Below are 144,179 nucleotides of genomic sequence, written 5' to 3' on the forward strand. Positions count from 1 at the left end.
CTCCAGTACTCTTGCCTGGAAAATCACATGGACAGAGGAACCTGATGGGCTGCAGTCCATGGGGTCGCTAAGAGTCAGACACGACTGAGCGATTTCACTTTCACTTTTCACTTTCATGCATTGGAGAAGGCAATGGCAACCCACTCCAGTGTTCTTGCCTGGAGAATCTCAGGGACGGGGGAGCCCAGGTGGGCTACCGTCTATGGGGTTGCACAGAGTCAGACACGACTGAAGCGACTTAGCAGCAGCAGCAGTGGAAACAGTGTCAGACTTTATTTTTCTGGGCTCCAAAATCACTGCAGATGGTGACTGCAGCCATGAAATTAAAAGACACTTACTCCTTGGAAGGAAAGTTATGACCAACCTAGATAGCATATTGAAAAGCAGAGATATTACTTTGTCAACAAAGGTCCGTCCAGTCAAGGCTATGGTTTTTCCAGTAGTCATGTATGGATGTGAGAGTTGGACTGTGAAGAAAGCTGAGCACCGAAGAATTGATGCTTTTGAATGTTGGAGAAGACTCTTGAGAGTCCCTTGGACTGCAAGGAGATCCAACCATTCCATCCTAAAGGAGATCAGTCCTGGGTGTTCATTGGAAGGACTGATGTTGAAGCTGAAACTCCAATACTTTGGCCACCTCATGTGAAGAGCTGACTCACTGGAAAAGACCCTGATGCTGGGAGGGATTGGGGGCAGGAGGAGAAGGGGACCACAGAGGACGAGATGGCTGAATGGTATCAATGACTCAATGGACATGAGTTTGAGTGAACTCTGGGAGTTGGTGATGGACAGGGAGGCCTGGCGTGCTGTGATTCATGGGGTCACAAACAGTCAGACACGACTGAGCTGCTGAACTGAACTGAGATACTTTTTGTTCTGATTCACTTTTCCCCATGCCACCTAGATCAGGTCCCATTATCTCTTGCCAGAATGAGAATAACCTCCTACTAGTCTCACTGCCTCTAATCTGGCCTTTTCCCCACCCACAGTACCAGTAGGCTCAGAGTGATGTCTGTAAACCTAAAGAATGATGTGAATTGGTCACTCCACAGCTTAAAGTTTCAATACTCCCTCTACCCAACCTACCCCCTTTGCCTTCAGATTGAAACCCCATCTCCTTAACATGGATGATGTGGGTCTTCATTACTGGGACTTTGCTTATCCTCCAACGTTATCTGGTGCCAATTTCCCTCCACAAGTCCTGGACAACACGAGGGACCTCGAGGATATTCAGGTATTCTACTAAGTGAAATAAGTCAGACAGAGAAAGACAAATGCTGTATGTTCGCATTTATATACACAGAATCTAGAAAAGATAAACTCACAGAAATAGATAGTAGAACGATGGCTGCTAGGGGCTGCAGCTGGGGAAAATGAAGAGATGTCCATACTATGTCTAATGTAAATGTAATACGTATAATGTGCATACACTATCACATGTCACATGTATAATGCACACAGGGATGTACATATCTAATGTACAACGTGTTGACTATAACTAGCAGTACTCTATTTTAATGGAAGTTATTAGGAGAGTAGATCTTAAATGTTATCACTGCACAGTTCAGTTCAGTCGCCAAGTCCTGTCCAAGTCTTTGCAACCTCACGGGCTGCAGCATGCCAGGCTTCCCTGTCCATCACCAACTCCCAGAGTTTGCTCAAACTCATGTCCATCAAGTTGGTGGTGCCATCCAACCATCTCATCCTCTGTCATCCCCTTCTCCTCCTGCCTTCAATCTTTCCTAGCATCAGGGTCTTTGCCAATGAATCCACACAAAATCATGTGAGGATTATGTGAGGGGATGAAGATTTGAACTAAACTTATTATGGTAATCCTTCTGCAATGCATACATGAACCGAACCATCATATGCACACCTAAAACTTACATATGTTGCAAGTCAATAATATTTCAAAAAAGCTTGGGAAAAAAGAAATAACAAATTAAAAAAAATAAAAGTCCCCTCCCCAAGCACTAAGCTCTATATAGTGAACTACTGGTATGCACTTCCCCAAACTCATTGTTCTTTCCTGTGTTGGGCGCTATTCACAAGATCTTCCTTGAGCATTTACCACCATTTTCAGCTGGCTAAATCTTATTCACGTGTCTTGTCTCACTTTCTGTAATTGCTGTTTCTTTGTGTGCCTTTCCTGGACTGCGGGCTGGCTGAAAGCAGGGACCATGCCTTGGCCCAGTGTCTCCTTCCCACTGTTTGTGCCCAGTAATTATGTGTTCTCAGTATGTATTTGTTGAATAAACAAAGTTTCAATGAGATTCAGAGCAGGTTTGGTGGGTATGAGGGTGTGGGAAGGGTGGATGGGTGGGAGGAGCAGTTCAACAGGAGAGTTACAGAGTTCAAGCTTCAAAGGTAGAAGCTTGGTAACTGCAGAGACCAGGGTGGGGCTAACCAAGTGGTTGCTGAGTGGAGTGGAAGTGAAGGTCACTGGGGCAGAGAACACGAGGGAATCATGACCTAATATGTCGGATGAGTGGCACTTACGTTGCCCTGGAGAAGTCAGGCACAGGGTGGGGCGGGCAGGGAAGCTGTGAGTCAGGCTTCAAAGTCCTTCATGGATAAAGGGAGGTGCCTTTATCCGATGGCCTGGCTTCAGCAGAGGAGAGGAAGGGAAATGAAAACGATGGAGGAATTACACAGGACCAACACAGACTCCAGCAGAATGTGACCTTGCCGTATGACCCTGAGGTCTATGGACATGGCCTGAGAGAGTGAGGGGCCTCTGTTGAGATGGGCTCGACATGAAGAGGTCGAGGAATTTCCCAGAAAGAGATCGTGCTTCATATAGTATAAATTATAGGATATATCATAAAATGCATATGTAATATATTAAAAGAAAGGGCTTGGAGTCTAGTAGAAAGATTGAGAAGGAATCTCCCCAAGTGCAAATTCAAGGGGTCAGATGGTCAACTGGTCAGATGCTACTGCTCCTTCCACTTTGGCTTCAGAATTTGTTACAAACCCCTTCTCCAGAAATTTCTGCCATCTTGCTGCTACAATTCTTGGCTGTAGTGGACTTATCCCACTTTGAGAGATTAATCTGGAATCCTGCGCTGACCCTTAAATCAAAGGAATCAAAACCTTGCATGTGGGATTATCCGCCCCCATGCATTCTTTTATTCTGTGGGAAATTGGGTCCCAATTTGTTTTTGTGGTATGTCAGCACAATAAAGGCCACCCTTTGGGGAACTACAGTTAAAAAGAATTCTCTTCTTTAAAAAAAAAAAAGTTGTGGGGGTAAAAACCTCATTGAACAAAGTTTTTAAGTTAGATAAAACTTGCATTCTGCTCACTGCAGAGGGCCAGGCGCCTCCCATCCATGGCAACCGGAGAGAAGCAGAGACAGCTCCGGGCATCTGCTTGCTCAGGGCTTTTAATCAGCTGATTTCTCCCTGAGCCTAGACAGCTATAGTTTTTCTAATAGTTTCGGATATGTTTGAGATCAATTGCCCTTGGTTGGAATAACTTTACTTTCAGTGTGCTATTATTTTACTTGTATTCCATACTTTTTATTTAGGTTTTTCCATATATACATGGCTGCATGCTAAATCACTTCAGTTGTGTCTGACTCTCTGCAACTCTCTGGACTGTGTAGCCCGCCAGGCTCCCCTGTCCATGGGACTCTCCAGGCAGGAATATTGAAGTGGGTTGCCATTTCCTCCTCCAGGGAATCTTCCCAACCCGGGGATCAAACCCTAGTCTCTAATGCTTCCTGCATTGGCAGGCAGGTTCTTTACGACAAGCACCATCTGAGAAGCCACATATGTATATACACACACTAGCAAGATTAGTCTGGTTTTCTTTGTGTGTGTGTGTTGCGTTTACCAAGGTTTGGGTAGCAAGACCATAACCAGAACAAGAAGAATCCTCCCCCACTCCAGGCACAATTGTTAGAAATGCAGAATCCCAGGCCCCACTCTAGACCAACGGAATCAATATCTGCATTTCAACAAGACCCTCTGGTAACATACGTGGACATGAGTGTGAGAAGCTGCCCTAGGCCTTGTCATTTACCAGAAACTGCTTTTTCCATGGGGACTTCCCAGGTGGCAAAGTGGTCAAGAATCTGCCTGCCAATGCAAGAGACCCAAGAGACATGGGTTCGATCCCTGGGTCGGGAAGATCCCCTGGAGGAGGAAATGGCAACCCACTCTAGTAGTCTTGCCTGGAGAATCCCATAGACAGAGAAGCATGGCGGGCTACCGTCCAAAGGGTCGCAAAGAGTCGGACACGATTGAGCAACTGAGCACAGCACAGCTTCTTCTGTACACTCAGTGCAAGCAGCCAGGCTCTCCACTTTTCCAGCTCACCTGGCCTGCTGCGCTGACCACACCATCCTCTCGCTTATCACTCCTTAGTTCCTGCCACCACCTTCGCAGGGTCTCTGTCCTCACATTGCCCCCACCTCCTCCCCCATTTCCTCCCTCCCTCCTATCCAGCTTGGAGGCAGCAGTTAGGCATTATTATTACTTCCTTGCATACACCGTTCCCTTTCTTGCCCCTTCTTCTCCTCATGGAGTCATGCAGCAAAAATTTAAAAAAAAAAAAAAAAAAAAACAGAAAGTGAAAGTCAGTCAGTCGTGTCTGACTCTTTGTGTCCCCATGGACAGTCCATGGAATTCTCCAGGCCAGAATACTGGAGTGGGTAGCCTTTCTCTTTTCCAGGGGACCTTTCCATCCTTCCCAGGGATCGAACCCAGGTCTTCTGCATTGCAGGGGGATTCTTTACCCGCTGAGCCACAAGGGAAGCCCAAAATAACCCTAGTTGAATTCAGGTCCCCACCATCCTGTACTTGCACCTTTCTAGGAAATTGTGGCCCCTGAGAAACAGAATGACCTACTGACTGGCCCTCCTGTATACAGTCCCTTCTCTCCTCAAATGTCCAACTCCTCCTCCCCCTGCACGCTCTGAGCCGATGACCTTGCTTCCTATTGCCCTGAGAAAACAGAAACCCTCAAGGGAATGTCCATGCATTCTGGCTCCTCTTCTCCCAGGCTGCCTGCCCTCTGTTAGTGCGAGTGAACTGCCTTGCTGGTCTCCAAGGTCCGCCCGCTCCCCGCAGCCCAAACTGTATGCTGTGACCTTCTCTTCTTGCTCACTCCAGGACAGCTCTCCAGGAAATGCCACCCCACCCCAGTCATCATCAAATTTTCCCTTGTTACTGAATCATTCCTATCAGCACATACGCTGTCTCTAACAGTTCCTATCCTCAAAACAAAACGAAATAAAACAGACGAACAAAAAAGTCTGTCTCGACTCCACATTCCCTTCTGGCTACCCCCTCATTTTTCTCCCCTCCTTTAGAGCAAAGCTTCTGGAAAAAATTGTCTGCACCATGGACACATGAAATTTCACGGGCTACAGTCCATGGGGGTTGCAAGCAGTCAGACACGACTGAGCAGGCACGCATGCACCCTTCGTGGGAGCACTGTAAATAACAATACCCTGGCTCTCTCCCCTCCTTAGCCTGTGAGGTTTTCTCCACAGCACTGAAAGCCATCTGAAGTAATATATTCAATAAATCAATCAATCACATGCAAACTTTACAGGACACCCTGTATTCTCTATGGGTGGTGGGTGGTTTAGTCACTAAGTCCTGTCGGACTCTTTGCCACCCCATGGACTATAGCCGGCCAGCCTCCTCTGTCCATGGGATTTTCCAGGCAAGAATACTGGAGTGGGTTGCCATTTCCTTCTCCAGGGGATCTTCCTGACCCAGGGATCCAACCCGGGTCTCCCGCACTGCACGCAGATTCTTTACCGATTGAGCTACCAGGGAGATCCAAAGTCATATACATGTTGGTTTATTTATTGTCTTCTGTTCAGTCGCTCACTCGCATCCGACTCTTCTCAACCCCCATGGACTGCAGCATGCCAGGCTTCCCTGTCCATCACCAACTCCCCTTTACTCAAATTCATGCCCATTGAGTCAGTGATGCCATCCAACCATCTCATCCTGTCGTCCCCTTCTCCTCCTGCCTTCAATCTTTCGAAGCAGGGAATGTTCTGTTCACTGCCCCACCACCTAGAATAGTGCCTGCCACACAGTAGAAGTCCCCAAATACCTGCTCGATTACAAATAAAAGCAAAGCAATTGAAAGAAATGAAGATACACATGTATGGTAACAGATACAGAGTCTGTCGTCAGAGTTTGCAATGCATTATTTCGTTTATCCTCATTAGCCTATTATATATTATACTTTTGTGTGACTATGTGTGAAGGAACGTAGGAATAAAGACAGGAAATAGTCCATAAGGACTAAACGGTGAAGTGGAGACTGAAATCCAGGCTGTTCGATCACTTTCTATGCGCTTTCTCAGAGGATGCTAAAAATGAGGGCTCTCTCTCCCTCGGAAGTATGAAGGAGTCTACGCAAGTCGGCGCCAGACCTTTTAGCAGAAATAAGGCTCTGTTAAGAGTTCGGGAAGTGGTCGGAGAAAGTGGACGTAGAATTCCTCCAGGAAGAAGTGGTTGCACAGAAGAGATGGGGCTGAGCGCCAACGTTTAAGTGGCAGGTGAAAGGGGAGGAACCCTGGTCCTCGGCTTCCGCTTTTGTCTGCGCCCGTTCCCGCTTCGGCTCTGCGGGGATTCCTACGCGCCCCCGCCCTGAGTCCGCCCGTCCGCCTGGGGGCGCCCGAGGCCAAAGGCGTGGGGCGTGGGGCGGGGTGTTGCGGCGCCGCCCGACGTCGTGCCCTCCGCGGCTGCGCAGTTCGCACGTCAAAGCCGGGCTCGGGCCGGGAACGGGGGTTTCGGGAGCGGCGCGGCCTGGGGAGCGTCTGAAGCTCCGGGAGCCGGGAGAACGCGAAGGCAGCAGCCGGCCCCGCCGCAAAGCCGCAGCCCGAACGAGAGAGCGAGAGCAGTAGCAGTGCGGCGGCCGCCGCGGGAGCCTCTGGGCCGCCGTCCTCCCGCGCAGCCGCCGCCGCCGCCGCAGGATCCTGTCTCCGGGAGCAGGAGCGGGCGGAAGACAACGGAGGGGCCGAGCGCCCAAGCCGCGCCGCGGGGACCGAGCGAGCAGCCCGAGGCGGCGGCGGCCGCCGCAGACGGGGACGGCGACGACGCGGAGGCGGAGAGGGAGCCGCCCGGCCCAGCCCCGTGAGTGACCCGCCGGCCCGACCCCGCTCGCGGCGCGGACGCCAAGCCTGGCTTCCGCCTCCCTGCGGCCCCGGCCCGGCCCCGACCCCGAGGCTGCCTCCATTTTCTCCGGTTGGCGGTGGCGGTTTCCACACCCCCACCCAGGCCCAGGAGTCAGCGGGAGCGGCCCCTCCTGCCCGCTCTTCGCCCTGCCCGGGCCCCTCGCGGGAGCCTTCCCCGTCCCCCGTCCCTCTCGCAACGTCGTTCTAGCCGGCGCGGCGCCCAGGGGCCTGCGGCCCGGGGCTCCGGGGACCCCATGCGCCCCTGCCCGCCCTTCGCGGTTCTCTGGCGGGGCTGTCGGCGCCCGGGTTTGGGGGGGAGGGCGTCCGGGGCCCGGCCGAGCCAACTGTCACTCCCACCGCACCAGGGCTCTGGGCCGCCGCGCTCCAAGCCCCCTGGTAAACTTCCCTGTGACCCGGAGGCGGGCGAGCATCTTTGCGATCTTCTTCTCGGGAACACCGCCTAACCGATTTCTGGTTAGGGAATGGTGCGGCCGGAGCGTTCCCCCGGGTTCGGTTGGACCAACCTGCGCGCTGACCCTGCTTGCAGGCGCCACCCCCGCCCTCCGGTCGGTCGGCGCCGGAGGGATTCAAAAGGTGAAGCCGGGCCCCGGGGGCCCCCTTCCCACCCTCCCCCCAACCCCGGGGGGTACATTAGACGCTCTCGGTGCGGGAGATAAGGCACGATACCAGGCCTGTGAAAGACCTACAAAATGCTAAGAAAGGTACCCGGGAGAGACCGGGACCGATCGATCACACCCTTCGGCCTAGTAGAAATCTGGAAGACTTCCTGGGCGAGGCGGTACACAGCCTATCTTGAAGTCCCTTGTGGGGATTTGGAAGAGAGGAAGGTTTGCAGAAGAGAACAGTGTGTGGAGGGGCAGCAAAGCCATTGAAGGACAAAGGTAAAAAGGTACAGTCTAGGAATAGTAGGTAATGCAGTTGGTTGTGTAAGGCCACGGTGAGGAGTGGCGTGGGGACGGAGGGGGCGGTCGCCACAGTCGTTTGGGGTCCACATCCTGGAATACTGTAGAGGAGCTGTTTGAGTGGCATTCTAAGGAAAACTTAGAGCTCATTTCTCAGTGACTCATGGGCCTAGAAATGGAAGCTGGGGAATATTAAAGGCGTTCCTGTGAAAGAAAGGAGAGAAGGAGGCCCAGTAGAGAGTTGACATTCTGTGCCTTGAATATAACGCACTTTGAGATAGGTTTTGACAGCTTTCTGGACGTTCAGATAAATCCATGTCCAGGCTAGGCCAAAGTACCTTTTGCAGAAAACTTCATTAGATGTCAGACTTTTAAGAAGTAATGGAAAGTTGTGTATAAAATGAGATGTTGGTGCGGTTCACTAAAATGCATCAGAACTTCTCACACTGTGTATTAGATGGCTACATTTTGGGACTGCTGAGCTGAACATAACTCAGTTCTTTGAGATGGTGTTTGTGTAAGGCAGTATAAATGGATGTTTAAAAAAATCAGATTGTTACTAATAAAAAGTTGGACATAGAAACTTTTTGTAGGAAGGTAAACATTTCTTTATTAGATTTTTAGTTATGGAAATGTAGAAGAACTAGAAGTGAAAGTCTTTGGCTTTATTTTGTTCCATTTTTCCAGATAACTAACTAATAAAGTCCCTGTACTTGAAGTCTTAAAAGTCTATGGAAGCAGCTTAGAACCAGTGTTGGTTTTGTGAGCACTTATTTGTTGTTTGCTTATATGACAAGTGAATGTCAGTTTTTTTCAGTTAAAAAGACAGACTTGTAAAATGCAGGAAGTATTGTAAAATTTTTTAAAATTATCTTCTGTAATCTTATCGCTTAGATTTTGTTCTTGTTAACATTTTTGCATGTTTCCTTTTTATTCTTTTTTATATTTTCTTTACATAATGAAATAAACTATATATACACATATATATGTATAGTTTTTATTAGGCTTTTCCTTTTTGTCATTGAATATCTTCATATAAAAATATTTTTACCCCGATGTAAGGGAAATCTTCTTAAGTATATTTTTTCTGTCAGGATTGCCTTATTTACCTCAGATAAAATGCAGTAGTCATGCTTAGTAATTATTGCTGAGACAGAACTTTTTGTTAAGCCTTCTTGTTTGAAGACTTTGTTAATTTTTCTGTAAGATTTGGATCCTATTGCTTATTGAATAAAGAAAGGCTTTATCATTTGGAATGTGTGCTGTCATCAGGTACAGAAGAGGTCGCAGACTTCTGTTTTATGAGTGGATGTAGTTTTAAAAGCCGCTATAAAGAGTACTTTCATAACTGGTATAATATTTCCCATACACTGTGATGCACCTCCCCCTCCCACCACACCCGCCTCCCCCTCCCCTGAGAAAGTCTTTATGCTAAGGCCATCCATATATAGGTTAACTACCTTTTGATCATGACATCACAAAGATTTAGGCTAGACGTATTTCATCTTTCTGTTGGTATTTCTTTGTGAAATACAGAATTTGTTGTGAAATAATTTGCTGCTGTAACAAAAGGGACTTTTTAAAATTTCATGGCAGATCACCGTAGTTCATTAGCAGGTTCTTATTTAAACCCATTTTTCCCTTGTGCTTTACAATCTGTATTAGTGAGGTCTTTGTTTATGTTTCTCATGGTGTTTAAAGTGGGATACTGAGTTAGACTGTGTAAGTTTTCATAAGGTTAATATAAAAGAATAGCTGAGAAAGCCCAGTTTAATTATGGGGCTTGGTTTTATAATATGGTTTCACTTTTTTATGGATGTATTTATTTATTTATTGGCCACACTCTATGGCATGTGGGATCTTAGTTCCCAGGCCAGGGATTGAACCTGTGTCCCTGGCAGAGTCTTAATCGCTGGACCTCAGGGAAGTGTGAATGTGGTTTTATTTGAATCTTTATTTGTATGTTGTAAATGTATACCACACGGCATCCTTTATTACTTTTAAATATTTGTTAAAGTATTTTTCTTCGGATAAACTTCTTTAGGTTATGTGTGTGTGTGTGCGCTAGTCACTTAGTCGTCCCCGACTCTTTGTGACCCCATAGACTGCAGCCCACCAGGCTCCTCTGTCCATGGGATTCTCCCGGTAAGAATACTGGAATGGGTTGCCATTGCCTTCTGCATCTTTAGGTTATAGATTTCCACAGTAACTGCCATACTATACCGGGAGCCTTTTTTCCAGGAGAAGTTGATTATTCACAGTTGTACCATCTGCCATAAAAATACAGACACAAACCCAAATCCCCCCACTTTGGCAGGGAAAATTAAAATCTGGTTACCTTTCCAGTGGTATCTCCTTTAAAAATCAGTTTCCCTCCTTTCCATGGCTCCTTTCACTTAGAAATTTGATTATATGGGTATTGTCTGGTGTTAGCAGAAATAGGAATCTTATAGGTGGATTAGTACAGATAATGGCAAAATGTTGGTAAAACTTTATGTGATGAGATTGTGGGAAAGATGATCAAATCTTTGAACCTCTGGATTAGATTGCTTGTGATTTCTTTTGTTATTATTGAGGTTATAAAGATCTTGTATTTGTATGAATGCATATCAAACCAAGTAGCCTAAATATTACATAACAATTTAATCATCAGTCTATATTTTTTATTGAAAAGATGTTTTGGAGCCATCCTTAATTTAAAAAGGAATTGAGCTGTGTGAGTTCTTATTTTGTGTGTCTTACCACTCAAGTGACTATCCAACTGGACCCTAATGACTACCTTTATCAGTCCATAGTATGAGGGCAGAACAAAGTGAGGCAAACATTTCTACCACCAATATTTATAGAGTAGATCCGTCTGGAAGTAAACGCTAAATGTTCTGTTTCTCAGGCCTTCCAAAGATTCTGAAAAGTTGTTGTAAGACTGGGCAGCAGATGACAGATTGTGGTGATGAAAACGGCTTATTGCAGTCAACATTTTTGGGAGGAGGGGGTGTGTGTGCATGCATACGTGTGTGTTCTTTGATGTACCATTTCTACTCTGTTGAGCTTCTTGGCCCTACTGTGCTTTTAACTTTTCTCTTGAGATAGGGGTGAGGGGATGGCAGAATTGTGGTTTTTAGCAACTGTGATGTCAGGTTGGCAGAGGAAGGAAGAGTGGCATTCAGAGAATTGCAGCAAATCAGTCAGGTGTGAAGTAGCTCCAAAGGAGAGAGGTCAAGCCTGCCCTGGTCATTTATGTTGGGCAGTGGCCGGCACATACCTGTTTTCATAACCCTTCCTGCGTTGTGTCTAATTTGAGCTTTCGATGCTCTGAACACAGCGTTTAGGCTGTAGGTTTGTATGTGCTTCTTTATATGTGTATGTGCATTTTCCTGTGTGCAGTCACAAAGGCAGAAAAATCTGCCTAACCAGTATTCAGTGGCAGGCTGGTTTTATATGATAATTATTCCTTAGGAGCATCATCCAGCAGATAAATTTTTGATGACCAAGGAAGTATGATAATGTTAAAGCGGCATCTCAGCACTTTGATTATTTTGATAAAATGTTTGTCTGAGAAACAAAATACACATTTTGTAGCTTGATCTTAATTAAGCTGCTGCTTTATTACTTTGTTTAATGATCTGCAGCTTGTTCTTTTACAGGGTACTGTTAACACGTTAGTCACTGTTCTCTCCCTCCACAGTAGGTTATTTCTCAGCTGTATGTAGGCACAAGGACGAAATAGCATGAGCAGATGCCATTTACGTGTCTATAGTTTAAGACCCACTTTGGGATTTATAGGATTCTGAGAGCCAGTGTTGCTAGTAGTTAAAAGCAACGATGCAGCCAGACTCTTGCCTTGTTGAACCCTCACCCCCTCCTATGGGCTCTGTAACTAGGTGAATCCCTTCACTTCTCTGTAGCTTAGAGTCCCTGGATAGGTATAGACCTGGGGTCCTCAACCTCCAGGTCATGGACCAGTACTTCCTGTCAGATCAGGAGCAGCATTAGATTAGAAATAAAGTACACAATAAATATAATGTGTTTGAGTTATGTCGAAACCAGCCCCCTGCTTCCCAGGCCCTGGAAAAATTGTCTTCGCCGAAACCGGTCCCTCGTGCCCAAAAGGTTGAGACCGCTGCTGTAGACCATCTGAGAAGACTGTAGGGGGTTAAATAAGTTACTGTGTCTAGAGTGCTTAGAATACGGCCTGACACACACCAAGTTTTGAGCTAGTATTTGAACCCAGATCCACCTCACTTCAAAATGTGGGCACCCAGAAACAAGAGTATGACTCTCACATGAAATAGTTCTGTTTCCCTCCTTAGGTTCTTGCATTCTTGCTGACTGTTTTTGATTTAGTACTTTAGAATGAAGGTTTGTATGTGTACCCTACTGTGATGGTGCTGACGCTAGACTGTTTCTAGTAGAAGAAACTTGAGAGCTTTAGGAACCCTGTAGTCGGAATGGTACTTTCCACACCATGGCTAGAGCAGCAGGTGGCTGACTTTGAGCTGTAACTGGCAGAGCTTTCTCAAAGTAGAGTCACTTGCTCAGGGTTGTGTTGCTTATTAGTTGCAAGGCTGATGTAGAACCTGATTCTCTGCTCTTTATCCAGTTTGCTTGAAAGTTAGTTTTATACTTTATACATATAGTGTCTTCTTTGAACTTTTTCACCAACATCTGCAAAGATTGTATTCATATGTTAAATGCTTTATGGCACATAGTCCTTTTTTTTAAAGGTGTTTAATATACTAATGTTTATTATTATGATGTAGCTAGCAAGTTTTTTTTTGTTACAGGGAGCTAGTTGTAAGAATACAAAGTTGAAATAGAATCAAGTAGTATTATATATTATCCCCAAGCTTCGTTATAGAAGGAAGCCAAAGTGAGGGCATGTCCAAGGTCATGCAGACATTGCACAGTTGAGCTGGGATTTGAACCCAGATCTGCCTCACTTCGAAGTGTGTGCTCCCCCAAACAGAGCATTTGTTGTTGTTGGGCCGCCAAGTCGTGTCTGACTCTTTTGCAACCCTGTTGTGGACTGTAGCCGGCCAGGCTCCTCTGTCCATGAGACTCACTATGACTCTCTCATATGAAATAGTTTCATTTCCCTCCATAGGGTCTTAGTTTCTTGCTGACTTTCTTGATTCAATAACTTTAGAATGAAAGTTTGTAAATAAGACCCTAATGGGGGCATTAATAGGCTTCTAGGCAGCAACCACATATTGTAACACAGAATGAGATGTTGTATTCTAAATGCTTTAGTTATATAGAGTCATAATTTGATGAGTGGTTTATAGGTTTATTTGGCGGGTAAGTAACATTTGTTTTCCATGTTAGTCTTATAGAGAAGATGGGAGACCTTGTGTTACAGTAGGCAAAGCAGAAACCTGGCCAATTGAAAGGTTTCTGGGCGGGTTCTGAATCGTTCACTGATAGTGTCGCTCTGGGTGAGTCTTTCCGCCTCTCTAGGCTCCAGTCATCCCATTACTATACTCAGGGGACCAGACTGCAAAGCCCTTTCAGTCTCCTACTCTTATTTTCAGTGATCCTGTGTGTGGGCTTTCTGTAGGCTTTTTTCCCCCTCTCCTGGGCACCTCTCCTTTTGCCTGTGGTCTTGAAGTCAGGTTTCTTTACATGAACTTTGAGGCCATGCTCTAACTTTTTTTTTCTGCTGGTTGTGTTCTGATGCTTCGTATTATTTCACAGTACAGTAGTTCTCTGCTTCAGGTAATAGTATATCAAAATCTATTTTTTTCCCCAAATTTTCTTTTTTTTGTACTTATGAATAAATGGTTGGAAACTAATATTTGTTACTCAGCTTAGTAAGTTAATGATAAATCTTCAAGCCTCATAACTAGTTTGATTCGTCAGCTTTTAAGCACTATATGTTGTAAAGTTCCGTGAGCTGTTGTTTTGGGGAAAGGGAAAATATTAACTGAAGGCAGTGTGAGTGGAAAGGAAAGGGCCAGTAATGTAGAAACCAATTGGAAGATGTGAAGAACATGTCTAAAACATTAATAGTGTTCTTTGGTTGTATTGGTACTAGTCCTCCACCTGTGAAAGGGTGGTAGGCTGCCTTAGATAGGATTGTCTCCAGCCCAGAGTTCTGCCACTGATAAGAGAGCAGTATTCACCACCCCTGAACATTGGTAGCTCCTCAGGCATCTGTGATGAATGCGCTTGTTCTGCAGGCAGTCTTTACTGCTCGTTATGCTGGTCCTGTTCTGTAGGCCAGTCTCAAGAGTTTCCAGGTAAATAGCTCTTCCCCTCTTGGATGGCATGTTAAGAGCTAGTTTATGACTCTGGATTCTCCAAGAGGGAGACAGAAACTCAGGTCACAGAAATGATCCTTGCAGATTGTTGTTTGTTCAACACAACTGATTGCTTCAGTTGTACTGAACTCTTTGCAACCCTATGGATCATAGCCCACCAAGCTCCTTTGACCATGGGATTCTCCAGACAAGAATACTGGAGTGAGTTGCTGTGTCCTCCTTCAGAGGATCTTCCCAACCTCAGGGTTGTGTTGCTTATTAGTTGCAAGGCTGATGTAGAACCTGATTCTCTGCTCTTTATCCAGTTTGCTTGAAAGTTAGTTTTATACTTTATACATATAGTGTCTTCTTTGAACTTTTTCACCAACATCTGCAAAGATTGTATTCATATGTTAAACCCAGGGAGCAAAACCTGTGTCTCTTACATCCCCTGCACTGGCAGGCAGGTTCTTTACCACTATTCTTTGCAGTATGGTTTTATTCTCTATTCTGCCTGTGTGTGTGAGAGAGACGCATTTCTCCGGAGTATGTAGGTTTTTGTATCAGTAGATTTCCTATGATAAATTTTGTACAATAGATTGTAATATAGTTGAGTTGCTGGTTTTCTTTTAACCTTTTGCATAACCTCTTTTCCCCTCTTCCCCCATATCCTGTTTTCAGAGTATGATACATTGTTTCTGTAAGTATTAAATGATTCAGTTATGTAGTATTCTGATAAACTACTCAGCAGAGATGTAATACTTAACCAAAGCACAGTTTTCTGTGTATTTTATTTCTCTCTGCCATCTTTATGCTTATTTGAATGAGGTTTCTTGCTGTAAAGCTGAAGCTTATTAGGATCTCTTTTGTCCTGATAAGTTCACATAAAGCAGTATTTCCTAAATTGTGTTTTGCAGAACACTAGTCTTTAGAAGCTGAGAAGGCAATGGCACCCCACTCCAGTACTCTTGCCTGGAAAATCCCATGGACGGAGGAGCCTGGTGGGCTGCAGTCCATGGGGTCACTAAGAGTGGGACACGACTGAGCGACTTCACTTTCACTTTTCATTTTCATGCATTGGAGAAGGAAATGGCAACCCGCTCCAGTGTTCTTGCCTGGAGAATCCCAGGAACGGGGGAGCCTGGTAGGCTGCCGTCTATGGGGTCGCACAGTCGGACACAACTGAAGTGACTTAGCAGCAGCAGTCTTAAAAGAGATTAGTAGTTGGTGGGAGAGGTTCCAGAGAAATTTTAAGTTTAGGAAAGCACTGGATTAAAAACAGTTAATCAGTTTTTATTTTTTGATGATGGTTGTGTTACTGTGTCTCCGCAGAGCTTTTCAGAGTTTTATAATGTGCATTGTGACTGTCCAGGAGGGACTGCAGTGTGCAGCATTTCACCACTTGTCAAGTGCATTTGGTCACAGGAGCATCTCCTTTCCCCAGGAAATGACCACAGACACCTTGACGGAGGGGTCTGTTAGAGCATGATTTGGAAAACTCTCTTATTTTCATACTTACTAGTATGGAATTCAAAGCATTTGTTTTTTAATTTGAATCATTACTTACAACAAGTTGGCATTTAACTAAGATTGGAATAATTTATTTTCAGTTTTGTTTGGAAGAATGAACACCTTAGATGAGTGACTTTTCAAGCTTTTTTTTTTCCTTTTTTTTTTTAACTTCAGTGCATAGTGAGAAATTACATTTTTGATCAATGCACATATATAAACACACTGTCAAAACCGAAAAAGAAGTTTCATGAAATAATACTTAGGCCTTCCTATGTACAATGAGTGGGTTCTGATACTTTTTATTCTGTTCTGTTTTTAAATGTATGTTATTAGGTCCTAAAATAATTCGCTACTCAGTTTGAGAAACACTGTGAGATGACATGAATTTATAAACTCTTAAGATGTTAGGGTGAGAAGATACTGTCAAGATTGTTTTGTGAGTGGGAAAGCTAGAGCTTAGCCTGCAAGAGGAAGGGCTCTGGCCTTAGAACTCCTAGATTTAGATTCTGGTTGTTTTCTTGGGCAGGGTGTTCAGTGCCCATTCTGCCTCAGCTCTCTCATCAGTAAAATAGCAAGAGTAGAACCTATGCATCGGAGAAGGTGATGGCACCCCAGTCCAGTACTCTTGCCTGGAAAATCCCATGGACAGAGGAGCCTGGTAGGCTGCAGTCCGTGGGGTTGCTAGGAGTTGGACACGACTGAGCCACTTCCCTTTCACTTTTCACTTTCATGCATTGGAGAAGGAAATGGCAACCCACTCCAGTACTCTCGCCTGGAGAATCCCAGGGACGGGGGAGCCTGATGGGCTGCCGTCTCTGGGGTCGCACAGAGTCGGACATGACTGAAGCGACTTAGCAGCAGCAGCAGCTAAGTATGGAGAACCTATGCATGGAGTAGTCCTGAGGATTTGGTAAGAAATGCTTTGCATAATGTGTCTGATAGACTGTAAGTGCCCCAAACCTTGTAGCTTTTATGATAACTGAAGTTCTAAAACTCTTCCCAGTGCACTGTATACACTTTTGAAAATATTTTAGGACTTTGAAAGTGTTAAAGTGGCCTTCAAGTGAACCTGAACTCTTTTTTGATGTGTAGCTGGATATATCGTTTGTTCTGATGTTAGCCCTTTGGAATACTAAGCTTTAAAATAGCCATAAAGTGAAAGTTGCTTAGTTGTGCCCCAACTCTTGGCAGCCCCATGGACTGTAGCCCGCCAGGCTCCTCTGTCCATGGGATTCTCCAGGCAATAATACTGGAGTGGGTAGCCATTCCCTTCTCTAGGGGTCTTCCTGACCCAAGGGTTGAACCAGGATCTCCTGCATTGCAGGTGGATTCTTTACCATGTGAGCCACCAGGGAAGCTATTAGGACCCACTTAAAGTTGATTTGCCTCATAATTGCTTCATGCCATATTCTTGTATTTTTTAAACTATTTGTAACAATCTCTTAAGTTTAGAATAATCTTTCTTTATAGCATGTAATTAAATACAAAGAAGTACATACCTATATCAGTGATTAATTTAGTATTCTTATAGTTGTAGTTCACTGAAAGAAGGACAAGGTAAAGTTTACTGTTTCCTGTTATATCTCTTTTTCTGCAGTTTTTAAAATCCCCCTCTCAATATTTTATAATGCTCTTAGGGGTTTAATTTTTGTGTCCTAACCTAAGAAAAGGAATATTTAGAGGGTGTTAACAATGGCAGAGGCCAAATCAGTTTGTAGACTACTCTCCATCGTCCTGAACTTAGCTGGCTACTGCAGACATTTTTGTCACTTACTGAGGCATTTTCATTGTCTGTCCCTGATTATATCTTCTCTTTTTGTTTCTTTAATTGTCCGTTTGTCCTCAGTTCGACCTGAAATTGCTGAAATGAGAGGTTCTAATGAACATCATTGAGGCAGACCAGTTCAGTATTAAGAGGCATTCTGTGCTTACATAAGCAAAAGGAGTGAGGTAAAAAGAATAGATATGCTAACATGGCTCATGTATGCTACCTGGTGGTATAAGGTTTAAGGCCTCTTTATATGTCTACCTCATTTAAACCTATAGTCTATTCCATTCCCTTGTTTTCACTCGAGAAAGAGAAGCTGAGTAATTGGCCTGAAGTCATACACCTAGAAAGGGGCCCTAGACATGAAACCCTGGCCACAGAGGGCCCTCTCGTGTCCCGCCGTGCACTGTTGCTTTCACCACAGGATGTCGAAGTGTCGACTCATCCCGGAACATAGGGAATCGCTGTTACAGAAGCAAACCGCATCGAGGCTTTCCAGTCAGCACGTGTGATATCCTAGGACGCTGAGAGGACTTTCACATTGCCGAGTAGCTGGTGGTGGTCTTTGAGGAGCTGTGAAGAGAGGGAGCTGTGTAGGAAGAGGAGGGAAGCTCACGTCCCGTTCTTCCAAAAAAGGGAAAGGTGGAATCCACCACTCATAGGCACTAAACTCGGTGTTAATTGCTGGACAGACTCCAGAAAGAGGTGCAGTCTTAGCAAAGTGCTGATTTCCAGAGGGCACTGTCCATTTATTACCTCTTTCTTTTCCTCCTAGAGTTCTGTTACGTTCTTGGATAATAAGCAGGTAGCCAAAGTACGGATCTGCAATGCTTCACAGTTTAATTCATATTTGAGACTGACTGAAAAAATGTTAAATCATACGATTCAAGTTGAAATATCTTTTAGGACTTAGAAATCATGTTGATGTCTTTACAAGATCATCTTAACTCAGGTTCATTGTATTAGAATATAGCTTTATAATAATATGCTTTTCCTGAGCTGCATCTGGCAAGTCAGTCTCAGAAACAGTAGCCCTGTGCCTTGCCTTCTCAAGTAGGCGAGAAGGAACTAGAACTTGTCCCATCTTCCTGTATGTGCACACAGCAAAGTAAATATTGATACTTCCTAGTTTCATGTTGTTAAAATCATTCATCCCTGTTCCCTGAGATTGGTTGTAACCATTTGTTTACTCAAGAGTTAGTTGTCTTGCTTCTGAAGACGGTCTAGTGAGTGACTGGAAGTAGGTTGATGGGAAGAGGACTGGGCAATAGGAGAGTGCACTTGACCCTCACGAGAGCTAAAAGCCTGCTGAGAGGGGGATGAAGGTGACAAACGCTAGCTTTCTTCTCTTGTATCTTATGAAAGCTCCCACACTTCTAAAATGGAATATGGTGAGGAATGAGTGTCCTTATCCTAGGACATCATAGGTGTTGGAAAGGGCACAACTGTCTTCTGCAGATGCTTCTTAAGAAGAGGAAGGAATAGGGAAGAGGAACGAGACATTGCAGTACATCCAGAAGGAAGTGACCAGAGAGAGAGTCAGTGGCTCTAAATTTGTGTGTCATGTGCAACTTCGAAAGAGCTGATGATGAAAGCGGAACTGGTTGCTCTTGGGGATTGTTTTGAGCTGGAGCACTTGAATAGTGTGTTAGTTATGCAGTACAGTAAATGTGTGTTAAAGGCCATGGCCTCCCAACCGAAAAAGGGAGGGGAGCTTCAGACCTCTACAATATGGAAATGATAAGTTCTTTTAAAAATCTTGAAATACTTATCAATAATCTATCTTGATTATTCTAGATCTAGAAAAATACCAGAAGATGTAAAATTCATTTTTAAAAGTCAGCATGAACTCTTAAAAACATATTAAAATAGAAGAATGACAACCTGCTAAGACATCAAAAAGAAGAAAACTGTTTCAATTTCACTTATCAAAATAGCCATGAAAATTCTCAATAAAACACCAGCAAATTTAATTAAGTAGGACATTCTCTTAATTAAAGAAGACAAAGGACATGTAATGCTTGGTGTTTACTGTATGCCTTTGTTCTAATATATTATCTCAGTTCATAGTCCTGAAGACTACCAATGGCATTTTTCACAAAACTAGAAAAAAAATTTCACAATTCATATGGAAACACAAAAGACCTCAAATAGCCAAAGCAGCCTTGAGAAAGAAGAGTGGAGCTGGAGGAATCAACCTTCCTGACTTCAGATTATCCTACAAAGCTACAGTCATCAAGACAGTATGGTACTGGGACAAAAACAGAAATAAAACAAAAACAGACCAATGGAACAAGATAGAAAGCCAAGAAATAAACCCACGCACCTATGGATACCTTATTTTTGACAAAGGAGGCAAGAATATACAATGGGGCAAAGACAGCCTCTTCAGTAAATGGTGCTGGGAAAACTGGACAGCTATAAGAAAGAGAATGAAGTTAGAACACTTCCTAGCACCATACACAATGATAAACTCAAAATGGATTAAAGACCTAAATGTAAGACCAGAAACTATAAAACTCTTAGAGGGAAACAGACAGAACGCTCAGTGACATAAATCAGAGCAAAATCCTCTATGACTCACCTCCTAGAGTAATGGAAATAAAAACAAAAGTGGGACCTGATTAAACTTAAAAGCTTTTTCACAGCAAAGGAAGCTATAAGCCAAGGTGAAAAGACAATCCTCAGAATGGGAAAAAATAATAGCAAATTTCCAAAATATACAGGCAGCTCATACAACTCAATACCAGAAAAACAAACAACCCAATCAAAAAGTAGGAAAAAGACCTAAACAGACATTTCTCCAAAGAAGACGTACAGATGGCTAACAAACACATGAAAAGATGTTCAACATCACTCATTATTAGAGAAATGCAAATCAAAACTACAATGAGATAACACCTCATACCAGTCAGAATGGCCCAGTAAATGCTGGAGAGGGTGTGGAGAAAAGGGAATGCTCTCACACTGTTGGTGGGAATGTAAATTGATACAGCTACTGTGGAAGACGGTATGGAGAGTCCTTAAAAAACTAGGAATAAAACTGCCATATGACCCAGCAATGCCACTCCTAGGCATATACCCTGAACGGCATATGCCTGAATATGCCTAAAACTGAAAGAGACACATGTATCCCATTGTTCTTTGCAGCACTGTTCACAATAGCTAGAATGTGGAAGCAGTCTAGATGTCCATCGACAGATGAATGGATAAAGAAGTTGTGGTACATATACACAATGGAATATTACTCGGCCATAAAAAGGAACACATGTGAGTCAGTTCTAATGAGGTGGTTGAACCTAGAGCCTATTATACAAAGTGAAGTAAGTCAGAAAGAGAAAGATAAATATCATACATATATACATATATGTGTGGAATCTAGATACATATATATGGAATCTAGAAAAATACATATATATGGAATCTAGAAAAATGGTACTGAAGAATTTATTTACTGGACAGCAGTGGAGAAACAGACATAGAGAATAGACATGGGGAGAGGGGAGGAGAGGGTGAGATGTATGGGAAGAGTAGCACAGAAACTACAACAACAAAAAAAAGACTAAGGACATGTAATGCTCGGTATTTACTGTATGCCTTTGTTCTAATATATTATCTCAGTTCACAGTCCTCAAAACAACTCAAAAAGGAGGTTGTTGTTATTACCCTCATTTTACGAGTGACAGAATTTAGGCCAAGAAGTTAAATAATCTGCCCCTGGATAAATTGCCAATAAGTCACAGAGCCTAGTTTTTGAACCCTTGCAGTCTGGTACCAGCATACATTGAACATGCTGTATCATATTAATATAGCCAAGATAACAATGTTAATTCAGCCGTTCTTGTTGATTATGAACTCTTTAAAAGCTGGTAGAAGATAAAAGAATATCTTAAACCAACAGCAAACAACCTACTAATTGGAAAACACTAGTAGAATTCCCCTTGAAATCAGAAAATGAAACAAGCCTGCCCTATACCTTTAGTATTATCCTGGGCAATGCAAGATACATCAAATAAAAGGTACAACTGTTTGAAAAAAAATGGTGCAGCTATATTTGTAGATGTTACAGTCTTAAACCTAGGAAAACCAACAGAATCAATTGAAAGACTAAAAGTAAGAATTCAATAAGGTAGCTGTATACCGCATAAAAACACTTAAAAGTTGGTAGCATTTTTCTTGCGAGCAATATCCAGTTCTAAAAATACTGGCCGAACAATCTCATTATAGCAACCAAAAATTCATAAGTTGAGGGGATTGCTGAGAAATGTTTGGGATCTCTGAAGAAAACTAGTATTAAATTTAATTGAGTGAAAAAAGATTTAAAGATGGAGAGTTACCATGTTCTTGAATGTGAATACTGACTGTTACGAAGAAAGAAAATCTGCCAAATTAAATTAGTGTATCTTGGCCAGAGAGTATAGCCAGATTTTTAAGAAGTCACCTTAGGGAGTTTAGTGAAAGATACAAATAAATGTACCTGCTACATAAGTGAAATCATACATCACTAGGAAAGAAGAAGGATTATTTAGCAAAAGAGTTTTAGATAATTGGTTATTGTTCTTTGGGAAAATCAATTTTGATAACTAAGCTACCCCTTTATGAAAATAAACCTGATGGGAGAATGAATTAAAAAACAAATTAGAAAGGATGCTTATATGAGTATTTATCAGACTTTTGAATAAGAAGCAGGCTTATTTCCATTGCTATCAAGTGATCAAAAGGAGGGGGAAAAACTAAGGTTAAATATGTGAAAAAACATTGCATGGTGATAGAAGGTTAATCTTTACTTCAGTATAGTAAAAGCTCATGCAGACTGATAACTGCCATTTATTAGCAAGCCCTCCCTATGTTTTAAATGCAACCCTGGGTGTTTTATTCATGTTAAAAATTTATCCTAGCATTTGTAAATAATCAAGACTCAGAAGGTAAATGTTTTGCCCAAGAGTTTTTGTGTATATTTCTACTAAATGGTGGAACTTGGATTTGAACTTGAGTCTGATAAGAGCTTATGCTGTCAACTCTTAAAAGATGTTTTCCAAACAGGTTGCTAGGCCTTGCTCTCAGTGGAGAGCGCTTTACCCTTGCTAGATCAGGGTAAATGTTGCCTGGTCACAGGGGAGGCAGGTTAGTAGGGGTAACCAAATACCCTGGTTTGCCAGGAAAGGTCCAGGTTTATGGCTGTTGTCCTCACATAGCTATTCACTGTGTCCCCATTTATTCCCCGCAACCTCCTGGGTTAGATGGCAAATTATGTCATCTTAACATTCAGCACCTGCAAAACTAGCTGTTCTTTGACCACTGCCATCCTGTTTTTGATGCTTAAGGAGCAAGGTTGTCTCTCGGATCCCAAGGTGTCTCCTCCTAAAGTAGCTTGATTTTTGAGGCATTAATTGTGGAGTCATGGCAGCTGTCTAATCCTTCTTTGGAACTGAAAGGGTTTTCTGTACATTGGAACCAAAAGACTTTTTTGTCTGGGAACGGTGATGTTCTAACTCTAAAATGTTCTGCTTTTCCTCAGGTCAGACACTTGAAAGGAGAGGTTCTAAATGTAAACATCTTATTTTTGCCCACATTCCCTCTTTCACTCCTTGTCCACTCACATATGCAGCTTCTCAGGAACTATTGGAGAAAGAAGTTGTGGCGTTCCAGTTTTTAAATGGTTGTTGTTTGATGCCATGCAACTCTGAAAGAGATTTTTAAAAATTTGTTTTTGAGTTACAGTTGATTTACAGTGTTGTGTTAGTTTCTGATGTACAGTAAATGATTCCTTTTTCAGATTCTTTTCCCATATAGGTTATTACAGAATGTTGAGTAGAGTTTCTTGTGCTAAACAGTGGGTCTGTTCTGATTATTTATTTTATATATAGAAGTATGTGTATATTAATCCCAAGCTCCTAACTTATCCCCCTCCAGCTTTCCTCTTTAGCACCCGTAAGTTTGTTTTCTATGTCTGTGAGTCTGTTTCTGTTTCATAAATAAGTTCATTTGTGTCAAATTTTAGATTCCACGTGGAAGTGATGTCATGATATTTGTCCTTCTCTTTCTGACTTTTCACTTAGTTTAATAATATCTGTAAAGCCTCATAGATAATAGGGGCTTGAAAAATATGTTGAATAAACTTGGAAGTATTTTTAAATTTATTCTTACTGAATGGCTGGGACTGAACAGGAGTTGCATGCTGGAGTCAGGGCTCTTTGAGAGATGGAGGAGCTGTGACAACCATCTCTCACTTTAGAGAGGGGCCTGGGCCATGGGTTATTCACAGAAATTATTTGACTCTAAAGAAAAGTGATTAGTTCCATTCAGTCACTCAGTCCTGTCTGACTCTTTGGGACCCCATGGACTGCAGCACGCCAGGCCTGCCTGTCCATCACCAACTCCTGGAGCTTGCTCAGACTCATGTCCATCGAGTTGGTGATGCCATCCAACCATCTCATCCTCTGTCATCTTCTTCTCCTGCCTTCAATCTTTCCCAGCATCGGGGTCTTTTCCAATGAGTCAGTTCTTTGTGTCAGGTGGCCAAACTCTGGGAATTTCAGCTTCACCGTTAGTCCTTCCAGTGAATACTCTGGACTGATATTCAGAAAATCAATGAAAAATGATGGAAGCACTTTATTTCACTGTGCACTGTGCATGTTGATTGCTTGGATACACTTTCCCTCTTTGACTTAATCTAGTCATCTCTCCCCAGATGGGATGTTCCCTCAGCAGTGTTACCTGTTTCTACCTGAGCAAGAAAACTGACACACTAGATATCGTGATTTTTAACAAATTTATCACGGTGGTAAGGTAAAAGCCACGCCCTTATGTTAAAACTAGCTAGTTGGTTTTTCGTTCTTGTTCCTTGCCTTCCATTTTAGGGAAATGGAAAAAAAGTATGTGTCCTTCTTTTTTCTCCTTTCTGTCCCATTCTCTTCCTCATTCCAAAGAAGTAGATAAGCAAAGGAAAAATAAGGAAAGACAGAATTATTCTTGGGGCAACCTTAGGACACAAATAAATGCACGTCTTTTATACTAGCTTGTTGGGGACCACACATTTGGCTTTGAGTTTAGAAGCCAGAACACAGAAGAAAAGATCAGTTGCAAGGCTGTGTTCATGAGGTAAAAGATAAGCTAGCCACTTAGGAGAGGCATAATTTTTCCAGGAATTGAGACCCTGTGGATGCTTTATTAATGCAGGCGCTGGGTCCTTGGTACACTTCTCTCTGCTCTCTACACTGTCTATAAAAGTATCCTGTTCAAGTTTAAGGCATCTTTGTACAAGGCATAGGTATAGTGTTAGACTGGAGTGCAGTTTAATTAAACCACCACTTTTCTGATGCTCTTTAGCTATGGAAATGACCCTCTACAGTCACTCATGCCATTGAACTTTTTATGAAAATCAAGTGCCAGAGAGTCCAAGGTTACAGTTTTCTGCTTTAACCATGAACTGAGGGGACCAGCTGCCTTGACCAAGGCAGCACTGATCATCTGCTTTGGTAAACTGAAGACCTTAACTGGGACTTGATTTCGAATCTACTTGTGTAAGTTGGCTTGGAAGCCAGGCGATTGGTTTCCTCAGAAAATAGCTCTGTGTCCACCATACAGATATGTTTAATGAACAGTGTTTTGTGTCATGAATTAGCAGTTTTTAAAAAATTTGTCAAATTTCTGACACGGAAGCCCAACATAAAAAAAAAAAACAACGTTAAGAGAGGTGAACCTCACCTGCTCTAGACCTTAGGGCAAGGTTTAAAAGCCACTGTCAGGTTTATGGTGAATGGCATTTTAGTTTGGAAAAACTTCAAAGCCTGGATCGCCAGACTCCCACTTTTATGGAGCAAACTCATCTAGTGTGCCACCTACCCCTAGAATACCTGTAAAAAGCCTGATTTTAACATTAACTCATTCACTTCCTGTTTAAACCACTATGATTCTAATAGGTTGACAGTATGGTTAGCAATAACCCAGACATTTGGGAAAACAAGTTAAAAACCACGAAGGTAGATTTTTGAGGCCTAGCAATCATATTAACTTTAGTTGGTAGCATTGTTCTGCTGAGAATCCTATGTTCAAAATTGTTGTAGAGGGAAGTAAGTTTTTAATGTAAGTAAGTACATATGTCCATTGTAGCTTTTCCTGAATGTTTGAGGCCTCTACCTAAAACTCAACTTTCATACTCTCTTGGATATATAAAATGTCTCTGTTGTACATTTTCAGTACAACTTTCAGATTAAAAAGCAAGTCTTCCATTGTGACTATATTATGATGTCAGCACTCACCTGAAAAGAACCACTCCATAAAGTGTGGAATGTTCCTTGAGCAATAAAAGGAACCATGTGGTTATTCTGTAAATAGCACTTAAGTTTACAGTGAGTTTTGTAAACACACTGCCTTCTGCCTTCCTTTTCATTCCACAGTTTATTACCCCCCTAGAACTTGATGAAATTACAGAAAGTAATTTTTGTTTCCTTATTGGAGCTCAGATTGTTTCATAAAGCTCTCTGATCAATTTTAATACATCTTCTTTTATATACATTTATTGTGTCTACAAAATGCAGCTCAAGAAGCATCTTCTCTGTTGAGATGTGAGATCTTCAGCACACAGTGAATGCCCTGTCTGTCCTCTGAGCTTGCCTCTCATCTCCTCTGTTACTTGGGTTTTGCCATGCAGGGTCTGGTGGCATGAATTAGTCTTCCACAGATTGCACTCTTCCTGTGTGCGCCTCGTCTCCCTAGCTGTATTCTAAGTCCTGAAGGAACTCCTAGTGAGTATGTACCACCAGATGTGGCATGACCGGGCCTTTTGGTCCATGAGTTGTAGCTGTAGGATTGGAAACTTTCCCTCCAAAAACACAAGCAAGAATTTTTATATATGATCATGCCAGTCAATTGAGAGATGAATTCAGTCACTTCCTCAGAAATAAAATGTTTTCAGCCTCATTATTTCATCTAGAGTTTTCTTTCAATCTGAGATCAAACCTCCTGTGCTGATTTGGAAGGGTAAAAGAATTCTCAGAGAAATCACCGTTAGGTAATATGTTTTAAATGATCCTCTAAAGGGCCGTGCAATTCTGTGACTCTAAATATTTCTGCTGGAAAAAGTCTTATTTACACTGAATACCACCATACGGTGGCCTTTGAGCCGTTTGAAAAGGAAACAAACTGAATCTCCAACTATGGTGCTTTAGCTCAGGCTGGTTTTGTGGCATGTTTGTGCTTTTTTGGGCATTTAGCCAGAACAGAAATAGCAATGCTGGACCTTGAAGGAGAGTGATTTTCCAGGTTTACATCTGATCTTCTAGAAATAATTTTTAAGGTTATAAATTTTAAAAAGGATTTTTTTCCCAAAAATACAGTCCTTCATTGGAATAACTAAAAGGGGAAAAAAAATCATCTCAACACTCTCAGGTGTAACATTTTAGAACCACAGTATTTGCTTACTTTTTCTATCTAAATTCTTGACCCCAAAAAAATAATTTTCTAAAACGATTTTATTTTTCATATTTGAATCTTGTTTCAAGTTTTCCTCACTTATTTACTGTTCAAGTTTTGAAATACACATCTTTTTACAGAATTACCATCTTTTAAAAAGAACAGGATTGGCTGTTTGCTTTTCTTATTTACCAAGCATGGGCCAGACTGTGATTTTGTTCATGGTCATATGGGCGATGCTTCCACAGCCTTGTGGCAAAGTGAGTAGTAAATTTAACCAGAGGAAAATGGATTTATAATTTTATCCTTGAAGATTGATGGCTTCCTATTTTTAAGTGTGGACTCTGATTAACCTTCCATATTACTAAGTTCAGTGCTGGTTTGTCAAGAAAGAGTTGAAGTTGATGTTTTCTGAAACTGATTCGTAACTTAACTCCGTAGGATGTCGGGGAGTGAATCGGTGTTGTACTGTCCTGTCTCTAAGTGGTGCCCCGCTCTTTGAGACCCCGTGATGAATTCAGCATTGTGAATACAGTAGCTTCCGTTAGTGAGTGAGCTGCTCAGGTTGGTATAGATCTGCTTTACAAGCTGCAGGTCCTGTTCTGTCAGTTGATTAGGAAACCAACTTAGTGGGCTATGACTAGCATTTTCAAAGAGAAGAAAGGGAGCCGGGGGCTAGGAGAGAACAAAATAGGATGGAGAAGTTCAGTGTAGTGTACATAGTGAAGGAAGTGCTCTTAAGTGATACTGTGTGTGTGTGTGTGTGTGTGTGTGTGAGAGAGAGAGAGAGAGAGAGAGAGATGTGAAGTGAAAGTCGCTCAGTTGTGTCCAGCTCTTTATGACCCCATGGACTACACAGTCCATGGAATTCTCCAGGACAGAATACTGGAGTGGATAGCCTTTCCCTTCTCCAGGGGATCTTCCCAACCCAGGGATCGAACCCAGGTCTCCCACATTGCAGGTCGATTCTTTATCAGCTGAGCCACAAGGGAAGCCCAAGAATACTGGAGTGGGTAGCCTATCCCTTCTCCACCCAGGAGAAATCTTCCCGGCCCAGAAATTGAACCGGGTCCCCTGCATCGCAGGTGGATTCTTTACCAACTGAGCTATCAAGGAAGCCCCACGTATGTGATGCTTATGTTTTGTGTATGAGCACATGTTGTTGTGCAGTCGCTAAGTTGTGTCCAGCTCTTTGTGACCACACAGACTGCAGCATGCCAGGCTCGCCTGTCCTTCACTGTCTCCTGGAGTTTGCCCAGATTCGTGTCCTTTGAGTTTTGGTGATGCTGTCTAACCATTTCATCCTCTGCTATCTCCTCCTTTTCCCTTCAATCTTTCCCAGCATCACTGTCTTTTCCAATGAGTCAGCTCTCCGTATCAGATGGCCAAAGTATTGGAGCTTCAGCTTCAGCATCAGTCCTTCAGTGAATATTCAGGGTTGATTTCCTTTAGGATTGACTGGTTGGATCTCCTTGCTGTCCGAGGGACTTCTCCAGCACCACATTTCAAAACCATCAATTCTTTGGTGCTCAGCCTTCTGCTGTGGGCTTCCATGCTGGAGAATTCCATGGACAGAGGAGCCTGGAGGGCCACAGTCATGGTGTTGCAAAGAGTTGGACACAACTGAGCGACTAACACTTTCACTTTCAGCCTTTTTTATGGTCTAACGCTCACGTCCATACAGGACTACTGGAAAAACCATGGCTTTGACTAGATAGACGTTTGTCAGCAAAGTGACGTCTCTGGTTTTTAATATACTGTCTAGGTTTGTCATAGCTTTCCTTCCAAGGAGCAAGCATCTTTTAATTTCACAGTTGTGGTCACCATCCACAGTGATTTTGGAGCCCAGGAATATAAAATCTGTCACTGCTTCCATTTTTTTTCTCCTTCTGTTTGCTGTGAAGTGATGGGCCTGGATGCCATGATCTTAGTGTCTTGGTATCAGAGAAATTTGTAAGCTATCACTACTAGGGGTAATGCAGTTAGGTGGTTCCTTGTGGTGGTTTAAATGACTATACACACAATACAGACTGATAGCCAGCTTTAATTGGGAAGTTCCAGTATTGGTACTTTTCACAGAATAAAGGAAGAACTGTGATGGTCCGGTTTGTAGTTGATGGGCATCTGGTAAGGAAAGCTAGTACTGCTCTGGAGAACAAACTCAGGAAAAATTTTGAAATGTCAGAAGTATATTGAATCTAAATCAGAAGCAGTTTGATAGGAATAATTATTCAGCCCAGCAGGAATGTCCGAAAAGGCAGTAGTAAACAATAGAGGAAGATGTGGTTCACTACAGAACAGACAGGTCAGTTAAGTCACTCAGTAGAGAACTGCCAGGTGAAGTATCAAAACTATGAATGGAGTTTAAGACTGCATTATGAAATCTGTGGATAGATGGTCTTGCCTGTTTAGATCATATGTGGAGTATAGGGTCTGGTTTGAAATACCACACTTTTTTTAAAAAAGGATGAGACAAGCTGGACTCCTGGAGAATTAACTGAGGGGAATCTTCTGATTGAGTCAACTCTCCCAAGTTTTACCTTCTTTATAACAAAAGCACAACTGGATACTTTTTTTTTTGAATTTAAATTTATTTATTTCAATTGGAGGCCAATTATTAAATTTGGTTACTAGCAATGCTACAGGTAATGCAGACTGAATGTGAATATTATGGCCTTTTTTTTTTTTTGATTGGGCTAAGTGGCTTTATTAGAGAGAGCCAAGATTACAGGGGATTTAAGAGTTGGCATTGGGGTCTCTCTTCTACCAGAGGTGGGTTTGACATTGACTGAGCACCAGTTGCACAGCATACGCCTCTTGGCCCAGTCCTTTTTTTTTTCTCGTTTGGCCACTTTGGAAGTCTGACCTCTTACTTTCCCAGCATGGGCCAGGGAACAGTTCACAGGCTAGCATGGTGATGATAATTTATATATTGTTAATAATATATCTGATTAGACTTTTTAAAGTACTTTGAGTTCTTCTTTCTACGTGACATCCAAAAATGTTCTCAAGTCACGGAACTATACTTTTGAAAATATATTTAAATATTTATTTAACACCATCCTTATTTAACATGGGCTTCCCATTTGGCTCTGTGGTAAAGAAACTGCCTGCCAAGCAGGAGACCTGGATTGGGAAGATCCCCTGGAGAAGGGACTGACTAGCCACACCAGTATTTTGGCCTGGAGAATTCCATGGACTGTGTAGTCCATGGGGTCGCAAAGAGTCAGACACGACTGAGCAACTTTCACTTCTTTATTTTACATACATTTTAGTATAATCACCATTTATAAAGAACACATTCTGCGCACACACACACCCCATAATGTAATTAGGTGGCTACTGGAGAAAGGTCATGAATTCATGTTATAGTGGATTTCTTGATTAATTTTCCCCCTCAATTCAGCAGTGCTAGTGTGACAGTTGCCTCACTGTCAAACTGATTAAAATAGTGAGGTTTGTTAAGTTAGATTCTACTAGAACTAATTTCAAAGAAGGATGTGCTGTTTAATTGTAAATAATGTCTGCATCATATTCAGTATGCAGTTACAAGCCTGATAGGCTATCCAGAATTTTTAAAGAAAAAGATTATAGATAAAGCTATAAGAAAATGAAAACTTTGTACATTGACAAATAGTCGAAATGCAAACAGCAAATTAGGAGAACATATTTGGAAAAAAGATACAGCCAAAGGGATAATGGGATTCCCTGGTGGCTCAGATGGTAAAGAGTCTGTCTGCAATGCGGGAGACCGGGGTTCAATCCCTGGGTGGGGGAATATCCCCTGGAGAAGGAAATGGCAACCCGCTCCAGTATTCTTGCCTGGAAAATCCTATGGATGAAGGAGCCTGGCAGTCCATGGGATCGCAAAGAGTCGGGCATGACTGAGCGGCTTCACCTACACCTACACAAGTATCCTTTAATTCAGGAAGAAAAAGACCCCAAACCTGGTGTAATAATAAGCATTAGAGATGTACAATTTTGCTAAAGAAGTCCAGATGGATAATAGGAAAATGTGTTTATTGTCATTAGTGATCAGGAATTCAAATCAAAGTCAAATTGATGGTTGGGTGGGTAGAGAAGGAGGTCAAGAAAATAGTGTTTTTATTCTGACAGATTGGCAAAAATCACAAGGATTAGTAGGGCTAGTGTTGGTTGGCTGGTGAGGAAATCACTGCCTTCATGTACTGTTGATGACAGTGTAAACTGGCATAAGTTTTTGGTACAGGTTGTAATCTTTGTGTTTTGACCCCCCAGGCACTCAGAATCTCCTTGGCTTCTTTTATTCTGGCATCTCGTATACAGAATATTGTGTGGTCTTTCTGTGGCCAGAACAGCCCTTTACTTAGTCATTCTTTATAGAAAATTGCTTCCTAAGGTGGGAAGGTCAGGAATCATTTCTTTGGTTTTTATAAAGCTGAACTGACACATGCACAGTGACTCTCCTGAGTGAGATAGATCTGGCTAGCAGAGAGAGAGACAAGGAGTTTCTTTTTATATGACTTGCAGGAAAGAGTAAAGCTGGGCACACTGGTTGGGCAAAGAAGAGAAATACAGTAGCACATTAGAAATAAGACCCAAAGCCTATGACCTAGTATTTTTGCTGAAATAGTTACAAAACAGCCTGTCCTTTGGAGAAATGCTGCAATGACCCCTGCTGACTCAGAAGAGAGCTGTGTTGGTCCAACAGTTTCAGCTATGAAGGAAGTATATGTTTACATTTATAATGAATTTAAAAGACATTGTTAAAGGTATATTTTGTGTGGAATTATTGATATAAAATATTATACGTTTTGCAAAGCTGTGCTCATACAGAAATTTGAAAATACAAGGACCCAGATCAAACATGTGTAAATGCAGTCTCATTCATGGTACTTATTTTAGTGAGCAAACTACCTTTCATTTAACAACAAAAGATGTTGGAAAATTGTTATCGGGCTAGTATTCAACTGAAGCAAAAAGCAGATATGTAAAGAGCAAACTTTACTGCACAAGTAAGATTTAAGTTAGGTATGCATGCATGTGTGTGTATTTTTAATATAATTGAAAGTTACAGGAAGAAGTCAGAGAGCTCTGAAATGTGATACTATCTTAGCACTTAAGAATTATTTAGCTAATTACAGTTTGACTAAAATACTTCCAACCATATGTTTAAGTGAATTCTAGAACTGTTTAAGTGATGGTTCATCCATCAGTTCAGTTCAGTCGCTCAGTCATGTCCGACTCTTTGCGACCCCATGAATCGCACCACGCCAGGCCTCCCTGTCCATCACCATCTCCCGGAGTTCACTCAGACTCAACGTCCATCGAGTCCATGATGCCATCCACCCATCTTATCCTCGGTCGTCCCCTTCTCCTGCTGCCCTCAATCCCTCCCAGCATCAGAGTCTTTTCCAATGAGTCAACTCTTCTCATGGGGTGGCCAAAGTACTGGAGTTTCAGCTTTAGCATCATTCCTTCCAAAGAAATCGCAGGGTTGATCTCCTTCAGAATGGACTGGTTGGATCTCCTTGCAGTCCAAGGGACTCTCAAGAGTCTTCTCCAACACCACAGTTCAAAAGCATCAATTCTTCGGCGCTCAGCCTTCTTCACAGTCCAACTCTCACATCCATACATGACGACAGGCAAAACCATAGCCTCGACTAGACGGACCTTAGTCGGCAAAGTAATGTCTCTGCTTTTGAATATGCTATCTAGGTTGGTCATAACTTTTCTTCCAAGGAGTAAGCGTCTTTTAATTACATGGCTGTAGTCACCATCTGCAGTGATTCTGGAGCCCCCAAAAATAAAGTCTGACACTGTTTCCACTGTTTCCCCATCTATATCCCATGAAGGGATGGGACCGGATGCCATGATCTTCGTTTTCTGAATGTTGAGCTTTAAGCCAACTTTTTCACTCTCCTCTTTCACTTTCATCAAGAGGCTTTTTAGCTCCTCTTCACTTTCTTCCATAATGGTGGTGTCATCTGCATATCTGAGGTTATTGATATTTCTCCCGGCAATCTTGATTCCAGCTTGTGTTTCTTCCAGTCCAGCATTTCTCATGATGTGTACTCTGCATATAAGTTACAGAAGCAGGGTGACAATATACAGCCGTGACGTACTCCTTTTCCTATTTGAAACCAGTCAGTTGTTCCATGTCCAGTTCTAACTGACCTGCATACAGATTTCTCAAGAGGCAGGTCAGGTAGTCTGGTATTCCCATCTGTCTCAGAATTTTTCACAGTTTATTGTGATCCACACCATCAAAGGCTTTGGCATAGTGAATAAAGCAGAAATAGATGTTTTTCTGGAACTCTCTTGCTTTTTCCGTGATCCAGTGGACGTTGCCAATTTGATCTCTGGTTCCTCTGCCTTTTCTAAAACCAGCTTGAACGTCAGGGAGTTCATGGTGCATGTATTGCTGAAGCCGGGCTTGGAGAATTTTGAGCATTACTTTACTAGCATGTGAGATGAGTGCAATTGTGCGGTGGTTTGAGCATTCTTGGGCATTGCCTTTCTTTGGAATTAGAATGAACACTGACCTTTTCCAGTCCTGTGGCCACTGCTGAGTTTTCCAAATTTGCTGGCATATTGAGTGCAGCACTTTCACAGCATCATCTTCCAGGATTTGAAACAGCTCAACTGGAATTCCATCACCTCCACTAGCTTTGTTCATAGTGATGCTTTCTAAGGCCCACTTGACTTCACATTCCATGATGTCTGGCTCTAGGTGAGTGATCACATCATCATGACTATCTGGGTCTTGAAGCTCTTTTTTGTACAGTTCTTCTGTGTATTCTTGCCACCTCTTCTTAATATCTTCTGCTTCTGTTAGGTCCCTACAATTTCTGTCACTTATCGAGCCCATCTTTGCGTGAAATGTTCCCTTGGTATCTCTAATTTTCTTGAAGAGATCTCTAGTCTTTCCCTTTCTGTTGTTTTCCTCTATTTCTTTGCATTGATCGCTGAGGAAGGCTTTCTTATCTCTCCTTGCTATTCTTTGGAACTCTGCATTTAGATGCTTATATCTTTCCTTTTCTCCTTTGTTTTTCGCCTCTCTTCTCTTCACAGGTATTTGTAAGGCCTCCCCAGACAGACATTTTGCTTTTTTGCATTTCTTTTCCATGGGGATGGTCTTGATCCCTGTCTCCTGCACAGTGTCACAAAACTCATTCCATAGTTCATCAGGCACTCTATCTATCGGATCTAGTCCCTTAAATCTATTTCTCACTTCCACTGTATAATCATAAGGGATTTGATTTAGGGCATACCTGAATGGTCTAGTGGTTTTCCCTACTTTCTTCAATTTAAGTCTGAATTTGGCAATAAGGAGTTCATGATCTGAGCCACAGTCCACTCCCGGTCTTGTTTTTGTTGACTGTATGGTTTCTCCATCTTTGGCTGCAAAGAATATAATCAATCTGATTTCGGTGTTGACCATCTGGTGATGTCCATGTGTAGAGTCTTCTCCTGTGTTGTTGGAAGAGGGTGTTTGCTATGACCAGTGCATTTTCTTGGCAAAACTCTGTTAGTCTTTGCCCTGCTTCATTCCGCATTCCAAGGCCAAATTTGCCTGTTACTCCAGGTGTTTCTTGACTTCTACTTTTGCATTCCAGTCCCCTATAATGAAAAGGACATCTTTTTTGGGTGTTAGTTCTAAAAGGTCTTGTAGGCCTTCATAAAACCGTTCAACTTCAGCTTCTTCAGCATTACTGGTTGGAGCATAGACTTGGGTAACTGTGATATTGAATAGTTTGCCTTGGAGACGAACTGAGATCATTCTGTCCATCCATGCCCCACCTTATTCCAGAGAGGATTTAAGGCAGCTTGAAGTATTCTATTGTACTTAATTATCATAATTTTAGTCTTGAAAATCCATAATGACGGCATGGTACACTGAGATTACCACAGTAAAACTTGACACTAGTCATATGGTTCTCTCTGAAAGTGTTTGAGGTTTAAATATGAGGTTCCTGTTTGTAAAATTAATACATGGATTTTTTTTTTTGGTGGTGCTTTAAAAAATCCTTGTAAAATTACTTTTCTCTGAAAATTGCTTTGTTTGAAGCAAAGATCTCTCCTATAATAAGATGTCTGTTGATTTCTTGTTCAAATAATGAACATTATCATTAGAGCATATTTCATATTTGACACTCACATTTAGTGTGAGTAAAAGAAGCTTTCAAGGATTAACAAAAAGCCTATCTTAGAACACAAAAGCGAAATTATTTCTGAACAGCACATTTACTAAGTCTATTTCATTAAGTTCTTGATCTGTAATTCATTCATAACAAAAAGTGTGAATTTGCACAATAGGAATTTTTTCTAGAAATTTAAACTTGTGGGAATACTATTAAAGATTGATTTACCTCTAATGATTACTTGCTACTTTTGATTACCCACCCCCCCCACAAAAATTGAATTAATGGTTCATATGACATATGCAGTTGGGGTCATGGAGAATGTTCCACCAAGAATAGTCTACCCTAAGCTATAACTCTAAATTCTGAAGATGTGAAAGAGATTGAAAGTCCCCAACAATCTCTCTTTTAAAAATTATTTAAGTGTGTGCCTAACAGAGTTTTGTTTTAGTTACTCTGAACTTAATTGGCTCATCACTTCAGCATTATGTCATGATGTGTATTCTCTAAATCCAAGGTCTGTGAACACTTTATATCCGTGAAACTACCCCTTCCTGCTTTCCCCAGTTCCTGTGGTAAATACTTCCTGTACTTCCACAAGCTGGAAAAGCTCATGGTCACTCAGACCTATACCCATATTTGGAACTAGACTTGATTAGAACTAAAAAGTAGTTCCCTATGCAATGCATTCCTGATATTTAATAGAAAAGAAGGTTGGGTTGTCAATGATGAGCAATACAAATCCTTTCTTAAGCATATGGAACAGAGGTATGGGCCAATTTTTGTTTTTTGATATTTTGGTGGATTTTTTTGAGGGAGGGAAGGGACAGTCAAAGGTATCTTTTCCATATTTAACTCATAATAGTTTTAGAAATTGCTTTTTGTTTATTTAATCAGAATTTAAAAATCAGTATTTATTTCTGGTTACTTTTTCATAATTAAGTGATACTTTTATGTTGTACATTTTTGTAATAGTTGATCTGTGTATAACATGACAGGACAAATAAATACAAGAGAATTTGAAGATAAGAGACTTTGAATTCTGATGGACATACTCACCATGGGATCTCAGGGCTGGTCTTTTATATGAGCCTAAGCACAGCCTTGTCTAACCCAGTGAAACCAAGCCATGCCATGTGGGGCCACCCAAGACGGGAGGATCATGGTGGAGAGGTCTGACAGAATGTGGTCCACTGCAGAAGGGAATGGCAAGCCACTTCAGTATTCTTGCCTTGAGAACCCTATGAACAGTATGAAAAGGCAAAATGATAGGATACTGAAAGAGGAACTCCCCAGGTCGGTAGGTGCCCAGTATGCTACAGGAGATCAGTGGAGAAATAACTCCAGGAAGAATGAAGGGATGGAGCCAAAGCAAAAACAATACCCAGCTGTGGATGTGACTGGTGATAGAAGCAAGGTCCGATGCTGTAAAGAGCAATATTGCGTAGGAACCTGGAATGTGAGGTCCATGAATCGAAGCAAATTGGAAGTAGTCAAACGGGAGATGGCAAGAGTAAACGTCAACATTCTAGGAATCAGCAAACTAAAATGGACTGGAATGTGTGAATTTAACTCAGTTGACCATTATATCTACTACTGTGGGCAGGGATCCCTTAGAAGAAATGGAGTAGCCATCATGGTCAACGAAAGAGTCCAAAATGCAGTACTTGGATGCAGTCTCAAAAACGACAGAATGATCTCTGTTCGTTTCCAAGGCAAACCATTCAATATCACGGTGATCCAAGCCTATGCCCCAACCAGTAACACTGAAGAAGCTGAAGTTGAATGGTTCTGTGAAGACCTCCAAGACTTTTTAGAACTAACACCCAAAAAAGATGTCCTTTTCATTATAGAGGACTGGAATGCCAAAGTAGGAAGTCAAGAAACACCTGGAGTAACAGGCAAATTTGGCCTTGGAATGCGGAATGAAGCAGGGCTAATAGAGTTTTGCCATGAGAATGCACTGGTCATAGCAAACACCCTCTTCCAACAACACAGGAGAAGACTCTACACATGGACATCACCAGATGGTCAACACCGAAATCAGATTGATTATATTCTTTGCAGCCAAAGATGGAGAAACTATACAGTCAACAAAAACAAGACCGGGAGTGGACTGTGGCTCAGATCATGAACTCCTTATTGCCAAATTCAGACTTAAATTGAAGAAAGTAGGGAAAACCACTAGACCATTCAGGTATGCCCTAAATCAAATCCCTTATGATTATACAGTGGAAGTGAGAAATAGATTTAAGGGACTAGATCTGATAGAGTGCCTGATGAACTATGGAATGAGTTTTGTGACACTGTGCAAGAGACAGGGATCAAGACCACCCCATGGAAAAGAAATGCAAAAAAGCAAAATGGCTGTCTGGGGAGGCCTTACAAATAGCTGAGAAAAGAGAAGCGAAAAGCAAAGGAGAAAAGGAAAGATATAAGCATCTAAATGCAGAGTTCCAAAGAATAGCAAGGAGAGATAAGAAAGCCTTCCTCAGCGATCAATGCAAAGAAATAGAGGAAAACAACAGAAAGGGAAAGACTAGAGATCTCTTCAAGAAAATTAGAGATACCAAGGGAATATTTCATGCAAAGATGGGCTAGATAAAGGACAGAAATGGTAGGGACCTAACAGAAGCAGAAGATATTAAGAAGAGGTGGCAAGAATACACAGAAGAACTGTACAAAAAAGAGCTTCACGACCCAGATAATCACGATGGTGTGATCACTCACCTAGAGCCAGACATCATGGAATGTGAAGTCAAGTGGGCCTTAGAAAGCATCACTATGAACAAAGCTAGTGGAGGTGATGGAATTCCAGTTGAGCTGTTTCAAATCCTGGAAGATGATGCTGTGAAAGTGCTGCACTCAATATGCCAGCAAATTTGGAAAACTCAGCAGTGGCCACAGGACTGGAAAAGGTCAGTGTTCATTCTAATTCCAAAGAAAGGCAATGCCCAAGAATGCTCAAACCACCGCATAATTGCACTCATCTCACACGCTTGTAAAGTAATGCTCAAAATTCTCCAAGCCAGGCTTCAGCAATATGTGCACCATGAACTCCCTGACGTTCAAGCTGGTTTTAGAAAAGGCAGAGGAACCAGAGATCAAATTGCCAACATCCGCTGGATCATGGAAAAAGCAAGAGAGTTCCAGAAAAACATCTATTTCTGCTTTATTCACTATGCCAAAGCCTTTGATGGTGTGGATCACAATAAACTGTGGAAAATTCTGAGAGAGATGGGAATACCAGACCACCTGACCTGCCTCTTGAGAAATCTGTATGCATGTCAGGAAGCAACAGTTAGACCTGGACAGGGAACAACAGACTGCTTCCAAATAGGAAAAGGAGTACGTCACGGCTATATACTGTCACCCTGCTTATGTAACTTATATGCAGAGTACATCATGAGAAACGCTGAGCTGGAAGAAGCACAAGCTGGAATCAAGATTGCCGGGAGAAGTATCAGTAACCTCAGATATGCAGATGACACCACCCTTATGGCAGAAAGTGAAGAGGAACTCAAAAGCCTCTTGATGAAAGTGAAAGAGGAGAGTGAAAAAGTTGGCCTAAAGCTCAACATTTGCAAAACTGAGTTGGTCCCATCACTTCATGGGAAATAGATGTGGAAACAGTGTCAGACTTTATTTTTCTGGGCTCCAAAATCACTGCAGATGGTGACTGCAGCCATGAAATTAAAAGACACTTACTCCTTGAAAGGAAAGTTATGACCAACCTAGATAGCATATTAAAAAGCCGAGATATTACTTTGCCAACAAAGTTCCGTCTAGTCAAGGCTGTGGTTTTTCCATTAGTCATGTATGGATGTGAGAGTTGGACTGTGAAGAAAGCTGAGCGCCGAAGAATTGATGCTTTTGAACTGTGGTGTTGGAGAAGACTCTTGCGAGTCCCTTGAACTGCAAGGAGATCCAACCAGTCCATCCTAAAGGAGACCAGTCTTGGGTGTTCAATGGAAGGACTGATGCTGAGGCTGAAACTCCAATACTTTGGCCACCTCATGCAAAGAGTTGATTCATTGGAAAAGACCCTGACCCTGGGAGGGATTGGGGGCAGGAGGAGAAGGGGACGACAGTAGATGAGATGGCTGGATGGCATCACCGACCGAATGCACATGAGTTTGGATGAACTCCAGAAGTTGGTGATGGACAGGGAGGCCTGGCGTGCTACAGTTCATGGGGTCACAAAGCATCGGACATGACTGAGCAACTGAACTGAAAGATATACTCGTTGAAAAAGACCCTCATACTGGGAAAGATTGAAGGCAAAGGGAGAAAAGCACAGCAGACAATGAGATGGTTGGTTAGCAAGCATCACTGATTCAATGGACATCCATTTGAGCAAACTCCGGGAGATCCTGAAGGGCAGGGAAATCTTGACATGCTGCAGTCCACGGGGTCACAAAGAGTTTGGCACTTTGGTGACTGAACAGCCACAACGATGTACAGGATGTGTTTACCTTACCATAGGAATTGGGAAAAGTGGGAAGGGGTAGTTTCACGGATAGTTTTTCATAGACCTTGAATTTAGAGAATACACATCACAATATAATGTCAAGTGGTCAGTTGGTTAAGTTCATTCTAATCTAACATTAATTTTTTAAAAATCAATGCAAAAGTGTTGTGAAGATCCCAAACAGGATGGTTCTACAAATCATGCCTCAGTCTTGGGAACCCAGATCCACCTTTTCAGTATTCCGTCTTGGTTAATGACATGTGTACATTACACTTTGGTCAGAATTGTGCATGTTGCTCTTCATGGAACAAACAACATACAGGGGGCAGCACATACTTATTAGAAAAGTTAAGCGAGCAGGTGTGGGTCCATAGCAACATCTAGATTATAGGTCCTTTCCTGGATTCCGTGCTCACCCTCCAAGAACCTCCACAACCAGTCAGGTGGTGACACCTGGCCCTGTTCTGCCTGGGTTTCAGATTAAAACTTCCTAGTTAACTCCTGCTTGCTTATATATCAGTCCTTTCTATGGCCTTCTTTTACTTTCAGAACTGTTTTTTGGTTCCAGTCAAAACATATATCTGGAGTCTTCTACGAAGCAGCATGCCAGATGTCGTGAGCGTGCAGCAAGCTGGCTAGTATTCAGTTCCGCCACATCGGGTTTTGGGACTTCCTGACTTGTTGAGGGTTATACATACGTTAATTTTAAGAGCACTCTATAATCAACATTTTGAAACCTCAGGAGTGTGAGGAGGAAGATTACTTTTACTGTGGGGGTCTTCGTGGAGGAGCTGTTACTTAAAAGTGGAGTTAGAGATGGGCAGGATTTGGGACAAATGGAGAAGATGGGGCATTCGCAAAGAGCTAGTCACGGTGGCATTGCTGCAGTTGTCTATGAATTTCAGGGAGGGGCACTGTAAGTCAACCGTTGAAGGCATTGCCTGAGCACCTATTTCTTGGGTAGACATTTTTTTTCTTTTTTTGTGCCATCAGCAGATATATTTATTTATTGAATTGTAGTGGACAGAATGACAACATGCATACGTTGGAACTGTTAAGTAAGAGCTGTGAGTCCAGAGAGGAGAAGGGGTTGTTTTTATGGCAGAAACATGGTTTAAGGTGATCATTTTGCATTTGCACATAAATTTAACTTTGACAATTTAGGCAAATGGGGAAAAAAGCAAAGCACAATAGACATATCAATTACAGGAAACATAGCAATTCTTCAGAATAAAAAATTTTCCCAATTTCTAATTTTTAAAAATTACAAAAATGTTCAAGTAACTTTGTTAACTTTGTTAACTTTAACTAAGTTAAATTTAAATTTAACTTTTACCATTTAGGCAAATGGTAAAAAGCAAAGCACAATAGACATATCAATTATAGGAAACATAACAATTCTTCAGAATAAAAAATCTTCCCAATTTCTAATTTTTAAAAATTATGAAAATGTTCAAGTATATACAGATACTGTAGTATAGTGAAGTTCTACCCACAACAGCAGTTATTAATATTTTAGCCTTGTTTCATCTATTCCCTCCACCTTACTCTTAAGTGTACTATAGTATTTTAAATCAAATCCCAAATCACCCATATTTCAGTACATATGTATAATTGCTAAGGATATTTTTACATACTATAATACATAACAACATTAGTAATTTGTTAATTATCCTACCTAGTATATAATTTTTCTGATTTGCCCATATATCTTTTGTATAGTTGGTTTATTTGAATCAGGCGCCAGAAAAGATCCATGCGTTTGACTGTATCTAGTGAGTTTCTTTTATTAAACATTTGCCACTGCCTTTCCTGTCCCCCATCTGCTAATGCTTTTTGATTTGTTGCAGAAACCCAAGTTTGGCCCGTGTTCTGGGTTTGAATTAGTGCTTCCTTATTATGTTGTTTAACTTGTTCCTTCATCCCCTGTGTTTCCTGTAGACTGATAGTTCTAGGAACTTCATTTGATTCAGTTGATTTTTTAAATGAGGGAAAGGAGGTAAATATTTTTATAGATAGAGCTTTGTACTTCCTGTATATCCTACCATGAGTCACATTGATGTTTGATTTTCCTAGTCACATTGATGTCTGATTTTCTTATTTTAAAAACACTGATAGATCAGTGTTCCCAGTTATCAGCTCCAGTATATCTGCTATGAAGTTCTCCATCATCCTTTTACCTATAATTATAATGGGCATTGATAATTGTTGCCTATATCCCATATTTCATCAGAATTGCACAATGTTAATTTTCTGTTTTTCTTTCTACATTTATTAACTATGTGAATCTTCTGTTAAGAAGATTCTTTCCCTTTCGACTATTTGGTTACCCTCAAATGCAGGCTATACAGAAAAGACAGGATAAAAGTGTCATTCTCTTTATTTACCAGTTTTGTCGGTATTGAGTTGTTGTTCTCACAGACTTTAATGTGACCAGTGGATTTTCTTTTTTGATATTATAATCTTCATGAGTTTTAATCTTTTATATTAACTATAGTATAGTTTACTTATACTACTGTCAAATACATAATTTATATATTATATATGCAAATTTTAATTTTCTTGTCAGTTCCTTGCAGTGGTTTTTCTTTTTTATGCCTGAATTGTATTACCTTAGGCTTGTAGGAGGGCTTCTCAGCTGGCGCAGTGGTAAAGAATCTGCCTGCCAGTGCAGGCGATGCAAGAGATGCAGGTTCAGTCTCTAGGTTTGGAAGATCCCCTGGAATAGGAAATGGCAACCCACTCCACTGTTCTTGTTTGGAAAATCCCATGGGCAGAGGAACCTAGCAGCTACAGTTCATGCAGTTAGAGTCAGACACAACTGAGTGTACACACATGCACACACACACATGCACACACGTGCCTGTGAGAGCCTTTCACTTTGGCTCCTGTGTCTTTTTTGGCACGACATCATCCATCTTTGCTTTCTGAGGTAACATGTCCCATTCTCATCTTATATATTTTCCAGCTCCTTCACGGGGCCCTGGTTCCTTTACCTGGGAATGATCTCATACTGATTTTTTAAATAGCACTTCTATAATCAGGAAAAAGTATCACATGTACATTATAAATATTTGTCCTTAAGAAAAACTTAATATACAATACACATTCTCAGTGCCCATTGTTAACCTTTGATTTTTTTCTCTTAGTCAGCATATGTGTTTGCATATATAGGACACACAGGTTTCTTTTATATACATAAACATATATATGTACATATAGGGCATATAAATATGTGTATGCAACATTCTATCTAAAGTGTTTTCAGTTAAAAGGGATTGTGGGCATTTTTTTGAGGGCAGTAGAAATCTTCAGAATATTGATTTTTTAAAAAAACTATTTCTGGCTGTGCTGGGCCTTTATTGCTTTTCTCTAGTTGTGGCGAGCAGCGGGGCCCCTCTCTAGTTGTGGTGCGTGGACTTCTCATTATGGTGGTTTCTCCTCCTGCAGAGCACGGGCTTCAGTAGTTGTGGCACGTGGGCACAGCTACGCAGCTTTGGGGCTCTGAGCACAGGCTCAGTAGTCGTGGTGCATAGGCTCAGTTGCTCTGCAGCCTGTGGGATCCTCCCGGATCAAAGATCTAACCTGTGTCTCCTATATCGGCAGTTGGATTCTTTACCACTGAGCCCGCAAGCCCCAGAGCGTTGGTTTTTAAATGACTTGACAGTGTTCAGCTTCCTGGGACTTTTTCTCTTTTTCAGCTGTCTTAAGTAATGATTCATCTGCCATCTTAGGACATAAATCTTAGAGAAACAGGTTTACCGGAGAAGCATTTTTAAGTCTACTGATACACAATGGACATACTCGTTATCATACGAAAGACACTAGATAAACTAGTACATGGTGCATTCAAAGCTGGAGTCCTTAGAAGTCTTACCTCTTGCACTTTACTAAGTATTAATAGCTTCATGGTGTTTGAACAGATTATTCAATATTTTTGTGCCTTAGTTTACTCATCTTATTTAGAACAGAAAAAAAAGAACTTCTCTTAGGAGTGAAGAATCAAAAAGTGTTTCTGTTCTTTTCGTGAGAATCGAAAGAAATAGTTTGGTCCTTCTACATGTTTTCTACAGGTATGTTCCAGGGTTCAGGTGTAAAACCGTGAATGAGTGGAATCAGCAGAGTGCTTTTTGTGGGACTTATTCTATCTGTTCCTGCTGCTCCCGTCTCTATTAATATATCTCAGATAACGGTGACAAGTACTGGAAGAGCAATGAAGCAGGGTAAGGAGATGAGATTAGGGGAGAGGACCTCTGCTGGAAGCCTTGGTCAGGAAGGCCCTGTGTGTAAAATGAGGAAGAGAACCATGGTGATCTGCACTAAGAGCTCTCCATGAACAATATGGAAAACGTTCCTGGGCCTGGCCAGGAGTGTCAATCCAGACATTGTGGCTGAAGCCTAGAGTGTAAGAGATGAGGACAGAGAAGAGTAAATCACAAGGAGCCTTTCAGGCTGCAGTGAGGAGTGTGGATTTTATCCTCAGGGAAATGGGAAGGATTAAACAGAGAAGTGACAGGGCTTTGTGAATTGTGAAGTGTTGTACTATAGGAGAGATCCTTCATTATTTTAAATACTGCTACTGTTATCACCATGATAACCACCTGGTTTACTCGCTAAGCTGTAAAAAATGTCAGTTTGATTCCTGCATAGTATCCAGTATTGCACATCATTGGCCCCTGAAAGTCTGATCAAGATATTAGTTTGGCTAAAAAGTTCATTTGGGTTTCCCTGCCGCTGTTATTAAAAAACCCTAACAACCATATTGGCCAATGCAATATATTAATTGCAAAGAATACTTCACTAGTCTTCTTGTGTGCTCTAGAATGATTAATTTTGGTTTTACATATCTGATGATGAGCTATGTGTATGGCAGCTTTTTTAATTAACCAGAGGTTAATTTTACCTTCTTTAAGCTACTGCTTCTTTAAACTACTCATGGCTTATTTTAATGAAGCTGCTGAATCATTGCATCTTATTTGCAGCTGAGAAGAGCATATAGCCTATCCTTCCAAACACAAAATCAGAACTTTTAGATGCAGTTTTTAAAAGGAGAAAATCACGCATTTTGCATTGCTGTATAGTCTGTGTGGATACCTTTTTTTTAAACCCATTTTGGCTCTGGAAATTGTAGCCATGAATCAGATGTTAGAAGGAAAAAACCCCACAGAACTATCTTTTTCTACTATTTATGCAGATTTTACCGCGTGCGGATGCTCTTCTAAGAACTTGTTGCTTAGTTGCTCAGTCATGTCCTGCTGTTTGCAACCTATGGACTGAAGCATGCCAGGCTTCCCTGTCCTTCACCATCTTCCAGAGTTTGCTCAAACTCATGTCCATTAAGTCAGTGATGCCATCCAACCATCTAGTCCTCTGTCACCCCCTTCTCCTCCTGCCTTCAATAGTTCCCAGCATCAGGGTCTTTTCCAGTGAGTCAGTTCTTCACATCAGGTGGCCAGAGTATTAGAGCTTCAGCTTCAGTATCAGTCCTTCCAATGAATATTCAGGGTTGGTTTCCTTTAGGATTGACTGGTTTGATCTTGCAGTTCAAGGGACTTCCAAGAGTCTTCTCTGGCACCACTGTGCGAAAGCATCAGTTCTTCAGCACTCACCCTTCTTTATGGTCCACCTCTCACACGCATACATGACTACTGAAAAAACCATAGCTTTGACTATACAGACCTTTGTCAGCAAAGTGATGACTTTGCTTTCTAGTATGCTGTCTAGGTTTGTCATAGTTTCTCTTCCAAGGAGCAAGCATCTTTGAATCTCGTGGCAGGAGTCACACAACCCACAGTGATTTTGGAGCCCAACAAAATAAAGTCTGTCACTGTTGCCATTGTTTCCCCATCTATTTGCCATAAAGTGGTGGGACTGGATGCCATGATCTTAGTTTTTTGAATATTGAGTTTTAAGCCAGCCTTTTCACTCTCCTCTTTCACCTTCATCAAGAGGCTCTTTAGTTCCTCTTCGCTTTCTGCCATTAGGTTGGTGTCATCTGCGTATCTGAGGTCATTGATATTTCTCCTGGCAGTCTTGATTCCAGCTTGTGATTCATCCAGCCCAGCACTTCTCATGATGTACTCTGCATATAAGTTAAATAAGCAGGGTGTCAGTATACAGCCTTGGCATACTCCTTTCCCGGTTTTCAACCAGTCCATTGTTCCACATCTGGTTCTAACTGTTGATTCTTGACCTGCATAGAGGTTTCTCAGGAGGCAGGTAAGGTGGTCTGGTATTCCCATGTTTTTGAGAATTTTCCACAGTTTGTTGTGATCCATATAGTCAGAGGCTTTAGCGTAGTCAATGAAGCAGAAGTACGTGTTTTTCTAGAATTTTCTTGTCTTTTCTATGATCCAACGGATGTTGGCAGTTTGATCCCTGTGCCTTTTCTAAATCCACCTTAAACATCTGGAAGTTCTTGGTTCACATGCTGTTGAAGCCTAGCTTGGAGAATTTTGAGCATTGCTTTGCTAGCATGTAAAATGAGTGCAATTGTGCAGTAGTTTGAACATTCTTTGGCATTGCCTTTCTTTGGGATTGGAATGAAAACTGACCTTTTCCAGTCCTGTGGCCGCTGCTGAATTTTCCAAATTTGCTGGCATATTGAGTGCAGCACTTTTAACAGCATAGTTTTTTTAAAGCTAGACACTTTAACTCTCAGTGGTAGACATAGGTGCAGACTTAATTTATTCTTATTTACTCCCAGTCTAGCCCTCTTCTCCCTACCTCACGGATATAGAAGCTGGCTGAGGGCTATGCTTTTGTGAACAGCAGCACAAAAAGCAATCTCCTCCTCCTTTTTAAATTGATTTCAGTGGGTCAGTAAGTGTCCCAGTCATCCTGACAACCAGATTTTCCAGGACATGTCCTAGGAGTGATATTAGCCCCTTTGACAACTACAACCCTTCATGGAGAATAGTGAGAGTCTCCACTTGGTGTCTGTAGGGGTAGAGAGATTTAGAAAATTGAATTTACTACAGTTGTGAACTTCAGTAACTTCCTGATTATATGAAAGAGTTAACAAATGGAAAGAATCTGCTCTGACAACCAAAGTTTTGTGATTGAGTGAACAGTGGATCCATTCACTGTGAAGGGGAATTTAGAAGAATAAGAGGAACTTGGGGGTGAGATTTGAGTTGCCTGGAGGGTGTCTGTAGCGAGCAGAAGTTAGAAATGTAGGCTGATTGGTTGGAGCTGGAGATAGATTTCAGGTTGTTGAAGTCGGTGGGTAGATGAGATCACTCAGAGAATATAGGATAAGAAGACAGCCAAGATAGAACCTTGAAGGACATCAACATTGGAATAAATATGAGTCATTGAATTAAAGGCGGAAAGAAAGGACATTTGGAAAGACAGGAAAGCCAATGTGTGAAAGCTAAGAGGTGTGGAGTGCTAAATGTTTATGCAAATTCCTTTCTTGCAGATTTAGCATGTTATTTTATAAATAAAAGGCATGCTAAATTATTCCCCACCCCTGTCCTCCCAGTTTTCATGTTAAATTTCCCCTCTGAGTCGTCTTTGGGATTTGGGCATGTCCCACTAATTAACCATCAGGAACAAGCTTACCCTCAGTTTGAGAGACCCAGGGATGGGTCTCCACAGCCCTCTGTAATGCTGACAGTGGCTGGCTTTCTCCCAGTGTCATTAGTAATTTTGACTCAGCCCAAGGAATCCTATTGAGATTTATTATGAACCAGGTTTTGTTTTTGTTTTTTTTTGAAGAGACAGGGAAGAGAGTATTTAAAAACTAAATGAATTTTTTCAACTACAGTATATATTTTTGTCCATTTCCTTGATGAACTCCGGTTATGTCTAAAACATAGCTTAGGCAAAATGTAGTTTAAGAAAAACTTTGAACATATGCAATAGTTGAGAAACAGTGAAAACACATAAATCCATCTAGATTTTAAAGTTTTTTACCATATTTTCAAGTGTGGTACTCTGGCTTAGAGGTAGTTGGCATATTTAGGGAACCAAAAGGAAGGACCTCAGTGTGGCTGGACCCCTGTAATTAGAGGCTGGAGGACTGTGTTAACTGGAGATGGGTAAAGCCATGGTAGACAGTTTGAGTTTTACCAAAAAGGCAATGAAAAGTTATTGAAGGGCCTTACTCCGGGAACTCTTGCTGTTATTGTTCCCTAGAATTCTGTCAAATCCTTATGGTAAAGGAAGAAAGGGGGAAGTGAGAGCAAGGCAGGTGAGGGATGTCTTACAACCATCTAGAAGTGAAGTGAAGTGAAGTAAAAGTCGCTCAGTCATGTCTGACTCTGTGACCCCGTGGACTATACACTCCAGGAATTCTCCAGGCCCGAATACTACAGTGGGTAGCTCTCCCCTTCTCCAGGGGATCTTCCCAACCCAGGGATCGAATCCGGGTCTCCTGCATTGCAGGCAGATTCTTTACCAGCTGAGCCACAGGGAAAGCCCTTTAACCATTGTTACTGCAATAGTTCCAGCTTGGGCATCTCCGTACTCTTGGAGACATGTGCCTGGGTGTTTCACATCCTTCACGGACACAGAAGCCTGTGAATAGTTCGGCTTGATGGTGGACCAGGCCCCTTTGAAAGCACCGTCTCCATTCCTGGAAGGAAGCAGAGTGGGATGGAGAGTTGATTCTCAGTGCTGCATTTGCTATCATTTGGGCCTTGTTGGAAGGTCATGAGTTGTTCTGTGAAGGGATTAACCTTTGTTGCTTGTAAGGACTGGGCTTCCCTGGTGGCTTAGATGGTAAAGAATCTGCCTGCAGTGTGGGGGACTTGGGTTCGATCCCTGGGTTGGAAAGATCCGCTGGAGAGGGAACTGGCAACCTGTTTCAGTATTTCTGCTTTGAGAATCCCATGGACAGAGGAGCCTGGAGGGCTAAAGTCCACGGCGTTGCAGAGTCAGACACGACTGAGCGAACAGCACATACACGTACACCACAGACGCACAAGCAAACTGAAGCCTCATGACCAACTCAAACTCAGTTTCTATTTGGTTCCAGATCTTCAGGTGGATTTCAGATAGTTCTTTATTGCTAAAATGAATTAAAGTGATTCATGAAATCTAGTTTAGTCGTCTGTATTTCTTTTAGCTGTGTGTGTGTGTGCACGCATGTGTGTGTACTATTACATATTTTAGAAACAGTAGTTTTCTTACATACAGATCATGGTCAAAGTCTGCTGGTTCTGTTGGTTCTGTCTGACTTGGTGGATTAGTAAGGTTAGTAAATTGGCAGCCTTACTTTTCTGTCATTCAGCCTTCCATGGAAATGTTTTCTTAATAGTGCTTTTTATGTATTAAGGATAATTTTATATATCCATTGATTTCTTTAAATTTAGTTTTATGTTTGCCAGAATTATATGTATCAAATTGAAGGAGGCAAAAAGTTATAGAAAGGGTTTGTAAGAAAAATAACAATCCTCCACACTTTTCCTGCTCTCTAGAGGTACAGCCTCTTTTGATCAATTGTTTTGGAATCTTTCTCCACAACTTTAATGAACATATTAATACTTACATGACACATCCATGATTTCACCATGTTACTTATAACACTGCCTCAGTAGCTGCTTTTATTTTTTTTTACTAATCCTAAAGTCAGTAACACAATAAATATGTACTTAGTAACTCTATGCATGTAAGCTAAGGTGTTTAAGACTTTTTATTTCTCAAAAGTATTTCTCTTAGCCTTTTAGCAATGTTCTAGGCACATGTATTGTCTGCCTGCTCAGTCATGACTTAGAAGCCATTCACGAATTTTAAACTTCTCTACATTTTCAGTTAATTGTTTAAAAAGTTGGATCACAAGTGACATACAGTAGTATAAGGATAATTAAGCTTAGTACAAAGCAAATTTAGCTGTAAGAAATAAATTCTAATGCAGAAGATTTAAGGGATACTATTTCCTTGTCTTTGATCCCCCAAATCTTGGTTATATTAAATAAGAATTGGTGAATTTGAAGGTGTAAATGAAAGAAATAAAAGGATTTTTATTATTGCACTTAGGCTTTAAAATAAGAACTATGTGATAAAGTTTTTATTTATACATTTTGTAATGTTATTTAAATAGTTCTTATTTATTCTTTTACTTAATAATTATACTGAACTGTATTTTTAAAACAATACATCAAAAGAATATTTAAAGTGTGTTTATGAGAGATGGGGAGGGAGGGCAGAGAGAAAACACAAGCATGTCCTGAAGAGCTGGGACTGGGTTAAAGCCTGCTGAGGAGTGTCCGCCGCTTGTTACTGACTGTATTCCTCCAAGTATGGTTTATTAGTTTATATGTTCAGCAGAATCTTGTCTGCCTGGTGTATTAATTAAGAGAAATGATTGTGGCATGCTTCCCCTTTCCCTCACAAAAGCAGTTTGTATATGTATTCTCTTCGGCAGCTGTGTGTTTTCTTCTGTGACCAGTATTTCATGTGTAGTAGCTGGAAAGTCACTTCTTTCACCACTGAGCAGGAGCTGAAAATAATCTCTGTTGCATAGCACCCTAATATTTCCTGCAAAATAGCCATTAAACATTCCCAGCCTTTACCCAGCATAGATTTTTTTTATCACTGCTATTATTTGTGGAATACAAATAGGAAGATTATATATTCATAGGATATATTGTGAGTGTGAATTTACTGTTTACAGAGGAGCAGTCTGCATTGCCCTCTACCCTTCTTCAAAATAAATAAAAGAAAAAAGTAATGGAAAAGAATGATCCAGAATTTGGGTCCCATCTTGCCAGGTAATCAAAGAGAAAACGTAACAGCCATCTGGGAGTAACTCACCTGTAGTTGATCCAAACTTCTTGTTGTAGAAAAGATATTTAGAAGTAAATTTATGCATCTTTGAATTTTGAGAACCTGTGTTTGAGGGCATTTCCCTTTGATTAATGAAGATATAGTTTTACTGTGATCAAAAGAAGATTTACAAGCTGACAGAGGCGAACTGTGTGTAGGTGACTGATTCGGGCATAGAGATTGATCAAAACAGATCATATCAAACCACGTCAAGAAATAACATACCTGTTCATGATCTGTTAGAATTCATTTGCATGTTCTTTCCCCCTAAATGTTTATTTGTAAACAGACATGCAGCTCTCTGTATCTCAAACTTTAGAGAAGAAACATTCCAACACTTTCTTCCAGTGAAATCTTAGGTGAAGGTCAAAGGAAGTGTTATGATGCTGTGCGGCAGAGAGATTTTATGTTGATCGAAAAAAATAGAGTAGGGTTGGGGTGTCTGAGACCTACCTCTACCTGGGCAGTGGGTGCCAGGGGCAGTTAACTATAGGAGTTTGGAACTCCCAGGTTGAAAGTCACTGAACTAAGTGATCTTTAAGGTTCTTCTCAAAAGTGTTAATCTTTTGGTATCTTATATGAGGTGGTTTAGCAAGGGTGGGTGTAACTTCTTTTAGTTTATTTAGTGAGAAAAATTGTAACTTCTGACGGGTTCCCATTCCTTCCATCCTTTATCTTGTTAACTGTGTTTATTCGTGGTGACTTCTTTGAATAGTTGATACCCTCCTTTTGCCTCATGTAATTGAAACGTTGTCTTCTGCTTCCCACAAAAAATTAAAAACTTTCAGAAGTTCATTGTCCCCAGAATTTATCGAGTGAGTTCCTTCATAGAGAATAGCCATATCCAGGCAGAAAAAGTACACCATGAAACCATCACTTAAAGAATTTGCAGATCTGACTGGGGAGATGTGCCCAAGGCTCTCTCCAAGGTTCCCTCCAGCCCTGAGCCCTCGGGCCTGACTGAGGAGGAGGTTGGGTGTGCCTGCGGGACGCTTAGCAGCAAGCAGCATAAACCTTGAAAAAGCGCATCTGGTGAGACCTAGAGAGTGGGCCTATTGCCAGTGTTTTTTGGCTAAGCCCCCAGTACTAACTTTTTACCTCAGTTTCCTCAACTGATAGAGGTGTCTATTAACTGGAGGTATAGTCTGGTGATTACGGACACTTTGGATCAACCTGAGCCTGAGCTGGTTTTACCCTTTAGTACCTTGAGCCAGTTTCTTTAAGTCATTCAGCTTTATCTGTAAATGGAAGTCATGTAATGTCCTTGGAGAATTGTTTGAGAAGATCCCATAGATTACAGATTCCGTTGCTTAGGAGGGGCCCTGGCAGCACTAGCAGGCCACCAGCATCAGCACCGTCACGTTCCTCTCCAGATGGGGGTTACAAGCGCAGGGGATTAAAAAGGTGTTTTGAAAAGTACAAAGTGTTCTGTAATTCTACAGTCATTTCTTATATATTTGTGGATTTCCTAGGACTGGTTTTGAAACTGATGTGAAATAATTTGCTCAAGCCTGGTTTTCTTCTCAGATTAGGATTTAGAAAGTCCGTCTTCTGTCCGCCTCCTTTTCCTCACTGGTTCCTTGCACTGTGTCCGCAGGTAGAGCAGGCAGAGCGCAGTGAGGCGCCTGTCGCTGCCGCCATGCCGTTCCCATTTGGGAAGTCTCACAAGTCCCCTGCAGACATCGTGAAGAACCTGAAGGAGAGCATGGCTGTGCTGGAGAAGCAAGACATTTCCGACAAAAAAGCAGAAAAGGTATGTATTTGGCTTTATTTTATATTTTTAATCTTTGGATTAGGAGCACATCTAAGACAAATTATGAGCTGATTTCTAAAAAGCAGTAAATTCAGTTTGTGTTTATTTAAGGTTTTTAAAATATAGTCCAACTCAAGTAGCGCTTGCTGGTGCTATTTAAATTCCACGTGTGTTCTCCTGTTCTGCCATCTAACACATATCTAACTTTTTTCTCAAGTTTTTCACTTGAGGTTTCCAATTTTATTTTAACTTTTGGGGTTTTTGTTGTTGATGTGGTTTATCTGATTTCTAAAATCAGTGTTTCCACTGGTAGTCTGCCATGGGAGATACCTCTCCTGATTTTGTGTTTCCTGTATCCCTGACAAGTATCTTCTACCCAGTCATCACAGTCCAAAATGTGACTTTCATCCCAGTTTGTCCCCCGCCCCGAGAAGCATCAACTTTCACGAAATAGCATGAACCTCTACTGCTTCCTGAGAGGTTTAGGAATTGATCCCAACTTCCATTCCTACTTGACAAAAATTCTCATGACCTTATGGACCGTAGTAGTAGCCTCCTGAGGGCTCTTTCTGAAATGTCTCCCCTCCTTTAACCCTTCAGTTCAGCCCTCTCGCGTAGTGCATGAGACCCTTTGTGGCCTGGCCTGCGCGGCTCTCGGTGGACTTTAACCCTTCTTCCTTGCTCTGTGTGCTCTGCCAGTCTTGGCCCCTCTCTGTTCATGGAAGCAGTTAAGAGCAGTCAGCTAGCTGTACTGTCTTTGTCTTGTTCCACTGCCCCGCACGTTTCCCTTAGCCCTCATTCGTTTTTCAGAACCAGCCTCTTCATCTGGTTTTCCCAAATGGCTTTCCAGAATACTCCCTCTCCTGACCTTATCCTTACCCCCTAAAACAAATATCCACCATTTGGCCACCTCCTTTGGAAATAGCCGGACTGCTGCTGTCTTCAACATGGTTTTATTTGCATCATATTTATGTCTTCCTTTCTAGACTTTGAGCTCTTTGACCCATGTGTCATTTCTGGCCCACCTTTGCCCTCCATGGTACCTGTCTCCCCATGGGCTGAACGCCTGATGATTCATTGGATAAGTGCTTGAGTGGAACATTTTCCATCCTTTCTTTTATTTTAGAAAGTTGTTTTCTGTTTTGAGTTGACAGTTAAATTGCATCATTTCTACCATCTTTTTAAGTTTGAGATTCTGTGGTTTACCTGTATCCTTATAAAGAAAAGAATATCACAGTCATGGGATTAAGATTTGTAATTATAGGCTATTTAGTTATATAACTTCCTGTCATTGGAAGCAGTGTACAATTAGTGAAGTTTGGTATAATGCAGCTTTTCTTCCATAGAAAGTCTGTAGACAATTTCTTGTATACCTTAGTAAGATATATAGGTAACTGTTAATAATATGATGAAGTGAACTTCTTTTAAAAATGGCTGTTATATTATTTTGGTTGAAGTATATAAAGAAAATCTGGCCTCATACAGATGCATAATTGGGAAAGAGGAGTATTTTAATAGCCTTTCAGATTTTTGAAGTTTCTGATACCACATGAATATTCACCAGTTGATAGTTTCTTAGTTGTAATAGACTCAAAGTGTATAAATGGACTTCTCATACTCTCTACTTTGAAGAGGTTCTTTATCCATACATAACTTTGTTATAGGCATTGGTCATTTAGAAAGTGTTGGATCATTGACTTATATCTTCCAAATGTTGACACATTATTCAGTATCAAAAATTCACACTCTAAAATTACACTACTGTGATCTCAGAAAAGTAAAACTTTTAGAAAGTGGTCAAACTTCCTCGTGTTGTATTCAAATTTCAAAATTCAAGTTTGGCAACAAATACTATTTGTTGGTTGTTTTTCTTAAGGTGACAGGTTCACTTTGTTTATTTTTGAAAAAATACCTGCCAAGGATACAAGCCTGAATAATTTGTCAGATTTTCTTTCAAGGAAAAGTGATACTGCATGAAGAAAACTGCTTGTTCAGCTCATAGCCCAAGCATTATTATACAAATACTTTTTTTCAAGACAAGCAGCCATACTTCTGGAAGGGGCAGAAGGTGCTTTGTGTGTACTTCCCATTCAGTTCAGTTCAGTTCAGTCTCTCAGTTGTGTCCAACTCCTTGCAACTGCATGAACTGCAGCACACCAGGCCTCCCTGTCCCTCACCAACTCCCGGAGCCTACCCAAACTCATGTCCATTGAGTTGGTGATGCCATCCAACCATCTCATCCTCTGTCGTCCCCTTCTCCTCCTGCCCTCAGTCTTTCCCAGCATCAGGGTCTTTTCAAATGAGTCAGCTCTTTGCATCAGGTGTCCAAAGTATTGGAGTTTCAGCTTCAACATCAGTCCTTCCAATGAACACCCATGACTGATTTCCTTTAGGATGGACTGGTTGGATCTCCTTGCAGTCCAAGGGACTCTCAAGAGTCTTCTCCAACACCGCAGTTCAAAAGCATCAATTCTCCTGCGCTCAGCTTTCTTTATAGTCTAACTCTTACATCCATACGTGACTATTGGAAAAACCATAGCTTTGACTAGAAGGACCTTTGTTGGGAAAGTAATGTCTCTCCTTTTTAATATGCTGTCTAGGTTGGTCATAACTTTCCTTCCAAGGAGTAAGAGTCTTTTAATTTCATGGCTGCAGTCACCATCTGCAGTGATTTTTGGAGCCCCCAAAAATAAAGTCAGCCACTATTTCCCCATCTATTTCCCATGAAGTGATGGGACCGGGTGCCATGATCTTAGTTTTCTGAATGTTGAGCTTTAAGCCAGTCACATCAAATGTTCCCGCTTGCAGGTCAGAATTTAATGAATTATTTTTCTGCTTCCTCATACTACTCTTAAGTGAAACGGTTTTTTAAACTGAGTGTGTGAGGATGAAAAAACTACAGTGATAGCTGTTGTAACTCTGGCAAGAGGTCAGCACCGTCATTGCAAATGGTTGTAGTCGAAAAGGGCAAATTATGTATTTACATTGATAAGAAAACAGTTTTGACCTTATTGACCCCTTGAAAGGGTCTCAGGGAACCGTTTTTGGTAACATAGAGGTTGAGAAATCCTGATCTAAACCTAAGGAAGAATAGACCTCCTGCTATTAGGATAAACAAAGCAAAGAGAATTAGTTGAACTTTTGAAAAATAAGTTTTGTTTCAAAGAAAGGGGACAACTTTGAAGACCGGTTGATACAAATTATTCTGGAATAGATTAGGAATAGAGAGGAAGACCCTGAACTTTGTGGTTTCACTTTCTTGTCAAGATTCAGGAGACATTGCTAATACAAGTGGTAAAAAGGGAAGTGAGACCTGAAAACAATGGAAAGATAAAATATTACCACTAAATTGAACACCCTGAAAAACTACTTTGATATCATATTTAAAACTGAAAACTTGAAGGTTAGGATGCTTTGTATGATTTGTTATCTAGCATTGTTCTGGAAATTCTAGGCAATGCATAAAGAAATGGTTTAGAAATGAAAAATACATCTGTTTCAAATAAAGAAGGGAAATTACAGTGTTGACATATTTGTATATCTTTACAAAGCACAGAGGAATCAATGTGAATATGAGAGTTCACTAGGGCAGCTAAATACAAAATCTATAGCTTCCCTAAATATCAATCAAAATGATCTAGAAATTATAATTTTTTTAAAAGTATTTTATTTGTAGTAACAACAAATAAATAGGGATCTGGGAATACTTTTATCAGGAGGTATGCAGAACCTGTCCATGTCATTGGACAGAATAAGCTTAAAGCAATTCCATTCACATCACAGCAGGATCTTTTTGTACCTTGACAAAAAATGATTATGAAGTTCTGGAAGAATAAAGAGCTGTAAAGTTGTGCTGGAATTTAAGGAATATGAATTCTACTTTGTTTTGAAGCAAAGCACACATTTCATACATCCCGATCATGAGTAGTGAGACACCATCCTTCTAGTTGTTCAGGCCAAAAGACTTGAGTCATCCATGACTCCTTTCATACTTCCCAAATCCAATTCATGAGCAAGTTCATCCACTTAATTGGGGCGGGGAGTGTTAAAAAGCCAGAATCTAATGACTCCTTCACCCCATTTTCCTGGTTCCCACTCTGGCCTAAGCTGTTATCTTTGCTCTGCATTGCTGCAGTGTTCTTCTAACTGGTCCCCCACAACCATGATGATTCTTTCAAAACATGCGTCAAATAATATTTCCCTTACAGTAAAAGTCAAAATCCTTACAGGAGCTGAACTAAGTTCTACAGGTCAAATCCTGCCTAGGCCTGTTTTTGTAAGGCTCATGAGATAAGAATGGCTTTTACATTTCTAAAGGATTGGTTTTAAAAGCAAAGAAAACTGCAACAGAGACTGTGTGGCCTGTAAATCTTACAATATTTCCTGTTTGGTGTTTTTAACTAAAAATAAATGCCCGTCCTTGCCCGGGTCAGTCAGGCCCGTCCCTGCTCCTAGTATTCCCCCCAGCGTCGGCTTGCCTTTCCTCCTGCACTCCAGTCCACCCCTGCCTTGAGGCTTTTGCACTGGGCTGTTCCCTTTGCCTGGAATGTGCTTGCCCCAACTCTCTGCTTGTTTTGCCCCCTTGCTGCCTTCAAGGCTTTGCTCAAATATTGCTTTCACCCAACCCTCTATTTAAAATGCAGCCTCAGTTCAGTTGAGTCACTCAGTCATATCCGACTCTTTGCAACCCCATGAATCGCAGCATGCCAGGCCTCCCTGTCCATCACCAACTCCTGGAGTTCACTCAGACTCACGTCCGTCAAGTCGGTGATGCCATCCAGCCATCTCATCCTCTGTCGTCCAATCCCTCCCAGCATCAGAGGCTTTTCCAATGAGTCAACTCTTCACATGAGGTGGCCAAAGTACTGGAATTTCAGCTTTAACATCATTCCTTCCAAAGAACATCCAGGGCTGATCTCCTTTAGGATGGACTGGTTGGATCTTCTTGCAGTCCAAGGGACTCTCAAGAGTCTTCTCCAACGCCACAGTTCAAAAGCATCAATTCTTCGGCACACAGCTTTCTTCACAGTCCAACTCTCACATCCACACTTGACCACTGGAAAAACCATAGCCTTGACTAGACCCCAGCATTCCTGTTAACCCGATCTTGCTGTTTTCTGTGTATCGCTTAACATCTTTAATATACTTATTGATTTTTTCATAATTAGTTCTTCCCTCTGTTAGAACATAAGCCTTCCAAAGACAGCTCCATAATTACTTTTTATTTATTGAAAATGGAATTAAGAGTTAACATGAAACACTGTCAGCTTGTATCTCTTCTAAACTCTTTAGTGTCTACTGAATAGGATAAAACATGTATTACTGAGGATGTTGTAATAATTTGTATGTTGAGTTTATGACCAATAAGAGTATCCCAAGCTGGTATCTTCTGAATTTTATGATGGTGGCCAAGTATCACATTCCTTACAGTACTACCACCCACACAAACAATGAGATAAATGACCCTTCTCAAGAGGTCTACCCTGTTAGTCCTAGTATCTTCCATATTGTTTTGTGTTTATTAATTATCTTCCTGTGTAGTTCAGTATGCTCAATGGACACTTTTCATGATTGGATGAATAATTATACCCAGTGGATCTAATTAATGGATAACCAAGCACCTAGGCAGGTTTTTGGTGACCTGTTGCAGGATACTGTCCCCAACTCGAAACTTTTGATAACATTTATTATCACTGAAGAAGGGCTTAAGTAACAGAGCTTGTGAATGACAGAAATTGGAGAAGAATAGAAGACTCTGTAGGTGACTAAATCAGGCACCAAAGAAGGGTTAATTAGCTGGAGAAGGGGGGCAGGAGGAAGGATATGATTGTAACTGATAAAGTGCAGCACAGATACAAGTATCGCTCTGTATCAGGGTCTGAAAAAGCAGACGGGATACCAAAGGAGAAAATAAAATATAATCACTAAAAGTATTTGATTAAACCAAAAGAAGGCAGAAAAAGAGGAAAGAACAGCAGTATAGAGTGGGTAGAACAAATGGAAAACAAATACCAAGATACTAGACTCAAATGTACTGTATTAATAATCACATTTAGTATAAATGTCTGAATACTCCAGTTAAAAGGCAGTGCTTATCAGGTTGGATATGAAAGTCCTAACTGAATAAATTTAGAGATTATCATATTAAGGGAAGTATGTCAGAAAGAGAAAGACAAATACCATACGATACCACTTCTATGTGGAATTTTTAAAAAATGATATAAATGAACTAATTTACAAAATAGGAATAGACTCACAGACAAAGAAAACAAATTTGTGGTCTCCAGAAAGTATAGCAGGGATAAATTGGGAGTTTGGGATTAACATACACGTTACTATATATAAAATAGATAAACAACAAAGACCTGCTGTACAGCACAGGAAACCATATTCAGTATCTCATAATACCCTAAAATGGAAGAGAATCTGGAAAAGAATGTTACGTATGCAACTGAAATCGCTTTGCTGTGCACCTGAAACTAGCACACTGTTATGAACTAGCTATACTTCAGGTTTTAAAAGCGGTTAGAAAGAGGAAAAGTCCTGACTGTATGTGCCTACAAGAAATGCACTTTGAAGACAAGTAAAAGGAAGGAGAAAGATAGATCATGTTAGCACTTGTCAAAAGAAGACTGAAATAGCTTTATTAATATCAGACAAAAATAGATTTCTGAGAAAATAGTATCAGGGATAGTTATTTCATGATAAAATAGGGGTCAGTTAATCCAAGGGATATTGCAACCTTAAATGTTTATGCACCTAATAACAGCTTTAAAACAAAGCAAAAACTGATAAAACTATGAAGTGAAACAGTTAAATCCACAATTAAAATTGGAAAGTTTGATACTCCAATCTCAGTGATTGATAAAAGAAGTCTGTTAGGCACACCAATAGATCAATGGGACAGAAGAGAGAATCCAGAAATAAAACCTACATGTGTATGGAAATTTTTTGCCAAAGATGAAAATGCAGTTCAGTGGAACAAGGATAGTAGTTTTAATAATTGGTACTGAAACAACCTGATAGCCACATGTGCAAAAAATATGTTGGACCCATGCCTCATGTCATATACAAAAATTAATTCAAAACGGATCACACAACTGAATGTAAAACGTAAAATTTTAAAGCGCCTGGGAAACAGGAGAAAAATGTTTATAATCTTGGGATAGGCAAAGAATTCTTAGATGTGATACCAGAAGCATACTCTATAAAAGAAAAAAATAATAAATTGTAATTCATCAGCACTAGATCCGTCAAGTCTTCTAAAGACACTGTTAAAAGAATGAAAAGACAAACCACAGACTGAGAAAATCTTTGCAAAGCATATATTTGATGAAAGATTGCATCAAGAATACTTAAAGAACTCTCAAAACTTGATAAGAAAACCAGAAGAAAAAAAAAAGGATTCCGTATACACTTCACTAAAGATGATACACAGATTTCAGATAAACACTTGCAAAGATGTTCATCATAGGAAATTGCAAAGTAAAGCTATGATGAGATAACCACTACACACCTATCACGATGGCAGGTATTGAAAATACCAGCTATATCAAATGTTAGTGGTTATGGTGAGCAATTAAAACTGCCGGTAGGAATGTAAGATAATATAGCTACTTTGGAAAACAGTTTGTCAGTTTCTGGAAAAGCTGAACTTAAATATAGCCATTTCACTCCCACGTATTTACCCAAGAGAGCGAGAAACATATGGTCCATACAAAGACTCAACATAAATGTTCATAGCAACTTTATTTGGAAGAGTCCAAAACAGGAAGTAGCCCAAGTGTGTGAATAAACCGGTTGTGACACATCCATAGAATGGAATACTAGTCAGCAATAAAAAGGAACAAACTCTTGCTGTATACAGCAGCATGAATGAATCTGAAAATAACGTGTTAAGTGAAGGAAGCCAGGTTATAAAGAATACATAATGTATGATTTTGTTTATATTACAGAACTGTGAATAGCCGCAGTGACAGAAGGTAGATGAGTGGTGGGCCGGTTAGAGTGGGGTTGGTGGAATGAGGGGATTATAGCAGGATCATGGTAGTCATGGATATGTTCACTTGTCTTAGAGCTGTGTGCCTAAGTCCAGAGTTATCAGGTTGTACACTTTAAATAGGGCTTCCCTTGTGACTCAGCTGGCAAAGACACTGCCTGCAGTGAGGGAGACTGGGTTCAATCCTTGGGTTGGGAAGATCCCCTGGAGAAGGGAAAGGCTACCCACTCCGTATTCTGGCCTAGAGAATTCCATGGACTGTATAAATATGGACACTTTAAATATGTGTGTTTTGTTGTATGTTAAATGTAACTCAGTTAGAAGGGAAAAGGACTCTCCATGTAGCAGCTGAGGTATAGGTGACTTAGAACCATAGATGGTTCTATTCCTAAGAAGGAATAGACCATGTAATAAAGTATCCAGAAAGACTGTTGAAAGCCTAGGTCACAATAGTAGAGAAACAGCAGCCTCAGAGTGACCATCTTCTGCTCTTTGTAGACAAGTCCATACTGAGTTTGTAGAGAAGCTCAAGGGTTGAGAGGGGAGTGACCAGGTGAGCACCGAAATTCTGAGTCCTGCCATGAGAAACAGTTGAAGGAATTGGAGATGTAGAGAGAGAATCAAATTTGAGTCCTAGTGCTCTTAGTAAAATGTTTTTAGGGGCTCATTTTATGTTAGAGAAGCTTCCAGACTGACAGAAGATAGACCTAAGACCTGTGAGTGGAGATAAAACAGGGAGTCCAGTTTCATCTTGATATTCGGGAAAGTAAGTGGAAGTTAGCTTCCACGGGAGATAGCAAGTTTCCTGTCTCAGGGTTTGTGTTGGTGTGGTGATATAACACCGTTACTTTGCAAAGTGCCTTTGTAGAAAATAGGCCCCCATCTTATTTCGAGGTAAAATAGTATCCATCTTATTTCAAGGTAAAATAGTTATTCTCATGATCCACGTGAAGAAAGCTTGTTTCCAAGGACATTCATTATAGTAGAATCAGAGGTGGTATTCACTCCTAGCTCTGCTAAACCTGTGGTAAAATTTTGAGTTTATCTCCTTTGTTCTTGATATCCATGGGCATTTTCTCATTCATTTCTTGTGATCTTATAAACAAAATGATAAATATAACATTTGAGTGTTTCTTTTTTAATAGTATGTTGATATTTTTCCTTATTCTGTATGGTACACAGTTACCATATTAAGAATTGTCTGTAATAGAAATAGATTACTCCCTTAGGAACTGGGTCATACCTTTTAAAGAGAATTTGAAAACTACTTTGCTTATACTTTTAGAAAAAAGTGGTTTATCTTACCATCTTTATTTTTAGGGAACTGGAGCATGGGAGTCTGGAATGGAATTAGTTCTCTCATTGCTCACAGCCACAGAGGCCTGGTATACATAATGACTGTTTACACACTCTTTGCCACTGCATGCTATATAAAGAAGGTATAGCTGCCTTGCTCAGCTCATACTTGGTTCTCTTCATCACTGTGAATGCATGTGTTCACAGGATTGAATAGCTGTATTCACTCATTTCATGAGAGGACTAAGTTTGCTGGCATATTTAAGAGGGGGGAAGGGAGCAGTCTTTTCATAGCATAGCCATTTAACAGTGACTCATGGTAACTAAACTTGTTTAGAGTAATCTTTGACACCAGAAGGTTATTAATAGGCTTTTCTTAGCCCATGATTTTTCAGTTTAGCATACTCAGATATTTTCTTTAATAGAGAGACACATATATATAGGATTTTTTTAATTTAGAAATTAATGTGATAATAAAAATTTGGTCTTATTTTTGAGTATTTAGTGCCAGCAATGTTCCTCAGTTTACTTCTAGATTCCATCTTACATCTTTTATCTTAATTTACTTTAAGAACTTCCTTTTTTAAATGAGGTCATCTAATAAATCGCTTTTTGAGAAAGAATTGATATTTGAGGCAATAAATATAGGCTGGAGATATTTAGAGGATTTTTGTTTAAAATTGTTCTTTTGCATAAGAGTGGGTATAAAAAAACTCAAAAATGTATAATACAAAATAATAAATGATATGAGCCCCCTCCACCTCAAAAAAATCTGGGTTTTTTTAGGAATTTCTCAATAATAACAATTAGTTGCATGTAAATTAGAATAAACTTGATTATATAAACCAGTAGTGAACAGAAGAATGAAAAACTCTGCTTAATAGATCACTTCAAAATTTTTTCTAAAAAGACGACTTTATAAATAACAGTTCTCATCTGATTTGTTACCTTCTGGGGAGTTTCAGACGCACAGTAATTGTCAGGACAGGTTTTTATTTTGTTGTTTGCTTTCAAAAGATGACAATAGAAGTAATTACTGTCATCGCTTCATTGTCACCTTTTGCAAAAGATTCCCAACTTGATTGAATCCATAGACATTTTAGTGCCCTTCCATATAGGGCAGATAGATGGGCACATGTATCAAATTTTGTCTTTGTTCTTTATAATCTAGTAGAAGGGCTTCCCTGGTAGCCCAGATGGTAAAGAGTCTACCTGCAATGCAGGAGACCTGGGTTTGATCCCTGGGTCAGGAAGATGCCCTGGAGAAGGGAATGGCACCCACTGTAGTATCCTTGCCTGGAGAATTCCAAGGACAGGAGCCTGGCGGGCTACAGTCCACAGGGTCAGAAAGAGTCGGACACGGCTGAGTGACTAACACACACACAGAGGAAATAGACATGTCAGATAATATAATACAGTATAAAGATACTTGGAGAAGGCACTGGCAACCCACTCCAGTACTCTTGCCTGGAAAATCCCATGGATGGAGGAGCCTGGTAGGCTGCAGTCCACAGGGTCGTGAAGAGTCGGAGACGACTGAGCGACTTCACTTTCACTTTTCACTTTCATGCATTTGGAGAAGGAAATGGAAACCCACTCCAGTGTTCTATGGCTGGAGAATCCCAGGTACGGGGGAGCCTGGTGGGCTGCCGTCTATGGAGTCGCACAGAGTCAGACATGACTAAATCGACTTAGCAGTAGCAACAGCAGTATGTGTTCATTCCAGAAATTAGGGAAGTTCAGCAGAGCATAAAAGGGAAACTAAAGCTCATCCCCAGTCCACTCCTGCATGCAGTGACTACTTTTAATGTAGTGGGACAGCCTCTAGGATTCTCATTCATATTCGCAGTCTCTCTCTCTTTCTGGGGCAGGTAAGTTACTCAACCCGAGGTCATGTCATCTTAGGTCCTGGTTTGTTAATTTTAAATCTTTGCATGTCAATATAGATCTACTTAATTGTTTTCAAAGCTTGCCATAATCTTCCATTTTATGGGTACATCATTAACTAGTTCCATTCAGGTGTTGTTTTTTTTTTTTTTTGCTGTGTCTTGCAGCTTACATGGGATCTAAGTTCCCTGATAGAACTCATGTGCCCTGCAGGGAAGTACAGAATCCTAACCCCTGGGCCTCCAGGGAATTCCCAAAGATAACTTTTACTTCTGATCTTTTCACTGTGGTAAATGACCCTGCTTGTACTTACATTTCTGTTTCCCCAGGGTAAATTCCTTAGATGTATAATGGGTGACTCAGAGGGATTGCACCTTTTAAAGCTTTTTGGTTTTTTGTTATATTTTACTAAATTGCCCTCCAATAAAGTTGTACCAATTTATTTTTCTACTACCAGTGTATCTTCCAGAAGTCTGTTTCTGATAGGAGGGGGAAAATATTTTACCATTTTCAATTCAGTCCAGTCGCTCAGTCGTGTCTGACTCTTTGTGACCCCATGGACTGCAGCACGCCAGGCACTGCCATCACCAACTCCCAGAGTTTACTCGAACCTATATCCATTGAGTCAGTGATGCCATCCAGCCATCTCATCCTCTGTCGTCCCCTTCTCCTCCTGCCTTCAGTCTTTCCCAGCATCACGGTCTTTTCAAATGAGTCAGTTCTTTGCAGTTTATCATTTTAAGCTAATATTATTATATTCGCTTATATTATAAAGTAGTATATCTTCTTTAAGATATCTATTTGTCAAGAATATCTTCTTGTCTTTTAATTTCTGAATTAGCTATATCTGTACTTCAACATTTTACTCTTGCTGTGCTTAAGTGTGGTATGAACTAGTAAGTTAGGCTTAACAAGTAACTTTTATCTGTTAAAACTTGGGGCAAAGGGGAGAGCATACCCAGTCTTGTACTCCACCAGGTAAACCCTGTACCTCCATCTGTGAGTAGACACCTTGTCACCTTTCACCTCCTACCACGAGGCCACTTTGGAGCCTTCTGAGTAGTTGGGCTTTGTTGGGACCAGAAGAGGTGTGGGTGGTAAGGACTGTGAGCACTGCAGGGACGTGGTCTGCAAGCCCTAGTGGGAGAGTGAGGAATACCTCTGATGTGAAAATGTTTCTTGCATCACAGCTTTGCATCTGAGTGGTTGCCACTGATGATGGTAAAATGGTACAGGGATGGGTAGCGTGGGAACATGGGGTTCAGGGGAAGAGATTTAATATGACCCCTGAAGTTTTGGAAGTCTTGAACTTGGCCACTAATGTTAGGCTTGCTAGTTGCTTTTCTTCCACCTCTTTGTATTTTTTAACGAGAAAGCAGGCAGCAGGGAAGTCTCACAGCCTTAGTTCTAATTGGGGGAGTTATTATGGGCACAACCCTTAAAAATTTGAAGTATTTACTTGTCTCTTCACCCTGGTAGGTAAAGAAGTATGGTTCTGATACTGTCACTAGTGAGGTGAATAGTTGGTATGAACTTTAGAGTATTGGTTGCTATTTAAGTAGATCCTGTACCTTACGTTGTTTGATGTAAAAATATTTTTTAAGATGCTGAATAGAAATAAAGTTGTGTCCAACTGGTTATTTGTGGGAGTCAATGAGGCTTCGTGGCATGGGCTTAATCTGCCTGCCCCCAACCCACCCTACCCAGGCCTTGCCTCTGAGAAGCTCCGCCAAGCCTTAGACCTTTTCCTCTGTGACTCTGCTCAACAGAGGTGTCCCCAAACTCCCACTATATGGCTGCTTAGTAGAATCACAGAGTAAAGCACTTCTCTGAAGCTGCAAGGAAACAACCAGGAACTTAAAGTTCTGTCTGTCTCACCTAGACCGGTCAGCAGCGAGTGGGTGAGGCACAGTCCACATTTTCCAGTCAAGTGAGTGGGCTTATCATGGGGGTAGGGGTGGAGGGCAGTTCTCGCACATGCTTTCTTCATGACCAGGCTATTTATAAAGCAGTTGGCCACTGTTAGTAGTCTATGCCCATGAAGCATATTAATAATACTCGGAGGCTCACTGGCCACATAAGTGTAGCATCTGTGTCTCAGAACACCACATTTTACTGACAAAATGTCCCAGCCGGTTAGTTCAGTGTTAACAAAACCATGGAAGGCAGACTGTGTGTCAGTCACTGTCTCATACACGGTGGAGGGAGGAGGGTAAGCAGGCCCTTTCTGAAGCCCTTGAGTGTTAGGGAAATGAGAGGTGTGGAGGAGAGGCTAGAGCAGTACAAGGGGGCGGGGAGACAAGGTGGCAACTGCTGCAGCAGGAGAGAATGGCGGGACCAGGACGGGCTCTGGAGGGCAGAGGAGTAGTGTGGCATCCAGGCCGCTCGAGCAGAGACAGAGCCTCCAGGGCAAGAGGGCAAGAGTAGAGGAGAACTGGGAGGACCTTTACTGGGGATCTGACGTCTTAAGGAAAGGAGTGGTTCCCAGCAGCCGTCTGGCCCTGCAGACTGACAGAGTTGTGGCGGGGCGGGGGGCCCTTGAGGCAAGGCCAGCCTTGCTGTGTAGGGGCCTTTTCTCTGGCATCCATACTAAGAACTGAGTAGGAGGGCTGCCTCTAACCTGTGAAGTAAAAGCAAAATAACCAGATTGTTTAAATTTTAAAACTGATAAAACGAGTACTGCAAAAGAGTACCCTTCCCCAAATGTTCACATTTTATGTAGCCGCAGTACAATGATCAAATCAGGAAGCTAACACTGATATGCTGTACTACTACCACTAACTAATCCACAGACCTTTTTCACATTTCCACTGTTGTCCTGCTAATGTGTTTTTTTCTGGGCCAGGATCCCATTCAGGATCCACATTTCATTTAGCTGTAACATCTCCTTAAAGTCTCCTTTAATCAGGAAGAGTTTCTCAGCCTTTGACTTTTATGACCTTGGCACTTTTGAAAAATACTGGCCAGTTATTTTGTAGACTGTCACTTCGTTTGGGTTTGGCTGATATTCCTCATGAGTCAATGTAGGTGATGCCTTTTTTGGCAAGAAAAAAACAGAAGTGATGTCGTGCGCTTTCCAGTGTGTCCTTTGAGGAGGCACACGAGGTCAGTAGTCTCAGTGCTGTTCACAGGTGATCACATGGTTAAAGGGCATCTCCGTGTAAAAAGACTGTTTCTGTTACTAGTAAGTCTCTTAGGGGAGTGAGCATCTTTGTTTAAAAGTCCCCCAAATGATTCTGGTGTATCTCCAGGGTTGAGACAGAGAATGGCAGAAACAAATCAGGGTGGATTGAGGGAGTCGAAGATGTTTTTCAAGTCTTGTCTCAGTATGGGGGAAGTGAAGCTAGCTGTTCAGATATGGACCAGAGAAAGAGAGCTAAGGTCTCTGGAGGAAAGTGGAACAGTTTTGGAATATTTGTTGCTGGGAGTGGCCAGTTGAGAAATCCATCCAGTTTGAAGGAATGTTTCTGGCTGAATGAAGGTAGTTGAACAGCATGAATTTTCGTGAACCAGGTGTACACAGATTCCATCACCTTCTCTACCCTGCAGCTAAAGCAGAGAAAGTTTTCAGTAAGGAACATCCGATGTTGTTTAGGGAAGCAAGAGAACTGGAACTGTGAGCACGAGCAGCCCCGAAACTTGCACACTTAGCAGGACAGGTATAACATGACCATTAAGGAGCCCAGGAGATGAGGTGTCATGGTGACCTCAGCAGCTTGACAAGGGTACAGTTGTGAGGAGCTGTAAGTGTGAATAGCTTACTTAGTAGGTGTGAGGGGACAAGCTGGGAGGTGGCAGATAAGGCGGATGTGGTCAGAGGCAGAGAACATGTGGCAGAATGCAGGCTGGCCAGATAGCGGGCATTGGGCAGGGTCCCTAATGTGAACGCTGATGAAGGGAACCAAGTGAAATCTAAACGAGAACAGCTAAGTTTATTTATTCTGTACGTGGCATCTTCATTCAGTAAATTCTTGCTGCATCGCCTTTTCTGGTGAAACACTTCATAAGCTTTTCAGATCATGTTTAGTTTAATATATGGTCATTTTTATTTCTTTTTTAAGCTTTTTTCAAAAAATCAACTTGTAATTTATCTATGTAGTGGGGAACAGAAATTACACAAATGGTTGAAATATGCATAAAATTAGAAGTCATCAATTGAGATATGAACTTGATTATTCTCCTATATCAGGCCTGTTAATAAACAGTAACGTTGATGAATTTTAGGGAATTCCCTGGTGGTCCAGTGGTCAGGACTCAATGCTTTCCCTGCTGAGGGCACAGGTTTGATTGCTGGTTGGGAGTGAGGCCAAGAAACTAAAACATTAGAAGTTGATGGTTCTTAGCCTTTCCTTTCTGCCATGCTGCTGATTACCCCATGTGGACGGTGACTAGACACGGAAGTGCTCAGCTGCGGAAGTCTCTTGTCCCCAGTGCCAGTCTCTACTTGGAGTAGTGTGAGTCAGCTTTTCATGTGTCAGGCCCTGTTCTAGTCTTCAGCTTTTTATTTGGCAGTTTTTCAAGGTGTGATTGGTAGACCTGTTTACATATGTCGAGCTGTATACTTAGTTATTTGTTAGAAATCTTAAAAATTTAGGGAGGGTTGTCCTGTGGGGAGGAATGAAAAAGAGAAACAGAAGCAGAAATAAGATAAGGCAGTTGTTACAAATATAGTGAATACTTCGATCTGTTTCTCTCATTCCCTTTGTTATTTTGCTCTTTACAAATTAAAATATGAATTGTAAAGCATTCAAACATACCTGAAATACAGCAGGTGCAAAGTGAGAGTATTCTTACCTTCCCCCTAGGCAGGCGGCACTCAGTCTAGTGTGTATTCTTCCAGACTACTTGGAGGAAACAGGGAGCTGGGTTCCTTGCTCACCACTGTCACTCTGCCGGGTAGGTTGCCTTCACTTTTCTTGGTGAGATGCTGCAAAGTGTCCTTCCTTCAGGTCCCTGTATCTGCACTTCTCTTAAGAGGAATTCCTTGATTTTTGTGGTGTAAGAACAGCACCTTTCCCTACATCCAGTGTCCATCTGCATGTTATATCCAGCAATCACGTGCGCTCATGTTCAGTCAGGTGTGTATGGAGCCTTTGCAAGCATGGGGCTTCTGATGGGGCAGGAGGAAGCGGACGTGAGCTGGAAATCACAGGGGAGAGCAGGGTTGCTTGCAGCTGTGAGAGACTCTGAGGAAGAGGCAGGAGGACAGAGTTGCCTCAGAAAGACTTCTCTGAGGCGCTGACCAGAGCCAAGCCGTGAAGGGAGTGGGAGTTGGCTGGCGGAGGGGCCGCCATGTGGGCACAGAGAACATTGTGGGCTCAAGAAGCCATGTGCACAGGGGCCCAAAAGGGGCCCAGTGTGTCCAGTGCTTTGGTGTGTGGATAGTGGGGAGGAATTGCAGCGCAGGGTCAGGTCAGAGAGGACACGCCCACCATGCAGGGTTTTTTGGGCCACGTCAAAAGGGGATTTTTCTGCACCCTAAGAGCAATAGGTAATTGAAGTATTTTAAGCACAGAGATTTAAGCATTTTAAGACGAAGTATTGTAAGATTTAGTGAGAAATTGTCATCAGTTTGTGTTGTGAAAAGATCGTCCTGGTTGTGATGTGGACAGACTGTAGGGAATTCAAGTTGGTAGGCTGCTTAGTAGTCCAGACAGGAGTTATGGGGATTCCAACTTGGGTGGTGATGTGGGGTCTAAATGGATGGATTTTAGAGATTCTGTGATAAATGCGATGTTGAGGCAGGGTACTGAAGAGGGAAAAGTCAAGGATGAGTCTTAAATTTCTCACATGCTATAAACATCATTAGTGGGATCTCCTTCCCTGAAATAGGGAACAAGGGAAGAATACCAGGCTTTGGGGCAAGATTGCGAGTTCTGCTCTAGATGAGTTAGATCTGAGGCACTTTGAGACATCCAGGTAGAGACACTTTGAGTAGTAGACACTGAGTAAACTGCTTAATACGCTAGGCAGAGAACGAAATTAGAGATAGGAATCTGAGGCATTGCATTTACGTGTAATTAAAGTTGTGGGTGTGGATGAGGTCACTTTCGCAGAGATGATAGAATGAGAAGAAGAGGGCCTTGTACTTTGCTTGGAGATAGTCCCAGTATTTAAATGACCCACTCAAGAAGGATGAGCCAGAAAGGAGACAGAAAGAGCAATCTGGGAGACAGGAAGACAAAAAGAGAGGGTGTTGGTAAGTCACAGAGTACAGGGAGAAGCAGTTTTAAAAGAAGGGTGTAATCAACAGCTTCCAGCGCTGCCAAGAGCTCCATGTAATGAGGACTAAAAATTGTGTTTAATGGCAGGCAGGTCCTTGGTGGCTGTCTAAAGCTGTGAAGTACTAGCTGCAGAAGCCACGCGGGCTTGGACTGAAGAGTGAATAGGACAGAGAGGAAGAGATGCGGACTGTAACAGACAAAAGGAGACGTTTTGAGAGATTTAATTATGGGTGGGCAGTAGCTGCGGGTCGGGGGCTTATGGGGTCAAAGGAGAGCGTCTTTAATTTTGTTAATGGGAGTCTAGATCATATTTAAAGTTGAGTTTGGGAGAATCAAGTAAGAGGGGAGTTGACTGTATGAGCCGATAACAGACAGGATGGATGAGATACTGAGAAGGGAGGAGGTGAGTGGAATTCAGAAGCCAGGGAGGTTAGTATAGGTAGATGAGTATAATGGTTAACAGAGGAGAGAATTGGATGGTGTTTTCCTCCCTCTCGTGATAGTGTTGTCTGCTGAAAGGGAAGAAGCAGGCTTTATGTGTGAATCCAAGGGAGTTTCATCATAGAAGCATCTGTTACCTTGCTTGTCTCTTGTGTTTTTTAAAAACAGCTTTGTTCAGATAGAACTTGCATATCACACAGTTCACCCATCTAAAGTATACAGTTCAGTAGTTCTTAGTTTATCACAGGTAATATGCAACCGCAAACAACCACAGTCAATTTTAGAAATTTCATCACCTGAAAAAGAAACCCCATACCTTTAACTGTTCACTCCCCCTTCCCCCACCTTAGTGAATACTTCATTTTTGCTGTCGGAAAGCAGAGAGTACAGTCTGAATTCAGATTTAAAATCATATCATGGTTTCAAAGCAAAATATAAACTGAGACATACGAAGGTTATTAACTGAGACATACGAAGGTTATTAAGAGCCTCAAAGCTTTGATCTAGTCAGAGAAGCAGAGAAGGCTAAGCTCTACTCCTTGTTTCTTTGCTCAGTCATGCCCGACTCTTTGCGACCCCATGGACTGTAGCCTACCAGACTCCTCTGTCCATGGGATTTTCCAGGCAAGAGTGCTGGAGTGGGCTGCCATTTCCTTCTCCAGAGGATCTTCCCGACCCAGGAATCAAACCTGGGTCTCCCGCATTGTAGGCAGACGCTTTATTGTCTGAGCCACCAGGGAAGTCCTCCTTAGAGTCAGTCAATAAATTCAGCAGATAATATACTCGAAAAATCTACTAAATGTCAGATTATTCCCTGTCAAAGAGAATCATCGTAAGAATAAAGATTAAGGAAGTGAAATTGAAAAGGCAACACATGTAATTAGATTATAAGAGAACATTTACTGTTGAGAAATGATTTTTATCTCCTGGCCCAGAAAAAGTATGTTCTAGTTACTTAAAATTTATATACAGGATAACGACAAACTGGTGTCAGAAATCTAAGACATTATTAGCAGGATAGGGTAGTAACAGCAGACTGGAAAATGTAAAGATCTGGTTAATGTTGATACTGAATAAGGATTCATAATGGGATTATTAGGAAGATACAGCATTTAGAAAAGAAAGCAGTACAGTAGCCAGTAAAAATCAGCACAGAGTTAAGTAAAGAGATAGTGCCAAATTAACTTTATTTCCTTATATTCAGGAAATGTGGAGGAAAAGTATATTCTTATTTTATCAAAGTATTTAATAAAAAGCCTTTTGAATATGATTTGGAAATGAATATATATGTTTAGTGGCTGAGCAGCCATGCCCAGAGATGATTGAAGTGAAGTCAAAGTCGCTCAGTCGTGTCCGACTCTTTGTGACCCCTTGGACTATACAGTCCATGGAATTCTCCAGGCCAGAACACTGGAGTGGGTTGCCGTTTCCTTCTCCAGAGGATCTTCCCAACCCAGGGATCGAACCCAGGTCTCCTGCATTGCAGGCAGATTCTTTTACCAGCTGAGCCACAAGGGAAGCCCAGAGATGACTAGTAGATCATTACTGAAAGGAGTGTGATGATTCAAAGGCCTACTGTGAGTCTCCATTCAGTTACTTCCATTTCAGCATTTTGGTTAATGATAAGGCCTTGGGAGGCATGCCTACCTATCAGATTTTCAGGTGGTACAAATATGAGAACAATAGCTGACATTTTGGATGTCCTTCACAGTCTGGAACACAGTGTTGTTTGACTGATGGGCTGTTAATGAAATTAAATAGTGAGAAGAGTTAAAGCTATCATTGCAGTGTTATTCAAACAACCAGCTTTGAATGAATAATTGCAAAACTCCTTAAGGGAGCCCTGAGCTACTTTACATTTGCAGGGAAGTGGTGATCTGGTGTCTTCTCCATCATTCCATCAGGATGGAGTTGGAGCATTAGTCCTGCCTTTCTGAGAAGGATAGTTAAGTTGAGAAGAAGTTTTTCTGGAGATTCTCTATTTAGGAGAGACAGGCAAGCTGTTCTCAGTGAGTAGTCTTCATGTGGAAGAGACATTCAGGTACTACTATATCTGCCTTGCAGACCCAAGACCAGCAGACACTATAGTGAGGCAGTGTTTGTCTCAACTATAAAATTTTCTAACAGTTTTCTGTTCCTAAAGTCTACTATTACTGCATTTCTAGACACTGGAAATACTTAAGGTGAAGCAGTGTGATCATTGAGTAAGATTAGAAAGTTGTAAAAGGGAGTACCATGGACACAGATGATTCTTTAGGTACCATGAGGTGCTGATGCCCTCTGAATCTGTGCTAAGTAATCTCCCTAAAATAAATTTTGGTCATAAATATTTGTTTATTTAGCTTTTTTATAGCCTTTATGTTTTTCCATATAACTTGAATATTCTAGTTTGTTGGCTTATTAGCTATGACAGTTTTGGTTTTCTTCACTGTGTGTGTTTTTTTTTGGGTGTCTTTTTTAGGACTTAAGAGTATGCTTTTTTAACTTGTGGTTTGTCCTCAGGAAATACTATACTGCTTCATGTACCTCTTTGAGCTGCTGTTAACACATATCTTGTTCTATATGTATATCATAACCCCAGAATACAGTTGTGTTGTTGTGTTAGTCACTCAGTCATGTCCAACTGTTTGTGACCCCATGGACTATAGCCCACCAGACTCCTCTGTCCATGGCATTCTCCAGGCAAGAATATTGGGGTAGCTCTTCCCTTTTTTAGGGGAACTTCCTGACCCAGGCATCGGATCCAGGTCCTCTGCATTGCAGGGAGATTCTTTGCTGCCTGGGCCACCAGGGAAGGCCCTTACATATGTCATAAACCCAGAATACAATTGTTTATACTGTAAACAAATGATACTTTAAGCATAATTTTTTAAGTTATCTTTTAAAGACTTTTAACAATGGAAAGATCTTTAAATCTATCCACGTCTCTATTTCCAGTGCTCTTCATTCTTTTCTGTATACACAGATTCTCCTCTTGAGTCTCCAACACTTCCTATAATGCAGGACTGCTGGAGACAAAACCTGTCAGCTTTTCTATGTCTCAAAACCTCATTTCACCATCATTTTTGGGTAATATTTTTACTAGGTATAGAATTCTGCGTGACAGTTTGGTACCTTTGATGACGCTCCTCCGCTGTCTTTTGACTTGCATCATTTTTGTCAAGTCTGCTGTCAGTTTTTGATTCTTTGTCCATAATGTTTTTCCCCCTCTAGTTGCTTTTAAGATTTTTTTTCTTCACTGAATTTAAGCAATTTGACTATTTTCTCTGTTTCTTGTGCTTAGGATTTTTTTTTTTTTTTTTAACTTATTGGCTCCATGGGATTATAGTTTTCATCAAATTGGGAAACTTTTTCAGCCATTGTGTGTTCACATGTTTTGTCTGTCCTCCCCCCCCCCCCCCCCCCGCCCCCCGGGGACTATAGCTACACATGTATTGGGTAGGCCAAAAAGTTCATTTGGATGATCCTGTAACTTCTTACAGAAAAATTCTGAACAGACTTTTGGCCAACCCAGTATTAGATTGCCTGCAGTCATCCTGTAGCTCACTGATGTGCGTTTTTCCTCCCTCTCTTTGTGTTTCATTTGGGATAGCTTTTATTGCTCTGTCTTCGTATTTACTAACCATTTCTTCCTCAGTGTCTAATCTGCTATTAATCCCATCTAGTGTAATTCTTATTTCAGAAATTGTAGCTTTTAAGTGTTTGATTTTGGTCTTTTTTTTTTCCTAATGCCTTCTGTATCTTTACTTAACATGCTCATTTTTTTCCTGAACATACTGTCTGGAGTTGTAGTAACTTTTAATGTCCTTGTTTAATTTCTGCCATCTGGGTCACTTTGCAGAGCTGTTACTATTGACTGTTTTTTCTCCCCATTATTGGTAGTATTTTCCAGTTTTGATTCTTTGCAGGCTGGCTTTTAAGTTTAGTTGGAGAGCAGAGTTTAGTCCCGGGCTAATTTTTTATAACTGCAGAGACAAAACTCTTGGAGAGCTCTGCTTGGTGCCTGTGAACGAGGTTTTTCCATCACGTTGATGGGAGCCTTGCGTGAGCTCCATGGCTCTGTTCCCTGGCCTTGGGTACTTTCTCACATGCGTGTGTTTACCAGTGCTCAGCTGGAGAAGCAGGCAAGCCTTCTGCAGGTCTCTAATACTCTGCAGTGGAGCTCTCCTCTCTGGTCTTTGCCCTGAAAAAGGACCAAGGCTCCCCACAGATTCACAGCTCTGTCTCCTCACGTGGAGCTTGTCCTCCCTGTGTTGTGGTCTAGCAGTGAGCTGGGCAGGCATGAGGGTCACTTCATTTGTTTCCCTTCTCTCAGGGATTGCTCTCCTGTGCTGCCCGAAGTTCAGTGTTTAAAATTAAGTATGTGATAGATTTTCTCCCATTTTTTTTATCTTTTTCATTGGGATAAGTAAATCTGACCCTTGTTTTGATCTTGGCCAAAGTAGAAGCTGTTTAGCGACTTGTAATATATTGCTGACATTTTAGCTTTGCATTCAGAGCCTCTTTTGGCTTCGTCTCTTCAGCCGCTCCCTCCACAACTGTTCTCTGCCTGTCCCTCACCCCCAGTTCATGCCATTCCTCCCCCTCAGTCTGCTTCTCCCCAGCCAGTCCTTGCTTGTCAGGGTGTCTCCATTCTCAGGGGCAGCTCAGCTGCCTCTTCCATGTGGTTTCCCTCCCATTTGAGCAGAACTGAACCCATTCTTCCTGTTCTCTTTCTACTCTAACAGCCTGTTTTCAGTTTTGGGGTGTACAGGTTGTGAAGCTGCTGGCCTTCCCTGTTGAGCACGCACATTCGTCCCCACATGTGCAGTGTTTTACTGCCGAGGGCAGGGATGGGGCCTGCCCACCTTTGTGTCCCTTCTGTGGGTATGTAATATATAGAGAAGGTATTGAGCAAATGTAGGTGTTTTATTTATGTTTATTAAAATGAGTCCTTCTTCTCTTCTTCCCCCGAAATCAGGCTACAGAAGAAGTTTCCAAGAATCTGGTTGCCATGAAGGAAATTCTGTACGGCACAAACGAGAAGGAGCCGCAGACAGAGGCAGTGGCACAGCTCGCTCAAGAACTGTACAACAGTGGGCTCCTCAGCACCCTGGTAGCTGACCTGCAGCTCATTGACTTTGAGGTAAGAAATAGGTTTTTTATTTTTCAAAAACCCGAACTATCCATAGTCCTTTTCCTACGCCCTGCCTTCCGAACTGTTTTAAGACTCCGGTTGGGCTCTTGGCTCGGGGGTGCTGACCAGCAAGCACGCCCGGGCTGCGTGCTTCATCAGCGGCACCAGGTCGGGGACTCGAGCGTGCCGCAGGCTTAGGCCGTGGCTTTCCCCCTTCTTTGACGACATCGTATATGAAGTTTTTTAGGTATTTGTTAGACCCTTTCATTCAGGTATATTTATTAAATAGATGCTGTTTTACATAATTCACTGGTCCTTGGCTCTCAAAGAATAAGTAATCTGAAGAAGACCATAGAATGTTAGAGTTTTTGAGGTAGATAAGATCTTATGTGCATGCTAAGTCGCTTCAATTGTGTCTGACTTTGCTACCCTGTGGACCGTGCCCCGCCAGGCTCCTCTGTCCATGGGGTTCTCTAGGTAAGAGTACTGGAATCGGTTGCCATGCCCTCCTCTAGGGATCTTCCCTTCCCAGGGATTGAATCCGGGTCTCTTAAACATCTCCTGCATTGGCAGGTGGGTTCTTCATCACTAGCGCCACCCGGGAATCCCCGGATAAGATCTTGGAGAACATCTGGTTTTTTTGTTTGTTTCTTTAACCTGCTGAAAACTCATTGCAGTAGACATTATGTATGTTTTGTCTGCATGGCACTGCTTTGAAATATTTAAATTAGGATACCATTAAAACAGCAGGAGATTTTATACACAATTTGGAATTTCTGGCTTCCCTTGAAAAATCTGGCAGCATGGGGCCTGTAGCCCGGCATGGCCCCTCAGCCTGGACATCAGTATGGGGCATCCATACTCGGGTATGCCCCAGACGACACAGCTTGCTTTTCTACTGCAGGCCTGCTGCACTCGTTTATATTTCCTGCTCATTCCTGGTCAGCACTTGTTATTGTTGCCCAAGTTTATACAGCCAAATCAGGCCTTGCTAGATATTTAGTGTATTTATTAGTGAGAAGAATGGACCTTGGTAACAGTCTTGAGTAAACTAGTCTGAGAAGCATATAATGAAGGGCTCTGGCATGGTCATGAGCAGTCCCCCTCTTTGATGCTCTGTTATGGATGTGCTTTGTTTAAACCCCAACATTTATCATCCTGAGGGGCTGGATGTCTGTGCCAGTTCAGTTCAGTTGCTCAGTCATGTCCAACTCTTTGTGACCCTGTGGACTGCAGGACACCAGGCCTCCCTGTCCATCACCAACTCCCGGAATTTACTCAAACTCATGTCCATTGAGTTGGTGATGCCATTCAACCATCTCATCCTCTGTCGTCCCCTTCTCCTCCCACCTTCAATCTTTCCTAGCATCAGGGTCTTTTCAAATGAGTCAGTTCTTCAAATCAGGTGGCCAGAGTATTGAGGTTTCAGCCTCAGCATCAGTCCTTCCAGTGAATATTCAGAATTGATTTCCTTTAGGATGGACTGGTTGGATCTCCTTGCAGCTCAAGGGACTCTCAAGAGTCTTCTGCAACACCACAGTTTAAAAGCATCAATTCTTCAATGCTCAGCTTTCTTTATAGTCCAACTCTCACATCCATACATGACTACTGGAAAAACCATAGCTTTGACTAGACGGACTTTTGTCTGTTTAGGTACCTAAAAAAACGGGAGAAAATGACAGACATCTATAGGCAGGTTCAGGCTTCCCACTTGGCACTAGTGGTAAAAAACCTGTCTGCCAGTGCAAGAGACATAAGAGGCGTGGGTTTGATCCCTGCGTCAGAAAGATCCCCTGGAGGAGGGCATGGCAACCTACTCCAGTATTCTTGCCTGGAGAATCCCAAGGACAGAGGAGCCTGGTGGGCTACAGTCCATAGAGTTGCAAAGAGTCAGATGCGACTGAAGTGACTTAGCATGCCCATACAGCCACGTTCAGTTTTGGAGAAGGCTGAAGAAAGTGTGGTTCATAGGTTACTTGAATGTACTATCAGTAGATAATTAAAAGAGAACAAAATTTATTTCTATCTTTTAGAACAGAGGAACTTCCCTGGTGGTTCAGTGGTTAAGGCTTTGCCTTCCAGTGCAGGGACTGTGGGTTCAGTCCCTGGTTAGGGAGCTAATATCTCTCACATGCCTGACAGCCAAAAAACCAAAACATAAAACAGAAGCAATTATGTAACAAACCCAAAGTTTCTTAAATGGACCACATCAAAAGCTCTTTACTAAAAAAAAGAACAGAACTATGATATTTTCATTTGTGTAGCTGATTTCATATATTTTTCATAGAGTGTCAAATTCCAGCAACAATTTTTATTTCCACTGCAAAGGTGGGGATGCATTGGGACCATCCAGTTCCTCCTCCTTTGTCTGCCCATCCTATTCCCCAGCCTGGACCCTGATCTTAATGTTCATTTGGGACTTTAGAGACATAAATTTAAAAGAAATGTGTGCCCTTGAGACTGGTTTTCAAGATTGCCGTTACTACCCCTAACCTAGCACAGGCCCCAGGGTGATCTCGGTGCTGGAAAGCTTTAATGTTTCCCTCACTCCCCTGCAGACTTGTCAGCCTTGTAACAAGTGGCCATTCTGAAACTCACTTCTTCATTTGTTGCTTCCTTGTGCAGCTTTCTGATCAAGACAGTTTCACTATATGAAGTTAACAACCACCTATTTTGTTGAGCAAAGTACAGTGGTGGAACTCTGATCTCTGAACTATTGAGTCATGTGATACTTACTACCTTGACTATCTATATAAAATTTTTCCCAAGTAGACCTTGTATAATAGGAGGAGATAGGGAATTCCCTGGTGGTCCAGTAGTTAGGACTCTGCACTTTCACTACAAAGGGCCCAGGTTCAATCCCTGATTAGGGAGGTAAGATCCTGCAAGCCACAAGCTGTGCTGCCCTCCCCCCCTCCCCCCAAAAAAAGAAGGATATGTCTACATGCCATTAAAGCTCAACTTCTTACAGAATTCTTTCATTTTTATTATAATAGCAGAATACAATTTCTCCTCCTTCCATCACTGTTAAAAGAAAGCTGCATGTATTGTTTACAATACGAGCATCCTATTTGAAGCTGCTTGCTCCCTTTGGATGGGAATCAGATCCCTGAACAATGTAAGCATATAGCAAGGCTTTGTTTTCATACCTGAGTCAGCATCGTTCTGAGAATTAGAAATCACTGAGATTATGTGCAGTTTAGGTTTCGCTTTGTCAGCACATTATTCATGTCAAAAATATTTCACTGCTAGAACTTGGAATTATAAAGGAAAAAATAAAATGCAATGTCTGTGAATGTTTTAAAGTCAGATACTCAGTCATAATTATAAATACGCAGACCCATGATTTGAGTTTATCTGGGAGGGTGGATGGGCATTGGGTATTTAATCAGTATGTTGATTGAGTTTATCTGGGAATGTGGTGGGCTTCCCTGGTGGCTCAGAGGTTAAAGCGTCTGCCTCCAATGCGGGAGACCTGGGTTCGATCCCTGGGTCGGGAAGATCCCCTGGAGAAGGAAATGGCAACCCACTCCTATTCTTGCCTGGAGAATCCCCTGGACGGAGGAGCCTGGTAGGCTACAGTCCATGGGGTCGCAAAGAGTCAGACATGACTGAGCGACTTCACCTCACCTGCCATTGAGTATTTAGTCAGTAACTTGATTTGAGTTTATTTGGGAGCATGAATGGTCATTGGGTATTTAGTCAGTACCTTGATTTGAGTTCTGTTTGGGAGCATGGGGGGGCATGGGTGTTTAGTCAGTACCTTGATTTGAATTTATCTGGGAGTGTGGACAGGCATTGGGTATTTAGTCAGTACCTTGACCTGAGTTTATCTGGGAGCATGGCCGGGCATTGGGTGTTTAGTCAGTACCTCGATTTGAGTTTATCTGGAAGCATGGATGGGCATTGGGTGTTTAGTCAGTACCTTGATTTGAGTTTATCTGGGAGCGTGGATGGGCATTGGGTATTTAGTCAGTACCTTGATTTGAGTTTATCTGGGAGCATGGATGGGCATTGGGTATTTAGTCAGTACCTTGATTTGAGTTTATCTGGGAGTGTGGACAGGCATTGGGTGTTTAGTCAGTACCTTGGTTTGCATTTATCTGGGAGTGTGGACAGGCATTGGGTATTTAGTCAGGCATTTTGCTATTTTTGTTTCCCTAATAGGGCAAGAAAGACGTGGCTCAAATTTTCAACAATATTCTCAGAAGACAAATCGGTACAAGAACTCCTACTGTTGAATACATCTGCACCCAGCAGAATATTTTGTTCATGTTGTTGAAAGGGTATGTATAATGTAATAAAATTGATATTTTTGACTTTAAAAATAAAAAGGGAAAGATGATTGTGGGCAAAAGCAGGATGGTGAATGTGGGAAAGCATTTTCTCTGTAGTTCCATCACCTCCTTTTCAGGTAGTTCTTGATTACGTTTCCCCCCTTAAAATTCAGCCTGTAAACTAAACAGAATTTGAAGATACCCAGGGGATTTTAAAGTTAGTGAATTATGAGCCTTAAAATCTCAAACCTCAAGAAAAAAATAAGTCCTCTGTGGTCTTGTTTCTGTTCTCTAAGATGTAAAAACCTTAATTGTGTAAAATACCAGCTAAATAAGTCAAATACCTAAAGACCTCTTCTTTGGACATACGCGCGCACTGTCTGGCAGTAAAGGCTGCCCAGTAAATGGAGCGTGGGTGCTGTAGCACTTAGCCTTGTTCAGTCAGCAGCAACAGAGTACATGTTCATGCTGTGCTTCCCTGTGCTTCTCACCTGTGTGTGTCCACCCACTAACCCACTTAGTTTGGTAATCCACAATGCATCTTCCTGGCATTCTGCTGAGCTAAACAATCATTTATCTTTGGATAGATGTCAGTTTCCAAAAATTAAAAAACCAAAAGAGCCTTAAAATTACAACATTTTTAAAAAATCCTCTTCTCCCTCATCACTGATTGGCAAGGTAGCCTCCTGTTGTTTCACACCAGGGTTGTTTGCCAGCTCTGGGTACGTGTGCATTGGCGGGGTTCTGTTAAATTGGTGGGCAAGCGTTTTATTGGCATGACTGTTGGCATGAATCAGCTTGCTGTCCTGCCTCAGCCCTATAGCTTGCCTCACTCTGATTCATATCTCTCTGTGGTTTAACACTTCCTCCAAGTTCAGACTTGTTTAGACAGAGCATGCGTCAGTGCCTGTGTTGGATGCCAGCATTCCATTTCCTTCTTTCTAGTTCTAACTGTCCATGATGCTTCTTCAGATGTTGCTGTACGGAATTTTTGGCATCCAGTATTTTGTTGTATCAATCCAGAGCTGCCTGTATGAACATGTAGTGAGTAGTCTGAAATTTTGGTGTTCTTGGGGCAGCTTCCGGATGCCTTTGTATATTTTTAAAGCCAGTATTCCTTTTTTCATAGAAAGCAGTGATTATTAAAATCTGTGAATTAGTTAGCTGCGCCTGTGTTTACTGTCAAGTGGCCAGGGTTATGAGAGGAACATTGCTGAATGTCATGTAAGACTTCTGAGGCACTATTTAAAGAAAGGTTTAAAGCTCTCAACTGAGCTGGCCAGAGCAGAAACCTCAGCTTAGGGAGGTGAGGAGAAGCAGCATGGAGAAGCCACTGGTGTTGGGACCCCACTCCACCACCCCTTTTAGTTTTTACTGTGGAAAACATACATAAGACTGGGGAATAATATAGCAAGCCCTTTCCTAGCCATGACCAGGTTTCAGCAGTTACTAACATCTTGTTGATATTTAACAAATTATTAACATTCCTGTTTCATTTATTTCTTGCCTCCTGTTTCTCCTGCTCACGTACAACATCATTTCCATATCATAATCATAATATCACTTAAAAACCTAAGCATAAAATAATACCCTGTAAATGTTCAGATTTCCTTGATTTCCACCAAAAATGTTGTTTTTCAGGTTGTTCAAATCAGTCTTCAAGCATAGTCCACAAACTGAATTTGGTTGATATGACTCTTTTTTTTTTTTTAATATGAGTCTTAATCGCTTTTAATCTGTAATAGTTCTTGCCCTCTTCTTTTAATACTATTATTTGTTGAAGCAACTGGGCCATTTGTTTTGTAGAAAAATCTCATGTTTGGTGTTTCATGCTGTGGTTTCACACATAACCATATTCCTCTATCCTCTGTTCTTTTGCATTTGGTTAGATTCAGCCTCAGTTGAGGGGGTGGGAACAGGAATTCTTCATGGATGGGGCTGTGTGCTTCTGTTGGGCAGTGCTGGTTGTCTTTCTTCTGCTGATGTTAGATTGATCAGTGGATGCAGATGATGTCAGCCTGTCCATTATAAAGTTCTCCATCAACCCTGTACCTAATGGTTTTACTATCCATTTAGGATCATTCAGTTCAATTCAGTCACTCAGTTGTGTCTGACTCTTTGCGACCCCATGAACCGCAGCATACCAGGCCTCCCTGTCCATCACCAACTCCCGGAGTTCACCCAAACTCATGTTCATTGAGTCAGTGATGCCATCCAACCATCTCATCCTCTGTCGTCCCCTTCTCCTCCTGCCTTCAGTCTTTCCCAGCATCAGGGTCTTTGCAAGTGAGTCAGCTCTTTGCATCAGGTGGCCAAAGTATTGGAGTTTCAGCTTCAACATCAGTCCTTCCAATGAACACCAAGGACTGATCTCCTTTAGGATGGACTGGTTGGATCTCCTTGCAGTCCAAGGGACTCTCAAGAGTCTTCTCCAACACCACAGTTCAAAAGCATCAATTCTCCTGCGCTCAGCTTTCTTTATAGTCTAACTCTTACATCCATACGTGACTATTGGAAAAACCATAGCTTTGACTAGAAGGACCTTTGTTGGGAAAGTAATGTCTCTGCTTTTTAATATGCTATCTAGGTTGGTCATAACCTTCCTTCCAAGGAATAAGTGTCTTTTAATTTCATTGCTGCAGTCACCATCTGCAATGATTTTGGAGCCCCCAAAAATAAAGTCAGCCACTGTTTTCCACTATTTCCCCATCTATTTGCCATGAAATGATGGGACCAGATGCCATGATCTTCGTTTTCTGAATGTTGAGCTTTAAGCCAACTTTTTCACTCTCCTCTTTCACTTTCATCAAGAGGCTCTTTATTTCTTTTTCACTTTCTGCCATAAGGGTGGTGTCATATGAATTACTGAAGTTATTGATATTTCTCCCGGCAATCTTGATTCCAGCTTGTGCTTCATCCAGCCCACTGTTTCTCATGATGTACTCTGTTGTCTAGGTTCAAAATGATGATTTCCTAATTCTCTTATTCCTTCTCTATATATCAAGTGTTTCATGACTTCTGTAGGAAAGACAGAATACATGCTTGCCTTTTTTCTACATTATCATTTTTTTAGTATAATCAGTTGATGCCCTAGCCACTTTCTTAAGTCAGCAATGAGTATGTTATTGTTTTAAGCATCATTATGCATTTAAGCATCAAACCTGAAGTTTTAATCAGATTTTAAAATATGTTTGTGTCTCAAACCCTTTCAGTCATTATGACCATGTTTTTATGTCCAGATTGCCCCATCTTGGGCACTCCTTCAGACTGGCTTCTGTGTCCTATTGGCAAGACCCCCTTAGTCTTTGATAGCTTCCTTGCTGTCTGGCACAAGACATCCAGTGCTCATTTCGTATGCGTTTCTTCCTCAGACCTAGAAACAGGCATTTCTTCCAGTAATTTTTTTTTTCCAATTCAGGAGCTTAAAATGATTCTTCTTGCTAATTACACAGACTCACGTCTGGACTTCCCCACGTCACAGCAGCGCCCTCTGATTTTTCTGTTTTTTGGTTTTTTTTTTTTTCCAGAAATTCCCTGGAGGTTCAGTGGTTAGGACTCAGCACTGCTGAGGCCCGTGTTCAGTCCCTGGTCAGGGAACTAATGAAAACCATGCAGCACAGCCAAAAAGGAAAAAAAAAAAGAAGAAAGAAAATTTCCTTCACTTGTTTATTAATTAGTTCAGACTGTTTTCAACACAATGTGATTATCCACTCAGGCTACAAGTATTCTGATGTTAGACATTTTGAGGAGTGACGCTGCTGGTATTAGTGTGCCTTTGGAAAAAACCGTGTTACTTGTGTTAGCCTGCATCTGGAGGCAGTCATTTTTTCACTGGCGATTTAAATGTTAATGTGCTCTCCTGCCTAGTGCTAACAGGTTGTACAGCATAACTGTTCGCCTTGTACTCGGTGGTTTATGGTTTAATCGTTTAAGGCCAGCTTGACAAACGGCCATCAAAACCTGCCCGACTTGTTGTACCAAATTGTCTCGCCCTCGTCTTTCTAGTCTCCTGCCTGTTTGAGAGTGGCAGGGAGGAAGCTGTGTGCGCGGCCATTTTGTGAGCAGACGTTTTAGTCACCTCGGAGCCTGTCACCGTTCTAGCTGCCATGCCGCCAGTGGCACAGAGGAGTGTGGTTTTGGTGGTGGTGAGGGCGTGTGATGAACACGTGTACAGCAGGAGGACACTCCTACCAGAGAACACTCGCAGAGGGTTTCAGGGGTGAAATGCGGTCAGTCAGGAAGGCAGGGCTTGCCAGCAGAGGTGGACGTAGGCTTGAGGCTCCAGATGGTTTCAGATTTGCACAGGCAGAAACAAGAGAGTTAGAGAGGGGCAGAATGAGCACAGTGACTGGCAGCGGTGGGGGGATCGGAAGGTCTTGTGGCGTAGTGGGGATGGTGGCGCACCAGCGGCGTTGCTGTGACGGGAAGCCCAGACGTGAGTCCGTGTGATTAGCAGGAAGAATCATTTTAAGCTCCTGAGTTGGGAAAGGCTGCTGATGCGCTTGGATGGAGGAGTCTGGTGGGCTGCAGTCTGTGAGGTCCCTGAGAGCCTGACACGACGGGGCCACTTCACTTTCACTGATAGACTAGTCGGATAGATTTGTTAAGGCAGAGTTTGAACAGAGATACTGATTAGGGGCACTCAGGTGACCAGGGATGACTTCATGCAGCACTGGATACAAGAAAATAAAACTGAAATACTGCAGAGGAGCATTAGAAAGGAGTGCTGACGCTGAAGATGGGAAGACTGGGAGTGGACAAAGAGGGCAGTGTTCAGATCTGTGCGGTTCAACACCGTTCTTACTGACAGCATGCAGTTACTTATTTTAAACTTAAATGACATTTAAAATTCAGTCCCTCAGTCGTAGTAGCCATATGTCAAGTGCTCAGTAAACGGCAAAGATAGAGAACATTTCCATTATCAAAGAAAGTTCTGTAAGACCTGTTTTAGACCCGGATGTCTGAAGCAAAATAGTGATGCTATATTAGACACATCAAGTTTATGGAATTGTCCAAAAGCAACAGAAAATAACTTCACTACAGTTCAGGGTGGATCTGGGCTGGGGCAGTTTGGGAGCCATGGTGGGAACTGTGAGATCTTAGGGGTCAGAGCAATGGAAGAAAGACTTCAGCCAGGCAAGAAATAAGAACAGAGGAGGTAGAAAGGAGAACTGGGGGTCTTGCTTTCATTTTTTAAAGAAAGAGATGCAGAGGTCTGCATTGTCCAGAAATTAAAAGCAGAATTTGTATTAGAAGATCATTTGTTTTAGCCACGAGGTCTTTGGATTCAGTGGCAGGAAACTGAAGGTGGCTGTGAGTGGGGAAGGAGATTCAGCCTGAGTGTGCAAGTGTGAGAGGAAGTGGAGTGACGGGGTGACGTGTGTGAGCAGATGGCAGACAGAGTCCAGTCCGAGAGGTTTGGTGCACATCAGAATGGAGAAGGCTGCTGTGTTGAGAGGAGAACGAGATTCTCTTGCTGATCAGGGGGAGGAAGAGGCAAAGGACCTTGAGATGGAGTGGAGGAAGTCTGTGTGGAGAGCCGAGGAGGGGTACGTGGAGCCCGTGTCCACTTGGGAGCCCTCAGGCCCCATGACAAGGCGCTTGGTGACATCCTCAAGACCAGGCTTTCGGCTCTAGCGTTTATGTGTTGCCAGCAGTCTTAGAAGCTCTGGCCTTTATGTGTTGCCAACAGTCTTGGAAGTACTATTTTGAGTATTAAATTGAAACAATGAAGTGTAAATGCTGTATAATTTGATAGACCCATTTAGATACTGTGACTTTAGGAAACTTACGTTTCTATTGTTTTTCGATTCAGTGTTTGGTTTTTCTGAAATGTTGAGAGCACCTCAGGTGAACTAAACCCTCTTTGGAGGTGTGACCCTGAATACCTCCCTTCAAGTCTTTTAACTGAAGGAATGAGCTTTTACCCACATACTCACTGTCAAGGCTGTCGCTTTTCTTGGTGTTGAAGCGGTCACCACCCACTGACGCATGTGTGCCCTCCAGACTCACCCCTCTGAGCACATACTCTTCGCTGAGAGAGATGCACCTTGTAACCTTCTCTGTCACTTAGTTCGAACATGTCTGAAACTTCCTGTTCTAGATACTGGAACTGTTGGGAGTTTGAAAAGAGCAGTGATGGGGGGAAAGCAGTCATATTTGTCTTTTCTTTTTGCAGGTATGAATCTCCAGAAATAGCCCTAAATTGTGGAATAATGTTAAGAGAATGCATCAGACATGAACCACTTGCAAAAATCATTTTGTGGTCGGAACAGTTTTATGATTTCTTCAGATATGTTGAAATGTCAACATTTGACATAGCTTCAGATGCATTTGCCACATTCAAGGTAACAAAAACTGTAGAATTCTAAATAGATATACAAGTGAGATTAACAGGTGTGCTGTTCTTTCCTAAACGTTCTGTACCCTCCAGAGCTACACATGGCTGCCCTCTAGTGGGAAGACAGCAGACGTATTTTATATGTGTGTTTGTGACTCAGGTATGTGCAGTAGAGTCACAGCTCTGATAGGTTGGAAAAGGTAAGACTCTCAAGTCTGTCTAGAAGGCATAAGTCCTGTATGGTCAAAGGTACACTTTATGTTAACTTCCCCATCAAATACAGTATATAGATACACAGTGCATGTGAAAACCAGACTGTCTCCTGTGTTGGAACATAGTGCAGCAGTTTCTTTTTAAGCGTCAGAGTAGTTGGCTTCCATCCAGGGCTGTAGCAGTTTGGATTACACATATCTTCAAATAGTAGATCCACCTTCAGGACAGATGACCCTGTTGTGAACAGGCCCAAGGGCACAGCGAGCTGCTCTCACCCGTCTCATGCTCGGAACAGAGCTGTTTATTAAACACAGGGTGCAGGGGTGCAGAATCGCCAGCAGTGTGCCTCCCCCCCCCGCCTTACCCCTCTGTTGTGTGTTTGTATAAATTAAAGACACATGATATGGCATCAGTGTACGGCATGCACATTTTGTTTTGAATTGCAAGGTTCTGGGCTGTTTAAGGTATGTGAATAAAGCAGTGATGCTTATTAGTGCTTTTCACAGTGAGAGCAAGCCTTTATATGCTGCTGTTGTTCAGTCACTAAGTCGTGTCCAACTCTTTGTCACCCGATGAACTGCAGCACACCAGGCTTCCCACCCTTCTCTATCTCCCGAGTTGGCGCAGACTATGTCCATTGAGTCAGTGATGTCACTATCTCATCCTCTGTTATATGTTAACATTCCCTTATATAAAATGTCTGACCTCCTGAGTATTTAGAACTGCAATTTCAATATTTTCAGAATTTAATAATCCAACATAGACTACTGTGCTTGCAAACCATAAACACTGTCACCGTGAGAAACAGCCACTATTATTGTAAACATTCAGTTTCATGTGTAAAGACCCATCTAGACTATGAGCACATGCCTTGGTCCTTGAATAAAATGTGTTTCTCCAGTAGAAGGAACACCCTTAAAATAGGGCGAAAGCCTGGAAGCCTGGGGCTTCACACTGAATGAGAGTAAGGTAATAATGTGAAAGGTACCTAGGGTATATTCAAGATGTCAGAAACCTTTAGGTATGACCTCAGTTATTTATATGTTAATGTACAAAGCAAGGGCTTCCCAGTTGGTTTACTGGTAAAGAATCCACCTGCCAATGCAGGAGACGCTTGTTCGATCCCTGGGTCGGGAAGATCCCCTGGAGAAAGAAAGGGCACTCCAGTATTCTTGCCTGTAAAATCCCATGGACAGAGGAGCCTGGCGGGCTACAGTCCACGGGGTTGCAAAAAGTCGGACACAATTGAGCAACTGAGCACACACATGTACAAAGCAAAGTGAAATGAGTTTGAGCTTATAGCGTGGAGTGATAAACATGACATCGTAGGTATCACTGCACTTGGTGGGTTGGGACTCCTGATTGGGACATACCGGTGGAAGGGGACACCCCATTCAGAAGCAGCAGACCTGTTATGAGGGAGGTGTAGCAGCACCAGGTGTCAGGAAGGGATGCTCCTGTGTGGGAAGCAAGCCGGAAGCCTGAGCGCAGGACCCTGGGAGGAGGAGGGCGAGGGCAGAGGAGAGGAGCAGCAGCGGGCTGGGAGAGTTCAGCTGGTCCGCCTGACTGAGAGGACGCGAGGGACATGCCCCTAGCACAGACAGCACAGCTGAGGTGAGAGGCGCGCTAACTCTGGCAGAAGCGTGAGTCCCAGTCTCTGAAGGTCTGATTGGCCTTGCTGATGATTCTGTCTCAGTACCTTGCTGGGTCCTGGTCGCCAGAGATGGAGAGACTGAGCAGAGTCAGGCAGGTGTTCTCTACCTGAAGAAGGGAAACTTTTAAAACCTGGTAGGCTTCTAAGGGTGAGCTCTGGAGGAGAGAGCTCTAGAGCAGTGAGGAATGGGCTTGGCTCCGCTCCTGTGTCTCAGCTACTCCTGATAGAAGGGAGAGAGCCCGCCAAGAGGCAGAAGGAAGTAGGGCCTAGAATTAAGAGTGTTTCAGGAGAGGCACAGGCCTGTCAAACAGACTGACGCTCCCTCCTCACCCTTCCGTAAGAAGTCTGGTCAGGGCAGGGAGGAAGATGGGCAGGGCTGGTCTGACCTCCACGCCAGAGGTGCTGATAAGGGAAGGAGGTTGCTCCTCTTCCAGTTTACTGGTGGCCTCTTGGCAGGGGACACTTTTTATAATGGAAAAAATAGATCCTTGGTTCATGCTCTCCTTTGAGAATGACCAGAGCTACCTTCCCAGAAAATGCACTTCACACACAAAAACTTTCAAACAAATGCAGCTCATCCGTAACCCTGGACGAGGAGGAACAGGTGCTGAGTCTTAAAGGGAAATTAAAACTACCTGCTTGAAATACGTCTGCCGTTCAGAGCTTGAATGAATGGGATACTGAGATAGTAAATCAGTGGCCAAATATTTGTTTGTGATTTTTTTTTTTAAGAGGAATGAAGGAGACAGGGAGGGGTATCAGAAGGCCAACAAATATATTTCCCATTTTCCAGAGTAAAAGAAGGTAGACTCCCCAGAGGCTGGTGGAGCTTGGAGCTTGATATTATACCTGTGTAAGGTTCTAGAAAATATTACTGCTAACGAGATGATTTCTGAGCGTTTTGGAAAGGAAACCGTGTACCCACAGCCAGCATGGATTCACTAAGAGTAAGTTCAGTCATGCTAATCTCATAGACACGTGTAGATCAGGGGGCGAAGGGCGTGGCTGCCTGGATTCAGTTCTCTGCTCTGAGACTGGTTTAACCTGTCTTTGCATCTGTCAGAATGTAGGTGACAATACGAGTATGTTCAGGTTATTAGGTCCTCACATAGTCTATGCGCAGAGAACAGTAGCTGTTAGAATTATTCCTTTATATATTAGATGTTGAATGATTGTACAGGTCTGTAACAGACCTGTAAAACAGTGAAAAACTAGGAGCTGGATGGAGTTTCAGGGTAGCAATTCATAATTAATTGAACACCATATCCATAAGGTGGCAGAAAATGGATTGCCACCATCCTGGAGAGAAATCTTTAGTGGATCTGTCTTCGCTTAGCACAGCTGAAGGTTGTTATTAAAGACTCAGATAAAAGGTGACAACAAGTATATGCCACAAAGGAACAGAAAGCAGATCGCAGAGGCCCTGAAATAGGCTTCATAAAGATCCAGAGAGGCCAGCATACAAAACAGGCCGAAGTTAAATACAGAGAAACTGAGGTCTTCAACACAGCACTAAAGCAGTTATCCTCCAGTTAGAGAAAATCTGTAGGTATTAAAAAACCCTCAAAAACAGGTCTTCCACCTGAGGACCCATCTTTGTAAATAAGAGATGTGAGAATAAGGCATAATAACAGGAAATAATACTAAATGTAGTTACACAGTGTAATACTTACTAAAATGTAGGTAACTTCATATCATATTCAAACTACCCTATGAAGGAAGTATTATTATTATCTTCTTTACACACAAGGAAATGGAAACCTTGAAAAATGTTGGATGAAGTCAGACAATAAATGGGGAAGCCAGAATTTGAACCCAGGCAGTCTGACTGGAGAGCTGACCCTGAATAAACAAAATTCTGTAAAAGTCCAGTAAAATTAAACAGTATGATGATGCTGCCCCAAAGCTACCTGTGACTACATAACGTGTGACTTAAGGAGCCTGCTGATGGTCTCGTCCCACTGGAAGCTTATAAAGTACCAACAGTGCACACGTGTTCCAGGAGCTGTGCTTTTCAGAGGCACACGGACTAATAGATGACTTTCAGAAGACAGCAGATGGCGAGGGGAACTCAGAACCTGTCATCTGAGGTGTGCTTAAAGGAACTGGACATATTTAGCCTGGAGAAGAGAAGACTCGACAGGGACTTGCCAAGAGAGCGCCGCTTGTATTTAAAGTGGGTCCTCAAGGAAATGGATTCCACCTAGTTCTGTGACTCTTCACAGTTTTCTAGAAGTAGCCTGGGGTTAAGTTTTAACTCTACCGCAGGAGGAACTTTCTAACTTCCGGAGCTCCAGAGGTGAACCACACAGTTGGAAGAATTGAGTCTCTTGTCTTCGGACATACACAGTCATCAAGTACAACACTGGGCCAGACGGCTTGCTGAGGCTCTCTGAAAACGAGCCCCCTGGGTCAGCAGCATTTCTTCAGGGATTCCAGGGCCATCTTTGTCACATGATGTTTGGGACCCAAAACTCACGTAACTTGTAGGAATCTTTTTAATTCAGTCCACCCTGAAAGTTGGCTGCTCCATCTGCTGGACTTGGGAGATGACCCCTGACCTCTCTCTGGGTCATGCCAGGGCTTGGCCATATGGGAATTTAGATAGGTTGGGAAGTCAGACCTCATGCTCTTTGTGTCCCCTGCTGGCTGACCCGGCCACTCTGCTGATGTGGGACCACGTGCGCCCTGTCAGCTTTGCCAGTCGCTCACCAGATTTCGACTACATGACCGCTTCCCTTTGTTTTCTAGTCTGTCGGTTCCTGTGCTCTCCCCACCTCATCCCCACACACAGCCCACAGCCTGGTTTGAGCTCGCCAAGCTCTTGGCTCTAGTCCCGAGGGTAGGGTTTTTTCCTGTCTCTCAGGAGAGAGACGCATTGCCCAAGTCCCCACCTCTTTTCCCAGCTTAGTATCAGCCTTTTTCCTCTGTGCCGGCTTTCAAGAATTACTCCTTCCCTGCTAGATTTTTACTGTCTGCTCCAGGCCCTGATCTGCCATTTATTAGGAAGGACTTCCCTCCCCCAATGCATTGGGGTCAGGCTCCTGCTTGAGCAGTCTCAGCAACCCCTTTCCAGTCTCTCTCCTCCCCCAAGGCTCCAGAGATGTGATCCCTAGGTTGGCAGTGGTTTCCTGAGCCTCCTGGTCTGTCTAAACTGAATGGAAACAGGTAGAATCTCTGATGAGGGCGTACTGGACATTCCCCCTTGCTGTGTGTGGCCCAACTTTGAGCCCTCTTGCTCCTACTGGAAATACAGCTCTCAGGATAAACAGTCACCTTATTCAGACCAAAAAGAAAAACACTTGTACAGCATGTTTAGGATCTTTGTTTTTCAGAGAAATACTTTCTACCTCCCTGTACCCAGGAATCCAACCCCGGTTGAGAGCTGTTGCCTCTGAGATGCCTCCTTTCTCTTTGGTCAGATCATGACAGAGCAGTGAGCACTTGGCTCCCAGCCCTGTACTTGCTCAGAGTGGCCTCCAGAAAGACTTAGCCATGGAGTAGATGAGACACTCAGTCTTGCATGGATCCAGACACAGCAGTCTCTAAATTTGCTTATTCGTTGTTCATTCCACAAGTCTCTTGACTGCTTGCTCATGTTGAGCGCTGTTCTTTAGGTTCCGGGGATCAGCAGTGATCTTTTTCGTTTGTTTGTTTTCAGGAGATTTTTTGGGGGGTGGGCCATGTTGTGAGGCTTGCAGGATCTTAGCTCCTTGACCAGGGATCAAACCAAGGCCCCCTGCAGTGGAAACATGGAAGTCCTAACCACTTGACCACCAGGAAACTCTGGTTTAGCAGTGATCTGCCCAGACAAACCCCTGCCCTTGAGGTCCTAACTCGGGAGAGCTGTCATAGACCACATGTCATAGACATAGCACTTTACATTGAGAGTAGCATGTTAGAGGCAGGACACTACTTAACAAGTATTCTTGATATATTCCCTTAAAGTTCTCATGTTCCTCTCTCCTTCACATAAGACCCTATGGGACAATATAAATATATTAAGATAATATAAATTCTTCTAGCCCTGCCATCTCCTCCTTCCCCATATTTCTTCCCAGATTCTTGAAGTTACTCAGACTCCAGGTTTTCTCATTTTGCCTGCTTAATCCCCAAAGGACACTTGGGGGAAATCTTCCATGGGCATAGGATGCATACCCTATCCAGCAGTTTGAACACCTGTAAATCGTTGGGGTGGGGTTAGAAGCCTAGAAACGTTCTTCAAAGATTGCTTAATGTGGTGTGTTCCCAAACATGTTCCTGGATTCTGTTGGTTCATTCATTTATTTATTAAATATTAAGCTCTTACTATGTGCTGGTTACTGCATAGGTGCTGGGAATTCAGAGATCAGTAAAAATAGACATGACCTTGTGTTTATAGAATTTATAGCCTACTCTGAGAGAGATGTTAAGAGCATAATCCCACAGATGTCGGGTTGTAACTGTGACCATGCTTTGGTGCTGGTGACCAGTCAGAAAGGGTTCCCCAGGGAGGTGATGTGTGTGTCAGGGTCTGAAAGTAGGAAGTAACTGGGCCAGGGGCAAGCGCGTGCAGAGCAGCACTTCCAGGGCAGGGTACTAACAAGCAGGCATCAGAAGAACTCCCTCCAAAACCCCCTGAGACCCGAGGGGCTCGTTTCCATGAGGGAACCGAAGCTGCAGCCCTTTCCTCCTTTGTTGACTATGGAACATTCCATAGGGCATTTCTCAGGACATACTTCAGGAAACACTAGTCATTGTAACCTAAACAGCAGAGAAAACAAGTAAAGGAAGGTTGGTTCAGAGAAGGAACTATTGACACTGACCTCTCAGGTCAGCAGCTCTAGAGGAATTGTGCTCCTGAGTTCCCTGAAGATTGCTGTCACCTGTGTCCATTCTTTTCCCACCTGGTGAGTCCATGGCTAGTCCATTGCTGACTCTAGGTCCTTGAAGGTAGGGACCACCTCTTTTTGTCTTTGTAGCCCCAGGACCTAGACCTTTATCTGGCACATAGGAGATGTTTTCTGAATGAAAGACCCTTGAGTAATTTCCAGGGACATCCCTGGGGTCAGGCATAAGCTCTGTTTCACAGGGACACGGAATTGGACTCTACTATTCCTAACTTTTGGTTCTATATGTTTGCAGCATGAGTCTGTTTATTTTGGAGCTAATGTTTATGATGGGGCTTTTAAAAGAGACCCTACCTCTGCAAAAAGGTAGCATTCAAGATGAAACTGAATGTAACTGAGTTAAGGAGGAAAAAAATGAAACCTCCTGTACTTTTTCTAATAAAAGATATTTCTTCTTTCTCTACCAGAAGCAGTATGCTGTTTGGCATTTTATCACAACTGTTTACTTTTATTTCATTTTGGTTCTTGATTCCCTTTCTTTGAGTTTTTATGTCCATTACCTTATAAATTTGCTTTTTAATTTTTCCATCTAAGAGCTATTAGACCTGCGACAATCATAACCATTACTCTCACAATTTCAAATTATTGATGATTTTATTTGCTCTTACATAGAATCTACATTTTCAATACAGTTCATGCTCAAATATTTTTAAGTGTAGTAATTTTTGACAACTGTTTTTATCAGATAAAATGGTGTGGAATTTTAAGATTCTCTTTTCTAAAAGAACTTGAATGCCAACAACTGTAAAAAGTATGTTTTCTTTTTCTAGGATTTACTTACAAGACATAAATTGCTCAGTGCGGAATTTCTGGAACAACATTATGATAGAGTAAGTATATGAAATTCTATTTTAAAATAGCACACTGTAAGTTTTGTTACCAGAAGTGAAAGCTTTTAATTAGATTTTGTACCAGAAGATTTATTTTGGAAATATGTTTTTAATTGGTGCTGTAATCATTTCTCTACAAAAACCGAGATAGAGAGGGTTACGTGGTCAGAAGCAGAATTTTCTTTCTGATGACGCACTCCTTTTTGCATCTTTCCTTGCTTTAGAAGAGGAAAATAAAGCACTTTGCTGCTGAATGATAATATACAGTTAAGAGAAAGAGAAAATTACTATGTGGCTTCTTTTCTTCCCCATACTTCCCGTCCATTGCGCACGTCCCAGCTGCTTACAAATAGAGAGACAGAGACTCCGCAGCAGTGGGTGAGCAGAGCCCTAGCCTAGAGGGCACAGCAGGTGGATGAGCAGTGTCCCTTTCTGCTGCTGGCTCCTGTGGCCAAGGCCGAGGCCCTTAATTCTGGAGACTCAGGAGTCAGTACTTATTTGTAAAGTAGTACATTGGTCAGTTCAGCCGTAAGGCCCCCTCCAGCTGGAGTTGATGTTAGACTTCCTGGTGATAGAACCCACAAAGGTTTGTGAGCAGGTCTGGGCGCTCTGATGACCTGAGTGCCCTTGATCATTATGACAGCAGGGTCGCTCCTTCTCTGCCACGTGTGTCCCCTCTGCTCCCCACGATGCCCACGAGCGCTTCCCTGTGCCGCACTAGTTTAATTTCGGTGCTGTCCAAAACCGTATGGGTGCTCCTGGAGAAGTTACCATGATTACAATCCATTTAAAATTTCTATCTCTCCTCTAAAATTTGGCTTAGTTTTTCATTCTCCCGCTAGTTATTTGAATTTTTTAAACCCTAAGTTTTGTTAATACTTCATTATTCACTGTTCAACTAGCTTTTCTTTTCGGGGCCGGGGCGGGGGGGTCGGTGGTTTGGCTATGTCACAGCTTATGGGATCCTAGTTCCCCGACCAGGGATTGAATCTGTGCCCTCAACAGTGAAAGTGTGGAGTCCCAGCCACTGGACCACCAGGAAATTTGCTGTGTTGTTCAGCTAAATTAGAAGATTCTTGGAGGCAGAGCTTATGCTTTCTAGTTCTTCCATGTTCCTTTTCCCATCTTTCCCTCCCACTAGGAGAAAGCAATGGCACCCCACTCCAGTACTCTTGCCTGGAGAATCCCATGGGCGGAGGAGCCTCATAGGCTGCAGTCCTTGTTGGGGTCGCTAAGAGTCGGACACGACTGAGCGACTTCACTTTCACTTTTCACTGTCATGCATTGGAGAAGGAAATGGCAACCCACTCCAGTGTTCTTGGCTGGAGAATCCCAGGAACGGGGGAGCCTGGTGGGCTGCCATCTGTGGGGTCACACGGAGTCAGACACGACTGAAGTGACTTAGCAGCAGCAGCAGCAGCAGCAGCAGCAGTAACATCATAACACAGTGCAGAGTCCATAGTAATTCCCTCAGAAATAGCCTCATCGATGATTTAAGCATCAGTGGTCATTTATTTTTATTTTTGCCCGTGTGCACTGGGATGTAGGGGTGTTTTTCCCATGTGTTTGCTGGTTTTAGTCAGAAGCACATTTTGTCAGTGCCTTTTGCAGAGTTAGAAACGTGGGCTTCAGCACCACACTGTGTGGAGTTTGGCTTCAAGTCTCAGCGTCACCATGTGCTTCCCTGACCCTCTGTACCTTTAGGATCCTCAGCTCTAAGAGAAGGCTCATAACAGCACCTTCTTATTACTACTAGGTTACTGTGAGGATTAGGTAAGAATGTGTGTGTCGAGTCCAAGGCACAGTGCCTGGAACACAGTAAGCATTTAATAAGCATTAACAAATTGTTTTTATTAAAACATGATCTCAAATTAAGCAGACAAGTGTCTTAATTTAAAACCTACCAACGGTATTTCCAAGAAACTTACTATAGGCAATGATGTCCCTCTAATTTTGCAATAAAATGTTTTCCTATGTGTTATTAATGGGTGACATTAGTTATCAGGATTTTAGAAAACATATGTGCAGCAGCTAACTGAAATATATATATATATGTATGTATGTTTTTATGTATACAGTGCAGGCAGATCTGGGAGAGGAGAAGAAAAGGGGAGATAGGAGCAATTTAAATTAAGCTGAACATGGAGTTATTACACAAAAACACGTACTCTAAAGTCTGTACACTTTGGTTCTGAGTTTTCTAATAATCAAAACATAGAGGGAAACAAAACCATTAACAGATCACAGTGTCTCTGAAGCTTGTTCAAAAGAAACAGCCTTTTCCAGCACTGGGGCCTGAAGCACATTTCTCCCATTGGCGCTCTTAGACAGGAGTTGAGTCGCAGCGTCACGGAGTTGACATCATCCCCGAGGGTGACTGCAGTGAAGAAAATGCTGAACTGAGGTGCCGCTCACGGAGATCAGATCTCTGAGGAGCCCAGACAATGCCAGTCCCTCATCTGTCCTAGTCCTTCACTGCTGACCCGGGGCTGAGATCTAACCAGGCAGTTCTCCTTGAGAAGAATCTCCTGCAACCAAGCTTCCCCTAAAAATTACGCAGCAGAAAATCTTAACTTGCATGCTCTGTCAAGAACTTGAGGTGTTCCTGTGTTACTGATCAGAGGCGGATCTGACTGCTTTCACTCATGGCCTGGTGATCCTTTGAGGAGAAGGAAGGGGTAACAGGCACCTCTGAAGACAGAAGTCTAACTCCCTTGCACACTCCATAGAGGGCGATCCCACCTCTGCCTAGAGATAAAAGAATGGATGCAGGGGCGGTTCTGGGTTAGCGCTAAAACCTCTTCTGTAAGGGGCCAGCCAGAGAGCAAATATTTGAGGCTTCATGGCTGTGCATTCTTGGTCAACTTTCCTGTCAGTTCTACCGCAAAGGCAGCCATAAACAGTTCATAAACGAATTTATTTACAATACACGAATGAGCATGGCTGTATTCCAGTAAAACTTGCGTAAAAACAGACAGTGGGTTGGCTGTAGCCCATGAGCTGGAGTTTGCCAGTCCCTGCTCTAAACCACAGGTGAATGGCGGATGAGGACCCATCACAAAGCAAAGGCAGAAGCAGCCTGAGTGTGGGCAGAACACCCAGCGGGGGTCCTCAGCCACCCACCACAGCCAGGGGCGAGTCCCAGTGACGCGCTGACACCCAGCAGCGCCACACTAGCACTGTGACGTTTTGCAACTTCAGAAGCCTGTCCATAGTCCAAACAAACAGAAAGCTAACTGGCCCGCTCCTCTGAATTTTGGGAGGGGGGCCCGGCCCCAGTGTGTCCCTCCTGTCTGTGCCCCGCCTCCCTCCTGCCCTCTGCTTCTGCTCCTTTCCCTTCCCGGACGCGGTTCTGGTCAGTGAGCCCGTCTGTGACTCTGGTGGATCCTCGTCAGCTCCGCACTCTGTACATTTTGCATTTTCCACGTCTTCAGTCTTGTGTTCTTCTGTTTTTACCCCGAAGAGTAGCTCTTCTCCCCATTTCTAAACAAAATCTCTCTCATTATTACAGTTGAGCTCAAGTCCTACCATTTGGGGGACACCTGCCTACCCAACAGTGCTGAATTTCTCTCTCTTCTACTCTTAATTATTTTCTTGCTTTGAAAGAACAGATAACTTTTCTCTTTGTGGTTGTGCTTTGGACTAGCTGAGTTGTGTAAAAAATATATATGTGTGTGAATTTTCTAATTCAATACCAGGAAATGAGAACAATGAGGAAACAGTGGGGTGGGGAGGTGGGGAAAGGATTTAAGTTGTGTGCATATGAAGTTTGGGTGACAGAAGAGATATAAGCTCTGTGCACACTTCTCTGGAGCTGCGAGGGGGCCAGCCCAGGAGCCTTTTACATGGCGGTAACCAGCGGATGTTACTCGAGGATCAGTTTGAAACGGACGGGAGGAGCAGAGCTTGGGCAGAGATTGGCCTCTGTGCCATTCGGAGTGTGTGCTCAAGCTTTTCAATGTTATCTACTGCTCTTAAGAAAATCCTCTGATGTGTGTTTTCTTGTCTTTTAGTTCTTCAGTGAATATGAGAAGTTACTTCATTCAGAAAATTATGTGACAAAAAGACAGTCACTCAAGGTATGACAGATCATCTGTCGCTCATTTCTCTTCACCCCTTGTTTGAAACATGTATGGGGCCCAGAGCTTTGCAGGAAGCATGCATGTGTCCCTGGTCGAGACTTTTGTGGAAAGGAGCAGGGCTCAGCAGTGGTTCACTCAGGGCACCCGCCCCAGCTCACCTCTTTGTGTGTTAGAGATACCAAAATATGCAGAATTTTGAAGAGGATCTAATCTCCAAGTGATGACTTTCTTTAAGTTTTGGAGCCTTATTTTTAAAAGTTAGAATCGTCGTCACCGAGTTGAAGGCACCACAGGTGTGCTCCCGGGATTCTGCCCAGAGGGTCCCAGGCTTGCTGTGCGAGGGGAGGGGCGGCTGCCAGTGGTGACATGGGGAACCAGACGGCTTTGGCTGCTATGTGTCAAAAAAGGATGTGGACAGTTCCATTTGAAACTTAATTAAAGACTTAAAACTCTAGAACGGGGGTTGGCAAGCGACAGCCCATGAGCCGCGTCCAGCTCACTGCCTGCTTTTGTAAAGAAAACTCTGTGGGAACGAGATGCACTTGTTCATTCATGTATGGTCTGTGGCTGTCTTGGCTGCAACAGCAGATTTGAGTGGTTGCCTCAGACACTTTACGGGTAACGAAGACTTTAGCATTTCCTCTCTTCTCTTTACAGATCGTTTGTTAGCCCCTACTCTAGAAAATTCTTACTGTAGTTAATAAATGTATACGCATGTACACCCTTCCTTCTGTCAGGAAGTGGTCCTGACAGGAGTTACACATGGACTCACAGAGGATTTGTGGGCGGAAATTTGCAATTCCATTTGTGTTTTTTTGCCAGATCCACTTTAAATTCTGCTCTGCCCAGAGCGCTTTCCCCTCAGAGAGATCTGAGTTCATTTTGATCAAGACACTCCATCCCGCCTGCTGCTGCTCCCGTGGGGATATCATTCTTTTACACCTTGTCTTTCTGTGGAAAGTGACTAAAGGACATTAGGAACATTCCCAAAAGAGTCCTTTCCCCGACTAGCTGGTTCCTTCGTTTTCCTTAAGGCCGTAAGAAATGTGTCACCGCTACAAGCTCCGTCAGGTGGAGCCTGGCCTCCCAGGCATCCTTTGGTCCAGTGTCAGGGATCCTTAACCTGTTCTCCGTTGGCAGGTTGCTGGCTGGGCGGTCGCCGGTGGTTGTGATAGCTGATGGGGACAGTCTGTTCATTTTCGGGGTGGATGTGGTACACCTGGTGGCTGTTTAAGGCGTTGGTCCTCCCTGTGTGTCAGTGTAACCTCATGCGGGCTCCTGAGAGCCTCAACGGAGAAGCAGCCCTCTGCCAGGAACCTCTTTATATCCAGGGGCCTCTCCCTGCGTTGGATGCACTCAGTATTTTCTGAGACCAAGGAGGCGAGAAAGGTTTGCCTTGGATACCAGCTTCCAGGACTGATACCTCCTGGGGGGAGAGAGGGGGTTCTTAATTGGCAAATCAGAAGACTTGGACCAAATGCTGAATTCTTGGGCTGCTTAGATAGGAGAAAGGCTTTCAAGACCTTCTGACACTTCAGAATTAACCAACATGAAAGGAAGATTATGACTGCCACTTGTGAGACCTTAGTAACGGATATGAAGCCAGTCTTTCATGCCTGCAGTTTCTCCTGAACACATGGAGAAATTTTGAGGACCAGTGGTACTCTAAACATGTATTTTAATTTGTACTCCCTTTTTTTGCAGCATTGGCATTTATTTAAATTTGTTTATTTAAATTTGAATTTATTTATTTAAATTTATTTAATTTTAACAATAATTAATTTTACTTATTTAAATTTGAATTCCCTGTACCAGATTTCAGGGGGGTTTTTGGCCATGCTGTGGGGCTTATGGAATCTTAGTACTCCAACCAACAATTGAACCCTGGCCCTCAGCAGTGAGAGTGTGGAGTCCTAACCACTGGACTGCCAGGATTTTATTTTTAATAAAACTGGCCTGACATTTTTTAATTTCTACATCCAAAGAAATTTTTAAAATTACTGGTTACTCTCCTCTAGATAATCAAGCTGAAATGAGCCATTTTCAGTATCTCTGGTTTGTGTGGCAGAAAATGAACACTTGAGTAAATCTGTACACATGTCATGCTAACTGCTTAGCCTCTGAAAGAGTAAATACTGGGCTGCTTACTTTGAAAGCTGTAGATTTTGTGATTCGGATTGGTGTGAAACCTGTCTGAGCTTTTGAATTCTTCCTCTAAGTTCTTTATAAATCCTAAACAGGTTTGTTTTCCTGCGCATCAGGTTATTTTTGATTTACTGATATATTATTTATCTAGAGATCAGTTATCTGGAAACTTCAGATATGTAGAACATAGCCAGGAACCCAGAAAGGAATTAACAAAAGCAAGTAAACCATGGCAACGTAGCTCTATCCATGCGTTTTCCTTCCCTCGGACCTCATTCCATGTCTCTTATTGGGCTCAGGTCCACTGTGCTTTGCATGTATTCATGCTTTATTTCGCACTGCCCTGTCATAAGATACAGGCACCGTCATCCCCTCCCTTGTGCAGGTGATGAAACTGAAGCACAGAGAAGATAAATAATATGCTCAAGGATATAGAGCTCACAAGGAGCAGAATGTCAGGATGTGAGCCCAGGCAGGCTGGTGCCGGGAGCCAGGCTGGACGCCACTCTGCTGTGCCTCTGGCCCCTGCCCCCACCATGCCCTGCCATGCCACCTGCACACTAGTCCTTGACTGGAAGTTGGCACCATGACAACAGGAAGAGGTGACCGCGAGTTTCAGAAGAAGAAATCTAGAACAAGCAGGTTTGATTTTAAAATTAAGAGCTGATGTGGCATAATCAACTCATAGAACTCAGTAAGCACAGACTTAACTGAAGCGACAGATTTTTTTTTTTTAGCTTAATTAACGTCATTAGTGATATTGTGGTGTCACTAAGAGAAGCTTAGAGTGTCTTCAGGATACCTTGCTTAAGAAGGACCAGAAAAGTACTTGTTTTTATAAAGCTTTTTTAATCTGATAAGATAAAACGATGTTTGATATGTATAGGAGTAAGTATATAGAAAGCTGTGTACATGAAACCCTTTGTCCCGTAAAGTTCAGATATGTAAAATTATTTTAAAATATAGCTAAGGTTTATAGTTATCCAGTAACTTATCTTCTGACCACTTTCTTTGGTGGTTTCTTTTTACTGAGATAACACAAATGCATATTTAAAGAACAGGTTCTGATAAGTCTCAGATTCTCAGCCGGATGTGGCTTGAATGTGGTCTTCTTCAGGGAGCAGTGCCAGACCCACCATAGGTGTAAACCCCAGAAGAAAAAGGAGGTGTCCAAGTATCAAACAGGAGGTGCTCATTAGCTTTCAGGTCATAATTCAGTTCATCCATCTTTTCAGTGCCTATTAATATTCTGTGCTTAATAATATGATTATTTAATGAACTGTTTTTAAAACTTTAGTTTTACTTCAAATCTTAAATGATAATGGTGGAATAAACGGATAAATTGTTTGTCTTCTCAGCTTCTGGGGGAACTGCTACTAGACAGACACAACTTCACGATTATGACAAAATACATCAGTAAACCTGAGAACCTCAAATTAATGATGAACCTTCTACGAGACAAAAGCCGTAACATCCAATTTGAGGCCTTCCACGTTTTTAAGGTAGAGTGCTAAGACCATAAACACTAGTTGTTCATCCCATTTTTTTTGCAAGTTACTTGTTTTATTAGCTTCATTTTGGTAATCTGAGTGACACAGTTCCATTCAGTCCATTTTCACAGTTGTGTGGTACAACATTTAAACAAAAATGGACCCGGAAACAGGGCATTTGCATTTGGGAATAAGAAAAGTTGATTTGTAGAGGAGTGTCACCCGTCTTTAGCATCAGTTCAGTTCAGTCGCTCAGTTGTGTCTGATTCTTTGCCACCCCATGGACTGCAGCACACCAGGCTTCCCTGTCCATCACCAACTCCTGGAGCTTGCTCAAACTCATGTCCATCGAGTCAGTGATGCCATCCAGCCATCTCATCTTCTGTTGCCCCCTTCTCCTCCTGCCTTCATTCTTTGCCAGCATCAGGGTCTTTTCCAATGAGTCAGCTCTTCGCATCAGGTGGTCTTTGCCGTGGAAGATTACTAATCCCAAAGTAAAGGGTAATGCATTTCTTAATGCTTTCCATGGAGATTTTTGTTCTTAAAATCCATTCTGACCTCCTGTGCCGAGAACTAACTTCTGCCCATTTTATTCTAAAATCAAAGTCTGTATTTAATACAAACTACAGTTTCAGAGCATGAGTGAACATGTCAGTCCTTTTTGTGCTTAAACATGCACTTCTTCCCTCCTTTTTTGATTGTAAAAGTAAGGTCTTCCAAAGCAGACACCCGAATGAGCAATCTGGACTGCAGCCCGTGCCCGGGGAGCAGTGGGCGTGGCCGCACGTGCTCTGCTGTCTGCAGCGTCTCCGCGCCGCGCACTGCCCTGTAGCTGACGTTGATCTCTCCTTGTGCAGGTGTTCGTAGCCAACCCCAACAAGACGCAGCCCATCCTCGACATCCTCCTCAAGAACCAAGCCAAACTCATAGAGTTCCTCAGCAAGTTCCAGAATGACAGGACCGAGGACGAGCAGTTCAATGACGAGAAGACGTATTTAGTCAAACAGATCAGGGATTTGAAGAGACCAGCTCAGCAAGAAGCCTGATTGCCAATGAACACCGAAAATATTAAATCCAAGTTCAGCGTCTGCTGTTCGCTATTCAGCATCAGGCACTGTTATCGATTCATGAGGAACATTACTGCTAATCTGCTGTTAAGTGAACGGTTTTCATTTTACCTTTTTTGATTTTTTTTTTGTTTGTTTTTTTAGTCCAAGTTGGAGAACGTAGCTGCTGCTTTCTTGCACACTAGAGCACACGTGGACTTTTTCTTGATCTTTGTGTCATTTCAGAATTTAAAGACTCCGTTTGCTGTAGAAGTTCTGAACGTGGCTAGGTTCCTTGAAGGCAAATGCATAGATGATAGTGTGTGTTAGGGGAAGAGCGCACTGATCTGATCAGAGTAAACCTGCCTGTTTGTGTTTATCTTTGTTAAAGATCTGAGTGTGGATTCTGAGTAAGATTGTATGCCTTCACTCATGGAAGATCGTGCAGAGCTTTATTTGAAATCCTAGGGGAACTGTATCCAAGATGGGAGCTCCTTGAGTGGATAAAGTTGACACACGAATAAATTGATACTGAAACTTAGCAACTTCTCAAAAGTGTGAAGCTTCATAAGGTCATAAGGAAAATGTATATATGCTTTTCACAGCTTTCTAGAATTTTTTGACATTTGATTTTCTTGAGACTTGTAAACCTGGATATGTTGAAGGGTATTTGTTAATTTTACTTTTTGAAGGTATTTTAAAACAGTAGAGCTAGCAACGACACCTCGCATTTCATTTCAACAGTGCTTACAGGTTTCTTTTGTATATAATTCTTAGAATGCTCATTTCTTTTAAATGATTTAATTTGTACAGCAGAGGAATGTTATTGTATTAGTATGTAACTATTACCTAATATTGAGTTTTTGCAAAAAATGAATGCTCATATGTAATTGAAATACTTCAGATCACCTGAAAATGCTGATTTAACATTTAAGTATCACAGCATTAAAAGAAAACGAAGTAAACCAGTCCTTTGTATTCAGTTATCTAATGGGGTGCCATCAATAGACTACAATACAGACCTGGAACTCAGCTACACTTTTTCCTGCGTAATATTGGCCTTATTCATTTAAAATGAGTCAAGAGTTCTCCAGATCTACGAATGATACCAATTATGCTAAATTAATGCTGATTCTTTGTGTGTGGGGAGACCTCTTTAGAGCACCTTTTCTTTCTTAGAGTAAGTAATCCAGTACAATAGTTGTGAAACTGAATAATTAAAACTTTGGCTTCTTTTAGGAAAAGAAGAGTTCCTAGTCATAGGTGTCCTACGGGGAAATTTATTTTTTTTAATGTCCTGTTCCTTAATGCTGCAAATTATCAGTATTTATAAAGTAACTGATTTTGCACCACTTTTTTGTTACTGTGACCACGGCAGAACAACGTCTCCTAGAATATATCTATGTAAAGTTATTAGAATGGTATCTGTTCATCTTAGTGACATGAAGATCACAACTAACAACTTACAAATCAGAGTTTGCCGGTTCGAATTCAGCATGGCTGTAGCTGATTAAGAAATTTATATAATTATTCTTTGCTAGCCTCTCTTACTAATTGAATTACTTATCAGCCAGTAAAATGAGACTCCCAGTTGATGTTTCAGCAGGCTTTAAAATCTCCTTCCAGGAGCACCATTTAGGAAAAGAGCCCCAGAAAATACAGATGTATTTTATTCTGTTTAATTGAAACGGTGGTCTACATGTATAATTGGTTTTCCTGAGCCTGTCTTTACCAAACTCTATGTAAAATAATCCATGATTTTTCTGTTGGAACTAAAGAAAGCAATCCAGACCCCTTGAAATGAAACTATCCAAGACGTTTAGGAAGGCAGAGTTGGCTGTGATGCATCGTTCTGATTCACGTGGTCCAGGGCTGGGTGTCTGGATTCCGGGTGCAAGCATTCATTACACCACATGGAAGAAAGGTTTCCTTGCCAAGCTGGTTCTTAGAACTCGAAACAGCAGCTTCCACTTCGGTGATGCTGTTGTAGCACTAGAGCCTTTGTGTGGAAGACAGTGAGGGGTGCCGCGTGTCAAAGAAAACACGGATGTGTTATTCTCGCATTAGAATCTGGGGATAGTTAAGACTTTTGGTTTTTTGTTGTTTTTAAACAAAATGTGAAAACACTCAAAAAAATGCATTTGAAATTCTGATCATTTAATATATTCATGTTACCAAAACTATTATACTGGAAGTGGTTTCTTTTTGTGTTATAAAGGTTTAATTTTACATAAGTCAGTTACTCAATGTGATTTTTAACCCTTAAAAAAAAAAAGGTGGAGATGTATACAATTGTTATCAATGCCTTGAAAGCATTTCCTTTCTCTTGAGGAAAAGTAAATTTCTTATCAGAATATCTGGCTGGCCCTGTAATTTAAATTAAAATAAAATTTTGGAGAAACAGCATTGTCGGTTGTCTACATGATGTCTTTAGATAATTGCGTTTGTATCACTGTTAACAACCCAGTCAGGAGATACACTGGCACAAACTGTCACAAACTGTAGCTGGGAACAGTTAATATACAAGCCTCTAAGTCTTTTTTTCCCCATTTGAGGTTCTATTTTTGGTGTCCAAAATGTGGTTTTCACTTGGGTCATATATAGCTCCCTGGCCCTTCCTTTCCTTAAGTATTAATACTTAAGCCTTTTACTCGCCTCACTTCTCAGACCAAAGATCCTCTCTCTGGTTCTGTGACCCTTCATTATCAATACACTAAGATAAAACTGAGCACTCGGCAGGACTCCTTAGAAGTAACCAGAGTGAAATCACAAAGAAGCTGCAAGCACTCTGGAAGCACAGGGTTCAGCGGGCTCCTCAGGAGGTTGGTCCTCCAGGCCACTTGCTGCCACGTGGCGCCCAGCCCCTTCCTCGAGGTTCCCCATAACCCTCGTCAGCAGATGGTGTCTCCAGTCTCCCACACACACTCTTCCCAAAAATGCCTCTCTGAAATCTGAATAATGATGTTCTGCTCGTTAAAATCTCTTGTAGGAGGTAGTTGAGCCCCACCAGTCTTACCTTGCTTCTCCAAAGATGATGTTGGGACCAGGTGATGCTGCCCGTCCTCCAGAGGGTGAGCAGGGAGCCGCAGCAGGCGCATCCACACCGAGGCCTGGACTCGGGTCTCCTCCTGCAGCCCCCACCCCCACGTCTGCAGCTGTAGTCACCAGGCCACCTTCCTCATGTGAAGATCGAGCAAACTGGATGCAATGGCTCACACAACGCTCGCTGGTTCTTGAAGCTGGAGCCGTCAGAGGCGTGAGTCACCACAGTGCACACTTCTCAGAGGCCCCAAGGCCGGCACCGGGCACTCCTGTGTCCTCCCCACACTTCCCGTGACCCTCCTCCCAGCGGAGAGCTGAAGCCATGAAGGGCTAGGTGAGACTCCCCACCACTGCCTCCACGTTCTCCCTGCTGGTCCTGCAACCAAGCCTCAGGTAGCCTACCCTGGAGCCACCTGCGTGTGCCCCCTTGCCTCCTGATGAGCAGCAACATCACTCTTCAGCGAGGTGTCCTGGGCTTGAGTCCCAGTAAAAGCTATGGTTTTCCCAGTAGTCATGTACACATGTGAGAGACCATAAAGAAGGCTGAGCACTGAAGAACTGATGCCTTCGAACTGTGGTGCTGGAGAAAACTTGAGAGTCCCGTGGACTGCAAGGATATCAAACCAGTCAATCCTAAAGGAAATCAGTCCTGAATATTCATTGGAAGGACTGATGCTGAAGCGCCAGTACTTTGGCCACCTGATGTGAAGAGCTGACTCGCTGGAAAAGACCCTGATGTTTGGAAAGACTGAAGGCAGGAGAAGTGGATGACAGAGGATGAGATGGTTTGATAGCATCACCAACTCAATGGACATAAATTGAGCAAACTCCAGGAGATAGCAAAGGACAGAGGAGCCTGGCATGCTGCAGTCCATGGGATCACGGAGTTTGACACAACTTAGCAACGGAAAAACAACAACAACAACAAAAAGACTGGCATTTGAACCCTGGTCCCAAGTTGCGCTGTAAGACATGCTCGCTGTGTTCATGCGGGGGCAGGAGCTGCCAGGCCTCCAGACAGCTGGGTGCAGGTCTTCCCTCAAAGGAGGCCTGGCACAGCAGAGCGGCACTGCCTGCTCTCTGGAGCTCCCTTCGTGATTTCCTCTCCTGCACAGAGAGACCGTGGCCAGCACAGTGAGGCCGATCAGGACCAGAGCTGCTGCTGCCGCCTGAGTAGACAGCTGGACAGGGCGCGCCCACAGCTCCAAATTGTTCTTCACGGCTGTCACAGCTCCTAGCAAAACTGGAAAACTCCCAATTCTCCCTCATTCTCTCTTCTGCTTTCTTCCAAAAAATTTTTTCTTGAAAAGTTTATTAATATAACCTTACAAAATGACTGCATAAGTGGGAATTGGGGCTGAGTTAGGAAGTGTCCAGGTCTCGATTAGAATTGAGATGGGGCTTAGGGGGGAAGGGGCAAGGGTAGAGTCAACTCTGGGCTCACAGTTGCTGGCAGCATGAAGAGTGCTCTTGCCTATCCGGCCTCCAGCTTTTCCTGCACTTGGCACTTTACAGGTCCACCAGGTGGCAGTAGAGCTCTTTGTTTTCAGCAGCCGTTCTCAGGTGGTGCTAGTGGTAAAGAAGCCACCTGCCAATGCAGGAGACATAAGAGACACAGGTTCAACTCCTGTCGGGAAGTTTCCCTGGAGGAAGATGTGGCAACCCACTCGAGTATTCTTGTCCAGAGAATCCCCGTAGACACAGGAGCCTGGTCAGCTACAGTCCATAGGGTCACAAAGAGTTGGACACGACTGAAGTGACAGTACACACAAGCCTAGGGAATGGGGCATCCAGAGAGCAAATCCAGCCTCACAAATGTGCAGGGACCCAGAGACCCCATGGCAGTTGTGAGCCAGGTGGTCCCAGGCTTCCTGAGTGCTATTTTGAGCAAAAAGGATGAAGTAGCCAAGAGAGGGTATTAAAGAGGGTGGAACAGATTGTGATAAAAATGCAAAGTGTAATAAAGATAGCAAACTGTGAAAGAATTTACATGGTGGGTGTATGGTTGTGTTTTTTTAAGAAACTTTACTTTTTAGAAACATTTTTACAGAAAAAAAATAAAAAGATAGGACAGAGAGTTCGTTAATTCCCACATCTGGTTTCTCCTATTATTAACAAATTAGTATGAGACATTTGTCACAATTAATGAACAGATACTAATGTGTTGTTATTAACTAAAGTCCATAGGTTGCTCAGTGGGTAAAAAATCCACCTGCCAATGCAAGAGACACAAGTTAGATCCCTGGGTTGGGAAGAGACCCTGGAGGAGGGTGTGGCAACCCACTCCAGTATTCTTGCCTGGGAAATCCCATGGACAGAGGGGCCTAGCTGGCTACAGTCCATAGCGTTGCAAAGAGTTGGACACGACTGAAGGGACTGGGCACACACACCAAGCAGATATCCTTCGTTTTCCCCTAATGTCCTTTCTTCTATGCCAGGATCCCATCCAGGATCCGACGTAGCATTTAATCATCAAGTCTCCAGAGGCTCCTCTTGGCTGTGAGGGGTCTCAGACTTTGTTTTTGAGAGTTTTGAGGAGTACTGGTCAGGCATTTCATAGACTCTCCCACAGGTGGCATTTGTCTGATGTTTTCCTCATGATTCGAATGAGATTGTGGGTTCAGGGGAGGAAGACCACACAAGTAAAATGCCATCCTCTTGCCATCTATCAAGAACACACACTATCACCAGGACCTATACCTGCTGATAAAGGTGAAAAAGGAGAGTGAAAAAGCTGACTTAAAACTCAACATTCAAAAAACTAAGATCATGGCATTTGGTCCCATCACTGTATGGCAAATTGGGAAACAACAGAAACAGTGAAATACTTTCTTGGGTTCCAGAATCACTACAGATGGTTACTACAGCTGTGCAATTAAGAGACACTTGCTCCTTGGACAAAAAGCTATGGCAAACATAGTGTATTAAAAAGCAGAGACATAACTTTGCTGACAAAGGTCTGTATAGTCAAAACTGTGGTTTTTCCAGTAGTCAGGCATGGATGTGAGAGTTGGACCCTAAAGAAAGCTGAGCACCAAAGCATGGATGCTTTCAAACTGTGGTGTTGGAGAAGCCTCTTGAGAGTCCCTTGGACTGCAAGGAGATCAAACCAGTCAATCCTAAAGGAAATCAGTCCTGAATATTGATTGGAAGGACTGATGCTAAAGCTGAAGCTCCACTACTTTGGCCACCTGATGCAAAGAGCCGATTCATTGGAAAAGACCCTGATGATGGGAAAGATAGAAGGCAGGAGGAGAAAGGGACAACAGAGGACGAGATGGTTGGATGGCATCACCAACTCAATGGATGTGAGTTTGAACAAGCTCCGGGAGATGGTGAAGGACAGGAAAGCCTGGTGTGCTGTAGTCCATGGGGTCGCAAAGAGTTGGACAGGACTGAGCAACTGAACAGCGACAACGTTCCTGTTGATGTTGATCTAGCTGAGGAGGTGTTGTCAGGTTGCCCCTCCATAAAGCTGCTCTTCTGTCTTCCCTCTGTCAGTTCTGTCCTCTTTGGAAGGAATCGCTATGAGCACCCTACATTCAAGGGGCGGGCATTAGGCTACATCTCCTTAAGAGCAAACGTCTACATATATATCTTGGAATTTTTATGCATGGGAGCTTTGACTCTCCTCCCACATTATATCATTTTCCCCTGTAAAATCTTTTCAGTTTTCTGCTTGAAACTTTTCATCATCAAATGGTGGAAACAAAATAACTCACCAGAAGGAAAGTTATGACTAACCTAGATAGCATATTCAAAAGCAGAGACATTACTTTGTCAACAAAGGTCCATGTAGTCAAGGCTATAGTTTTTCCAGTGGTCATGTATGCATGTGAGAGTTGGACTATAAAGAAAGCTGAGGGCTGAAGAATTGATGCTTTTGAGATGTGTTGGAGACTCTTGAGAGTCCCTTGGACTGCAAGGAGATCCAACCAGTCCATCCTAAAGAAGATCAATCCTGGGTGTTCATTGGAAGGACTGATGTTGAAGCTGAAACTCCAATACTTTGGACACCTGATGTGAAAAGCTGACCAATTTGAAAAGACCCTGATGCTGGGAAAGATTGAAGGCAGGAGGAGAAGGGGACGACAGAGGATGAGATGGCTGGATGGCATCACCGACTCAACGGACATGGGTTTGGGTGGACTCCGGGAGTTGGTGATGGACAGGGAGGCCTGGTGTGCTGTGCTTCATGGGGTTGCAAAGAGTCGGACACGACTGAGCGACTGAACTGAACTGAAAACGGCTGAAAGTAGGGTTGGGTGAGGTGTACACTCAGCATGTGTGGCCAAATGAAAGGAGTTCAGGTTTTCAGGATGTGAGGGGACAGAGCAGCATATCCAGTGTTTTTGCTGCTGTGTGTGGGTGTCCAACAGCAACCCCAGATGTCCCAGGTCCAAACCGGAACTCAAGCAGGCTCCCCACCCTCCAGGCTTAAGGCTCTGGCTGCTTAAGTCAACAATCAGCCTTGATTCCTTGCCTTGTCTCCCACCTCCTCCCATCCAGTCAACAGCAAATCCTGTTTGTTCTGCCTCAAAATGCTTTGCTTTCAAGGTCTCGAGTCAATTGTCCTTGGAACGATGATAACAAGCCTTCTAAAATTCTAAGAAAGCTTTTTTTCTCTTCTTAGGAAATAGAAATTCAATTGTATAATGATGCAACACAGAATAAGTACAGATTTATTTTTGTGGTAACTAGGTAAACATTTGCTAACCATCTCCATCTAAGTCTTCCTACAGCACCCATGTTAACAGATTCTTTCAAGGTTCTTTGTTAACTGCCAACAATCTTCATTAATATTGACAGTAACTACCAAGGGTTTTACAAGGGCTAACTCAATCCTCACAACACTCAGATGGATAAACCCTCTAGTATCCTGATTTTACAGAAGAGGAAACAGAGGCACAGAGAGGTTAAGCCACTGAGCCAAGGCCACACAGCAGTCGGTAGCAGAGCCAGAAGTGGCCTCAGCAGGCAGCATCTCTTTTCTTCAGCCTTATCACTTCACATCCTCCACCAAGTGCCTGCCTTCCTCCAAAGTTGTCAAGAGCAGATGACTGAGTCCCAGTGAGCGGTGGCAAAGTGGGTCTCAGAATCTCACCCACACCCACTGTTGACATTAAACACCCAGGAGGAGAGACACTTGTCTGGCATTCTCCTCACAGGTTCCTGGAACCAGGAGGCAAGCCTCAGAGGAGCTTCTCAAACTGCTATGACCATGCCACTGGGGGATGCTAAAGTCTTGACTAAAAACTGAGGCTCATCCAGTCTGTCTGGGACAGCGCCCAAATTCCTGCTTTTCTAACACAAGCTCCCAGGGTGCTACTGCCCCAGCACCACACCAGAAGGAACAGGAAAGGGCCGGTGACAGCCCCAGTTGCCAAGAACCAAGGCGTAGGTGACCCAGCTTCTGGGGTTAGCCAGGGTAAGAGCAGAGAGGAGGTCTGCCCGGGCAAGCGAGTAAGGAACACTTCTGGCAAGCACTGGGGTTTGAGATAGATGGTCCTCTCCACGGTAAGGGCAGGCAGGGGACAGGAAGTGCCGGGGATGTGGGTCTCAGGGAGCTCACTGAGCCGTGGTCAGCAGAGAGGTCTGTGGGGCCAAAGGACTGAGTCTGGCCTGAACCCAGCACCCGAGGAGGGTGTGGGTGGGGAGGTCTGCACGGCCACCCAGAGAGGGCATAGTTCTGGGCTGGGCTGTAGACTCATGCAGGGCGCCGCAGGGCCCTATGCGTCCCTCCCATGGCAGAGAGCTCCAGCCCACCAAGATGGCGCACTTCCGGGGGGACGCCGCTCAGCTTCCGATGGCCGCCGGGTGGGGTGAAGTGAAGTCGCTCAGTCGTGTCCGACTCTTTGCGACCCCATGGACTGTAGCCTACCAGGCTCCTCCGTCCAGGGGATTCTCTGGGTTGCCATTTCCTTCTCCAGGGGAATCTTCCCGACCCAGGGATCGAACCCACGTCTCCCGCATTGGAGGCAGATGCTTCAACCTCTGAGCCACCAGGGAAGATCTGCCGGGTGGGGTGGTCTGTTTAATTCCAGCAGGCGGCAGTAAAGCGCCTCGGGGGAAGGAGCGCCTTTCTTTTTAAGCGCAGCGAAACATCACCAGGGCCGTCTCTCGCTTGAGTTTGTTCTGTCTACACCACAGTAGGTACACCTACTCTACACCACTACATCACTACTGTCTACACCACTCTGCCCAGGAGCCCAGCACCTGGCTCTAAGGATGGTGGGCAGGAGGAGAAGGTCCTGGAGCTTCGAAGCCTTCCTGACTTGATGCAGGCTTGGATACCCCACTCAGATGTTCTGTGAGTGAGAAGTCACCCTTGTTTGATCCAGCCATACCGCAGGAGTTCCCGCCATGTGCATCCAAACACCACCCTAAGGAAAGGTCCCTGTAGGAGGGGTTCAGCAAGCCACTGAACAGTGTGGGCAGTGGGAGGGGAGGGTGGGCAAGGGGAAGGGATGCCCAAGGGGCTGCTCCCAATCCGTTCTTCCTCCTGTAGGAAGTTGGAAGGCTGCTATAACAAAATACTATAGAATGAGTGGCTTACAAACAACAGACATGTATTTCTTAAGTTCGGAAGGCTAGAAATCTGAAGTCAGGGTGCCAGCCAGGTCAGTTCTGGTGAGGGCCCTCATACAGGTTTCACATGGCCGCCCTCTCCTAGTGGCCCCACATGGCAGAAAGAGGGGGAACGAGTTCTCTGGGGGTCTCTCTTATCGGTATTAGAGCAGGAATCCCATTGGTGAACACTCCACCGTTGTGACTAATCACCTCCCAAACCTCCCACCTCCTAATACCATCACATAGGGGTTGGGACTTTGACATATGAATTCTGCAGGGACGCAGACATACCATCCTGCCCTTGTGAAAGTCAGAAGTTTAATAACTGTCTCGGTCAAAGGATCTGTCCATTTAAATATTCCTGTATTTTGAACACGTGAAAGAAAAAAAGTCAAGTTCATACAGGAGTTTCAGTGAAATTGCATTTCCTGTTTCTTTCATCTTCTTATCTGTGTGTGGGGGTGAGGGGGAGTAAGACCCTTCTTTCAGACTTTCTATGGTAAGGAAACAAGTCCATATTTATGGACCTAGGAGCATGCCCAGTATATCGTAGGCCCTCAATAAGTGCTTGCTGGGAAAAACCATCAAGTGTCACATTTTTGGCAATGTCCTTCAGAATTATACTGCCTTACCTTGATTCATCACACTGGGTGATGGATAAAAACAAGTTCACTTCAGTGTCACTTGCTGTGCCAGGAATTTCCCAGCACCTGCCCTGCCCAAGGCCACCATGATTTGTAATCAGCACTATAGCTGTTGATTGTTGAGCACTTCTGGGCTGCCAGTCTTGGGGTGGAGGCTGTAGGTGCATCAGCTCATTTAATCCTCACAACAGCCCTGTGAGGTCAAGACTGAAATAACATTAAAATTGAGTGGTTGAGAGCTTTCACTCTACAGTTCAGTATACCCAGTGGAAACTGCAAACTTGACCTCAGCTTCCAGCCTAGGTTTAGAAGGATACAGAAGACTTTACTCCTGTGGTAAGAAGAAGGAAAACAGGCAAAATGAAGTAATATGTTTCTATGAAGCTAGCGAAAAGTGGTGGACACAGGAAACCTTGATGAACTAAACTCCTGAGAGGACTGAGGCTTTTGTAGATGAATGGGAAACTGAGGCAGCTTCCATAACCTGATCCAGGTAAGAGCAATCCTGCCATTGATGGAGAGACTTTGCCAAGGTGAGGGAAAATCAACCAGACCCTGGAAAACAGAGTGAGTTTGTGGTACAGATTGGAGTCTAGGAAAGCACCAAACACAAGAACAGATCCCTTGGCCCAGAAACTTCCTCCTCTGAATTTTGCCAAGAAAACAGCAATGGGGGGAGGCTGGTAAGTAGAAGGAAACAGCACAATCTCAAACCTTCATATGGTGATTGGATTCTAGGGCTCTGCCAGAGCTGAACCCAATGATGCACCAAAAATATCTGAAGTTGAAGCCAAATGCCTACCAGTTCAAAAGATAAAATCAAATTTGGTGGGCCAGGAGACTGTGTGTTGGGCTAACCGCAGAGAACACAGTTGAATTAAAACTGCAGCCTAGTCAAAGTTCATCCTGTTCTAGGAGAAATCTGAACACACCCGCACCAGGTAGGAGAAAGGGCTTACAGTCAACATGAGTATGTATATGACAATATTATTCTACACATTCAAGAATCTCAATGAACAGCAAGTAAGATAAACACAAAAAGATTCACATAGTAGGGCCTCAATTATGTTGAAACCACCAAGAGAAAATCTTAAAAACAACAAGAGGAAAACAACTCATCAGTAAAAGCAAGGAACGGTATAATGTGGCTGACTTCTGTCATCTGAAAGGATGGAAGTAGGGGCAGTGGAATAATACACTCAGAGTGCTGAAGAAAAAACTGTCAACCAGGAATTCTGTATCCAGTAAAATATCTCCTCAAAAATGAAGTAATATAAAGACATTTTCAGATAAAGACTGAGACTTTATTGCTAATAGACCTGCCTTACAAGAAATACAGAGAAAGTCTTCTAGGAGGAAAGGAAATGACTCTAGATGTTAACTTAAATCCATGGAAGAAGTAAAGAGAAACAGAAAGGGTAAATATGTAGGTTTATGTAACAGATAAATGTATTTTTCTCTTAATTCTTCTCTTAACTTCCAAAAGGCATAAGTTTGCATAAAGTAATAAGTATGACACTATAACGTGCTTATAACATAGATACATATGGATAGATAGTAGATAGATAGATAGAATGGTTTGTTATCTATGATAATAATAGGACAGAGGAGAGGGAGATGGAATCAGATTAGATTGGGACAAATTTTCTGTATTTCACCAGAATTGAATTAGTATCAATCTGAAGTAAATTGTGGTAAAATGCATATTGTAATGCCTAATGCAAAGACTGTGGGAGGAAAAGAACTTTAAAGATCATTTAAAAATGAACAAAAGAATTGAAAGGATATACTAAAAATATGTGTTTAATACAAAAGAAGTCAGTAGTGACGAACAGAGCGGGGAAAGGCCTTCAGAAACCAAATAGCCAAATGGCAAATATAAATCCAGACATATTAGTAATTACACTAAATGTAAATGGTCTGAACATCCCAATCAAAAGGCAGATATTGTCTGACTGGGTGTAAAAGCAATATCCAGCTAGATTCTACTTACAGAAGACATACCTTAGATTCAAAGACATGAACAGATTGGAAGTAAAAGGATGGAGAAAGATAAACCACGCAAACAGTTAACACAAATTTACCACATCACCAAGAAATTTCACCCCAAAGAATCTTCCCAAGAAAAGTAAAAACATACGCCCAATTAAAAAACCATAGACCTGAATGTTCATAGAAGTATCATTCATAATAATAAAAACCTAGAAACAACCCAAAAGTCCAAAGACCAAAGGATATATAAACAAAACGTAATAGACTCACAAGGAAATACTATTCAGCAGTTAAGAAGTGTGATATAAGCTACAACATGGATGGACCTGAAAAACATTGTGTGAATGGAAAGAACCCAGACAAAAGGCTACTTTTATATGATTCCACTTACATGCCATGCCCCAGATTTATGAGACAGAAAGAAGATCAGAAAGTGTTTAAGGGTGAGGATGGGAGCAAGAATGAACTGCAAATGGGCATGAAGGCACATTTTAAAGTGATCGAAATGTTCTAACATTAGATTGTGAAGATGGTTGCTCAGTTCTACAAATCTACTAAAAATAATTGAATTTTTAAAAAGTGTACATTTAACAACCAAAAAAAGCCATATGACAGGATATTTTGGTTCTATTCATCTGCTTTAATGTTTGGAAACACTTTAAAATACAAATAAAAGTTGTATTTTTTTCTGTTGCCTAAAATCCATTGAGAAATAAAGAAATAATTGATAGTGTACTTTTTCTAGTACAAAGTGATAAAATATTGCTGTAATATTGAAATAAGAATAATTTGTATTATACAAAAAATTAATGAAGGTGAAATAAAGATATTTCCAGAAAAATTACACCTGAGAGAATTCATAGCCTGCAAACTCGCTGTGCTAAACAGAGTTCATTAGGCTGCAGAGAAATGATACCAGATGGAAAGACAGAGGTAATAGGAAGGAATGAAGAATGCCAGAAATGCAAATACATGGGTAAACATAGAAGACTATTTGCTCCTTTCCTAATTTCTTTCAAAGGCAGTTGACTTTTTTAAAGCAAAAGTGATAATATACTGTGTGGTTTATTGCCAGGGTCCAGCCCCGGGGGATCCAGGGTGATTCAAAGGTGGGGACAGAGCCGGCATCCTTGGAAAAATACATATTTAATTACAGATATATAGAGAGATTAGAAACGGATAGTGTAGTAGGAAAATTAGTGGAGAAAAAGAGGCTGAATAACTTGGTTTACGTGGAATAGCATCCATGCTCCAGATGGGAATTCAGCCAGAAAAACGGGGAGCAAGAAAGAAACGACATGGGGGAATCAGTCTTTCTGGAAACTGATCCGATTTCTTTATTTTGGGGTTTGCTTATATACCTTTTGTTACACATAGTGATGAATACGGAGTCACGCGGAGGTCAGCAGTCCTGACCTTTATCAAAATCAGATGCTTCACATAAAAAGGTCTTAGGGATTTTACATCATCTTCTGGCCGTGAGACCTGCTGACATTTTATGATCCTTTCTTTCTGATAACCAAAAAACTTATTTTTTCCAAGGGTGTTTTTTCTTAAACCAGGCACCACCCTCCAAATAAAGTTGCATTCCTATAGGGTGAGGGTGTAGTGAGTTACAATCAAGAAAGGAATTTATTTAACCCAAGGTTAACATGATTAATCTTAAAGGTTAATACTTATTTCTCCTGTATGCTTAAAGGTTAATACTTATTTCTTCTATATGCTAGTTATATTCATTATAAGGGCAGGGAACATGGAGATTTAGCAGCAAACATCAGCCCAACAAATGAAAATCCTTTCACCAATGTTTCCCTTAAGATCTATTTAGTCTTAAGATAATGATAAAGTTACATTTTTACATAGCAAGGACACAGTGATTTATAACAAAGTACAGTGATCTATTACAAAAGAGAAAATTCATTAACTCAAAAAGTCTAGTATTACTAACCTTAAAACTACTATATTTCCTTTGCTATATTCCAAATACATTGATTAATATATTCCCAGGTGCCTAAGGATATGGAGGCCTGGTGGCAATCATTGACTCAACAATGAGAAAAACCCTATGCTAATTAAGACTTTAAAAATACTCCAAAACTCTCTGTGCTGTTTATGGTTGAGAGGTAGTAAACAATCACGTGCGTAGTGGCAGGAGTATGGATAATCCTGTCACACAAGCTAGTCTGTCAGCAGAGAGGTTTGACCTAAGACCTCACACCCAGGGCAGGGAATTAGCAGCAATTATTTGCACAACAAATGAAAAACCCTTCACCAATATAATTCCTAACCAACCCACTATACTAATAATTTCCAACTCCCCAAAAGAATTTGCCTTTAGTAAGTCTAAAACATCTCGTGCCTCTCAGGTTGGGAGGCTGTAAACAATCACATGTGGCCGGACAAACCTACACAGGCGGGCTAGATAACCTTCAGAGGAGTCCGTGAGCTGAAACACTCTTGTCACGCCCAAGAATTTTTATTGCCTTGGAGCTGCACGTTTACTCCTTCTCTGAGAGAAATGGTTATGGGGGAGAGCCCCCCGTAAAGTCAGAGGTGTAGGTGAGAGCATAAAACAGACTCTGGTTTTGGGGTAGATGCTCGGGAACAGGGGGTTTCCTGAGGCTTGATCACGCCTTTGCGTACGCCAAGCCTCCTTCCTCATGACCTTTGCCATGGGCGGAGTTCCTCATGCTGGCCCCCGACAGTTTATAACGCATATAGAAGCATGGTATGACCCAGGTGAAAGACCAAAGAGGACTAATTATACCGTTACGAGTTTCTTGTGTTATATAGGTGTGTCTTAATTAAACACACACTGTAAGAATACATGGGCTTCCCTTGTGACTCAGCTGGTAAAGAATCCACCTGCAATGCAGGAGACCTGGGTTTGATCCCTGAGTTGGGAAGATCGCCCTGGAGAAGGGAAAGGCTACCCACTCCAGTATTCTGGCCTGGAGAATTTCATGGACTGTATAGAGTACATGCTTTACTTAATCTATGAAGCAACCACTAAAAATTCAAAAGTATGAAAATTAAGAAAGTACAGCAACAAAATCAATAAAAGAGATAAAATAGAATACTACAACACACCCGATTCATTCAAAAGAAGACAGAAAAAGAGAAACCAGGAACAAAGATCAGAGAGGATAAATAGAAAACAAAAAGCAAGTTAATGGACTGAAACTCAACCATATCAATACTTACATTAAATGTCTTAATACACTGCATAAAATTAATAATTAATTTCCAGGCTGCAGGGAAAAGCAAGACTTAACGTCATTTATAAATGGTGTTTATAATAGGTGCACTCTAAATACAAAGATGCAGATGAGCTGAAAGTGAAAGGATAAAAAAAATGATGCAAGCACTAATTACAAGAAAGCTGATGTAACTATATGAACATCAATAAAGCAGACGTATCACCAGAGATAAAGAAGGAAATTTCTTAATAATAAATGGGTCCATTCATCAAGATGACTAACAATCCTACAATGTGTCTGAACCTTGGACTTCCCTGGCAGTCCAATGGTTGAGAATCCACCTGCCAATGCGGAGCACACGGATTTGAGCCCCAATTCAGGGAGATTCCACTTGTTGCAAAGTGGCTAAGCCCGAGAGCCCCCAGGACCAAAGCCCGCACGCCTAGAAGCCATGCTACATAAGAGAAGCCACCAAGTCAACACACCGCAGCTAGAGAGGAGCCCCCACTTGCCCCAACTAGATAAGACTCAGAGCAGCCAAAAATAAATAAATAAATAAAATTTCAGTTCAGTTCAGTTCAGTAGCTCAGTCGTGTCCGTCTCTTTGCGACCCCATGAACCACAGCATGCCAGGCCTCCCTGTCCATCACCAACTCCCGGAGTTTACCCAAACCCACGTCCATTGAGTCAGTGATGCCATCCATCCATCTTATCCTCTGTCATCCCCTTCTCCTCCTGCCTTCAATCCCTCCCAGCATCAGGGTCTTTTCAAATGAGTCAGCTCTTTGCATCAGGTGGCCAAAGTACTGGAGTTTCAGCTTCAGCATCAGTCCTTCCAATGAACACCCAGGACTGATCTCCTTCAGAATGGACTGGTTGGATCTCCTTGCAGTCCAAGGGACTCTCAAGAGTCTTCTCCAACACCACAGTTCAAAAGCATCAATTCTTCGGTGCTCAGCTTTCTTTATAGTCCAACTCTCACACCTATACATGACTACTGGAAAAACCATAGCCTTGACTAGACGGACCTTTGTTGACAAAGTAATGTCTCTGCTTTTGAATATGCTGTCTAGGTTGGTCATAACTTTCCTTCCAAGGAGTAAGTGTCTTTTAATTTCATGGCTTCAGTCACCATCTGCAGTGATTTTGGAGCCCAGAAAAATAAAGTCAGCCACTGTTTTCCACTGTTTCCCCATCTATATGCCATGAAGTGATGGGACCAGATGCCATGATCTTAGTTTTCTGAATGTTGAGCTTTGAGCCAACTTTTTCACTCTTCTCTTTCACTTTCACCAAGAGGCTTTTTAGTTCTTCTTCTCTTTCTGCCATAAGGGTGGTGTCATCTGCATATCTGAGGTTATTGATATTTCTGCTGGCAATCTTGATTCCAGGTTGTGCTTCCTCCAGCCCAACGTTTCTCATGATGTACTTTGCATATAAGTTAAATAAGCAGGGTGACAATATACAGCCTTGACGTACTCCTTTTCCTATTTGGAACCAGTCTATTGTTCCATGTCCAGTTCTAACTGTTGCTTCCTGACCTGCATACAGGTTTCTCAAGAGGCAGGTTAGGTAGTCTGGTAATACATAAATATGTCCATACCTAATCAGAGTTTCAAAATACATGTGACAAAAATTGACAGAACTAAGTGGGAGATAGTTAAATCCACAGTTATGGGATAGGCAACTCCCCTGTGGTAAGACTGCCTCCAAGGATGGCCACCACCATTTCCTCCATCTTCCAATCACATGCCGTGTATTCTTACACAGGACAGAGCTGTTTTCTGGCTCCTTCAGTCCAGACTGCCCTTGTGACTTGCTTTGGCCAACTGAATTTAGCAAAAGTCACACGCTGCCAGTTCCAGCCCGAGTCCTTAAGGGGCGTGAATTCTCTTTTCTTCCCTTGGCCTAGACTATGGACTACTGAGAGAGCACACAGAGGCAGGGAAGCCACGCGACAGAGAGCTGTGGCATCTTAGCCAGCCACCAGCACCAAGACTCCAGGCATGTGAGTGTTCCAGGTGGTGGCAAAGGCACAGCGACACTGGCTGGCCCCTCAGAAGAGCCACCCTGTGGACCCACAGAACAGTGGGGAGCGATGAGTTGTTTTAAGCCATGATGTTTTGGGGTAGCTTGTCATGCAGCAATCCATCATTGAAACACACGTTTCTCGGGATTTGGTGGAACCAGCAGACAAAAGCCAGTGAAGAAGGCAGTTTTGCCACTCAAGGACAGTGTCCTGTGTGCCCACTTCCCCACCCCCACCCTTCACTGCAGCTGCCCAGCCCAAGGGAGGCGTCATGGGAAGTCCTCAGGGAGGACCAGCGACATCTGAGAGATGGAAACAAGAGATGACAAAGAGCCAGATGTCCCATTGGCTGAGATCCTGGAGCTCTTGCTGCAGCCATTCTTCCTGGGTGAGAATGAAAGACGTGTGAGCTTTGGACAAGGTGTGGGAGGGGTGATGACGCACCAACACATGCAGCTTTGATGGGGCTGCTGATTTACTCCTCTGCGAAAACTCCATGGTGGTCAAAAACTAGCTTGATCAGAAAAAATGGTCCCAGTTCTGCTGAGGAGGAAGTGTCCACACTCACTAGAGTCCCCTGGACTGGGGATTTTTTTTTTTCATGTGTTTTCTGTTGTTCAGTGGGTGGTGAAGTGCCATGAGCCACAGAAAACAAGAAATGGATCCAAACTCATCAAATCATATATATTAAATGTCCGTGTCCTTGTGTTGTATGTGCTGAGTCGTGTCCGACTTTTTGCAACCCCGTGGAGACTCATCTGTCCTTAGGATTCTCCAGGTGAGGATACTGGAGGGGGTTGCCATTTCCTCCTCCAGGGGATCTTCCTGACCCAGGGATTGAACCCAGGTCTTCTGTGCATCTCCTGCATTGACAGGTGGGTTCTTAACCACTGAGCCACCAGGGAAGCCCCATTAAATGCCCATAACTTTTTGTATGTATTTGACATACAAATATATGTTTGTATATATTTGATAATAGTCTTCAATAAGGCTGTGAAGAAGGGGGAGGAAAAAGGGAAGGAGTAGAAGAAATGGGTAACTACACCTGCTCCGACCCCATATCCTGGTTTCGGAAATCTACCATCTTCCTGGGGATGATGACTTCTGGAAGAGACATAAATGGCTGTTAAAAGAGTAGTTGACATCTCAGAGGCAGATGAAAGACACATGGCTCTTCAAGAAGGTACAGGCCAACCTGAGCGAGGAAGACATGATTTTCAACTTTACCTGCACTGAGATGTTTGATGAGGAAGAAGCCCTGAGAGGCAATGGCTAGGGACTGGGGGGAGATCAGTGGCAGGAGGTTTGGCTGCTTCTTGGGCCATGGCAGCCTTGAAGGACCGAGCACCTGGCTAAGCCCCCCACACCTCAGCAGACATGCAGCCAGTCCTGAGACACGTGAGCAAATGCAGCCAAGATCAGCAGGGCCACTCAGCCCATCTCAGCATCAGCCAGCCTCCAGCAGACACTGAGACCCAGGAGAGAACGAGGCAGAGGCCTGCAGATCGGTCAACCTCCAGCTGACCCTAAGATGCAGGTGGGAACCCAACTGAGGTCAGCAAAGCTGTCAGCCAAGTTCAGCCCGAATTAGTCAACCCCAACCAATCTGCAAACTCTTTATCAACGTCAAGCTGCTCATCAAGCTGGACAAGGCCTGGGTGACCCAGGCAATGCTTTTGGAGCAAAGATGGTTTTTTTCGACCAATGGTGCTGAAACACTAGACAATCACAGGCAAAAGGAAAGGAGAGAGGGATGAAGTGGGGAGGGAAGGACAGAGGGAAAAAGAAAGAAAGATCGAACACAGATATTTCACTCTTCGCAAAAATTAACTCAAAATAGATCACAGACTTAAATATAAAAAACAAAATTTTCAAGTTCCTAGAAGATATAGAGAGAAAAACCTAGATGATGACCTTCCGGATATAGTGTAGTGATGGTATAGTGATGACCTTTTAGTTACTCCATCGAAGGCATGACCCATGAAAGAAATTATTGATAAGCTGGACTTTATTAAAAGCTTCTGCTCTGTAAAAGACAGTATCAAGAGAATGAAAAGACAAGCCACAGACTGCAAGAAAATAATTCCAAAATATATATCTGTCAAAGTACTATTATCTAAAATATTTTTAAAAAATACAAAGAACTCTTAAATTCGAAAGTAAGAAAGCAAACACCATGATTTAAAAATGGGTGAAAGGCCTTAAAAGACACATCATCAAAGAAGACATCCAAATTCAAAATAAGCATACGTGAAGATGCCCCACATCCTATATCATCAGAGAAGCACAAATTAAAACAACATGATACCACCACACACCTATTCTCATGGCCACGATTTTCAGGGCAGGAACAGTACTCTGTATGATACTATAATGATGGCTGCAGGTTATGATACATTCTCTAGACCCAAAGAACTTACAACACCAAGAGGAATCCCAACATAAACTCTGGACTTGGGGTGATAATGCTGTGTCAGTGTGGGTTTATCAGATGGAACAAATGTACCGCTCTGATGGGAAACGAGGATCATGGGGAAGGCTATGCACTCCAGGAGATGGTGAATGGTGAAGGACAGAGAGGCATGGCGTGCTGCAGTCCATGAGGGGGGTCACAAAAAGTCAGACACAACTTAGTGACTATACAGCAACAAGATGCATGTGTGGAGTCAGAGGGCCATCCTGGAAATCTCCATACCTTTCACTCAAGTTTGCTATGAATCTAGTCTGCTCTAGAAAATTAACTCAAAAAAGAAACTGGAGGACATGAATAAAAAGCTGGAAACTGCCAGCTCTTTCCTTGGGCTTGAAACAGAGGCTTTTAGAAAAGGAAATACCAAAGAGAAACTAAATATCCAGACAAGTTGAGCTGATGGCTAGCATTACAAGAAACACTCACTCTTTAGAAGATTCATCAAAACATCCAATATCAAGTACCTGCAACTGAAACAGCCTTCAAAATACATCAGGAGGGGAAAAAAAGGACAGCTTCAAATATGCTAAAGGATGATTTAGATGATAATGATCTTTAGGGATGCCTGAAGCTGCTTTCACAAGAAGCCAAAGAAGGGAAAAGGAGAGTTGGAAATGTTAGAAAATTCTGAAGAAAATCAGATCAAGCCTCAAAAGTGGCCACCTATTACAAAGGAGTAATTGTGTGTCATTCTTGGAAAAAGACAACATGGACAGTGGGAGTTTGGAATCGGTTATAAGGAATGCACTAGAAAACGGAGACCTTCTTAGAAGGTTTTAGAAGGTAGATCAAAAGGACTTTTGAAGAAACTGCTTGATGTCACTCAACTAAAGGGTTATTTTTAAAACACTATATAAGAAATAGAATGTACGTTCAATTCTCTGAGGAAGATGAAACAGTCAGTGTCCTCATATTTAAAGTCTTCAAACTGAGAAAGTTTCACTGAAGTTAGAAAATCACTAAAAGGGAGAGGCAATAGCATCAGGAGAGATTTCAAATCCCTACAGCAAGAAAAATAAACGAATGTTTGCCAAATATCCGATCTAGAGAGAATTTGCCCTTTGATGTTATAGGAGAATCTTTCCAAAGCAGATGGTAAGATCAGCGGAGCTGGATACCTACAGAGCACAAGCCAAAATTCCATCAGAAAAATTCAAAAGACTCATGGGCTGTTACGGAAGCCAGCTTACTTCCCACGAGAGAAAAAAAGCTCATGATGACGGAGCTGAGAGCTCTCTTGGCTGAAAGAAACCTTGAGAACATAAGAAGAGCACTTCATTTTTCCAGAGAAAAATATTGAGGAAGAATTTTAATCTTTCAGAGTATCCTGTGTCCCTGATGTTCCAAATCAGAGACACTTGGCAGAGTCCCAGAAGACCACGAGAGGGGGTTGCCAGATGCAGTTACAGGATGCCTGTTGTTCAGTTGCTCAGTCGTGTCTGATTCTTTGTGACCCCATCAACCGCAGCACACCAGGCTTCCCTGTGCTTCACCATCTCCTGGAGCCGGCATGCGTGCTAAGCTGCTTCAGTCATGTCTGACTCTTTGCAACTCCATGGACTGAGCCCTCCAGGCTCCTCTGTCCGTGGGATTCTCCAGGCAAGAATACTGGGGTGGGTTCTCATGCCCTCCTCCAGGGTGTCTTCCCAACCCAGGGATTGAACCTGCATCTCCTGCAGCTCCTGCACTGCAGGTGGATTCTTTACCACTGAGCCACTGGGGAAACCCCAGTGGATGCTAGTAAGTGACGGACATTACCCCAGCCAGGTGATCAAGGTCAACATCAACAGTGGTAAGTGATACTGATAATACATATCTTTGCTATAATGTGATGAAAATGGCACTTTGCCTCTGTGATCTTCCTCCCCCAAATCCACAACCTCTGTCTAATCATGAGGAAAACCATCAGAAAATCCTCTTTTAGAGGGACATTCTACAAAATATCTCAAGACTGTCAAATATCATCAAAAACATGGAAAATCTGAGAAACTGTCACTGCCAAGAGGAGCCTAAGGAAATGTGATGATTAAATGTCCTGTTGGATCCTGACTAAGATCCTGGAAGAAAAAAAGCGCATTAAGTAAAAACTGAATAAAGTATGTTTTATTTTTTAATCAATAATAATAATGTATCAATGCTGACTTATTAATTGTAATAAAAGTATCATACGGATGTAAAAAGTACCATACGGGAGGGAAATCCAGTATGAGGCACATGAGAACTCTCTCTCCTATATTTGCAATTTTTCTGTAAGACCGTTCTAAAAAAATAAAGTTAATTTTTAAAACAAACAAAGAGGATATAGGAGATTTGAACAACATTATAAACCAACAGGAGACTCAGGTTCAACCTCTAGGTCAGGAAGATCCCCTGGGTTAGGAAATGGCAACCCACTTCAGTATTCTTACCTGGAAAATTCCACGGACAGAGGACCCTGTTGGGTTATAGTCCACGGAGTGGCAAAAAGTCAACATAACTGAGTGACTGAGTACATAGAACTTTAAATTCCAAACTGCAAAATGTGCATTTTTTTCAAGTGCACATGGAATGTTTGTCAGTGTCTACTATGTCGTGGACCATGAAGAGATTCTCAACAAAGTTGAAAGAAAAGGGTTGAAATTATAAAGAGTATGTTAGGTGATGTTCTTGGAACACAATAGAGAGAAATTAGAAATCAATTACATAAAGAGCTCTCTCAAATCTCCAAATATTGGGAAACTAAAAGATAACCTTCACAATATTCCCCATGTCAAAGAAGAAATAACAAGTGAAATAAATATTTTGATACAAGTGAAAATCAAAGCCTAACACATCAGAATTTATTTACCATTATACTTTGATTCTTTTAAATTTCATTCTAAAGATAGCATTCATCTAAGTATATCAGTTTGCAACAGCTGCCATAACAACTATCAGCTTAAGTATCTTGCTTAAACAACAGACATTTATTTTCTCATAATTCTAGAAGTAGAAGTCCAAGCTCAAGTCAGCAGGGTTGATTTCTCCTTGGCTCTCTCCCTGTGTCTGCATAGGATCTTCTTTCTGTACATGCTTGTGTCCTAACTGATCCTCTTTAAAGATAACAGCTATTTGGGATTAGGACCTACTCTAATGGCCTCAGATGAAAAAAGGAGGCTTCCAACGTGGCACCAGTGGTAAAGAATCCATGCCTGCCAAAGCAAGAGGCATAGGAGACACGGGTTTAATCACTGGGTCAGGAAGATCCCCTGGAGAAAGGCATGGCAACCCACTCCAGTGTTCTTGCCTGGACAATCCCATGGACAGAGAAGCCTGGGGGGCTACAGTCCAGGGGGTCTAAGAGTAGGACAGGACAGAGCGCATGCACGTGTGCGCACACACACACACACACACACACACACACACACACACACATAATGGTCTCATTTTAACTTAATCACCTCTTTAAAAGCCGTGTCTCCACCCACTGACATATTCTGAGATAATAGGGGTTAGAACTTAAACATAGGAACTGGGGAAGTGACAGTTTAGCTCACAACACTATGTGTTGTTAATTCCTAGACTTTCTTCTTTGTATTGTCAACAATAATTTCAGGGGAAAAAATCCTTAAGCACAGTCTGAAAGACAGCTCAAGGTCTAAAGCAAGGTACCTCCCACACCAAAGCTGCCTACATCCACATTCCCTGAACAAGTACAAACAGCCGGGTCTGCAGACAAATGGGAAATTCACTCTTACCTTGTGGGTGAAGCACATCATAAAATGTGAATATGAAAAAACGGACAAGGCAACAAAAACACATATATTCCACTGTCTTCCTGATTGAATTTCCATTTCTTTTTTTTTTTTTTAAAAACAGTCTGGATTTGACCAGAGGGGCTAATCTCAAGTCCATCCTCTGCAGCTGATTCCTTCCCATCCAGCTTCCACTTCCATGACACCTCCTCAGAGAAGCCTGCCCTGACTTCCTCTCCATTCTTATACATCACTTTTATTTTCTTTAAAGTATGTAACACTCTTGGGAATAATCACATTTATTTCCTTGTTTATTTTTGGTCTTTTTTCATTAAAACATAAGATGCAAGTGAATGTTAGGGCCCCTGCCTGTCTTAGTTCATGCCTAAATCTCTGCAGCCAGCCCATAAGACACCTTTCATCAGTAGGCGGTGAGTGAATGAAAAAAATAGTTACTACATTTATGAGTCAATCTGGCTTTACAGTGACTTTTTCATGCTCATCTTTCACTGTGCTTCTCTGAGTCAAAAATGTTGAAAATGTTTGCCTTCTTTGATGAGAGGTGTCTCAAAATTCAAACAGGGAAGGAAAATCCAGGGAGGTGATTTGAAAGTGATATTAAAAATTAGCAGAAGCATCGCCCTGCAGGCAGCCACCAGGGGGCGTCACCGAATCTGCCCAAGCAGGCTGGGTAGGTGCCAAGCTCTACGTGGGCTGGCAGACCCTGGGCATGGCCACTGCCTTTTAAGTTTTCCATCTCCAAATGTGCCTCTCCTTCCCTTCAGATACCCCAACAGCAGGAAGAAGGGCCTGGCCTGAGATGATGTCCCCAGGAAGAAGGCTGGCTGCAAATATATTTCCTCCCCAAAAGCAACTACAGGGACTTCCCTGGTGGTCCAGTGGCTAAGACTTCGCCTACCAAAGCGGGAGATATGGGTTCAATCCCTGGTGGAGGAGCTAAGATCCCACATGCCTCAAGGCCAGAAAAAACGAAACATAAAACAGAAGCAATATTGTGATGAATTCAATGCATGCTCAGTCACTTCAGTTAAGTCTGACTCTCTGCAACCCCACAGACTGTAGCCCGCCTGGCTCCTCTGTCCCTGGGATTCTCCAGGAGACAATACTGGAGTGAGTTGCCATTTCCTCCTCCAGGGAACAAATTCAATATAGACTTTTAAATGGTCCACATTAAAAAAAAAATCTTAAAAAAAACCCTACAAACCAGAATTTCTAGGGATCAGTTTTACAATCTATATAAAAAAAGGTACAAAACTTTCCTAGGGACCATAAAGCTTAAATGGAGAGACAAACCATATTCCTGGATAGGAATGTAGACTCTCCCCCAAATCAGAGCAAAGCCAATGAAAAAAAAAATCTCAAGAGGGTTTTGCAGACAAGTAGAAAATTCATTCTAAAATGTGTTTTGAAAAGCCAATACCTTCCAATCATTGAGAACATTAAAAGAAAAAGTAATGACCAACTATTTCAATGTTCTATATATATAACAATGCTAGAAGAAAATGTTGGTGAATACGTAAGTTTAAAGAGAAAGGGAGTCTAAGTTTACAGGGCAAGGAAGAAATCAGAGTGGAAAATTTGAGGGATTTATATATCAAAACAGTCTGTGAATGCAATAAAAAAGGCAGGTGTTGAAGTGGAAAACTACCAGTGACTTCTGATGGACAGAGCCAATATTCTGAATATACAAAGAGATCTCTGTTTTTTATGACGACAAACACACGAATAAAAAAACTGGGAAAGGACACAGGCAGAGCCTGATAGATTAGAGTCTGGATCCCCCTAGGCAGGCTGTGGGCCTTATTCGGAATGAAGGATCTGGGTTTGGGGCAAAGGCAGGGCTTCGTCGATTTCATTTTCTCTGAGGACTGAAGGGAGAACAGACTTTGCGGGGGCGGGGAAGCTGGAGAGGACCCTGCAACCGTCCGGTGAGATACCAGGTGACATGATGGCATGAACCAAGGTGGGAAAAGTGGTCAGAGAAGCTTAGACTTTGGAGGCACAGCTCAGGGAACTTGCTGGTAGATTCAGTGCGGAATGTGAGACAAAAAGAGACCCAAGAATGATCAAGATCTTGCTTCAGCTGCTATAACAGAGTTGTCCTTGCTCAAGTGTAAGCGGGTATGGTAGAGGAATTGCTTTGATGGAGGGAATGTAAAGAGTCACAGCTCTTCTGAAGGGCAGGTTATCAATATGTGTCCAAATATCTTGCAAGAATAGGTCATTTAAGGGCTTTCCAGGTGGCGCTAGTGGCAAAGAGCCTACCTGCCTGCCAATCCAGGAAACCTAAGAGATGCAGGTTCCATCCCTGGATAGGGAAGATCCCCTAGAGGAGGGCACGGCTACCCACTCCAGTAATATTGCCTGGAATCCCCAGGCAAGGGGATTGGACAGAGGAGCCTGGTGGGCTACAGTCCTTGGCGTCACAAAGAGTCAGACATGGCTGAGTGACTAAGCACAGGACAGCACAGGCCATTTAAACCAGCAGACCCACTGGTAGCAATTTATCTTAGGAATACAGCAAGCCAGGAAGCAAGGAAACACAGAGCATATGAGTATCTTCATGGCTGCTTTGACTGGAAGAACAAAATTTTGAAATATTCTTCAATCGATCATACATGGCACATCAAAAGATAGAATTCTGTGCACCCATTAAAATATATTCTGTATTGGATGATGTGGAAAGGTGTTCAGATCATTTTGCTAACTGAAAGAAGATTAGTAAAGTATATAATCCCCCCCCCTTTTTTTTTTACTAAATAAACTTTGTGAATGTAGATATGCATGCAAAGGAAACCTAGAAGAATATATACCAATTGCATATGGATACTGATAACAGAAGTCACTCTAGGGAAGTGGAATTATGGACAAAACTGCTGCTGTGGGTTGGATTGTGCCCCCAAATCCATAGGTTGAAAGTCCTAATCTTCAACACCTCACAACATGACCTTATTTGGAAATAGAACTGTTGTAGATGTAATTAGTTAAGATGAAGTGATGAGTATGAGCCCCAATCCAATAGGATGGGGGTCCTTATTAAAGGGAAAATTTGGACACAGACATATATACAAAAAACTCCATGTAACAACGAAGGCAGAAACTGAGTGATGCTTTTATACACAAAAGAATGCCCAAGATTGCCAGTAAATCAGCAGAGCCCGAGGAGAGGCATGGATAAGACTACCCCTCCCAGACCTCAGGAGAAACCAACCATGGTGACACGTTGGTCTCACACTTCTGGCCTCCAGAACTGAGAGACAAAAAAATTACCCTTGTTTGAACCACTCAGTTCATGATACTTTGTTATGGCCTCCCTTGCTAAGTAAAACAGCTGACTTTACTGTCTGAAATTTCCGCAGTATGCAAATATTTGCTGCATCCTCAGAAAAACAAAGTGTTTCCACTTTAAATAAAAAAAGATTTTACTAGTTATGTCTTGCATAATTTGATGAGGTAAAAAACAATGTGATTCAAAATATATTTCAAATGTATATACCTGTTGATGATATTTTAATCTTTCTGAGTGATATGCTGAAAATTCAGATAAAATAGTGTTACTCTTTTTCAAATGATTTAAATAGAACCTGCCTCCTGTCCCCCTGCGATCAACTGGGGAGGCTACAGATAGGAAGCAGCAGAAGTGGCAGAGCTGGTGGGGTTTGAACTGGATGCCCTTTGTGAAGACTAGTGAGGATGTTCACTGCAGCGTTGTTTATAATAACGAGAAATGAAAAGCAGTCCCAACAACCAGCAGCAGACAGTTATTTGTGTTGTTTATTATCTCAGTTCAGTTCAGTCACTCAGTTGTGTCTGACTCTTTGCAACTGCAGCATGCCAGGCCTCCCTGTCCATCACCAACTCCCAGAGTTCACTCAAACTTATATCCAGAGTCGGTAATGCTATCCAACCATCTCATTCTCTGTCGTCCCCTTCTCCTCCTGCCCCCAATTCCTCCTAGCATCTTTTCCAGTGATTCAGTTCTTCACATCAGGTGTCCAAAGTATTGGAGTTTCAGCTTCAACGTCAGACCTTCCAATGAACACTCATGACTGATCTCCTTCAGGATGGATTGGTTGGATCTCCTTGCTGTCCAAGGGACTCTCAAGAGTCTTCTCCAACACCATGGTTCAAAAGCATCAATTCTTCTGTGCTCATCTTTCTTTATAGTCCAACTCTCACATCCATACATGACTACTGGAAAAACCATAGCCTTGACTGGACGGACATTTGTTGGCAAAGTAATGTCTCTGCTTTTGAATATGCTGTCTAGACTGGTCATAACTTTCCTTCCAAGGAGTAAGTGTCTTTTAATTTCATGGCTGCAATCACCATCTGCAGTGATTTTGGAGCCCCCCCAAAATAAAGTCTGCCACTGTTTCCACTGTTTCCCTATCTATTTGCCATGAAGTGATTGGACCAGATGCCATAATCTTAGTTTTCTGAATGTTGAGCTTTAAGCCAACTTTTTCATTCTCCTCTTTCACTTTCACCAAGAGGCTCTTCAGTTCTTCACTTTCTGCCATGAGGGTGGTGTCATCTGCATATCTGAGGTTATTGATATTTCTCCCGGCAATCTTGATTTCAGCTTGTGCTTCTTCCAGTCCAGCGTTTCTCATGATGTACTCTGCATATAAGTTAAATAAGCAGGGGGACAATTTACAGCCTTGATGTACTCCTTTTCCTATTTAAAACTAGTCTGTTGTTCCATGTCCAGTTCTAACTGTTGCTTCCTGACCTGCATACAGATTTCTCAAGAGGCAGGTCAGGTGGTCTGGTATTCCCACCTCTTTCAGAATTTTCCACAGTTTATCGTGATTGACCCAGTCAAAGGCTTTGGCATAGTCAATAAGGCAGAAATAGATGTTTTTCTGCAACTGTCTTGCCTTTTAGATGATCCAGCAGATGTTGGCAATTTGATCTCTGGTTCCCCTGGCTTTTCTAAATCCAGCTTGAACATCTGGAAGTTCACGGTTCACGTATTGTTGAAGCCTGGCTTGGAGAATTTTGAGCATTACTTTACTAGCATGTGAGATGAGTGCAATTGTGCAGTAGTTTGAACATTCTTTGGCATTGCCTTTCTTTGGGATTGAAATGAACACTGACCTTTTCCAGTCTTGTGGCCACTGTTGAGTTTTCCAAATTTGCTGGCATATTGAGTGCAGCATTTTCACAGCATCATCTTCCAGGATTTGAAATAGCTCAACTGGAATTCCATCACCTCCACTAGCTTTGTTCATAGTGATGCTTTCTAAGGCCCACTTGACTTCACATTCCAATTAAGTCTAATATTATTACTTAATCATTATTAACTATGAAATGGGTAATATTTCCCCCAATTGGTAGACAGAAACAGAGTAAACATGAGAATAAATGCTTGATCTTCACAATTAAAAATAAAAGGAAAAGGAAAACAGAACAAATCTGAAGAGAAAACAGATATTACTTTTTTAAAAGGCAGAAATAATGTAACTAGCAAACAGAAAAAAAACAGAATTGATAAATCTAAGAGGGAGTTCTTTTAAAAATACATAATTGGCAAATATCTGGCACTTGAAATTTCTTGAATAAAAAGTTGAAAAATATTATAATAGTGAATAGAGCTACTACATGAACCAGCAGCCCCATTCCTGAATGTATATCTAAGAAAAAAAAAACAAACCTCTAATTCAGAAAGAGACATGTATCCAAGTGTTCACAGAAGCCTCATTTATAATAGTCAAGACATGGAAACAATCCAAGTGTCCATCAACAGATGACTGGCTTAAGAAGATATGGTATATATGCAATGGGGTATTGTAATACTCAGCCATTAAAAAGAATGAAATATTGCATTTACAGCAACATGAGCGGACCTAGAGAATATGTTTCGTGAAGTAAGTCAGGCAGAGAAAGACAAACGTCATATGATATCACTTACAGGTGCTGAATCTAAAAAATAATACATGCGAATCTATAAGCAAAGCTGAAACAGACTCATAGACATAGAAAACACACTTATGGTTACCAAGAGTGTGGGGGGCAGACAAATTAGGAGTATGGAATTAACAAACTACTTGATATAAAATAAACAACAAAGATTTACTGTATAGCACAGGAAAATATATTCACTATCTTATAATAACCTATAATGGAATATAGTCACAAAAAATAACTGAATCACTATTACTTTGATTACTTTACTATACACCTAAAATTAGTTGAAAAACAATGATGACTCAATTGTTAAAATTATAATATCGAGGTATATGTTTTTTCCTATCAAATTAAAGGACACATTGTAAATGACTTCACCAAAGGTGGTATAGCCGTTTCTCACAAGCAAGCATGACTGAGGATAAACGGAATAAAAATTTCTGGAGAGGACCATGACAATGTTTGTAAAACAGCCTGAAGACTTACAAATGAGAAAAACAAATATTATATAGTAACTGATGAGCTATATGTTGAACATATCTGATGGACGTATCTGATAGGTTCGGTATCAAATGCTGATGAACACATCTGCAGGGCAGCAATTGAGACACAGACATAAAGAACAGACTTGCGGACATGGGGAGGGGAAGGGGAGGGTGGGATGAATTGAGAGAGTAGCATAGAAACACATATATTACCGTATGTGAAATTAGACAGCCAGTGGAAATTTGTTGTATGATGCAGGGAGCTCAAATCCAGTGCTCCGTGACAAGCTAGAGGGGTGGGATGAGGTGGGAGGGAGGTTTAAGACCTACATGTACCTATGGCTGATTCATGTTGATACCTGGCAGAAACCCACACAATATTGTAAAGCAATTATCTCCAATTAAAAATAAATAAATTTAAGGGAAAAGACACATTTAAAAAAAAGATTTACACACCAAGAGATTCATGAATATGAGACAGTTTTTAATCAAGTCAGACGTATTTGTTTTATACGGCTGCTTTGGTGCAAAGCAGCCTGCTCAGCTCAGAGTTCTGTAGGTCAACAGTAGAGATGGGCTCCACTGTTTTCTCCGCACCTGGTCTCACAAGGTCAAAAGCAAGGCGCCAGCCAGCTTGGACTCCTCATCTGAGGCTTTGGACAGGGATGTCCTTCCAGGCTCACTCAGGTTGTGGGAAGAATCCCACTCTGTGTGGATGTAGGATGGGGGTCTCCATCTTCTTGCTGTCAGCTGGAAGCCCCCTCCTTTATTTAAGAGCACCTGCCTACCTGACAACAACTTCTCTCTTCCCTCCCGCCTCATCTTCAAACCAGCAATACTACATCCAGTCAGAGTTCAAATCTGTCTCCATTCTCCTTCTGCTACATCCTTCTCACTCTAGCCAGAGAAAGTTCTCTGCTTTTAAGAGCCTCTGTGATTAGCTTGGGCTCACACAGATAATCCATGATCATCTCCCTATTTTAAGGCTCATAACCTTAATTGGGGGGGTGGGGCACTCGTGGTAAAGAACCTGTCTGCAAATGCAGGAGACATAAGAGACGCAGGTTCCATCCCTGGGTCGGGAAGACCCCCTGGAGAAGGCAACCCACTCTAGTATTCTTGCCTGGAGAATCCCATGGACAGAGGAGACTGGCAGGCTACAGTCCACAGGGTCACAAAGAGTAAGACAGGACTGAAGTGACTTAGCACGCATGCAACCTTAATTACGTCTGCAAAGTTCCTTTCACCATTCAAGGTAACAAATTCACAGGGTCCAGAAACTAAGACATGGGCTGCAGGGACAGGGAAGGGGGAGATTTCTGCCTATCCCATGAGAAAATATGGAAATTATCTTAAGAAAACAGACAGGATATTAATCAGGGTTTCTCAGCCTTGGCACTATTGATATTTTACACAGACTGATTCTTTGTCTTGTAAATTAAAACATGTTCGGCTGCATCTCTGGTCTCTATACCCACTAGAGGCCGGTATCACCTACTCTGGCCCCCTCCTCTTCCGCATTGTGACAGCCGAAAATGTCACCAAACATTACTAAGTGTTCCCTGAGGGTCAAAATTACCGTCAGCTGAGAACACAAACACAGACACAATATGTGGTTCCGGTTTTGTAACACACACACACACAGAGTAAAAAATATTGGAGAGAAAATGACAGCACTTTAACAGTGGTTATTGTGGGTTTTGTCATAATACTTGTTTTGTTTTCTTTATGCTTTTCTCCGCCTTTCAAGTTTGAATAACTATTACTCTTAAGCATTATTTTACAAAGCCATTTCTCCCCAAATAGATTTTCAAACACAAAATCTGTGTCTTTATTCTTAGGAGTCTACTTAATGGCTCTTCGCTTTTCTTATAATTACTGTTGAATTTTTGTATCTCTATTCATAACTAAAATTGTTTTTCTATTTTATTTGTCAGATTTTTCTATCAGAATATATCATCTATGCCTAAAATTCATCAGAGCTTCAGTGGAATTAACTGTTGCTTTCGTTGGAAAGAATTATTATCCCGTTAATTGGTCTGGCTGCTCAGAACGAATTTTTGAGATAATTGTTTGAGAACTTTTTCCAGTGGTTTCCTTGATTAGGGCATTAAGATTTTCTACTACTTCTTGGCTCCATTTTGGCCAAAAAAATACTTTTCTATAAAATCATCACTTCAGGATATTTATATTTACTAGATATAATTATATATAAAAGACATTATAATTTGTAATATCCACCTTACCTATAGTTAGATCTTCTTTCTATAAGATATAGAAATGTATTTGATATTTTCTCTCTTATTTATTAATTAGATTTCCTAGAGATTTGTATCCTTCTATTGATTTTTTTTTAGCAGAACTCTCTCCTCAATATACTTAATATACTTCGCAGGTATAGCCATCATGGAAATCTGTATGGAGGTGCCTCAAAAAATTAAAAATAGAATTGCCACGTGCTCTGGCAATTCCACTACAGGTTATGCAGCCAAAGGGAATGAAATCAGTATCTTGAAAAGATATCTGCATTCTCATGTTCACTGCAGCATTAGTCCCAATAGCCAAGACATGGATACAACCTAAATGTCCACTGATGGATGAATGGATAAAAAGAAATGTGGTATATCTATAAAATGGAATATTATTCAGCCATAAAAATTAAGAAAATCCTGCCACTTATGACAACATGGATGACCCTGGAGGATGTTATGCATTAAGTGAAATAAACCAGACAGAGAAAGACAAACACTACCTGTGATTTTATTTATATGTGGAACCTAAAACAGTTTAGCTCATGGAACCAAAGACAGCATGGTGGTTACCACAGGCTGGGGATGGGAGAAATAGGGAGAGGTTGGTCAAAAGGTACAAACTTTCAGTTATAAAATGGATAAGCTCTGGGGAGCTGATAGAACTCTGAGGGTGGTGGTAGACACTTTTCTGAGACTACTGCTTTTGCAGCAGTGGTCCACTGACCTTCTAGGGCTTAATTATGATGGTAAGCTGTAAACGACCAGTGCTTTACATTGTAATAAACCAGATCAATTTTAAGAACAGCACACAACGGTTCAATTTGGAGAAAGAGGTAAAACACGTAAAAATTCACATTTGGAATTTTAGTTTCTAAATGAACTGTTGCAGGGGTTGATTCCAGGACACCTTCCCCTGGGGCCAATTCAGGCTGCTCCGCAGGGTCCACCGGAGAGTGGGAGGAGTCACGGAGGAGGGCGTGGTGAGCATCCCAAAGCCATCCCAAGATGAGGAATGAGCCTGTAGATACCCTGTCCTGCGGATCTTTCCGTCACACTTGCCAGAATCCCCCTGGGTGGTTAAGAAATGGCCCACAGGACCCTTACTGCAGGTAACCAAGAGAGTTACAGAACAGCGGCTGTCTTCATTTCTCTACTCGCCTGGTCCTTCGCATTCACCCCCAGGGGCCGTCAGGAAGATTCTGCCGGGACTAAGGATGAAGGGAAAAGAATGATGGAGAATGAAGGAGGTGTAGATGGGTGCAAGAGGCAGGACGAAGGCAAACAGTTAGGCACCTGGCACCTCCTCGCAGGGCCCAGGACACCTTGGAAGAGGAAATGGGAGGAGGGAGCGGTGGGAATAGGTACACCGGGGGCTCCAGCATTTCCGAAGAAGAGGATAGGAAGTGGGGTAAAGGGGATGGGAAACTTGTCTAGAAGATGCCTTTGCCCGGCAAACACGGATTCAACAAAGACTGTATTCTGAGGATGCTGGTCTTGGAGAAGCAGCTGGAAGGGATAAGGCTGCGGCGGAGGGGGACAGAGTCCATGCCTGATTGGACGAATGGATGAATGCGTGGATGGATGCATGGATGGATGGATGGATGGATGGACGGACTAAGTGAGTGAGTGGTTGCGGGAACCTCAGACGTTCCCAGGTTGGAGCAGCGCGCCCGGCAGGGGTCACTGCGAGCCCCGACCGCGGGAAGGGGGCGCAGGCGCGGCTGGCGCCAAGGCCCTCCCTCGGCGGGGTGGGGGCGGGCGGGGGGCGGAGAGGGCTGGGGGTGGGGTTAGAGAAAAGGACCCGAAAGACATCCAAACTTCCGGTGCCTGCGGAGAGCCGAGCGGTTGTGCTACCGAGAGAGGCTGTACCGAGTGGCTTCTGCTCGGGCGGAGGCTACAGGGCGGACGCTCGGGCCGGCGCAGCCATGGTGAAGATAAGCTTCCAGCCGGCGGTGGCCGGCATCAAGGGCGACAAGGCCGACAAGGCTTCGGCCTCGGCCTCGGCCCCAGCGCCCGCCCCGGCCGCTGAGATCCTGCTGACGCCGGCTCGGGTGAGAAGGGCCGGGGATCTCCGGCGGCCGGGGGTGCGGGGAACCGAAGCTCGCCCGGCCGCCTCCGGCGACTGCCCGAGGTGCATCGGGACCCCGGGGTCTAAAGCGGAGTGGGGGGTTGCTGGGAGTCCGGGATGGATCTTCCCATCCGGAAGTGGGGAGGGGGCTTGGGTCTCGACCTTCAGCTGCAGCCGAAAGCGTTAAGTCTGAAGAATCGGAGGGGATCCGGTCGCTGTCCCAGGTGGGGAAGAGCTCCAGGTCTCTTCCAAAAGTGGAGGGGGCCCTAGGCGCCTGGTCCCCAAAGAGGGGAGGGGGCTGGTCCGAAGAAGTTCGAGGAATGTTGGGGGGGGTATAGGCGTCTGGTTCCAATCAGGGAGGAGGGGCCAGGTGGGGGATGGGAGGAGAGTTGAACATTGTTTTCCCCAAAGTAGGGTGGTGGGTTGTGATTGGTGGGGAATAAAGGAGATGAGGGGTCTGGTGCCAACGAAGGGGGAGGGACTGTGGATTTCGTCCCAAACGGGAGACTGCTGGGGGGGGGGGGGGGGCGGGGGGCGAGGGATGTGCTGTTAGTCCGCACCTGAATTAGTGGATCAGAAAGTGATGAGATATGAAATGAAAATAAACCAGAACTCTCCCGGCCGCACGTCCGGGATTCGAGATTCGGGGTTACGAGGTTGGATGCCCTGATCCCACCCTACCCCAGGCCGCCTGGGCCTCCCTGCCCTCCTCTTCCTTCCTCTCCCGCCTCCCTGGACCTCTGGGCTACCCCGTCCAGCCCGCGGTGCCCCGGTGCCCTCTATCCCGGAGGCTGCGCTTTGTGGGGGCGGACCTCGGTGCACCCCGCCCCCGCCAGCTCCCCTCCTCCCCTTTCCCTCCGGCCTGGGGTAGAGGAGGCATTTCCGCCGGTGGAAAACTGTCTGAGCTGCGAGGAGTCCGACCAGGGGAGGGCCCAGAGGGGCCAGACGCGTGGCGGGCGAGGAGGGGAGGGAGAGCTTGGTTCAGTCTGGCTCTGGAGTGGCCCCGGCAAAGGTGTCTACGCCGCCCGTCCCCGTCCCATTGCTGGCTACTGGGATGTCTTCCTCAGCGCCAAGGCCCCTCCCCAAATTGATGGCTCCAACTAAATCTTGCTGGGGTATGGAAAGCCGGGTGCTGCAGAATGACCTGTGCCCTGGGAGAAGGGGACACAGGAGAGGGTAGTCAGAGGTGGGTGTCACACACCCAAGTGAAGATTCCCTGAGTGCTGAATTCCAGGAAGAGCCTTGGCGAGCTCCCCTGTCCTGGCGTGGTCACTGTGGCATCAGTAACACCCAGGCTGGGTTGGGGGGTTTGCTCTGCAGCCTGGATCAGAGCAGCTCCGTCTTCTTCTGATGCTTGGATGGGAAGGGGACATTTCCTATTTGAAGGCCTGGCCTGCAGCTTTTAAAGTTTGCAAGAGGCTCTTTAAACCTCCTTCCTCCCCCTCTGCCCCCAGAGAGTGCAGGACGCTCACCCCTTTCTTCTCCCAGCTGCTTCTCCCAGAACCAGGTACCCAGCTGAGGCCTGGAAAACGACCCTGACACCCAGAGCTACAAGACTCAGGCAGGAGGGAGGATCAGCCAGACAGTGGGAGGATGCAATTCAAACTCCATCAGAAGGTCTGCCGGATTTCACAGGAGCCGCACATTCTCCAGTGGCAGCCTGCTCGTGGTGTCGGGAGGGATGGTGGATGCCAGCATCGCCTCGGCAGTATCTGACATCCAGCTTCTGGCTCCCAAGTCCAGCGTCCTCTCTTCCCCCTCACCCAGCATGAAATGGAAATATCAACATCTTCTTCCCTGGGGGCTGTTTGCAGTGGCCTCCAGCCTGCTGAGTGTGCTTGCCACCCCTGGCAAACCTTGTTAGTTGGGCAGGGTCCCCCTCACTCTTAACTGGCAAGGGGGAGCCATTGGGCCCCAGGAGGAGGATTACTATCCCAGCATCTTTACATCAGATCTGCTTATTAATAAACTTTCACAGCTCCTCAGCCCTGAGGGCTCAGGGGAGGCTTTCGGGTGTTGCACGTTGGCCCTGCCAGTCCCCTGATGGAATTGGAGCCTTGGGAAGAGAGTTCACTTCTGTGAACCTTCTGTGGCCTTAACCGGCCAGTGGGCACATTGCCCCCACATCCAGTGCCTGATGTAGAGCAAGCCCCCCTGCCGTGGCCACCCCCTCCCCCCGCATGGCCCCCCACCTCACCAGTAAGTTCAGGAGGCGCCCAGCATTTACAGTAGCCCAGGACAGCATGAGCAGGGACTGCTTCACCAAAACAGGGCATTTGGGTTGGTCCCGTGCTGATGGGTTGTCAGAATGTGGAAGTGTTAGTTGCTCAGTCTATTAGAGTGAGTGTTCTTCGTTCAGTCTGATTCTTTGCAACTCCATGGACTCTAGCCTGCCAGGCTCCTCTGTCCATGGGATTTCCCAGGCAAGAATACTGGAGTAGGTTGCCATTCCCTTCTCCAGGGGATCTTCCTCACCCAGGGATCTAACCTAGGTGTCCCGCATTGCAGGCAGATCCTTTACTGTCTGAACCACATGGGCTGTCAGAGGAAAGCTTATTAGAAGGTCTCTTCCGGCTGGGGGTGACCCTGGAACCATCCCTGGTCATTGAACTGAATCAAAAATAAGACTTAAAGCCTTGGAAGGACCAACTGATGAACAGAGGCATTCCTGAGTGCCTCTCCCCCATGAAGCCACCCTCTAAGCTGTCACAGTAAAATGTCAACCTGAGTGCAGGCCCCCAGGGCCAGGCTAGGGGTAGTAGCATCCTCACTGTGGGCCTCCCTCTGCTTCTCTGCAGAAAAGTGAAACAAGGAGGATTTTGTCCCCAGACCTGCTGCTGGAAGGAAGCTCCTCGGTGGGGCCCGGGAAGGGATGGGGGTGGGGGCCCATCTGGGCCTCCAGCTGCCCACCCTCCCCACGTGGTGCTTGCCTCTGAGATAATGAGTTGCCTGCACTGATGGGCAGCTGGCCACAAGCCAGCTCGGAAAGTGGGCTGGACGGGAAGCACCCCTCTTAGCACCCTCTGGCCAGCCCTATGCCTCTCAGCCCAGTTCCCCTCTCCCCACCATCTGCCTCTGTCTTTGCTTACCCATGTGTTACACACACGCACACGCACAGAGCCAGGTGTGGGCATGTACAGACTCAAACGATTGGGCTGGGGGCCTCCAAGAGGAGAGAAGTGAGGTCAATACAGTCATCTCAGTGCTGTAATTTTCTCCTAGGCTTTGGCCTTTGATTAATGTCACCCCCTCCCCCAGCCCACATACCTGGGGATCAGATTTCACTTTCCACCTCCCTGCCTCAGGTCCTTGGCAGGAGGGAGCTGGGTCTCCCACAGTGGTGGGGGGGGTGGGGGGGTAGGGGGAGGGTCCCCTAACCAGCCCAGGGGGTGGAGCAGGGCTCCGCATCCCCACCCACCGGCCCCATGGGCTGGGCTAAGAGGACCTCCGTGGTTGGGGGTCCTCCCCCCCCGCCCCCGGACCCCGGGCCTTTGCTGAGGGGCTCTGGTGTCTGGGCTTGGGCTGCGGTGACTTTTTTCTGCTTTCTCTCTCCTTTCCCTCTCTTCTTCGGGTTCCCCTCAGCCCGTTGGTCCTTGCGTGTTTCCAGGCTGTCAGCAAATTGCCACGGAGGATGAGTTTCTCTTACCAGAAAGAAAAAAAATGTTTCTGGTGAGACCAGTGGAGCACAGCCAGCGCCTGGTGAACCGTTGACCCCAGGAATGCCCTGCCAGCTCTGCGTCTATCTTCCTCGGCCTTTGTTCTCTGGGGTCTCCCCTTGCCTGTCAGGAGCAGAACAGGAGAGCAGTTGAGCAGAGCAGAGGGCTGTGGGGAGTGTTCTCTGGCCCACATCCTTCCTGGGGCAGCAGTGGGTCCCTGGGCCACCCTGGGTTTCACTGATGGAGGGTTCACGACTAGTCCTCAGCATTCACCCCGCTGATGTGTGCTCTGCTGAGCACAGGTCTGCGAGGAGGCCCAGCCCCCTTACCCCGAGAGGCTTCTGTTTCCCTCACCCACACACACAGTGTCTCTCTCACTGGTGGCCTCGTCTCTGAGGTCTGCAGCCTGGGAAAGAAAGATGCTCAGGAAGAAGGAATGGTGCTGGGGAGGTGAGGGTGGGGACCCTGGCCACGGCCGTAGGCCTGGGCCTGCAGTGGGTGCATTTCTGGCTCCCCTGCCACCCTCCTCCGAGCAGCCTGCAACTGGAGTTTCATCTGCTTGCAGCTATTCTGAACATTGTTACTGAGGGAAAGTTGCTCGGAGCTCTCTCCATGAGCCCTGTGGGGGGGGGTTGGTGTGGGGGAGTCTCCTGAGTTAATGCTTCAGTTGGCTGAGTTCCCCAGACTCTTGAGGGCCTGCTTTGCCAAATCATTTAGTGAACACTACCGCAGGCTCCGTGAGACAGGCCGGCCGAGGCCTGGGTCCCTCCTGGGCCCCAGACACATGGCCCACATGCTCCACACAAGCACACAGTGAGGCCTGTTGCCTGGGACACCCGGCTGCCGTGGAAACTGTCTTTTCCTGCTTTCTGGAAGACCCCCAAATGCCTGGCTGGGGGGTAACTGCTCCATATGAGGGTGGGCATTCTCCTGGGGCTCCAGCATGACAGGTGAAGCAGCTCGGGGGGCGAGGGGTGGTGGCGACTTCAGGAAGGATCCCCCTCGGCCGACATCCTGGGTGCATTGAGCAGGTAGGATCCTAGGTTCCAGCCCAGGCTCCCCACAGGCCTCGGAGGGCGGCCCACCTCTGTGGGGCTTTACCTCCTGGTGCCTCTGTCTGGAAGCTGGGACACTAGCGGCCTCTGGGTCTGCTCTCCCCAGTCGCCACTGCTCAGCCACAATGCGCCTGGGGAGTTGGCCCCCGGAAGGCCAGGGCAGAGGGGTGTCAGGTAGGGAGGGGAGCAGGGCGTGAGCCATGGGTGTGCACTCAGGACTGTTAGTAGGGGCAGGATGTGTATGCGTGCCTAGCCACGTCCAACTCTTTGTGACCCCATGGACTGCAGCCCATCAGGCTCCTCTGTCTGTCGGATCCTCCAGGCAAGAATGCTGGAGTGGGTTGCCATTGCCTGCTCCAAGAGATCTTCCGACCCAGGGATCAAACCCGCATCTCTTGTGTCTCCTGCATTGGCAGGCAGGTTCTTTACCACTGTGCCACGTGGGAAGCAGGATCGGAAACCACTGTCCACTTCACATCTGGGAAAGGGGGGGGGGGAACCCAAGCCTTCACAGGGACCCCCACAGAGACATATGAGGACATGGGCGTGGGGCATCAAGGGGTCCCGGCTGGAGACTGTCCTTCTTGGCCACACTAGCCTGGCCTCACTTGTCTCTGGGGCCCCTCCTCCGTTGCCATCCTTAATGACCCCTCTCCCCACCTCCGTGCCCTGCCCAGCCCCTCCCCCAGGCACCTGCCCCAGCCAGGAGCTGAAAGGCGGCTGTAAAACTGGTAGGCCTCACCTTGTTCCTGAACTTCAATTATGGACAGGCCCCCTCAGCTCTTGCTTTATAACCACTGACTTTTTTGTTGTTGTTGGGTTGTTTTCTGGTTTGGTTTTTTTTTTTTTTAAAGCAATTCTCACAGGCTTGCTTTTGCTTCTCTGGAGCAAAGCATGGCCACAGTGCAGCCTCGACAGCTGGCTGCGGTGGTGGCCCTAAAAAGGAATGGTTTATCTGATAAAGACCTGCTATTTTTATCTAACACTTGATCCTTTACAAAGGGCTTTCAGGGCCTGTGTCTCCTTTAATCCCGACAAAACCCTGTCAGAACAAGTCTGTTCACATTTCACAGGAGGACCATCGGAGGGTCAGAGGCACCCTACACGGGCACGCGGCCCCTGCTGGGGGCACCTCTGGCTTCTGCAGCCCCACCCATCTCACTGAATACAGATGTTGTGTCGCCAGGGCAGGATTCACAGAGGGTGTGGTGCCTGGCCTATCTTTTGGGTCACCCACCTTTCCTGAGGACCCACTTAAGATGGTGGGTCCCTTGGGTGGCTTGTGCCTGTGAGTCACTGGCCGAGCTCGGCCATCGGTCACCCTGTCCTGCACTGATCCTGGTAGCCCTTTGGAGAGAGAAAGCCCTTGCAGCCTCGCGCCCACTGCTGGCAGCTGTCCTGTGGGCAGTGGCCACAGGCACTAGTGACCGTGGTCAGTGCTGCCAAGGAGCCCTGGGTGCTGGGGAGAGGCCAGCCAGACGGGTGGTCTCACCAGGTGCTTCTTCAGATCACAGGGACCCCGCAGCAGGGCCAGGATGGGGAGAGGCCCCAGGTTGCAGATAGCCCAGCCTGTGAGGGGGGGCAGGATGGACAGGGGTACCTCTCCATCCTCTGTCTCCATCCCAAGGTGCTGGAGGCAGGGGGTGGGGTGGGGGTCACTAGCCTGGTGATACGTGTGCCTAGAGATGGGGGTTCGTCTTTCAGGCATTTGCTATGCCTGCAATGCGGGTTCCATCCCTGGGTCGGGAAAATTCCCCTGGAGAAATGGCAGCCCACTCCAGTACTGCCTGGAAAATTCCGTGGACTGAGGAGCCTGGTAGGCTACAATCCATGGGGTCGCAAAGAGTCGGACATGACTGAGCGACTTCAGTTTCACTTTCCTGCAGGAAGGGAGTGGGGAGAGGGGAGAGCCCCAGGCAGGAGGCTTCACACAGCCCCACAGGAGACGCCCTTCTGCTCCCTGAGGCCCCAGTCCCACCCTCCCCTGTACCTCAAACACAGCAGGCCTGCACCCCACCCCTTCCAGGCTGAGCCCCCTGTGTGCACTGAGAGTAAGGGCCTGTCCTGGGCAACTTCGACCTGAACTGTGTGTACACTGCCAGCCTTGGCTGCAGGGTGAAGAGTGGAAACACACACAGCACTAAGCAGACAGTTAATGAGAGGGTCCGGGCTCTGGGCCTCCCCTCTGCACCCCCATCTCTGCCTTAGGTCCCCGAGGTTGGGAGTAGGGCAGGGCCCCTACCCTCACCCAGCTGCATCCAAACACCATAGAGGCAAGGTTGAATGGTGGACCCTGGAGGCAGAGCCAGGCCTGGGCCTTCTCGAGGTCTCCAGGGTGAATGGGGCCTGGGCTAGGGCAGGGGTGGATAAAGATGAGCAATGGCCCAGGCCACACAGCTGGGTAAGAGCCCCGAGTCACTAGACTCTCAGTCCAGTGCTCTGGGGAGAGCAGGGTTTCTGAGTTACACACCCACCTCCAGCCGCTGGCCCAGACGGGTGTGGACCAGAGTTGGGTCAGGATGGTTTATTTCTTGGCAGCCCTGTAACTACTTGTCCCGAGCCAGGGCCTGGCTCCCCAAAGAGGGTGTTTCCAGGAATCTCCTGCCCTGGCCACCACAGCCACGTTTCCGTCCCGGCAGAGGGGCCCTGGCTTCCAGAAGCCTCTAGACTCCACCCCGCGGGCTCTGCTCCTGACAGCCTGCTCCACACCAGTGCCTGGTTATTCCATCGCTGCCCAGCAGGCTGCTCTCTGCCCAAAGTGGCCAGAGGGGACAAGCACACGTGCCTAGACCCTGGGGGCCTCCTGGAGCCCTGTCCCCACCAGTGAGCTACTGGGAACCTCCTTGGTCTGATGCAGCGGCTCCCAACCTGCCCGGTGCACCCTGGTTCCTACAGGTTCTGAGGCCAGGCATGGTCATCAAGGTCACATCTGTGCTTCCCCCCCCACCACCCCCAGTTTGAAAGAATCTACTGTGGTCATAGCTGGTATAATGAAGGGGACTAATGGCATAGGG

At 43.4% G+C, this 144,179-nt stretch overlaps 2 protein-coding genes across 3 annotated transcripts in view; both read left to right on the forward strand.

Annotated features, from left to right (window-relative positions):
* Window positions 1-6,755: 6,755 nt before the first annotated feature.
* CAB39 (calcium binding protein 39) lies at window positions 6,756-104,454 on the forward strand. Of its 2 annotated transcripts, XR_008201042.1 has the most exons (10): window positions 6,756-7,109; window positions 51,971-52,126; window positions 74,934-75,098; window positions 79,257-79,375; window positions 85,545-85,713; window positions 93,233-93,292; window positions 97,306-97,371; window positions 100,878-101,021; window positions 101,867-102,721; window positions 102,960-104,454. XR_008201042.1 is itself a non-coding variant. In XM_052658388.1 (9 exons), exons 2-9 carry the CDS (start codon window positions 52,013-52,015, stop codon window positions 102,053-102,055), a joined length of 1,026 nt encoding a protein of 341 aa, XP_052514348.1. In that variant the 5' UTR covers window positions 6,756-7,109; window positions 51,971-52,012; the 3' UTR covers window positions 102,056-104,454. The 2 variants fall into 2 exon arrangements, 1 of the variants encoding a protein (XP_052514348.1); XM_052658388.1 differs by having other exon boundaries at window positions 101,867-104,454.
* A 31,765-nt stretch (window positions 104,455-136,219) lies between these two features.
* ITM2C (integral membrane protein 2C) overlaps window positions 136,220-144,179 on the forward strand; it is a 14,081-nt gene continuing 6,121 nt past the window's right edge. The window contains exon 1 of the mRNA XM_052661962.1: window positions 136,220-136,437. Coding sequence (XP_052517922.1) covers window positions 136,312-136,437 — 126 coding nt within the window. The 5' untranslated portion in view covers window positions 136,220-136,311. The remainder of the gene's footprint in view (window positions 136,438-144,179) is intronic.

Source organism: Budorcas taxicolor, chromosome 2 (genome assembly GCF_023091745.1).
Source record: "Budorcas taxicolor isolate Tak-1 chromosome 2, Takin1.1, whole genome shotgun sequence".
In the NCBI taxonomy this organism is placed as follows: Eukaryota; Metazoa; Chordata; class Mammalia; order Artiodactyla; family Bovidae; genus Budorcas; species Budorcas taxicolor.

Coding starts and splice junctions, on each gene's coding strand:
- CAB39 (XM_052658388.1), top strand. CDS start 52,013: ATGCCGTTCCCATTTGGGAAGTCTCACAAGTCCCCTGCAGACATCGTG. Junction 85,714..93,232: donor ATGCATTTGCCACATTCAAG/GTAACAAAAACT, acceptor TTCTTTTTCTAG/GATTTACTTACAAGACATAA. Junction 93,293..97,305: donor TGGAACAACATTATGATAGA/GTAAGTATATGA, acceptor CTTGTCTTTTAG/TTCTTCAGTGAATATGAGAA.